Source organism: Girardinichthys multiradiatus, chromosome 1 (genome assembly GCF_021462225.1).
Source record: "Girardinichthys multiradiatus isolate DD_20200921_A chromosome 1, DD_fGirMul_XY1, whole genome shotgun sequence".
Lineage (NCBI taxonomy): Eukaryota > Metazoa > Chordata > Actinopteri > Cyprinodontiformes > Goodeidae > Girardinichthys > Girardinichthys multiradiatus.
Genome location: NC_061794.1, coordinates 44,639,172 through 44,760,252, shown reverse-complemented (window position 1 = coordinate 44,760,252; position 121,081 = coordinate 44,639,172). Strand labels below are relative to the sequence as shown.

The 121,081-nt window shown below is 40.7% G+C and overlaps 2 protein-coding genes and 1 long non-coding RNA gene across 10 annotated transcripts; 1 reads left to right on the top strand and 2 right to left on the bottom strand.

Moving 5' to 3' along the window:
• Positions 1 to 384: 384 nt before the first annotated feature.
• Positions 385 to 77,502, bottom strand: LOC124866147. The gene is made up of 3 exons (XR_007037735.1): positions 77,385 to 77,502; positions 800 to 914; positions 385 to 713 (listed from the first exon to the last, which is right to left on the bottom strand). It is a non-coding gene; the product is annotated as an uncharacterized LOC124866147 (long non-coding RNA).
• Positions 61,802 to 99,902, top strand: rgs19 (regulator of G protein signaling 19). 6 transcript variants are annotated; one of them, XM_047361807.1, is made up of 6 exons: positions 61,810 to 62,127; positions 75,363 to 75,491; positions 87,928 to 88,100; positions 93,202 to 93,294; positions 94,212 to 94,446; positions 96,198 to 99,902. In XM_047361807.1, the coding sequence occupies exons 2-6, from the start codon at positions 75,477 to 75,479 to the stop codon at positions 96,384 to 96,386; spliced, it is 705 nt and encodes a 234-aa protein (XP_047217763.1). In that variant the 5' UTR covers positions 61,810 to 62,127; positions 75,363 to 75,476; the 3' UTR covers positions 96,387 to 99,902. The 6 variants fall into 6 exon arrangements, with proteins under 6 accessions (XP_047217748.1, XP_047217763.1, XP_047217759.1 ...); XM_047361803.1 differs by having other exon boundaries at positions 61,811 to 62,127; positions 75,381 to 75,491; XM_047361812.1 differs by lacking the exon at positions 61,810 to 62,127 and adding an exon at positions 62,128 to 62,265 and having other exon boundaries at positions 75,381 to 75,491.
• Positions 99,903 to 106,870: 6,968 nt separating this feature from the next.
• On the bottom strand, positions 106,871 to 119,030 carry tcea2 (transcription elongation factor A (SII), 2). Of its 3 annotated transcripts, none has more exons than XR_007037725.1 (11): positions 118,774 to 119,030; positions 114,742 to 114,804; positions 113,858 to 113,963; positions 113,650 to 113,743; positions 112,493 to 112,638; positions 112,047 to 112,103; positions 110,736 to 110,890; positions 108,979 to 109,125; positions 108,813 to 108,884; positions 107,610 to 107,701; positions 106,871 to 107,228 (listed from the first exon to the last, which is right to left on the bottom strand). XR_007037725.1 is itself a non-coding variant. In XM_047361778.1 (10 exons), exons 1-10 carry the CDS (start codon positions 118,891 to 118,893, stop codon positions 107,220 to 107,222), a joined length of 969 nt encoding a protein of 322 aa, XP_047217734.1. In that variant the 5' UTR covers positions 118,894 to 118,905; the 3' UTR covers positions 106,871 to 107,219. The 3 variants fall into 3 exon arrangements, 1 of the variants encoding a protein (XP_047217734.1); XR_007037727.1 differs by having other exon boundaries at positions 112,493 to 112,635; positions 118,774 to 118,905; XM_047361778.1 differs by lacking the exon at positions 107,610 to 107,701 and having other exon boundaries at positions 118,774 to 118,905.
• Positions 119,031 to 121,081: the final 2,051 nt, after the last annotated feature.

The following is a 121,081-nucleotide window of genomic DNA, read 5'->3' as shown; positions in this document are numbered from 1 at the left end:
TAAGCAAACAGCTTCAATCATCTCCATGTCCCCCTCTGGTATTGTCTGGTGTTGTCTCTCTTGTAGTCTGTGATTGCTCGTACTCATTCCAACGCTCATCTTTGGTTGATATTGATGTTGAAATGATCTACTTTCTGCCTGTTTGGTTTTTCAGATCGATGCTAAGTTGGCTGTGCAGTCTGCTGTAGCATCACAAGATTTTTAGGCAACCCCAGGACCAGTGTTTATACATTTCATATCATCCAAGGCTTTTGTTTGGATGACATTCAAACTATGATACACTGTCATAGTTTTGACTGCCGACTTGACCCACATGCAGAGAACACTCAGAGACAAAGAATGTTTCAGTTATTTTATTCAAAGACAGGAACGAGGGTCCGGCAACCATGTAAGCCGGGCTGGGCTGTGATGAGGAGGAACAAGGGTAAGTAATAGTAAATAGGGACAGTTGCAGTAGATGCAGGTAATGCTCACTGATGGGGTGTCGGTATCCGCCAGGGAGAGGGCGCGTCAGGACTGAGAGCTGATCCAGAGAATGGTGCCGGCAGGAGCCAGGGAAATAATCCTTTGAGGTGGGGTGGACAGGGTTCGCGGCTGAAGCAGTACACCGATCCGTTTGGGCTGCCAGCCAGGTAAGATGTCCGGTGAAGTTCACAGTCCTTGGGAATTCCAAAGATTCTTCTAAACCAAGGTAGCGAGGCATAGAGCAATACCTGCGTAGAAGAGGTTAGAAGTTACCAAGAGCTTAGCATGAAAAAACACTTCAAATGCAAGATTCGAGGAGAGCCGGTTGTAATACCACTGGGGCAAAACAGTCAGCCGCTGATATGCTGGCAGTCCTCCCATTTACTGCATCGTAGCTGACCAGATAGCCAGCACCTGTCAGCCTCCAGATCTCAGGACTCCTGCGACACCTAGTGAGGAAACTGGTTACTGGCATGATCAGCAGTTCAGATCCTGACATCCACACAGTAATTTATACAGTTCATACCTGTGGTTGTATTTTCCTTTAATGACACTTTAGGATAAGTCAGAGTATTTCCTGCTCTTCAGATATACTCCAATGTGTGTTATTACTAGAGCTGTGGAAGACTGTGCTTTTGACAGATTATTACAAACTTGGTAATGGATAACACTAATCTTCTGCTCATAACAATGATACAGGAAGAGAGAGAGGTGATCAGTCCTAGAATTGAGTCAGATTCTGTTTTGAAATGTCTAAATGTCCCTGCATTAATTCCCCTTTAATTCGTTTAGAAACGAATTAAAGGGGAATTAATGCAGGGCAGTCTTAATGTTGGCATGATTAAAATCTCCTACAGCAATAAACAAAGTTTATATAAACTTGGTTCATATAAACTTTGTTTATAACCTCACTTTTTGGTTTATAGCCTCACTTCCCTGACATGTTGTCAGGGAAGTGAGGCTAGTTTAGCATTAGCACCTCTAATAAAGAGCACAGATATTGAATGCCTTTAAAATGTATTCACCCTCTTTGGAGGTTTTATTATTTTAATGTTTTTCTTAATGAAATCATTGTCAATATGCTGGAGAATATTCTCAGTCATCCAGGACATAGCAAATCCAAAAGAAGTTCAAATAACCAAACAAACCAAGTGGACTTCAGTTCTTCGAGTTTCAGTTACAAGAACTGGAGTCAACTTGGTTTGTTTTTTTAATCATTTTTTGGGTTCACGGTCAATATAATTTTAACATTTTAGCCAAAAAAAATCTTTTTTTTATTTTACACTGGGAACATTTTTAGACCCTAATGTCCATTATCTAAAATATATAAGGTAAAGTAAATAAATTGCATATCTTTTCCCCCCTTATAAAATATCAGAGGTAATTCAACAGCTAACTGATGACAACAGGGTCACAGTTTGTGAAATAGACATAACCTTAGAAAGTTCAGTCAAGTGATTATAGTATAAAATATTTGGGTTGCCCAGTCTCTATTTAAGTATAAATTGGCTACAATCCCAACATGAAGAAACAAGTCAGGAGATGGCCACAAAAGGTTTTCCAACACGCCGTCTAATGCACACTTGTGAGGCAGGCAAAGCAAGACACCTACATCCACTCTGATATAATTAAACATTTCAGGGGCTCACATGGGTGATGCTGCATATACAAAAACTGTTGTCTGGGTTCTTCACCAGTCAAACCTGTATGAGAGAGAGGCAAAAACAAACAAACTAAACGAACTCAAATGAAATCTAGGCTGGAATTCAGCCAATGACTTGAGATACTCCAAGAAGTTTCTTTGGTCTAAGACAGAAATAGAGCTTTGTGGTTATCTGACATTTGCTATGTTTGACAAACACTGAACACACTAAATCACAGGAAACACTCCATCCCCATGAGGAAGCATGGTGATGGCAGCTTTGTGCTCTGGGGGGATGCTTTTGAGCATAAAGTCCTGGAAGGCTTGTTCCAGGCTCAAGCTTTTTTCTTAAACACACGTAAAACACTCTGCAGTAAAGAAGAATGTACAGTTAATATGTGCTAAGTGGGATACTTTTCACTTGATACAATCCTCTGTTATGTGCCATCAAGGAGTAGAGCAGCCTCTTATGCTTGTGTGAAACTCTTCAACCAATGATAATTGTAACCAAAAACTGTCATGTTTTTGGACTGTGGGAAGCCGGAGTACCCGGAAAGAACCCACGCATGCACAGGGAGAACATGCAAACTCCATGCAGAAAGACCGCCACCGTGCAGCCCTAGAGAGAAATCCAAAAGGAGGAAACTACAGAATAACCAAAAACTCAATGCACAGATTCATATTATGAAATAAACAACAAATGAAACATTTCCTTTTTTTGTATGAGAGCCCAATTGAGTCTTTACCACAGTAACATTACTTTATTTAATTAAGAAAATATATTTGTATTAGATTTATTTAAAAATTACATCTTTTATGGGAAGGGGAATTTTTAGAAAGCTACAGTGAATAAAAGCATTGCACAATAATAGATAAATCTGAAATGTACGTTTGTCAGTTGTTCACTCAGTTATCCATTAAAACTCTAGCCTATTTTCAGCCTTGAATAAGACTAGATAAATTGTATAAAACACAGAGATGAATCATGAATGAATAAATGCAACATGATGTAATCTAAGACCTGGAGAGACTGGGTTGGTCAGGGCTTAATGTCTCACTGGGACTGGAATAAAGCGATTTTCCTTAGATGACCTCTAAGCTTCTATCTTTGAAGAGCCTGCAGTCTCCTGTTTTATTAATACCATTTCACACCTTTAATTTCCTGTCTGTCATTTATGCTGCATTCTTTAATTTGACCTCTAAATTAATTTCAAGACCTTATTGATCCTTGGTCTGGCCAGAATGTCATCTTTGCAACAATGTTCTTCTTCATTTAATTAGTTGCATGTTATTCTTCTGTTGTTTTTGTGCATTTCTTTTCCTTTGTTTCTATTTTGAATGCTGCTAAATCTTGGATTTGCATCTTACATCTGTTTGTCTTTTTACACAAAATATTTTTGAACTTGGCAAGTCTTGCTTTTTCAGTTACTTAAACACAACACTATGAAACAAATGTTGCATTCTTTTGAAACCACTGTGGTGGTACCGAGTGGTAAAACTAGTTATTGACATTATTGTTCAGATGTATAACTTTATTCTACTTTAGATTTAGATGAGAGAAGGAATTGACGTTCTTATTTAAGATGTCTTATCAGAGACCAGCCGAATGTCCTGGCAAGTTCTGTGCAGCCCTAGCCCACTTTTCCACCCCCCTTGCACCTCTACCACCAGGTGGTTTTATAAACATGATGTTTGGGTGATTTGGGTTGTTAGTGATGTTAGTGACCTCTCAAATCACAGAAGGTTTGAGTTGGTCCAATACTTGATGTTTCCCAACTACAGCTTTCAAGCATGAAACTTTCCATCAGTTTTTAAACAAAGTGTGATAAAATTATTTACATTGGCAGCAATAATATTAAGTTACACCAAGTAGAGATTGTTATAGTCAGTGTTTAATGTAAAATAACTATGTCAAACCTATGTGAGTTCTGTGGATCTCTGGACAATATCACTAGTGACTAAATATTAAGTACCATGCAGTATACATGTATGAACGGGTTCAAATTAACATGGTAAAGAGTTGCACTCATTTCTTTGAGAACTTTTCTCTATATGATGCTGTTTTTTACATGATAAACTTGAAGTGAGTGAAGCTCATAACAACATCATTAAACAGTCTCTCTTCAGGAGTGAAAGAAAAACGTCTTCCTTAACTCTCTGTTGTAGCTGCAAACTTATCTTGAAACTCCATTAACAACAAAATCGGACTGCCAAAAAGTCTCAGTTTCAACTGTTAGTTTTGATGGTTAGAACAGAAGAAAATGCTTTATAGTCAAGTTAAAAGCAAATGAGAGGCAAGAATTATCAAGAACAGGTCCCCCAAAACACTACCAGTGTGCGTCTAACAGCAGTATTGTGTCTGTGCCTGCATTTACACACACACACACACACACACACACACACATACACACACACACACACACATCTGTCCCCCTTTTTTGAGCTTCAACGTGGCACGAGACAGCGCTGCCCCCTGCCCCCACTTTCTATTTGCTATTGCGATTGAACCATTAACCTTTGCTCTGAGACAATGTACTGACATTGAGGCAATCCCCCTTCATGCCAATGACATGCTTCTGTTTATTTTGAACCCTTCAAACAGACTTTTAGACCTGCATATAAAGTTTGGAGCAATTTCTGGATATAAGATGAATTTTGGGAAGAGCGTGGCGATGCCAATTGGTAGAGCAACAAGGGAACTTTTGTCTGCTTTAGCCCCTTTCAGACTTTGCTATAATAATTCCAATACTCCAGTATTTGGGTTACACAGAATCACAAGGAGTTGCATAAAACAAATTATCCTCCTTACCATGTAAGTTAAGGCAAGATTTTGAAAAATGGGAGTTATTGCCTCTCTAGCTGGTTGGTAGAATAAATATCATCACACTGAGTACAGTTACTACATTTTTAGATATTTTTCAAACCCTTCCAATAATTCTAACCATGTCCTCCTTTTACTATCTGAGAAATGTTCTCCTTTACAAAAGAACACCTAGACAAAGACAGAGTGTGCTACAAAGGCCACGAAGCACAGGAGGTCTGGCACTCCCAAACTTTTTTTAAATTACTGGGCATCTAATGTAGGGCCAATATTATACTGGATGAAAGACCATCTGTTGTCATGCACAACACTGGAAAACTGTCAGTAAAACAATTTTCATAGCTGTCTGTGTTTTGTGTCAGATTGGACATATCTCCAGTTTTACAGCAAATCCTACTGTTATTCATTCTCTCAAATTACGTTACCAGCTCAGAATTAACTGTTGGAAGTGACCCTTACACCATTAGACATTGTACGTTCTCATCACAACTAACAGATGAGGTTTTTAGCTTATAGACATCAATTTATGATATTTTCTGTGACAATGTATTTAATTGATTTGAACAGCTGGTGACTACGTTCAAGATTCCTCGTTCCCATTTCTTCAGGTATCTACAACTCAGAAGCTTTTAGGCCTCTAATATTAATTGCTTACCATCCTGTCCATCTCCATCTTTTTTAGATGATATCTTTGATCTTAAACCTGGATGCCAAACATGTTATAGGTGTTGTTTATGGGTTATTAAGTAACTATAAGTTGATGACATTGCAGTTGCTCAGGGGAAGATGGGAAAGAGATTTGTGTGAACATATTGCAGATGAGACTTAGCATAGGATAATTGACTAATTCACCCATTTGACTGTTTTCATCACCTATCTGTCTTAAACATAGTGATTCCGTTCAAGGTGGTCCATTGTCTCCACTGGTCTAAAACCAGACTGAGTACGATCAATGGTGAGTTTAATTCCACATTTGACCGGAGTAGACATTACTCTGTTTCTCTGTTACATATGTTTTAGGCTTGCCCTTAATTGTGGGTGACGTTTGGAAATGTATATTTGAAACCTTGTCTAAAATATGTGGCATTTCAATTGCACCTGGTCCTTTCATAGCTATTATTAGGGTGATGCTTAGTAGTGCCGGTCTCACTAAATCTCATGCCAATTTGACGGCTTTCTGCACACTTTTGGCCCGGAGAAGGATTTTACTGAAATGGAAAGAGCCATTACCACCTGTCGATGGGCACAGGCTTAAGGATGTCATGTACTATGTACAGCTGGAGAAGATCATAGATACATGCTGAAAGGCTCAACTCAGATCTTTTAACATATTACCTATTTTAAAAACATAGATGTACAGAATATTGTTCAACTCTTTTTTCATTAATACTGTTGTAACTGTTGTCAAGTACAGTATCAGTTCAATAAAAAGACCTTGATCAAAATTTCAAACTTATTTGGTTTTATGATGAGAAAAAAACTACAGTGAGTGACGTTGTTTGGGGAAGTTGGTCATTATAACAGTTTAAATGAGCAGAGAGAATTGAACAGATGTAAAAAAAAAAAAAACTGCCAAAGACCAGGTCACAAATAAGAACCCGATGACATATTATGATAGGGGCGACGGTGGTGACAATGCTAGGGGTTTGTCCTGTAACCCGTGGGTGGCCGGTTCAAACCCCAGCTCTGTCTGTCTAAGACAGAGCTGTGAAGAAAGCTCTGTGAACAAAGGGTTAGCTTCCAGCTAACCTCTGTAGCTGTGGATGAAAGATGGCTCGTTCTGTCCGCCAACCAACTACACATTACCGTAACCACGGTGATGCAGGGCCATTGTCCTTCCTTCAGACTCGGCTTGTAGAGACAGCATCTCTACTGGAGACTTCTCTGGAACACAGTTTGCTTCTGCAGGCCTCAGAGAGAAAAGGTCAACCAAGGCTTGTACCTTAATTGTTACCCCCTTTTGTGAATAAATACCGGATACACAGACAGTAATTCATTCTTTCTGTACTTAACTCAGTGCATATGATCGATGACCTTATGACACCCTTGGATCCAGTTTGAAGAGTTTATGTCTGTTTGCCAGCAAAGAGACATTAGCACACTGCCTCCCCTATCCTGGTCCCACAGAGGAGCAGTGGAAGAGAGATCGGACCATTGGAAAGGTGGGGGTTTTATACGGCCAGTGGCATCATGGGAAGTCCTCTGCTACAGTTTGCTTGGCTGTGAAGTAGGTTAAATGCAGTTTATTTTGAAAGTTCCAGGAAAGTCTGTACTGGCCTTTCATGTTGTAACCATGGCTGGGGTCCGAACACCCCTTTGTTTTCAGAAATTTCATACATACATTTCATATATACGTTTTCATTTTTAACATAAAATATATTGTCTTTAAGGTAAATTCAGTTGCATATAGATTGAACAGGATTTGCAAATCATTGTATTTGGTTTTTATTTATGTTATACACAACTTCATTAAAATTTGGGTTGTATCACCAACAACCATGACAGGTCCAAACTAAAGCCTCTTTCCTCCCCATTCTGATGCTGAGTTTAAAATTCACCACGTCTAGAAACCTGAATGCAGTGAGTTGCTGCCACGTGATTGGTTGAGCTGCTGTTTGTATTAACAAGCAATTGAATTGACATACCTAATAAAGTAGCAGGTAAACATATGCCCCACATATGAGAACACATTTCACTGAAAGCAGTGGTTTTGAATTTTTATCAGGTTGTTTTTAAACATCTTAAAAAAGAGACTCCACAATTGTGTTGTGAATAAAGCATGTTTTATAAGTATATGTTTTAAAAGTGTCTACTTGAGACCTTTTCTTGGATGTGTATTGTTCTGTTTATCATATACAGTATCCCTAACCCAATCAATGAGGACTGTGCTTATTGGTAACAGTATATATTTTGGTTGGAGTACGGGGGAGTCAGGTTTAGCCTAAACCGGCTCAGTTATGGTTGAGGTGCAAACACACCCTCCATTTCTGCTACCTGTATGACCCCTTCTCTTTTCCAATGGTTATAATCAGTCTGACAGAGGGAGGTATCCCAATCCTTGTGGTTTTTAGTAGAACAATGACCATCAGTGGGACCCTTTGTGAGGTTCCTTGAGACGACATTGTTCTAAATAAGCGCCGTTTGACTAAATAATCTGAACTGAAACTATCTGTGTAGTTATGCTGCTATAGGCTTAGGCTGCTGGAGGACATAACGACCACTTTCACCCTCTTCGCTACATTCTCACACTACTCTCCAATTTTGCATTGTTTGCTGTTATTTCAGCTTTTAACCTTGTTCTCTCTTTTCTCTTCCTAGAAGCTACACCTGGCCTGGCTCTGTGTCTACCTGTGACACCTTTCTAGAGAGGGGCATCGTCCAAGCTTTTGCTGGCAACAACTTAATGCTCACCTTCTACAGATGATCCACATAGCCCTGTCTTTTAGTGTTTAACCCTTTCTCTCTCCTAGACATGGAAATTGACTGAGCTTTTACTGTAACTAATTATATGTGCTCTCTTTCAGTCTCTAACCTTGAAAACTGGCTCAGAGTTTATCTGTTCTTTCTTTCTAGGTGAAACGACTAAAGGAGCTACATCCATTAATATTTACTTTTCCTTCCCATAGAAAGTACTTCTGGATCAGTGCTTCTGTGTTTTTTTTGTGTCTCTGCTCTGTTCTCTCAAACCCCCAGTCGGTTGTAGCAGATGGCCGCTCACACTGAGCCTGGTTCTGCTGGAGGTTTCTTCCTGTTAAAAGGGAGTTTTTCCTCTCCACTGTCGCTACATGCATGCTCAGTAGGAGGGATTGCTGCAAAGTCAACGCCAGTGACTGTCCACTGTCTCTACATGCTCATCCAGGAGGGGGGAATGCTGCAAGTCACTGACTGGATGCAATCTGCTGGGTTTCCTTACATAGAAAAACGTTTTATCCAATTTGAATAAATAACTGAATCTGACTGAACTGTTCAATTGTTAGGATTAATTGGAATGTATGAACCTGACTGTTGTGAAGTGCCTTGAGACAACATGTGTTGTGAATTGGCGCTATATAAATAAACTGAATTGAATTGAATTGAATTAATATGTAGCTGTTATAAACTTGACAAGTCAACCCAGGTCCTTCATCTTTGTTCTAATGTAAAAAAGGAGTAGCTGGTATTAGACAACCAATCCGTTATGAAGGCAAAAGACAACTTGGCATGAATGTGTAAATTAAAGAGCTTGTTACTGCAACATTAATCACAGTATCATTATGCTGTGGTTGCAACCTGATAATGGTGCCTGAGGGACAGTTCTAAAAATATCAATTTCTGTTAAAAAAAACTCTTTACATTGAACAATTTACAAGGATACAGTGACTTTATTGTAAATCTACCCATTCATCTACTTTTTGTCTGATAGTAAAATTAGTTTGATGGTGGGAAACATTTTTTGTAAAGAAAAAAGCAAATACTTTTTCACAGCATAGACTGTATAGACTGATTTCTGTGTGACATCATGAGCACAAGCCCCACCTCTTGTTCTACCCTTGATTTCCTCAACAGTGTTGTAATACAGTAGGCCGTGAAACTCATAGAACATCTGAGAAATTAATGTGAAAAGTCCAAATGGTAAAAGGTTGCTGTGCTCATGAATATTCCACGAGGTACATTAAGAATCCATTTTTGTTTTCCTGTAGGAACAAAATTAAATACTAGGTTCAGAAGCATATTTAGCTCCCAAAACTGAGACAGCCTTCAGATCAAAGTCGTGTTTGTCGCCAACGTTTCTCCAAAGGCACATTTTCTTTTGCTTATTTTTATTATTTTGTTTAATTTGAGCAAAGACTTTAAAAGAAAGCCCTGCACTTTAAATTCAACCTCACTACTTGAGTGAGAACGTATTACAATTTTAACAATGTTTTACAAAATATTTTGGGCTGAAACTAATTTAATATTAGACCAACAGAATCACATTACAGCCCAAATATATATTTGATATTATCACCACAACAGAAAGTACAAATATACACATATGTTTATATATTCATTCATTGTATTTTGTTTTCTGCTACCACATTTGTTTCCTTATTATATTTTAGTTTCTCTCTGCAGTTTTCACACTCTGTTTTGCTTCTTCACTGTCATCTATAGGATTTGTTTTTTTCTCCATCTCTCTCATAGTTTTTCTCCTCCTGCCTGCAGACATGCAGCTCATTCATTCCTCTCACTTGACTCTAAGTCTCCTTTATGAACAACAATCCATCAAACATGTCATTCCTCTTAGGGTTTTTCTTTTTCCCCATCCTAGTTATTGCCTTTTTGTTATCATCCTTAGCATTTTCTCTGTAATGTTTAGTATTTTCTTCTGCTAATCTTGTCCTATTCTTCCTAAGAAATTTGCATCTAAATTAAAGATTTGGATGGGAACTAGTAGATGAGATAGCATTTCAGTTATGGTCTTTCTAATTAATGGGTATAGAGAATCATCAAACGTGAGGAGCTTAGAGGAAATTCACACCGTTCTGATTAGCGGTGGTAAAACTGGTTGTATCTCAGGTGATCATTTGTGCCGGTATGGTGAGTAGCAATGTAATTTTGTACAGTAGAGTTGTAATAGAATCTTGTGGCACTGGCATATTTCTCATCATACTAATAGCTGTCTTGCAAAGGATTGGTCAGTTGTTGTAAACATGTGATTTCACCCGTGGAAGTAAGTCTAAGCTAATAGGTTTTCCAATTTGAAGTTTAGCAACATATTGGGTACTCAGTTAAGAAAAATAAGACAGCAACAGAGTGAGAGACAGTAACTTGCTAACCATTATCCGTTAACAAGGGGTAAAATTGGTGACTGCTTTGAGACCATGCACTAAAGGGCTAAATAATCTTGTTTAAATAGGTCCCAACTGCATTTTATCGTTTCTAGTTATAATCTCTTGCTGAAATCAGAAATACTAGTGCTAGAATGAAACCTAACTGTATAATTTTACATCAAACAACGTTGACTCCTGAGCTTGGAAAGTTTGCAGCATGTCTTCCACCCCTTCTCTCACTTTCCTGTCTGAAAACTCTGAATAAAGGCCACTAAATCCTAAAAAAGACAGAGTTTTGATTTGTAAAACCTTTACTTTATTTGTGAAAATAAAAAATTGGGAATAATCATGGTTTTGGATATGGGCTAAATTACCTTCTGCCCAAGGCAGCACAGTCTGGGGGAAACCTGGATAATAAAAAGGCACATATTTGTTTTCTACTGCTTGTCTTCCTGTTCGGTCAATGGAAATGGGAATGGGCACCCGGCCCTGTGTGGTGTGTACAGTGTAAGCACTGTCAAAAACTCTACACCAGGGTGGCAGCATCAGGGGACAGAGGGGGAAGCAGGATTATCTGGGGGAAGCTTGGAGTATAGCCACGGCTCAAACCCATTTAAAGGATGAGGATTCACAGGTTTTCCCGCCAAGTCTAACCAGCAGGAGAACTGGAGGCAGACCCAAATCTCATTCCAGGAACTATATATCCCTGCCTAGCAAGGAACACCATTAGACTTCTTAGGCTGAGCGGGGGAGTGCTGCTAATAGAAAAGATGTCCGGGTCTACCAAATGGACCACAGATGAGCAGCAGAACATGGATGGACAGATGCAGCTGCATGGCAGATAGGAAACCATACCTCACTTTGTTAATCTTCATATATCAGTTAACGACTGTCTGTAGTTTCTTCAGGTTATCTTCAGTCATCCACACTGTAAAACAAAAAGTCTATGAATGTTGTAACTTGTTGATATTCAGATCTAGAAATCCCAGGTGAGCAAAGCCAGACATCAGAGTGGAAACAACAGAAAGGAAAGCAGTTTATTTATACAGCACATGTCGTCTCAAGGCACTTTAGAGTCCATTCAACTGAATCATACAGTACATATTCCAATTGATCCTATTAATCAAACAATGCTGTTAAATTCAGTTTATAATTCATATTAGTTAAATAGTTTCTATCTATGACAAACTGTTGTCAGCAATTACAGAAGAAAATATCTTGGTAAAGTCTTTTTTAAGCCAATCAGATGTTACTAGTGTTGAAATGTCAAATATAAGTCCTCGACATGGAGCTTTTTGTGTGTTGAGTGATTTCATTGGGTTTGTAATGAGGATCATCATCAGCCTCTTGCTGATGTTAATTCAAAGTCAAATAAGTACAGCAATATTGTGGATGAACTACAGGAAGCACGTGTTTCTGTTTGTGGATAATTTAAATATTCTGCTTAATGCTAAAAATGTATGAGCCAATTTAAATGTTTATTGATGTGAGAAATTGGCAAAAAGGCTGTAAATGTCAGGATCTAGGTTGTGTTTTGGTGTATTTTGTGTTTGCAACATGTGTTCAGTGTTTTCAGACTTTTCTGGAGTTTTCAGGTGTGCTGGGTGACAGGTGCAACTTATTCTACAGATTGCTTGAGGAGTACTTAAGCAGGAGGCTGCCAGCACTTCGAAGCCAGAGTGTTGCCTTCCGTGGTAACAATCTCAGCCAATGCTACATCTATGCTTTGTCTTTCACCTTATAGTAACTTAGCAAAAAGGAATTAATTCTCACACCACTAAGCTCATTAAGGAGCATCTAAGAGACCAACTGAACAAACTCAACCTCGACAACTCGGATCCCAAATCCCTCAACCCCTGGCGATCTGACCACACTCACTCAGTAAGCCGTTCACTTATCTATCTGTAATTCTCAACATTTGTTCAGTTACGTGGTTCCCTGTTTTCATTAATACTCTTCCCCTCTGCCCTTACAGTTGGTGTTTTCGTCCGTTTCCGTTCCAGTTTATTTTGTGACAAAATAAATATTATTTTCACTTTTACCGCTTTCTCCGGAGTGTTCCCTGTATGTGGGTCAGAACTCTTTCGAAAACAATGACAGAACACTCTGGCCAACAAGACCCGGCGGAAGCATTCCGGAGAACTCTCTCTGAACAGGCTATTCAGATCCATCTCCATGACACTTCTCTCCGTTCACTTTCAGAACAGCAACGCCAAACAAACCAACAACTAGAGCAGATTACGTCCTTGTTACAACAGTCCTTAGGTTCTCAGTCCACCACTCCTGTAGAGGGCAGCGGAACATCACCGGTATCTCAACAGCTTCCCTACTCTCGTGATGTCACTTCCCCTAATCCAGAAACATTTTCTGGTGAGGTGGGTAATTGTGGGGGATTTTTGATTCAATGTTCCCTGGTTTTCAACCGTTCCCCCCGTTCTTTTCCCCATGATGATGCAAAGATTTCATATGTTATTGGTTTATTGACTGGCAAGGCCTTACAGTGGGCTGAGGCCCGATTTTCTGAATGTAGAGCGTTTGGTTGTACGTTCGAAGACTTTGTCAAAGAGTTTAAATGAACTTTTTCCCCTGTTACAGATAAATCTAGTGCTGGTCGACGTTTGAGAGCCTTAAAGCAGCATAATAGATCTGTTACTGATTTTTCTATTGAGTTTCGAACACTAGCTGCAACTTCCGGTTGGAATAATGAAGCCTTAAAGACTACCTTTTTGCACGCATTAGATGATTCATTAAAGGATGAATTAGCCATGATTGAGGAACCTCCTACATTAGATGAGGTAAATACATTAGCAACTAGAGTTGACAACCGTTTAAGGGAAAGAAGAAGAGTCAGAGCAGAGAGGTCCTTTTACAGAATTCAGCCGAAGACTATTTCTCAACCTCCGGTTAAGAGTCCATCTCAGCAACCCGTATCTGAACCTGAGCCCATGTTGGTGGGACGTACCCATCTCACATTTGAAGAAAGACAGAAATGCAAAATGTCAAAACAATGCTTTTATTGTGGTTCTTCGGCGCATTTCGTAGCTGCTTGTCCTGTTTGCCCTGGGTCACCAATAGACAGTGGGGGTTGGTGGACCATACACAGAGCAGTAAACCCCCAGATTCAGTTTACCTGCAACTATCATTGTTAATCAGCACACCATGACCTTATCTGCTTTGATAGATTACGGCTGCGAACAGAATTTGATTGATTCTTAGTTGGTAAACCAGGCTGGCATTGAGGTGGAACAACTTGATTCAGCACGTTCTGTCTTAGCTTTAAACAGTAAAAGGCTCCAGCAAATAACCATGTGAACCAAGCCCATAGAACTTTTATTGTCAGGTAACCATAGGGAGAAGACTTCCTTTTTTGTGTTTCCAGTGTCTCAAGGTTCCATAGTTCTAGGTTTTTCTTGGTTACAGGAACATAACCCCCATTTAGATTGGTCTAAGTGCCGCATTGAATCTTGGTCTACTAACTATCACTCATCATGTCTTCAGTCAGCCTTCTCCCCGAGTCATCCTCTACAGGCTAGTAAGGAGGATGAGATTATTGATTTGACTCATGTGCCTTGTGAATACCATGATCTTAAGAGTGTCTTCAGTAAGAACAAGCCTCTGTCCGTACCCCCTCATAGGCCCTATGATTGCGCAATAAATCTTCTTCCCGGTGCACCTCTACCTACCAGTAGACTCTATAACATCTCCCATTCTGAATAGGAATCTATGGAAAAATATATTAATGATTGCCTGTCGGCAGGTATTATTCGGCCATCTTTCTCACCTCTTGTAGTGGGGTTTTTCTTCGTAGGGAAAAAGGATGGCTCATTACAGCCATGTATTGATTATAGAGGCCTAAATCAGATCACTGTTAAAAACATGTATCCACTCCTTACCTCTGCTTTTGACCCGGTTCATGGTGCCACTATATTTTCCAAATTAGATCTAAGAAATGCATACCATATGGTCAGGATCCGCCAGGTGGACGAGTGGAAGACGGCCTTCAAGACGCTACTGGGCCATTTTGAGTAGTAGGTCATGCCTTTCGGACTATGTAATGCTCCTGCTGTGTTTCAAGCCTTAGTTAACGAGGTTTTCAGAGATTTTTTGAACATTTTCGTATACCTGGATGACATTCTGATTTATTCTAAGGACATTAAGGAGCATCGCAAACACGTTCGCCAAGTCCTGCAACGCCTTCTGGAAAACCGCCTGTTCGTAAAGGCTGAGAAGTGTGAATTTCACCAGTCTTCCATCACCTTCTTGGGCTACATTCTCGAGGATGGACAGGTACGTTCTGATCCAGAAAAGATCAAGGCGGAGCTGGACTAGCCTGAACCAGACTCTCGTAAATCTTTACAACGTTTCCTAGGCTTTGCTAATTTTTATAGACGATTCATTAAGGACTACAGTCTGACAGCTGCACCATTCACTGCTCTAACATCTTCTAAGGTCTCATTTGCCTGGTCATCCAAAGCTGAAGCAGCTTTTCAGGAATTAAGAGGAAGTTCTCCCAAGCCCCCATATTAGTTTATCCAGACGCTTCTAGACAGTTCATTCTGGAGGTCGGCGCTTCAGACATCGGGGTTGGAGCAGTGTTATCACAAAACTCAGAGGATGGGAGACTTCATCATTGTGCTTTCTTTTCCTGTAGGTTCAGTAACACCAAAAGGAATTATGACGTGGGTGACCATGAACTACTGAGCATCAAACTGGCACTTGAAGAGTGGCGACACTGGCTAGAAGGGGCTGAGCATCCTATTCAAGTTTAGACAGATCATAAGAACTTGGCCTATCTTCAGTCAGCCAAAAGACTTAACCCACGTCAGTCTCGGTGGTCTTTATTTTTATCTCGTTTTGACTTATGTATCTCTTTTAGAGATAAGAACACCAAGCCAGACGCCCTTTCTAGGTGGTTCGCCACAGAGGACTCTGTGGAGGAACCAGCCTCCATCTTACCGCCCTGCTGGACAATAGGAGCGCTCAGTTGGGACATGGAGGACATCATTCAGAGAGCTCAGCAACAGGTACCCGACCCTGGTTTTGGACCACCTAACCACATCTACGTCCCATCTCAAGTACGTTCCCGACTCATTGACTGGCTTCATTCAGCTAAGTTTTCAGCTCATCCTGGTGTTAGTAGGACCATTGCATTAGTACAAAGGAGGTTTTGGTGGCCCACTTTACATAAAGATGTGAAGGAGTTTGTTCAAGCATGTGCTATTTGCACCAGGAATAAGTCCAGTAATCAACCACCGGCAGGTCTTCTTCAACCTCTCGGCATCCCAAATCGACCCTGGTCCCACACTGCACTGGATTTTGTTACTGGACTACCCCTTTCTTCAGGTATGACTACAGTTCTCACGATTGTTGATTGTTTCTCTAAGGCTTGTCATATTGTCCCCCTCAGAAAGCTTCCGTCAGCCCTGCAAACAACAAAACTTCCATGTTTTTCATCTTCATGGAGTCCCACTGGATGTACTTTCTGATCGTGGCCCACAGTTCATCTCTCAGGTTTGGAAGCAGTTTTGTTTGGCTCTAGGAGCCAAAGTCTCATTGACCTCAAGTTTCCGCACTCAGTCCAATGGTCAAACTGAAAGATTAAACCAACAACTAGAATCCACATTACGTTGATTCACTTCCACAAATCCAACTGATTGGTGTTCATACCTGCCCTGGGTTGAATATGCCCTAAATTCTCATGTTTCTTTAGCAACTGGTCGATCACCTTTTGAGGTTTCTCTGGGCTATCAACCCCCTTTGTTTGCTGCTGATGAGAGGGACATTAGGGTTTCATCAGTTCACCAACACATTCGACGCTGCAAGTCCGTCTGGACGTCAACTATCCAGACCCTACATTGCACCACGGACCAAAACAAACGCTTCGCTGACCGAAGACGCCAACCGGCACCGGATTACCAGCCGGGGCAGAAGGTATGGTTGTCAGCATGGAACATACCACTAAAATCTATGTCTAAGAAACTCTCGCCTCGCTTCATTGGCCCCTACGAGATTGAGTCTGTGATTAGTCCATCTGCTGTTTGCCTTCGTCTACCTGCTAGTCTTCGTGTTCATCCCACGTTCCATGTGTCACAACTCAAGCCGGTGGTCTCTAGTGACTCGTGTCGAATCCATAAACCCCTGGCGACCTGACCACACTCACTCAGTAAGCCGTTCACTTATCTATCTGCAATTCTCACCATTCGTTCAGTTACGTGGTTCCCTGTTTTCATTAATACTCTTCCCATCTCCCCTTACAGTTGGTGTTTTCGTCCGTTTCCATTCCTGATTATATTGTGACAAAATAAATATTATTTTCACTTTTACCGCTTTCCCCGGAGTGTTCTCTGCATGTGGGTCAGAACTCTTTCGAAAACAATGACAGTAAAACACACACAGATGCACACATGATTTTATTATACATAGACTAGGGTTATCCATACTTGTTTTTATTGATGGACTGCATTAAAAAGTATCAACTGACTCATCACAGGTCATCCGTATTATTACTTTACTTAAAGAACAGCTAAAACCTTGCAGAATGTAAAGCACAGTGCTGGGAAATGGTATTTGCCACCCCCCTCATGTGCGTCCCATTTTCCAGTTTGCCATAAATATAGAACACAGTTTTCAAATGATTTTATTTATTGAGGGAAAAAATGGTTATCTGAACCAACTTGGCCCTATGTGAAAGTAACTGCACTCTTTTAAATAACAATTTATCTAATCACACTCAGCCCTGATTACTGTCAGAGAAGTAGAATCAAGAAATCCCTTAAATAAAAACCTGTCTAACAACACAAAGTAGGCTAAAAGACCTGAAGAAGCAAGACACCATACCCTGAGCTAAAGAAATTCCACAACACATGACAAGCAAAGTTACAGACATCTATCAGTCTGGAAAAGGTTGCAAAGCCTTTTCTAAGCCCTTGGTACTCCTACAAATCACAGTGAAAACCATTATTCACAAATGGAGATAACATGAAACAGTGGGGAACTTTCCCAGGAGTGGCCAGTCTACCAAAATTACTTCAAGAGATAATCAAGACTCATCCAGGAGGTCACAAAATAACCCTGAATAGCATCTAAAGCACAATGATCTCACTGGCTTCAGTTAAGAACAGTGTTCATTATTCAATAAGAGAGACCGGGCTAAAAAACGCATTAATGGGTTCTTTGGACAAAACCACTGCTGAACAAAAACAACTCATAGGCCTGTCAAACATTTGTAAAAAAATAAAATAAAATCTTAATGATCCCTAAGACTTTTGGTAAAATATTCTGTGGTATAACAAGATAAAAGTTTAACTTTTTGGAAGATCTGCAATATAGTACATCTGGTGTAAAATTAACATGATTGTGGTGGTGAGATGGTCTGAGGCTGCTTTGCTGCTTCATGACCTGGACGACTTGTCATAATTGATGGAGCTATCATTTATGCTCTCTAATAGAAAATCTTGAGTGATAATGTCCAGCCATCAGTTTGTAACCTCAAGCATGCTTGAGTCATCCAGCAGGATAATGATTTGAGCAAAACAGGAAGACCACCTCTGAAGCACACTTAAATCTACAATGAAGGTTTTGTAGTGGCCTAGTTAAAGTTGACATTTAAATTCAACTGAAATGCTGTGGAATGACCTTAAACAGGCCATCTGTGCTTGAAAAAACTATGTGGCTGAATTAAATGATTCTGTGTGCCAAATTTCCTCCACAATGATGAAAAACAGTTTTGTTGTTGTTGTTGTTGTAAACGGCGGGACTTTCGGTGGCGTAACCAGATATTGTCATTAACCGGATGTTGTCATTAACCGGATGTTGTCATTACAAGGAAGCAAATCTTTCTAATTGTATGTTTTTAGATGTTTTTTACATCTAAAAACAAAACATGTAGTTTATCCACTTTAAAAGGTCACTCGGGTTAATGCAGGCACGTCACACAAAATTCTGATAAAAAGAGGGAACCTGACAGAATTGTAAATTTATTTTGTTTTAACGCAGGGGTTATTTAGATGTTATTTAGAAAAGAAGGATGAATTGGCTTCTGTTGTAGAGATGAACTGAAAAAAAAATAAACATGCAGTTTCTCCACTTTAAAGGAACAGTCAATTTAATGCAGGCACATCACACAAAATTCTGATAAAAAGAGAGAACCTGACAGAATGCTCAGTATGCTGTTTCCAAATTAGAAATGGATTCTACAGCTAAAAGACTTTGTTTGGAATCATGAGAGACTCCATTTGGTAAAATGGATGATAATTTTAGTTACCTTAAGCTTTTCTTTTTCCATCTTAGAGCAATAGCTATTGAGGATTTAGAGAAAACAGTTTTCCCCTCATCCCACGTGGGAGCCAGAGGTTGTAACCTGTATGTCTATGTAAAACGTCACAAGAAACTGAAAAAATAAAAAATAAAGGTTATAAAGTCCTCCGACATGTCACTGTTTATTGAATTAAGGCAGACATCCGCAGCTGTTTCTTGTGTATTGTCTCAGACAAAGTCTTCACACCAACTGTAGTCAAAGTAATTAAGAGGACTGTGCTCCTTCCTGGCCCAAAGTGTCGAGCATTGTCTCAGTCAATACACATCCACTGTTTATTGAATAGGTGATAAGACCTCACACATCCGCAGCTGTTTCTTGCGTATTGTCTCAGACAAAGTCTTCACACCGACTGGGTGGTGTAGCCAAGGGAAGTAACTATGCGCGCTGATAGGATTTCGTCATTAGAAACAGAGAAGGTGGCGTAGTCAGTCATCCTGGTTCTATCGAGAGATACAACGCAATCTTTACTGGGAGATCAGCTTCAAATCTGGTAGCTAAAAGTTTATTTTTAACCAATTACACTGAAATATTTTTAGAACACTTGTAAAGAGAAACAAAAAAATGTCGGAACATATTTCAGGAAACGAAGAAGGTGGTGAACATTCTGCTTCTATTGAGAAATACAACGCAATCTTCAGTAGTAAGTATTCATCTTTAAGAATTCCTTAAGTGCTTGTGAATGCTCGTTGGATAATAATAATGTTTAACTTATATTCTTTAGAACCCACGGGTGACGAGCTGGATGGTATCGTTTTTACACTGTCCGACTATGGTAATTATTAACTGCAACAACATCTGGTTTAGTCAACTGGTGAATGCTATTTTGTGATTTAAAATATAAATGAAATAAATTCTACTTACAGATTTAACAAGAGACGTATTCCTGAACGTTGGAGAGGTCAGCGTTTGTAACCGTCTGCCTCCGAAAAAATCAAAGTTGAGACGGAAACTTGTCTTTAAAAAAGACAATCCGATCCCAGCTAAAGATGAAATAGAGGGCGAAGCCATTCATTAGCCACAGTCCCCTGACCGTGCGCCGGAAAAATTAACAGCTCCGGAAGAGGAGAGTAAGTAAAAAAAAATAAATATATATATGTATATATATATATATAATTCTATGCATATGTTTTCACAGGTCTATGCGATATTGCAGACTTGTTTTAACCCCTCATAAAATATTTTACAGATATATCGAATGATTTAATCCAGAACCCAAGCCTGGATAACATTCAGCAGAACTGTACCAGTTCAGTGCAGGAAGAGTTGGAACCGCCCGGAACCGTTCAAATTCCCCGTGTACGGAGTAAGTTATAGTATTTCAAATTCTGTTCTATCCAAATCTTCACAGAAACCAGATTTTTTTTTTTTCAAAAGATCAGTAAGTAGGATAAATCACACGTGTGTAATATAAAATGCCGTATTTGCGGTGAGAATATACCTCCTGATTTAGATGTGACGTGCGATGGTCATCTGTGTTACATTCAAACCACCCAAGCCTGTAATCAGTTAGATGATAAACTGTTTTTTTATGATTTTGAATGCTTCATTGACGAGAACGGTGTGCACATCCCCTATTTGGTCTGTGTTAAAACGCTGAAAGGTGTGGAATGGCATGCTTATGGATTGAATTGCACCCAAACATTTCTTCTCCATTTCAGGAGACCGATGTACAGAGGCTTTACCTTAATAGCTCATAACGCATGTGGGTATGACAGCTACCTGATTCTCACTGCTATGCTGCAGTTAGGCATTAAACCTCATCTCATCATGCAGGGAATGAACTGACCCTGATTACAGGTTACAATTCATTGATAGCCTGTCCTTCATGTGTATGAAGCTTAGTCTGATGCCGAAAGCGTTAGGTTTTAGTGATCAGACCAAAGGTTTTTTCCCCCACCTATTCTCCTCTGAACAACATCTCCAGTATGTGGGGTCTTTTCCTCCTCCATCCTCCTACGCTGTAGAACGCATGAGCCTTCAAGAACAACAGGCGTTTAACAGCTGGTGCAGAGAAGTGAGCAAAGGGGTCTTTGACTTTGAGAAGGAAGCTCTTTGTTATTGTAAAAATGATGTGGACATTCTATTTCAAGGTTGTGTTAAATTCAGGGATGAGTTCTTTAAGGAGATAAGTGTGGATCCGCTTAAATGCGTCACGATAGCCTCAGCTTGCATGAAGGTTATTGTAACCAATTTCCTTCCTCCTAAAACCTTGGCCATCCCCTCACCTCTGGATTACAGGCGTAGTAGTAAGACGTTTTCCAGCGTGTCCATTCAATGGCTTGGCTGGATTTCAGACAGCAGAAAAATTTACATTGAACATGCATTAAACATGGGGGAAAAGAAAATTGGTCCATATTCTGTGGATGGGTATGCAGAGATTAACGGTGTCAAAGTTGCGTTTGAATTTTACGGCTGTTTTTTCCACGGCTGTAAAAAGTGTTACATGCCTCATGACAAGTGTCCGTTGAGAGGGGTCGCATTTGAACAGTTTTACGCAGCCACTGTTGAGAGAAGCAAGGTGCTCCAAACTGTGTACGGCCTTCGTATCGAGGTCATCTGGGAGCATGAGTTGTTATGATTTGGGGTTGTTTGGTTTTTGGTTTTTGGTTTTTCTTATGTTTTTCACAGTTAAGGTTTTGACTCGTTCTTTTGTCATTATTCTTCTTAGATTTTGAATCATGCTTCTGTTATTTTCCTGGTCATGCTTTAGTTTTGTCGTCTTGTTCATGTTTTGTCAAGTTTGGTTTTGTTTGTATATTAGAGTCTCTGTTTTTGCCGCAGCCACGTTTTGTTCTGTCTGTCAATTAAGTTTATTCGGTTCACCTGTCCAAGTTAATCTGTCTCCTTGCTCCACCTGGTTTTCACTCCATATATACACACCTGTTCAGTTAGTCGTCGCAGAAACATCTCTCATGCTCATGTCTAGTTTTCATGCTCAAGTCTTGTTTTTTGATCATGCCATGCCTGTCTTGTTTTGTTCCTGCCTCCTGTAGTGAGTGAGTTTTTTGTTATTAAATCTTTTGCACTTACCGTCACGCTGCCTTCTGGTCTGCATTCTGGGGTCCTATATCTCGCAAGTTGTAACATGAGTGGACTGAAATGAAACAATCAGACCCGGGGGTGATCAGCTATCTTGAGAAAGTTAATGCACCTGAACCGCTATCAACCCGAGATGCTCTGTATGGTGGACGCACCTGCCCTATGAAGTTGAGGTACACAGCGGGGCCCGGTGAAACTGTACACTATGTGGATTACACATCTCTGTAACCTTATGTAAATGCTAACTGCGTCTTTCCCCTCGGGCACCCCACCATCATTTACAATGATTTTGATGACCCCAGCAGCTACTTTGGCCTCATCAAAGCTGTGGTCTACTCCCCACGAGGTCTCTTTTTCCCTGTTTTGCCTTACAGAACATCCCAAGGTAAACTTGTGTTTACTCTTTGCCACACATGTGCTGAAATAAATAACCAGTCAGGTTATGCATATCAAACCAAAAACCAGAAAAAGCTATTGATACGTGCTAAAGGTATCACTCAGACGCATGAATGCAGCGAGAGGGTCAATTTGGACAGCATCAAAGGGCTGGTCGAGGGCTACTTACAGGGGTCAGGTGAGAGTGTCATTGAAATTCCTCAGCACACGATCAGGAGGGATAAAAAGAGATTCCTCTGAAGAAATGCTGCATTTGTTAAAAGGCTTCGGTTGGGGTATGACAAGAGATGCCTTTTTTCTGACGGGACACCTCTGCCTTTTGGTTATTAGAGCATAAGAAGAAGAAGAAAGATAAAATAAAAAAATAAAAATGTTGCATTCTGCCTGTTTACAGGAGGTTGATTTTGATTCTAGATTTAGAGCGCCTTTCTAATGTATAATAGGACCCAGCAGTTGCGGAAAAACCTTTTTATGTAAAAAGTGTTTTGCAGAACTGTAACCATGTCATGGATGTTGTTCCAGAAAATATTGTGTGGATTTACACATCTTTTCAGCCGATGTATGCTGAATTGCAGAAGATGAATAAAAATGTTAAATTTGTGGAAGGATTGCCTCATTCTTTTGAAAATGAAAACCTCCTGATCAGAATCATCTGATCATTCTAGACGATGTTATCGCTCAAGCCTCAGATAATGAAAATGTGATGAAGTTCTTTACCCAGTTTTGTCACCATCGTAATATGAGCGTCATAATGTTGACTCAGAATGTTTTTCATCAGGGAAAGTTCAGTCGCACTATTAGTTTGAACTGTAATTATATGGTGTTTAAAAACCCGAGAGATAAACTGTAGTTGAATATACTAGCGCGCCAAATGTTTCCATCGCAAAAGGGTGTCTTCCTGGAGAGTTTTGAAGATGCAACGAGAGAAGCTCATGGTTATTTAATCATCGATTTCACGCCTACCTGCCCAGAACATTTCAGACTGAGAACAGGCATACTTCCTTACCAGTGGTCTGCTGGGTACGTGCCCAAAACAAAGTAAGTAATCATGTCTGCGCGTATAAAAAGGAATGTCCCATTATGCAGAGCTCTGTACCAAGCCAGTCCACGGAAACGTAAAGATATTCTCGCACACTGCTCTCCCGACTTTCTTCAGGCTCTGTGTGAGATTGCTCTAAATATTTTAAAAGGTAACATTAAACTATCACCCTCTCAACACCGGAAATTAAAGAAGCAAAGAAAAATCATCAGGTTGTTGGCTGATAAAAGAACTGGTATCAAACGTAAACAGCTGGCTCTCAAAAACCAGGGAGGTGGTTTTATTCTCCCCATCTTAACGGCTCTTGCCCCCTTGATCGGTGATCTAGTGGGTGGAATCATCAGGAGATAATGTCTCTCAGAACATTGCAGAAGATGTTTCTCATTTCACCTCATTAGTTCAGGCGTCTGACCCAGTCAGAAACATCCATCAGACGGCGGAGGAGAATTTGGATGCTGAAATGAGAGCGATATTGAATGACCCCGGTTTGACCTTATGAAAAAATAAAAAAAATATGATGCACTTTTGCAGAGGTATCTGACTCTACTCAAGCAGGGTGTGAAAGAAGAACCACGGGTGAGTTTAACACTTCAGTGTGACACATCGAGCGAGACTCCAGACCATGAGCAGCATGAAGAAAAACAGGTCCCAGGGCATGACCAGGTTGCTTCAGATCAGATTGTTATGGATGTACTGAAAAGCCTGCCAAAGCATAACCGTAAAAATGCTGAGTACATTTTGAAATAATTATCCGAAAGAACTGGGGGTTGGACTTCGCGAGGAAAATTTGTATTTAAAGGAAATGTAAAGGGGTCCCATATGATTGACTTGTTGAAAAATCTCATGCTACTGTTTAAAAAATCTGGAGAACCGCTACCCCAAGGATGGTCAGACTTTCTGCATACTTTGTCAGAGGTAAACATCCCCATATCTTCAGTCAATAACCCTTATGCTCGTGATGAATGTAGACGGCTCAAAACAGACGTAGAGCCATCATTTATTGTAAGTGAAGAATTCCCTCGCATTAAGCAGAGAAGAAAAAAGCAGATAACTCTTTCTCCCCATTGGTCGAGATCTGAGCAGGAAGACCCTAAAAATATTACCGTGAAGCCAAAAAAGTCTCTTCGTAAAACAATACTACCTCCCCAATCTCCGGTGTATTTAGACAACACTTGCTGCAGTGATAAACCGCATGCTCTATGACAGGGGTAATAAATACAATGGTGACCGCACACTGTGGACGGAGTGTTTTGAAGCTGGTTATTGTGATACATTATTTTTGATGATCTGTCTTTTAAAAATGTTGCGATGCTTGACGGGTAGAAATCAAAATTCGGAGGGAATCCATAAGAGTCAAAAAAGCTGGCCTCGCCATTCTCTTCCAGTCAGAGCCAACCAGTGTTCTCCAGGCATGTGTGAAGGATGTGTGTTCACGATAAAGTATGCGGGTCCTGTCAATGTGTCAGCGAGCAGCGGCAGCTGGTCGCACGCCCATACACCGTAAAACAAATCTCCCAGCAGATGACGCAGTAGATCCTCAGATTCATGATTATTCATGTCTGATTAGATTAATAATAATCCACCAGCACATGCCTCTTTGAATCAATCTCTAAAATAGAGTCATAACAAGCGTAGATGTTCAGCGTGGTGGTATGAGGCAACGGGTTTCTGAAACGCATTTCCAGTCTTAAATTCCCACTGGAAAGTAGAGATAGAGCATCTGTGTCCTCACCCGGGTTAAGATTAAATGCGAATAGAGAGTATCCTTGATTAAATTCTTGACGTGTTATACTCAGTGGAAGATCTTTTAGATGTCGTCCTGTAGCCGTAAACAAGTTGTAATACTCTCTCACTGAATGACCTTGGTTAAAATTGGGTTGGAAGGCCTTAGCTGGAATTTGTCTACCATCCTTGCATAAGGCTAAATATTCCATATCAAAATGATTAAAGTCAAACGGATTGAGATCGCGTGTTCCTGTAAAAGCGTCATGATCCAGTAATGCAAACACCACATACTTGGGAAAGATACCTAAGAAAAGATTATCTTGGTTGCATACCCTTGAATTTTCAGGGATGGAATATGTTTTTACATTCACATGTGAAAGTGGATAGAGAGCATTTGCTTTCATTAAAGCTGTAGTGTGACCCAGTCATACAGCTGGAAAGACGGTAACTTTTTTGATGAAAAGAGAGGCTCCTAATATCCTGAGTTTGAAAGTGGAGTCTCCATGAGACAAAAAGAATCATTGGCTCTTGTAAGTTTAATTTTGAGGTCAACAGAGTTTAAAAGAAGTCTCTCGCAGAAAAATATGTCTGCATGCAGGGGGCCTGGGAGATGTACCTCCCTGGAATTTGCCGTAAAGCCTGCTCTGCTGTTAAGACCTTGGTTAGGGCCGTTAGTTGTAACAATAGAGTTCAGAGTCCCTGCAGTGTCTTTGAAAAAAAGACCAGAGCTAAACTGGGTTTTTAAAGAATCCTCAGAAAAGTTTAACAATGTCTCAATCATGGCTCTATATGGATGTGTAGCGCTGGATTGTGAAATCATTCGATCTCCGAGAGTGACATCACACTGACTGAAGATGGTGTTTAACGGGTAGTTGATGAGCCCTACAGGTGCATCATCTGGCAGGTTTATTCCATCCTCGTTAGTAATTTTCACTCTGAGATGCAACAGCGTATCGTTGAGATCTAGATACTTTTCTCCATCTCCCGGAATGAAAAACTCGATCGGGCCTCCATCGGTGATTGCTGATAAAGGCTGGATCTCGGTGTAAATTTTATCTTCAATCGAAAGCTGCGTCATCGGGGCAGAAAATAAGTCCAACTCTGCCAGCGTGCACTCTGATGATTTGTTATGTAAAAGAGCCATTATTTAAATATATCAAAACTTGCAGAAGACTTCCTTCCTCTTTGTTTGTCAGCTCCAACTGATCTCCTTTTTCACGTTTGTCGTTGCTTTTTAACCGTCCTTAAACGATTACCAGGGGGTCTTGTTCTGGGTCTTTTGGATAAAACCATAATTCCTGAACCTTCTTGACCGTCGGTGTGTGTAGAACCACTCATTTTACTCACGGCCCTACTGTTGACATCCGAAGCGATATTTGATGCTGCCATTTTAAGATGGGGTTTCGCAATAGCAAATCCTTTTTTAACCAGAGGGGATAGGAAGCAGAATAATTTTGAAAATAATGATCCAATTCCGCGTCAGTACATGACCGGGGCCCCATAAAACCCTGGCAGATTACTGCCTGATTGACTTACATAGTAATTTACAAAGCGATTTGGATCATGTCTCAGACTTAGCTGTGCCATGTTCTCTCTTGCTTGCTTGGTGCAGTGTTGAAGGACGAGGGGAATATGAATGATAACCAATCAGAGGTTATATATATCTCTGTTTATACAAATAAAATTTATCTCAGGCTACGTTGTGATACCACCGGTTTGAAGTGTAGTCTTACGATGGTCTTTCCATAAACGTAATTTACAGGAACATTTTGGTCCGATTTAATTTCTATATGGATATTTTCAATATGTCTTCTGGAAACTGGAAGGTAGTGGGCGGGGTTAAACGTCAGAGTAACCATATCACTGAATTTACCTTGTACTTTGACGGTACTTTGTAAAGGTGCAAAAGCATTGCCTACTATTTGTGAGCTGACCACGTCGCTGTAACAGTATAGGTGATAGAAACCAGCCTTTATATCCGCCGGAAAAGGAGCCAGTGTTGGTTCAGCTACATGAATCCATTCCCATGGTTTCACACCCAGCATATAAGCTAGAGTACTGAAGAAGCGTATTTCATACTGACCGCTTGCTTGAAATGCAAATCTCTTTTGAACTTTGCTGAATTTAATGCGGATACCTGAGTTAATTTTTTTGAAAAACATTTCCATCTCTGTCTTGAGTTGAATAATGCTGTTATAGTAGCCACCTCTGATCCTTTGTGTATGGATCTCCACATCACCAGCCTTCCTCCATTCAAAGTAGGCTACATTATTCGGTAAATAGTAAATTATACCATGTATGGGGATATGAAATCTCTTCTAATGCAACCAACCATTGGCCTTCTAAATCAATATGTTGAGCTAAATTTACACGGAGACTTGAACTGGTATTATTTTTAAACACGTCCTTGCTAGCGTTAGAGGGAAGGGTAACGTAAAAACCGCCATCCTCTGCCTTGCTGTCCATGATGCTGTATGAATCGTAAGGTTTTAGCATGCACCTATTTTATACGTTTCGTAGTTCATCAAACTTGATCCAACTGTTGAATTTCTCAGGCCAATTTTTCCAGCGTACAAAAACCTGTTTGACACCCTTAACAGTGCGTCGATTTAATATTTTCTCCACTAGATACATCTTGTCCTTAAATATTTTTACTTTTTGAAGTTCCTCAGCGTCAAAAGAACCCTCAATAGGTTCTCCATCCAAATCTTTGAGTTTGTATACAGGAGGAGATCGGGGTATCCGCTCATACACTGTAAACACTTCATCTGTAAAACTCTGTAAAACTTTGTATTTTTTGTCAAACACTTGGATATTCTGACAAGATCCCCCTGTTTAAACATTGTCACTGAGGCCTTGCAATATCTGTTGGAGGTAACATCGTACAGATTCTGAAACGCTTGAAAGGCATTTTCTGAGGTCACCTCCACAGGACTCATCTTAATGCTGGTGTGGTAGCTGTGGTTGTACCTTCTAGCTAAATTTTGCAGGACATCAATGTACCGCCGGGTGTTGTTAGCAGTAAAATTTCTCCACATCCTTGTTTTTAACGTACGGTTAAACCTCTCAACCACAGAGGCTTTTGCTTCACTTGCTGTGGCAAAATGTTCAATCCCGTGTTTCACCATTAGAAGCTTAAATTTCTTGTTAAAAAATTATTTCCCTGCATCAGTCTGAAGTTTTTTTGGGACCTGACTTTCTTTAAAAACTGATTCAAAAGCCTTTAGCACCTCTGCAGCAGTTTTCCTCTTCAAAACACGTACATACGCCCTCTTTGAAAAGATGTCAATGACTGTTAATAAATAATTGTAACCGTCATTTTCCTTGGCCAGAGCTTGCATGTCACAGAGATCGGCTTGGAACTGCCTCAATGGTCTGGTCATCAATCATCTGAGATCGGATCGTAGCACTCTGAAACAGAGTTAAGCTGCTTGAGACAGTCATTACCGCTCATCTTATCGTACATATCCGTGATTGCACTATGGAAGCCTTGTACCGATTTCAGTTCATATAAAACCGTCTCTGCAATCGTTTTCACTCTGAAGTAATCTGCTTGTATGCGTCGAAGTGTCAGAAGTTTCTGGATAGCAGGAAGGAGCTTGGGGTTTATGAGTCGTCGCACGATGCATTGAAAGTTAATTTGGCAATACTCCTCCTCCAATATCTCCAGGCACTGATGCTGTTGTTGGCTAGGGTGGTTCGTTATGCACCCATAACAGGTTTCTTTGACATAGTTCAAACAGGTTATGTTGAATAAATGAAGTAACGCTGTTTTCACCGTATTGATGAGAGCAGTTGAGTTCCAGCCGTCAATTTCATCACCCTGATTACTCTCCTCCTCTTCTGGTGAAGGCTGAGGGGCAGGTATCGGGTCTGGAGTTTGTGGGGAAGGTGAGTAGCTGATGGTTGCCTCATCCTCCACGACCACCCTCTTGTCTTCAGGTTGGATATCTGTGTGTACAGACTCAGCCACGCATAGCGGTGAATAGAGGTCGGGAGAAGGCGGATGATATGATCTGAGGTTGTATCCTGTCGGTGTCCCTGGACTGAATAGGGACTCAAAGAGCTGCGACGATGAGGTGGCTGGTGAGTAGAGGTCTGGAGAAGGTGGATGATATGGCCCGGTGTTGAAGCTTTCATCATGTTCAGGAGAGAAGAGGGTCTCTTCTTGCTGGTTGTAGAGGTCCCCTCGAACGGAGGCCTTTGTACCTTGCATAGGTAATATGTTGAAAATTAACATATCATTAAAAGGGTCTCTAAACGAGCTATGAACCTAATCATCTGAATCAACGAGTTAACTCTAAACACCTGCAAAAGATTCCTGAGGCCTTTAAAACTCCCAGCCTGGTTCATCACTCAAAACCCCAATCATGGGTAAGACTGCCGACCTGACTGCTGTCCAGAAGGCCACTATTGACACCCTCAAGCAAGAGGGTAAGACACAGAAAGAAATTTCTGAATGAATAGGCTGTTCCCAGAGTGCTGTATCAAGGCACCTCAGTGGGAAGTCTGTGGGAAGGAAAAAGTGTGGCAGAAAACGCTGCACAACGAGAAGAGGTGACCGGACCCTGAGGAAGATTGTGGAGAAGGGCCGATTCCAGACCTTGGGGGACCTGCGGAAGCAGTGGACTGAGTCTGGAGTAGAAATATCCAGAGCCACCGTGCACAGGCGTGTGCAGGAAATGGGCTACAGGTGCCGCATTCCCCAGGTCAAGCCACTTTTGAACCAGAAACAGCGGCAGAAGCGCCTGACCTGGGCTACAGAGAAGCAGCACTGGACTGTTGCTCAGTGGTCCAAAGTACTTTTTTCGGATGAAAGCAAATTCTGCATGTCATTCGGAAATCAAGGTGCCAGAGTCTGGAGGAAGACTGGGGAGAAGGAAATGCCAAAATGCCAGAAGTCCAGTGTCAAGTACCCACAGTCAGTGATGGTCTGGGGTGCCGTGTCAGCTGCTGGTGTTGGTCCACTGTGTTTTATCAAGGGCAGGGTCAATGCAGCTAGCTATCAGGAGATTTTGGAGCACTTCATGCTTCCATCTGCTGAAAAGCTTTATGGAGATGAAGATTTCATTTTTCAGCACGACCTGGCACCTGCTCACAGTGCCAAAACCACTGGTAAATGGTTTACTGACCATGGTATCACTGTGCTCAATTGGCCTGCCAACTCTCCTGACCTGAACCCCATAGAGAATCTGTGGGATATTGTGAAGAGAACGTTGAGAGACTCAAGACCCAACACTCTGGATGAGCTAAAGGCCGCTATCGAAGCATCCTGGGCCTCCATAAGACCTCAGCAGTGCCACAGGCTGATTGCCTCCATGCCACGCCGCATTGAAGCAGTCATTTCTGCCAAAGGATTCCCGACCAAGTATTGAGTGCATAACTGTACATGATTATTTGAAGGTTGACGTTTTTTGTGTTAAAAACACTTTTCTTTTATTAGTCGGATGAAATATGCTAATTTTGTGAGATAGGAATTTTGGGTTTTCATGAGCTGTATGCCAAAATCATCCGTATTAAGACAATAAAATACCTGAAATATTTCAGTTAGTGTGCAATGAATCTAAAATATATGAATGTTAAATTTTCATCATGACATTATGGAAAATAATTAACTTTATCACAATATGCTAATATTTTGAGAAGGACCTGTAGATGGTTGCTCATCATCTTGGCACACCTTGCTTTTCTCCCCGGTTTGATGAAAAACTCTCTTAACTCTAACCATTGTTCAACGAGTGTTCTTTTCCAGCAAATGCTGCAGGTAAATTATTGCGTTCTCTGCTAGTATTTAAAACAAACATTGAAGAATGCCCCTCTGTTTTTTTTTATTTGTTGATTCTAGATTCGCCCCCTAATGACGAAATCCTAGCACGCATAGTTACGCCCCTTGGACACCCCCCCCCCCCCCCCCCCCGAGACACCTCAACAACATCGCAGATGCGTTAATTCAATAAACAGGGGATGTGAATTGCCAGAGGCAATGCTCGAGACTTTGGGCCAGGAAGGAGCACAGTCCTCTTAATTACTTTGACTACAGTCTGTGTGAAGACTTTGTCTGAGACAATACGCAAGAAACAGCTGCGGATGTCTGAGGTCTGATCACCTATTCAATAAACAGTGGATGTGTATTGACTGAGACAATGCTCGACACTTTGGGCCAGGAAGGAGCACGGTCGTCTTAATTACTTTGACTACAGTCAGTGTGAAGACTTTGTCTGAGACAATACACAAGAAACAGCTGCGGATGTCTGCCTTAATTCAATAAACAGTGATATGTCTGAGGACTTTATAACCTTTATTTTTTATTTTTTCAGTTTCTTGTTACGTTTTACATAGACATACAGGTTACAACCTCTGGCTCCCACGTGGGATGAGGAGAAAACTGTTTTCTCTAAATCCTCAATAACTATTGCTCTGAGATGAAAAAAGAAAAGCTTAAGGTAACTAAAATTATCATCCATTTTGCCAAATGGAGTCTCTCATGATTCCAAACAAAGTCTTTTAGCTGTAGAATCCATTTCTTGGAAACAGCATACTGAGCACTCATGTTTGGCTTACTTTTTAACAATTTTTTTCAGTTCATATGTTTCTCTGTTTTTAGATCATCTCTACAAGTTGCTGGTGCAGATTAGATTACTCAAACATTTGAGCAGAGGAAGAAAGGTTCTGTATCTACTTTTTTTGTCTTTCTTGCTTTTTTTAGATGTAAAAACATCCATCTAAATAACCCCTGCGTTAAAACAAAATAAATTTACAATTCTGTCAGGTTCTCTCTTTTTATCAGAATTTTGTGTGACGTGCCTGCATTAACCTGAGTGACCTTCAAAGTGGAGAAACTACATGTTTTGTTTTTAGATGTAAAAAACATCTAAATATATACAATTAGAAAGATTCGCTTCCTTGTAATGACAACATCCGGTTAATGACAACATCCGGTTAATGACAATATCTGGTTACGCCACCGAAAGTCCCGCCACCGGAAGTCCCGCCACCGGAAGTCCCGCCCACCTGTCAAAATGTTCACACCTCGTTTGATTGAAGGATGTACATTTAGTCTCTCTCATCCATTCTTGCTTATCGTGTGCATTTCTCCAGGACAGGTGGGACGTTGAAAATGTTGCATTACCTTAAAGACGTCGCTGCAGGGACAATGTACTTGTGAGTGTGTGCAGGTACAGGACATAGCAAATAACTCCAGATCATTCTGTTTTTCCTGTCTCTGGAACATGTCTTCAAAATGATAAAGTTGAGAAACTGAATACTTTTGATTCAACTGCATTTCTTTTTGAGTTCTTGTATTTTTGTTGTGTAAGATTAAAAATCTAATAATGTGAATTATTAACATTTATTTTATTCTCTTCAGGAGCAAAAAAGGGACATTTGCTATACAATGTAAGGACTGTGAATTTTGTTACTTTTCTGGCTGATTTTCTTTCTGGTTTATAGTTCCAGCCAGATACATATATAAGATAGATGATATATTAAGTACTGAGCTTTCCTTGTTTTCTGAATGACTAGCTTCAGGACATTGGTATTCCAGGAGGTTGATGGGTTGGAGGTAACACCTACAAATGTTTATTGAATTGTTTCTTTTTTGGTAAACCTCCAGTTTATGTCTGACACAGTAAGTAGCTGGCTTTGCAGGGAGTGGAGTAGTCAACCTTAGTAGTCATATTGTTAGCCTATGTCTTATACGACTTAGGCAATTATGCTAGGAGGCAAATGATATCTTCCCCTTGGTTTTGGCATGGAAAACATTCAGCATAACACATTTTATCTCAACAGGCCAAAACCGTTTTTTGTTTTTTTCTCACACAAGACTAGAACTAGACTAGACTAGACTAGAACAAAACTTTTCTAGTCTATCTCACCTGTTTTTAATTGTTACTGTTCAATTATTAGGTTCTTCATTTGATTTCTGTCTTACTGTCTGTTATGAATAATAGTGAAACCACTTGAGACACTTTATGACTCAGCTTGGAGAGTAGTTGTCCTTTACTTTTTACCCTCTCAGTGCTAGTCTCACTTATTGACATCTGTGGTAAAGGCGTGTAAAAAAAGCCTGAACACTTCTGTTGTGCTTGGATCAAAAATGACCGCAAACAGTTGTGTAACAGCAGATACAATCTGTCAAATGTTGTTTATTCAACTTGAAATGTTATGATTTTCATAAAGTGACTCTAGCCTGAGAAAAAGAGAATTAGTTCCTCATACTTCCAAAAAGATTGTCTTCAGATCACTTTTAATCAGTTAAAAACTAAATAAGGACACAGATACATACAAGCACAGCTCACTGATCACAAACAGAACTACAATTTTCTCATGGAGGGGTACTGTTACCTTTGTCTTCCGCTTTATCCAGGACCGGGTCGCGGGGGCAGCAGACTCAGCAGAGACGCCCAGACGTCCTTCTCCCCAGACACCTCCTCCAGCTCCTCCGGGGGGAGCCCAAGGAGTTCCCAGGCCAGCCGAGAGACATAGTCCCTCCAGCGTGTCCTGGGCCTCCTCCCGGTGGGACATGCCTGGAACACCTTCCGAGGAAGGCGTCCAGGAGGCATCCGGTATAGATGCCCGAGCCACCTCAACTGGCCTCAATAAATTAGCATTATTAGGTTAAAATTTTATATGAAAATTATTTTTATATTATAAAGCTGATGAGCTGAGAATTTATGTCACATTATATGTTTATCTATTATTTATTGATGTAGATACATATTTCATAATGTTCTCGTACTCGTCATCTTCCGCTTATCCGGGACCGGATCGCTGGGGCAGCAGACTCAGCAGAGACGCCCAGACGTCCCTCTCCCCAGACACCTCCTCCAGCTCCACCGGGGGGAGCCCAAGGCGTTCCCAGGCCAGCCGAGAGACATGGTCCCTCCAGCGTGTCCTGGGCTGTCCCCGGAGCCTCCTCCCGGTGGGACGTGCCTGGAACACCTCCCAAGGAAGGTGCCCAGGAGGCATCCGGTATAGATGCCCGAGCCACCTCAACTGGCTCCTCTCGATGTGGAGGAGCAGCGGCTCTACTCCGAGCTCCTCCCGGATGGCCGAGCTCCTCACCCTATCTCTAAGGGAGTGCCCGGCCACCCTACGGAGGAAACCCATTTCAGCTGCTTGTATCCGGGATCTCATTCTTTCGGTCATGACCCAAAGTTCACGGCCATAGGTGAGGTTAGGAGCGTAGACCGACCGATAAATCGAGAGCTTCGCTTTTCGGCTCAGCTCTCTCTTTACCACAACGGACCGGCACAGTGCCCCCATTACTGTGGCAGCCGCACCGATCCGTCTGTCGATCTCTCGCTCCATTTTTCCCTCACTCATGAACAAGACCCCGAGATACTTAAACTCCTCCACTTGAGGCAGGAACTCCCCTCCAACCTGAAGAGGACAAGCCACCCTTTTCCGGTCGAGAACCATGGCCTCGGACTTGGAGGAGCTGATCTTCATCCCAGCCACTTCACACTCGGCTGCGAACCGCCCCAGTGCATGCTGCAGGTCTTGACTAGAGGGGGCCAGCAGGACCACGTCATCTGCAAAAAGAAGAGATGAAATACTCTGGTCCCCAAACCATACCCCTCCGGCCCTTGGCTGCGCCTAGAAATCCTGTCCATAAAAGTTATGAACAGGACCGGAATCCAACATGCACCGGGAACAGGTCCGACTTAGTGCCGGCAATGCGAACCAAACTCCTGCTCCGCTTGTACAGAGATCGGATGGCCCCTAGTAAAGGGCCCCTGATTCCATACTCCTGGAGCATCCTCCACAGGGCATCACGAGGGACACAGTTGAATGCTTTCTCCAGGTCCACAAAACACATGTGGACACATGAAGTCCCACAAGCCAACCACAGCCAATAGGACTCCTTCTTCAGCTTGACAGCGTCCCTTACTGCCGGTGTCCACCACCGGGTTCGGGGATTGCCGCCGCGACAGGCACCGCGGACCTTAAGGCCGCAGCTATGGGCAGCAGCATCGACAATAGATGCGGAGAACATGGTCCACTTGGACTCTATGTCTCCAACATCCCTCGGAATCTGGTCAAAGCTCTCCCGGAGGTGAGAGTTGAATACTTCCCTGGCCAAGGGGTCCGCCAGACGTTCCCAGCAGACCCTCACTATGCGCTTGAGCCTGCCAAGTCTGTCCGGCTTTCTCCTCCCCCAGCAGATCCAACTCACCACCAGGTGGTGATCAGTGGACAGCTCAGCCCCTCTCTTCACCCGAGTGTCCAAAACATGCAGCCGAAGGTCTGATGATACGACAACAAAGTCGATCATTGACCTCCTGCCTAGGGTATCCTGGTGCCAAGTGCACTGATGAAGACCCTTATGTTTCAACATGGTGTTCATTATGGACAATCCGTGACTTGCACAGAAGTCCAATAATAAAACACCGCTCGGATTCAAATCAGGGAGGCCATTCCTCCCGATCACGCCTCTCCAGGTGTCACTGTCGTTTCCCAGGTGGGCGTTGAAGTCCCCCAGCAGAATAATGGAGTCCCCAGGAGGGGCACTACCCAGCACCCCCGACAGGGACGCCAAGAAGGCCGGGTACTCCGCACTACCACTTGTCCCATAGGCTGAAATGATAGTCAGAGACCTCTCCCCAACCCGAAGGCACAGGGATGTGACCCTCTCATCCACTGGGGTAAACCCCAACACGAGACGGCTGAGCTGGGTGGCGACAAGCAAACCCACCTGAGCCCGCCGCCTCTCCCTGTGGGCCACTCCAGAGTAGAAGAGAGTCCAGCCCCTCTTGAGGAGATGTGTTCTAGAGCCCATGCTGTGTGTGGAGGCGAGCCCGACTATTTCTAGTCAATATCTCTCGACCTAAGCCAGCCTAAGCATCCGGGGATAGGGCCGCCGAGCTCCCCACCTTCGTCCGCCACCCAATCCTCTTTGCACCGGTCCCTCACGGTTCCCCCTGCAGGTGGTGGGCCCACTGGGGATGGTCTCGCGTCTCTCGTTCGGGCTTGGCCCGGCCAGGTCCCGCGAGGAGCAACCCAGCCACCAGGCGCTCTCCGACGAGTCCCGACCCCAGGCCTGGCTCCAGGATGGGATCCCGGCTCCGCCGTACCAGGCAACATCACGTGCCTCGATTTTGTAGTCGTCATGAGGGGTTCTTGAACCGCTCTTTGTCTGACCCGTAACCTAGAGCCTGTTTGCCATGGGAGACCCCACCAGGGGCATTTAAGCCCCGGACAACATAGCCTCTAGGATCATTCGAGCACTCAAACCCCTCCACCACGTTAAGGTGGCAGTTCAAGGAAATAAAACACACACAAGATGCACAGTTACGAAAAAAAACCAACAAACTATGAGAAACAGGTACATGTTACAGAAGCAGCCTCTAAAACTTCTAGTTTGGAAGTAAAATCATTCAGTGAGATAAGTTCAGTCAATTTCAGAGTTTTCTGAAGCAAGTTCCAGGAGAAGGGAGCTGAGTGAACAAAAGCCTTCTTGCCCAATTTAGTCCATGCAAAAGGGACAGAAAGAAGCAGCAAATTCTTTAAGCGAAAGGTGTAGAACAGATATAGTCCGGGAGCATTCCAAGTAATGCCTTGTAAATAAACGTTAACTAGTGGGTATTCCTTCAAGCAGCCCAACCAGGCCATCCCACCCGTGAGTATAAATCACAATGATGTGTTGACATTTTGTAATGAACCTCGGAGAACCAAGATAAACAGAGTCAAGCATTGTAAGACATTGTGAAGAAGCAAGCATATATAAAAGATCTCCATAGTCCAACATGGACATAAAGGTTGCACCCACCAGCCGCTTTCAAGCAGCATATGAAAAACACCGCTTGTTTCGAAAATAAAAACCCAGCTTCAATTTTAGCCTTTTTACAAGATTTTCCACATGGGATCTAAATGTGAGGGAGTCATCAGTCAAATTGCCCAGGTATTTATATGTATGAAGCAGCTTAATTTCATTTTTTCTTGAAGAGAACACAGAGAGCATCTTAAGAGGTGCCCTGGATCTGGAAAAATACATCAATTTGGTTTAATCATTATTAAGAACAAGTTTTAGATTTAATAAAGAGCATTGGATTGCAACAGATAGATAGATAGATAGATAGATAGATAGATAGATAGATAGATAGATAGATAGATAGATAGATAGATAGATAGATAGATAGATAGATAGATAGATAGATAGATAGATAGATAGATAGATAGATAGATAGATAGATAGATAGATAGATAGATAGATAGATAGATAGATAGATAGATAGATAGATAGATAGATTATTTACAACAATTATTTATATATATATATATGAACTGTTAGTATGGGAAGAAACTTGTGCCATCAGAAACTGAATTTGAATTTCTCAGACTGAATCTGTATTTGTGTAATATGAAATTAAATGCATTGGTTTGAAATGAATTTCACTTAACTGAAACTGAATTTAATGGTTTGAAACTGAATTTATTGGTTTGAAATCTGAATTTATCGGTTTGAAAACTGAATTTAATGGTTTGAAACTGAATTAATTTGCATTGAAAATGTATTTCGTTGTTTTGAAAATTCAGTTTGCCTACTTTAACTTTCAGTTCGAAAATTCAATTTCAGTTCGAAAATTCAGTTTTTTGTGTCACACATCCGGGTCCTTGAGGATAGCCTTAGATTAATCAAACACAGATTCATCGATTTACGTTTCACATCAGGTTAAACTTCCTTTACGGCATGTTGAGCTGGAGCTCAGCAGCATACTGTCACGGTTCTGTCACGGTTTACTTGATATTGGACCTCAGAATGCAGACGAGCAGGCAGCATGATGGTAAGTGAAAAAGATTTAATAACTAAAACTCACTCACTACAGGAGGCAGGAACAAAACAAATGGGCAGGCAAGACAGGCATGGCATGATCACAAAACAAGACTTGAGCATCAAACTTGACATGAGCATGAGAGTGAAAGATGTTTCCGCGAAGACTAACAGAACAGGTGTGAATATATGGCGTGAAAACCAGGTGGAGTAAGGAGACAGATTAACTTGGACAGGTGAACCGAATAAACTTAATTGACAGAGAACACAACGTGACAGGAGCAAAACATGGCTTGAACAGAACGCAAATCCAAGGAAACAAACTAACAGAAATATAACTAGAAAAACATGAAACAAAAGCATAACCAGATCCGAAAACCAAACTTGACAAAACATGAACAAGACGACAAAACAAAAGCATGACCAGGAAAATAACAGAAGCATGATTCAAAATCTAAGAAGAATAATAACAAAAGAACGAGTCAAAACCGTAACTGTGAAAAACATAAGAAGAAAACTGAAACCAAAAACCAAACAACCCTACATCATGACACATACATGAGCTTAGCAGATGTCCATCACCAAGTCAAATGACCATCTATAAGAAATCATGTAAACAAATGATGGTCAAACAGCAACACTTATGCTACCTGTAGCTATTAGCTAAACATGCCAGATTAGCATGGTGCGGCCGGTGTTACGTCGGTCTGCGTTTCCGCTGCCATTACCTCAACGTAATTTATGTTGCCTAGCAACAGTGATAGCGTGAAGCACAGAGCAGTGAAGCTGAACAAATGGAGCCCTAATGGCTTATTTTCTTGTTTTATAATCTTGTTCATTATTCAGCCATTTAAATTGTTAAAGTTTTGTGTTCATATATAAAACAAATATATAAAAATCTATTTGTAAATCTATTTGTAAAAATTTAACAATTTAAACACGAACATATTAACTTTAGGAACAACGTTTAAATCAGTTTATTTGTAGAGCATAAAAATAAAACCAAACATCAACATTAGATATCATCTGACTGAATTATATGTGTTTAACATCCATCCATTGGGGAAACCCAGCAGGAGCTTGAAAACAACGTGCCGGGAGTCAGCTGTTCTCTCGGGGTTCATCACACCTCAACCCCCCGGTCAGCTGTGCGCTGGCGAGACGAGCCGGCTGTGAGCCCTGTGTCAGGGCAGCAGAAGAGGACGTCTCCGAACATTCGGAGCACGTGTGGAATTAAGCGAAATCTTGATAAACCGAGCAGATATTTCAGGTTTACACAGCTACATTCTAGTCTAAAAACAAGTTGATTTTGTTTCTCAGAAAGCGCAATATATCCAACTTTATTCACAGCTTTTCCCTCTCCTCCAGGCTTTGTTACTTCCTTTAGCACAATCTACTTTGGATCATGGATCATGGTGGATTCGTGGGTGGCCCACAAAGGATACACCGGACCCATCCTTCATATCTGGGGAAAAGAAGGACACATTTGTCGGCCCTATTTGGAGGAGCCCGCGAAGCTGTAGACTTCATTGCCTTATAATGACGTAATTGGCTAACAAATCCCCTCAATCTGGACACAGCAATAGTGAATGACATCCGTGAATCGGTGAATCTGTGTTTGATTAATCTGTGGCTTCAACGACCCGGATGTGTGACACAAAAAACAGAATTTTAGAACTGAAATTGAATTTTAGAACTGAAAGTAAAAGTAGTGAAACTGAATTTTCAATTCAACAAAATACATTTTCAGAGCAAATGAATTCAGTTTGAAACCGTTAAATTCAGTTTCAATTAAGTGAAATTCAATTCAAACCAATGCATTTAATTTCAAATTACACAAATACAGATTCAGTTTGAGAAATTCAAATTCAGTTTCTGATGGCACAAGTTTCTTCCCATATGTTAGCGTTGTCAACAATTTTGCCCAAATCTAGTGAAAGAAATTGAATAATTTTTGACACTGAATAAATCTACTAAAATTATAGATTGGATTTCTCTATTTTTTTCAGTGTGAGATTATGCTACTGGGATAAAAACTGAACTTATGCACTTATGCAGTGGTGCCAACATGTTAATATGTGTCTATAAGAATATATGTGTGAATGGGTGAATTACAATTTGTGAGTAAGGTTAAATGGGGCTATATATATTTAAACATTTTTACAATGAAAGCAATCAAAAGACATATTTACATGTCATAATCAAGCTCAAATAAGATCCTTCTTTATGTTTACAAACTCATCGGTGACCCAGACCTGTGACCCTCTCATAAGTCAAGAATCCCCACTTTTCTCATCCATCTCATTAGCTCTCCTATCATGTTCCTGTTTGTCCTCTTCGTCTTTCCACCTCGCTTTTTTTTCTATGTCCCCTTGCCCTTATCGTCTCCTGTCAGTCATTGCATTCTCTGGAGCCCTACTTGGTATTCCCCTCAGTCACAATTGTCGACTTGCACTCGTTTGAACACGCCGCTATAGCTTGTGTTAATGACGTACCCAATCTCACATAGACTGCAAATTACATGAGCAAATAAATAGAGGCATTCAGCCACGTACTCGCCCCTTCACACAGACACAGCTGATAGCTGCATGTCCTTGGTGGCCCAGTGGAATCCGATGAAGGACACGTGTTCTGGTCTCACCAGGCTCATGTCACGGTCATCTTTTAGAAAGGGAATGTATTTCTTTTCTTTTACACCACTAAAGCATAAAAGGGATTTTTAACTTGTAGAACCAGAAATGTCTAGGAGAGACAGGAGCAGTGGTCCGGTTGAAAACTAATGCATACAAGTATGTTTGACTGACAGAACAGGCAAAGGCTTATATGTGCTCGTCTGCTACTATCAGAGGCTGCATATCAGAGGCTGTCTAATAGACAGAAAATTCGCCATTATTCAGAATTTCCTGTTTGGTCTCCAGACAGATTCCTTCAGCTTCAAGTGTTTTGTTCTTTCTTTTAAAAATCCTGCCCAAAAAACTATAAAAACTGAAATTCAAATCTGAAGTTTTATTATCCAATCATATTTTGATTTTCGACCAGAGAGTGCTTTCTTCATCCTTCAAGGATATTCTAGCTGAGAGGATCCCTAACTATTTAGCCTTTAACCCCATAATTATTAGTGCAAGAAACTCATGATTCTTGCACAGTTTGCTAAAGCATATTGAATGTTGCTGCTGGGCATGCAATCAGACATAGGATAGTTAAAACTGAAAAAAGAACAGCTTACTAACTCTACTGTTATTTGTTATTTGCACGCTGAAAAACTAGTCCATGCATTTGTTACTTCAAGGCTGGACTATTGTAATTCGTTACTATCAGGATGTCCTCAAAATGCAGTTAAAAGCCTTCAGCTGATTCAAAATGCTGCAGCAAGAGTTCTGATGAAAATTAAAAAGATAGATCATATTTCTCCTATTTTAGCTTCCCTTCATTGGCTCCCTGCTGAATTTAGAATAGAATTTAAAATTCTCCTCCTCACATATAAAGCCCTTAATGATCTAGCTCCACCATACATCAGAGATCTGATTGTTCCATATGTTCCTAACAGAGCACTTCGTTCTGAGACTGCAGGTTTACTGGTGGTTCCTAGAGTCTCTAGAAGTAGAATGGGAGGCAGATCATTTAGTTATCAGGCTCCTCTCCTGTGGAACCAGCTCCCAGTTTTAGTCTGTGAGGCAGACACCCTATCTACTTTTAAGGCTAGGCTTAAAACTTTCCTTTTTGATAAAGCTTATAGTTAGAGTGGCTTAGTTTATCAGGGAGGGAGCCTTCCTCACTCCCTGTTGGTTGGAGTAAGGGGGAGTCAGGTTTAGCCTAAACCGCCTCAGTTATGGTTGAGGTGCAAACACACCCTCCATTACTGCTACCTGTATGACCCCTTCTCTTTTCCAATGGTTATAATCAGTCTGACAGAGTGAGGCATCCCAATCCTTGTGGTTTTTAATATAACAATGACAATCAGTGGGACCCTTTGTAGGGTTCCTTGAGACCGCATTGCTGTAAATAAGCGCCGTTTAACTAAATAATCTGAACTGAGGCTATCTGTGTGGTTGTGCTGCTGTGGGCTTGGGGTGCTGGAGGACATGGCGACCACTTTCGCCCTCTTCGCTGCATTCTCGCACTGCTCTCCACTTTTGCATTGTTTGCTGTTATTTCAGCTTTTGGCCTTGTTCTCTCTATTCTCTTCCTAGAAGCTACACCTGGTCTGGCTCTGTGTCTACCTGTGACACCTTTCTGGAAAGGGGAATCGTCCGAGCTTCTGCTGACAACAACTTAATGCTCACCCTCTACCGATGATCCACATAGCCCTGTCTTTTAGTGTTTAACCCTTTCTCTCTCCTAGACATGGCAATTGACTGAGCTTAACTGTAACAAACTCTATGTGCTCTCTTTCAGACTCTAACCTTGAAAACTGGCTCATAGTTTATCTGTTCTTTCTTTCTAGGTGAAACGACTAAAGGAGCTACATCCATTAACATTTACTTTCCCTTCCCATACAAAGGACTCCTGGATCAGTGATTCTTTGTTCTTTTTGTGTCTCTGCTCTGTTCTCTCAAACCCCCAGTCGGTCGTGGCAGATGGCCGCTCACACTGAGCCTGGTTCTGCTGGAGGTTTCTTCCTGTTAAAAGGGAGTTTTTCCTCTCCGCTGTCGCTACATGCATGCTCAGTATGAGGGATTGCTGCAAAGTCAACGCCAGTGACTGTCCACTGTCTCTATATGCTCATCTGGGAGGAGGGAATGCTGCAAGTCACTGACTGGATGCAATCTGCTGGGTTTCCTTAGATAGAAAAACTTTTTATCCAATTTGAATAAAAGGCTAACTCCGACGGCACTGTTCAATGGTTACGATTAATTGGAATGTATGAACCTGACTGTTGTGAAGTGCCTTGAGACAACATGTGTTGTGAATTGGCGCTATATAAATAAACTGAATTGAATTGAATTATTGATTAGTATTAAAATTCACACGTTAATATTCATGTGTAACATGCAGTAATAGGTATACAGTACGTTTGAGCAGCAGACTTACAGGTTTTTTCAGCCCGTTCTGGGCTTAATTTTTGAGATGGCAACTCGGATTTTAACCTCCATGTTTAGTTGGACATTGTACCTGCCCAGAGAGCGATTGGCTGTCCTCCTCCATCTCGGGAAGGGATCTACAATACGCGCTGCCTCTGGAGAGCCCACAGCATCATCAGAGTCCCCTCACACCTTGGTCACCACCTCTTTGAAATCTTACCTTCAGGGAGGGGTTTCAGGGCAATACAGACAAGAACAGACTGAAAAACAGCTTCATCCCAAAAGCTGTTGTTGCCCTGAACGCCACAAATTCATCCAATATGTAAGTATATGTGTACATATGAGTGTATGTGTGTGTGTACAGGTCCTTCTCAAAAAATTAGCATATTGTGATAAAGTTCATTATTTTCCATAATGTCATGATGAAAATTTAACATTCATATATTTTAGATTCATTGCACACTAACTGAAATATTTCAGGTCTTTTATTGTCTTAATACGGATGATTTTGGCATACAGCTCATGAAAACCCAAAATTCCTATCTCACAAAATTAGCATATTTCATCCGACCAATAAAAGAAAAGTGTTTTTAATACAAAAAACGTCAACCTTCAAATAATCATGTACAGTTATGCACTCAATACTTCGTCGGGAATCCTTTTGCAGAAATGACTGCTTCAATGCGGCGTGGCATGGAGGCAATCAGCCTGTGGCACTGCTGAGGTCTTATGGAGGCCCAGGATGCTTCGATAGCGGCCTTTAGCTCATCCAGAGTGTTGGGTCTTGAGTCTCTCAACGTTCTCTTCACAATATCCCACAGATTCTCTATGGGGTTCAGGTCAGGAGAGTTGGCAGGCCAATTGAGCACAGTGATACCATGGTCAGTAAACCATTTACCAGTGGTTTTGGCACTGTGAGCAGGTGCCAGGTCGTGCTGAAAAATGAAATCTTCATCTCCATAAAGCTTTTCAGCAGATGGAAGCATGAAGTGCTCCAAAATCTCCTGATAGCTAGCTGCATTGACCCTGCCCTTGATAAAACACAGTGGACCAACACCAGCAGCTGACACGGCACCCCAGACCATCACTGACTGTGGGTACTTGACACTGGACTTCTGGCATTTTGGCATTTCCTTCTCCCCAGTCTTCCTCCAGACTCTGGCACCTTGATTTCCGAATGACATGCAGAATTTGCTTTCATCCGAAAAAAGTACTTTGGACCACTGAGCAACAGTCCAGTGCTGCTTCTCTGTAGCCCAGGTCAGGTGCTTCTGCTGATGTTTCTGGTTCAAAAGTGGCTTGACCTGGGGAATGCGGCACCTGTAGCCCATTTCCTGCACACGCCTGTGCACGGTGGCTCTGGAATCGGCCCTTCTCCACAATCTTCCTCAGGGTCCGGTCACCTCTTCTCGTTGTGCAGCGTTTTCTGCCACACTTTTTCCTTCCCACAGACTTCCCACTGAGGTGCCTTGATACAGCACTCTGGGAACAGCCTATTCGTTCAGAAATTTCTTTCTGTGTCTTACCCTCTTGCTTGAGGGTGTCAATAGTGGCCTTCTGGACAGCAAGCAGGTCAGCAGTCTTACCCATGATTGGGGTTTTGAGTGATGAACCAGGCTGGGAGTTTTAAAGGCCTCAGGAATCTTTTGCAGGTGTTTAGAGTTAACTCGTTGATTCAGATGATTAGGTTCATAGCTCGTTTAGAGACCCTTTTAATGATATGCTAATTTTGTGAGATAGGAATTTTGGGTTTTCATGAGCTGTATGCCAAAATCACCCGTATTAAGACAATAAAAAACCTGAAATATTTCAGTTAGTGTGCAATGAATCTAAAATATATGAATGTTAAATTTTCATCATGACATTATGGAAAATAATTAACTTTATCACAATATGCTAATATTTTGAGAAGGACCTGTATATAATACTTGATGTAACTGCACCTTTATTTTTCTCTTGCACTGTCACTGAGAACTGCTATTTTTTAAATTTCGTTGTGCTTTTTTGTACAATGACAATAAAGGGATTCTGAATCTATTTTTAATGTAGGTGTTCGCAGAATCACTTTTTGGAGCAGCATTAAACACGACACGCATAATACTCAACTAGGCTCCGTGGTGTTTCTCCCATTGTTTAAGGAGCACCTTTTATTTCACACAGGTGCATTAAATTAGACATGTCACGTGACGTACAATAAACCAAAGGGAAAACAGAACAACAAATGAGAGCACTAAAATACAAAAACATTCATAATATCAACACCCCCACTTGCTCACATTTGAGTGACTCCCTCAGACTCTTAATGTTTCAACTCCAAATACATTTGTGATACCCCAAACATAAACATTTCATACTAACTTAATCTGTGTTGCTGGTTTGGTTAGTACTCTTGCAACCATATGATTAGTTGGACAGTACTCCTGAATAATTTTTTCTTCATTTACAACTGATCTGATAAAGTGATATTTATTATCAATATGCTTACACCTTTGTCTGTATACAGGATTTTTGGCTAAGGATATGGTACCTTGATTATCCTCATAGACCTTAGCTAAATAATCCGGACCATCCATGTTGAATAATAGTTGTCTCAGGTATAGGCACTCCTGTATAGTAGCAGCTAGTGCCATGTACTCTGCCTCACACGTGGACAGTGCTACAGTAGGTTGTCTTTTGGTCTTCCATGAGACTAATGGACCATACGTATTTAGGCTCATGCAGTAACCTGTAGTACTTCGTCAATCTGTTACATCAGCTGCCCAATTGGCATCACTGTATGCATATATCAAAGCAGCCAAGAGAAGCTACAGTGAGAACCTTAAGAACAGCCTTTCTACTGGTGATACTTCAGCTGTATGGACCAGTCTGAGAAACCTGACTGCCTATAGGAGCCCCCGCACCCTTCCTGAACAGAGTCCTCGCCTGGCCAACCATCTGAATGGCTTCTACTGCAGACATGACAAGAAGCCATTCACACTTCAAATCATCCCCTCCACATCCCATTCAGGAACAAATTTGACCCGTAAAACAACCAACCCCCTACCTTCAGATCCTCTGCCTGCACTAAAGATCTCCGAGGAAGAGGTAAACAGGCTCTTTCAGCGCATGAAAACAAAGAAAGCTGGAGGACCTGATAACGTCTCCCCATCATGCCTGAAAGCCTGTGCAAATCAACTCGCTCCAATCTTCACAAGGATCTTCAACAAATCACTGGAGAAATGTGAGGTCCCCTCCTGCCTCAAACGATCCACCATCATCCCGGTTCCCAAGAAACCCACCATCGTAGGATTAAATGACTACAGGCCTGTAGCCCTGACGTCTGTGGTCATGAAATCCTTTGAGCGGCTGGTGTTTAAGCACCTGAAAGACATCACAGGCCCCCTGCTGGACCCCCTTCAATTTGCTTACTGAGCAAACAAGTCGAAAGATGATGCTGTTAACTTAGGTCTACACTTCATCCTGCAACACCTCAACCACCCAGGGACGTACGCAAGGATCCTGTTTGTAGACTTCAGCTCGGCCTTCAACACCATCATACCAAACATCCTCTACCAGAAGCTCACCCAGCTCAACGTCCCAGCCTCCACCTGTCAATGGATCAACAGCTTCCTGACGGACCGACAGCAGCAGGTGAGACTGGGGAGCATCTTCTCCCGATCCAGATCAATAAGTACTGGTGCCCCCCAGGGGTGTGTTCTATCCCCACTCCTCTTCTCCCTGTACACAAATGACTGCACCTCATCGGACTTGCCCGTGAAACTCCTTAAGTTCGCAGATGACACCACTGTCATTGGACTGATCCAGGACGGTGATGAGTCTGCATACAGACAGCAGGTGGATCGGCTGGTACACTGCTGCAGTCAGAACTACCTTGAACTCAACCCACTCAAGACTATGGAAATGGTTGTGGACTTTCAGAGAACACCACCCCCATACACCCCCCTCACCATCCTCAACAACACTGTATCGGCCGTGGACCACTTCAGGTTCTTAGGAACCATCATCTCTGAGGACTTGAGATGGTCTTCACACATAGACACTGTTCGAAAGAACGCCCAGCAGAGACTGTACTTCCTGAGGCAACTCAAGAAGTTCAACCTTCCACAGGAGCTGCTGGTCATCTTCTACACTGCCATCATTCAATCTGTCCTGTCTTCATCCATGTCAGTGTGGTTTGGCTCATCAACAAAACAGGACAGGTCCAGACTGCAACGAATAATCAGGACTGCAGAGAGAATAATCAGGGCTGACTTTCCCTCCATCCAGGACTTATACAGGTCTAGGGTCAGGAAAAGAGCTGCTAAAATCTCTGCAGACCCCACACACCCTGCAAATAAATTGTTCAGAGCTTTACTTTCAGGCCGCCGCTACAGAGCACTGTTTACTAAAACCAGCCGCACAGAGACAGTTTCTTCCCCCAGGCTGTTTCTCTGTTGAACATTCAATAGAGTACAAAACAACAGCATACAGATGTTGCAAATGCACCTTTTTATTATATATGTGTATATTGTACATTGTAAATTTGTATATTCTGCAATGCAAAAACAAAACCAAAGAGCAAAGTGTACCGGAGTCAAATTCCTTGTTTGTATGTACAAACTTGGCAATAAAGCTGATTCTGATTCTGATATATAAGGTTTTCACTGGATCCCTTTTTGAAACATAGTCCTTTATTTTGCGTGCCTTTTAGACATCTAAAAACATGTTTGACAGTATTCCACTGCTCTATGGTAGGGTTTGCAAAATACTGCGCCAGTTTACTTACTACATAGCTTAAATCAGGTCTTGTACATGTTGACAAATAGATTAAGCTCCCTACTGCCTCCTTGTACTTTCTGACATCACTCATTACTTCAGCATTATTAGCATAGTTAAGTTCCTGCTCACAGGTTGTCATCCTTGGCTTACAGTTTTGCATGTCAAACGTCTTCAGTATACACCCCACATATCTGGACTGTGACATTTTAATACTGTCAGCACTGTGCTCAAAGTCAATACCGAGAAAATGTGTCAACTCTCCTAAATCCTTCATTTTAAATTTGAACTCAAGCTTCTCTTTCACATCTCTAAGGGTATTCATAACACTGGCAGCAATGATCAAATCATCTACCCATATGATTATAAACACTTTTTCAGTACCAGTAATCTTTGTGTAAACACAATGATCAGCAGGGTTTTGAACAAACTTGATTTCACATAGGTAGTCATGCAACATTTTGTTCCAGTTTCTGCTGGACTGTTTAAGTCCATAGAGGGATTTTTGCAGTTTATACTCAAGTCTTTAATTTTTCTGAGATTCCTTCCTATAGCCATCTGGTTGATCAATATAAAGTTCATACTCTATTGGGGTATGTAAATATGCTGTCTTCATGTCCATCTGGTGAACAAACATGTTCTCTTGTGCCACCTTTTGCATTAATATTCTGATGCTTTTCATGCTAGCAGTTGGTGAGGTTTCATCAGAGTTCACACCTTTCAAGAACATGAATATGTGAAATACAGGGTGTAAATTCCACATGAGGTGTCACCTATAAGACTTTTGCTTGCAGCCCTTTCTTTTTAAAAAGCATTGTGCCTCCCAAGACAGTCCTTTTTTATAACTGTATATGGAAAAACACAAGCAGCTGGGGATTGTTTTTCAGCTCTGGCTGCAGGGTACAGGGAAAATTCCCTTTTCAATTCCATGAAGTCTTTAATTTTATTCAAAAGGTACCAAAAGCGCTAAAACACGCCTCCTGCTGAGCAACTGGATTTCTGTGTGCAGTGACAGGGCACTAGAATAATCGTCTGTAAAGGATAATGCATATCTGTGACCATCTTTGGACACTGGGTCTATAGGACCTGCTAAATCTGTGTGTACCATAGCCAGACAGTCCCAAGACAGTCCTTTTTTATAACTGTGACAGGGCACCATATTCAACCTGTACATACTCACATCACCATGACAGCAGTAATCACATGATCAAAGGTGAAGTTGCTGTCTTCAGGAGCAGTGGTGTCAAAAGTTTTCCTTTTGTAGAGAAATCATGGAGCAGTCTCCAACTATTCATCCATTGTCTTCCAAGATTGAGTTAAGGGGCAATAGGTCCAAAAGGGAAACCCAGACAACCCTGTCCTCATCAACACTCTCCTGCTCAAAGAGTTAGTAAGGGGCTCCTACGACCAAAGAAAGTTATAGTCCCATCATTGAGTTCATGGATCAGCCCAAATAATCATCCCAATTCCTGGAAAACCTCTAAGGAGCCAAGGAAGCATATCAGTCAACACAACAAGAATGGCAGATGTCAGAGTTGTGGGTGTGTTTCGGAAGCTATTCAATTTATTTTGGACAGTATACCAACATCTTTTGCTTCGCTATGTCGACTGTGAGCGTGAACTGCAGTTGGAAAATAAAGTTCGATATGGGTGCTTAGCTCCACACAAATAGTTATTTTCTTACCGCTGCGTTCGTTGTCGCCATGCTCTTCTTCTTCCTACAGACCTTTCACTCTCATGTACAATTCTTTAATGCGGAAGTGTTAGCGCGCCACTCTAAGGCTTGACATAAGTACTACAATACCTAATGCAGCTCCTCTGGCTTCGTGTAATTTTATCTTTACGGTCAAACTTTTCTGTGCAGATACTGTCTTGGGATTTGTTTGAACATGGCCTCAGTTCCCCTATTTGCTCTCCTACACAGCTTTTCAGCTTACTTCCTTAATTATGCTCACTGATCTGTCGGGAAACAAGCATCGCAGCACTGTATGTATCTATTGTCATTGTTGCATTTTTATACCTACTTCAGCAAAATGGTTCTGCCCTTGTATTGTTTTCTTTGTCTCACGTTTGTCGATTAAAAACACAACTGATTTAACAGCTCCGGGTACACTATAAAGTGTTTTGACATTATTTCCTTCCTCTTTCAGAAACACATGCTCCGAAATACAAAGAATCTGTCATGGTGTATCATTATCCTGTCACACAACAGGGTGTGAATACAACCTAGGCTCCTGCTGGGTGCGAGATGGAGACAGACTGACAGGATAACAGACTGTGTGATGAACATGTTCTGACTTGGTTTGCCGCCAACCAGGGACTCAGATTTCCTCTTTCGAATAACTCCTCTACAGAACACATTCAGCGCACAACCATTGCAGTATGTAGTATGTTCTCCTTCTGCAAGACGTTCCAAATGTAAATGATCTCCACTCGATAGAAAATCCGTGCTGCCCTTAAAACACATTTTGCATTCTTTTTATCTCCCTTTTTTCCCAGATAGAAACATTTTGGTATGAAGAACAGGCATAGGTTATCTAACCTGCCACCATCACTGTTACTTTAGGTCAGCACCAATATTTTTCGCAGAGTTTCATCTATGATTACAAAATTTGTTAAAAATGCATGATATCATATCACGTACAACTGGAGTCTGGAGTTAGTTGGGGTCAGAATTCTGGCCCCATTTAGACAGAGACAACTATGGCAGATGGCAAATGGTAAGATATCTCATATAAAACAGTCACTTTAATTGCACAGCTTTGACAAGTTATTTTTGTCATCCACACCATTGGTTCCTTTTTCACTAAACAATTTCTCAATCCGCTGTAAGAATCATCTGTTAATGGAGGAAAGCTTTGACTTCACCTGGTGTATCTTGTTTCAGCTGATGAACACTTGGTTCAGGGTTTAGAGGCCTGCAGACATTCCCAACAATCACAGATTAACTAGAGGCCAGGTACAGCCTGGATAGGCCACCAGTACATTATAGCAGTACATTATAGCAATTTAAAGTTGTCTGTTAATCTAACATACATGTTTGGGAAAGTATGTCAGATTAACTGAAGACAAACCACCCTTTCACAAGGAAAATGTACAAACTAAACAAAAAACTCCCTGAGTGAGATCTAACCAAGGATCTTACCATTGTACCTGTCATTGTTCTGAGGATTGTTGCTGTGTATATGTGGTGTTTTTCTACTCAGCTCCAATTTTCATAGCTTACTTCATTTTCTCTGTGTTCTTCCAAAGTCAATCTATCAGATTCTTCCCATGATCATTTGTGCCAAACAAGAGCTCCTACTGCACTATGCTGAACTGGATAAGTTGTCTCAATGGCCACAGACTTGCAGCTCCTTCCCTCTGGTAAACCCAAGTTTACCTACCTGTCCATGTTTCTTTGATCAGTGGAAATCAGCTTATACCTTTCCTGGAAACTAACTCACCTCAGCTCACCTCCGACCATGAACCTCTGACAGCCTTGAACTTCCATCAGTTCCGCTAGAGCAGGGGTGTCCAACTCCAATCCTTGAGGGTCGGTGTCTTGAATGTTTTAGATTTGTCCCTGCTCCATCACATCTGATTCAAATGACCTATTTACCTCCTCAGTATGTCATCAAGGTATGCAGAGGCCTACACGGTAATAAATCTGATTTCTCTTAGCTTAGAAACAAATTTCGGAAGCTGCCTTAAAACTATGAGTGAAATCAACTTTCAGATTTTCATGGTCTCAACTCTAATGAGCTTAAGAACAGTCAGGACAATTTACAACTATAAGTTAAACTTTGGAAATCACATAAAATTATGTTCTGTGTAAAAGCCCCATAAGTGTATTTTAAAAGTTAAAATAAGTATATTTAACCTAAGGGTTCTGTCAGTTTTTACAGTGTACTAATGAAGCACTCATTAAGTTCAATTGTGCAGACAACCAGCCCTTGAGGACTGACTTTGGTGGCCACTGCTCTAGAGCCAAGATCATTCTTTGAAAGAAAATCCGCCGTAAAGCATTCAAACCTGTAATAAAAATGCACAAACATTTAATGCAACATCTTCTATCAGTGTATACAAATTTCAATTCAGTTGATTTGTATCTGGGTAATTTAAAACAAAAGTTATCCCTATGCACTATACAGAAAGAAACTCGTCCAGTTCATATTTAAGCCAGTCAATTAATCCCAAATCAAATTTACTCTATTTCTGCTCAATTTATTACAGGCAAATTCACCATCAAAATCAGCTACAAACAGTCAATTTCAATTATTGTATTATTAATTTTTCATTTTGCCTTTTATGAAGCTAATTGCTATTCAAAATGTATTTAAGGGTGCAACTGGAAAGACAATCATTGGAAAGTGAGGAATATTGCTTGGTGAATCCTTAAACATCCTAACTGCTTCGGAGTGTAACTGTAAAGATAGTTCAGGAAAGCTCAACATTCCCTTTAATATATACATCAAAAGGTTATGTTGTATTTCTAGTCTTAGACAGGGTGTCTGTCTGCCTTATAGAGAAAAAAATGAAACCTGGCTCCAAAGGAGAGGAACCTGATTACAGAGAAGTCATATTTTGTAAGTCAAGTCTCAAGTCATTAGGGCACAAGTCTAAGTCAAATCGGAACTCTTAACACATGTTGTACAAAGACTCTGTCTAGACCTCCAATAAGTGGCTCCACTTTGTGCAGCATGCTGCTCCGTCAATCTAGGTTTAGTCTATCTTTGTAATTAACTTTCTCTGCCAGCCTTTGTAACTTCACACGCATGCACACACATACCCACACACACACACACACACTTCTTCCTCTGCTGAGACAGAGGCTGGAGAAGATAATGGTGGATAGAGGATCACAAATTAAAGCTGAAACCCAATGCACACAAACTTGCACACATACTCATTGATTTGGTCTGAGTCACACTGATAGCATTTAGTTTAGTGTAACCCTCCAAGCTCCAAGCTGTTCTGACTAACATGCTCAGGTGTGACAGGCAGGACGTGGAGGAAAGTAGGAACCCTGAGGTCCATTAGGTTTATTTCCTGCATTCGGACACTGACTAGTTAGGAAAGTTATCAGAAATTAAATGTGAGTTAGTTTCTGCAAAAAAATACAGTTCAGTTATAATTAAGCTGCCCTAAAACTGTTTTTTTTTTTTTTTTTTCAAATCAGAGGATTAGGTCCCATAATCTGCTGTGTTTGAATTATAATTTCCTTTCAACCAATATCCATTCAAAGCAAATTAACACTCATGTTAAGGCTGTTTTCAGGTGGAATTTTGACTTAATTAATAAGGTGTTCTTTCCTATTGTTCCTCATTGTCTTCTCATTAATGGGATGTTTTAATGTAATGCTCTTTACTTATATGGACAACGTTCTACTAGTTTACCTGAATCTGACTGTTTGAAACTGCATTGAAATTGGATCAAAAAGAAATTCTTAGGTTTTGGATTCAATGTGAATGTGATTGTGAGTAAATACATTTTCTGTAATTTGATTTAACCCTGTCTTATTTGAACCTGTTGATTTAACTCCATGTGGGATTCCTCAAGGCTCCATTCTCAGGACACTTTTATTCCATATCTAAATGCTCCCCCTAGCTCTGATTATAGAACAGTATCTCTTACTATGCTGATGACACGCAACTTATAATTTTGTGTTACCACATCTCTGCAGTCCCTTACGGTGAGTGGACATTAGTGAGCAGAATTTCCTCTTACTGATGTTCCTAGAATTCCCTGTAGCCTAATGCAGAAAAGACAAAAGTGTTTTTTTCCCTCAAACTGTTAAAAATCAGCAATCAACTGGAGTCCTCTAAAGTCTTTAAATCAGCCTAAAAGCATTACTAGTATTAAGGGATGCCGGTCAAAACAGTCCCTAGATAAACAGGTGCATACTTTTATTTCTGGTAGGACAATTGCCAGAGTCTGCCAGTTTCTCTCCCAGTCCAAAGCAGATTCTTTAGTTTGCACTTTTATAACTTACTGAATGTTGCAATGCTCTGCTGTTTGGTCTTTAAATAACTGTAACTCGTTTCCATCTACTTTAGAATTCAGCTTCAAAAAACATATGCGAGGACCAGAAAGCAAGCTCACATCATACAAGTTTTAAAGTCTCTGCATTGGCTATCTGTCCATTTTACATTTAGGGTACTTTTACTGGTATTTAGAACTCTTAATGGTCTTGACTAGTGCATTGCAGATAAACTGGCTTGAATTAAAAGCTACATTTCTTCCCATTTAAACAATAATGACCCTTGTTTTTGTTAGTCCTCTCATGTTGGAGAGTTTTAAATAAATTAGGTTTTGTTTGTGTCTGCTTTTTGCACATCATCAATAATTATATTAGATGTAAGTAGGCAGTTTGATTTGTTTAATTGTTGAATGTTTGCTTTGTATTGTCCTCTGAGCTTTTTTGTTTGCTGATAATAGTAAAATCAACCTCAGCATTATCTTTACTCCTTGTTTTAAAATAAATCAATGTTTCTCTTATTAAAAGTAATTATTAGATTTCTGTTGACAGTTGGATGTTGCTGTTCTCTAGGAACAGTGGATGAAGCTACGATACATGCATGGCTTTATCTGAACCACTAAGCTCTACATGGATCCTTCTGCAGAGGCTGCCTCCACGTCAGACATCTGATCTATCATTTTGTGACAAATTATAGGCTCCTTTCAGACTGGATTAGTCTCCATAGGGGAGGCTGGATCATTTCATTTCTACGGAGGGAGATGTTGATCCTGTCTGGTTTGGCTCAGTCAGTGTTTTCCACCAACAACCAAAAGGATATTTCAGCCTCAAACACACGCTGTGAGAAAGCAAACTGAAAGTGGGAAAAAACAAACTCTGACTGTACTTGCTTGACTGGGTAACTGATGATAGCAAGTCTGACACAGATGAGTCAGCAAGTGATGTAGGCTTTTTTTTTCCTTAGAGAAACAATACAATTTGTTTTGCTTTTCTTGTACATTAAAATATGAGCATGCTGAGCTTTAAATGGCTGTTACATAGACTACATGCATGGTTAGATTTTTCACTCTCCGTGCAAAATCTTGCACTAACGTTCATTTATTATTCATCTTTCACAGACGCCCATCACTTTAAAACATATCTGAAAACAATAATTATGACAGAACCCCTGCAACAGCTGAACAGATCGTTTCCAGCCACAGCTCCACTTGATGGAGCCATGAGCAGCTGCAGCTGTTCTTCTAGCCAGCAGCTAGATAATGACACAGATTTGGCCTTTTAGAAAGAATAATGTGCACTAAATGCAGCAACTAAAGTGTCACATTATTTCTCCTCTCTGACATGTACAGAGAAAAAACATTGTGCAAGTCCACAATCTCTTAACTGAGAGTGTACTTTAATGTGTATGACAGGGTAAACAAACCAGCTGTTCTTGCCTCAGTAGGAAAGTAGAAGGAACATGTTGTGATGAAAAGCAAAGTGGCTGGATAAGAAAATTCTTTATGACCTTTTAAGGGTGATTTCCTAGAAAAGTAAAATACTCTCCTCTATACTCCACTATGTTCTCCCTGTCATCAAAGTTCCCTTCAATGTGGAGAGCATTTTTCTATGTAAGAAAATGCAGAATTTAGCCATTTAACATCTGGCTAATATTAGAACAGGTGACATTCAATTTACAATAATACCTCACGTTTTTTTCTTCCTTTATATGAAAAACCCGAACAATTGGTATTTTATTTTCTGTTTCTGCTAGATTAAAAACAGGAGACTTTAAACTACTTCAGAGGATTTTGATCTTCACAAAAAGCCTGTGCATAAAGTACATTCTGGCTCTATTGTAGGTCATGTTGATGATGTATAATAGGTATAGACTGTAAAGAGATTCTGTTAGCATGACAACGGCTCATGAATATACCACATTTTTAGCAAATTGTGAAATATTTTGCATGATTTATTGTTTTTGTTTTTAGTTAGACACTAACTGCACATAGGTACCCCTCATAAACAAACTAAAATAAATTCACTATTCTGCTTTATACAAAACATTTCTCTATTTTTTAAATTCAGTCAAAATTAATGTTATTATATAGCATCAAATCAAAACAAAATGACAGCTAAGGGCAATTTACATAAAAACAAAATGGTCACAAAATGATTTCATTCACATGAGTGATAATTACATTCAATCCAATAACAGATTGTATCCAATTTAATCCAATTAAAATACAACTGCAAACCATCAGATTCTGGCCAATTTGCAAACGCTGTCTAGCTAAGGAAACCATCAAAGTGCATCAAATCTTCTCTTCGATGCCATCCTCCATCAAATGGAGGTTTGACAAGACAAGAAAGAGTCTAATTGAAAGAATTCTGCAAATGAATATATTTAAAGCTGTCCTGTAACTGCTCCAAAAAACAGGAAAAAATTAAATATCTTTAAAAAGGAGAAGAAATTATTCTTTTTATGTGCATTGATTATATGAGCTGAAATTAGAAAGAGATGATGGTTAAACTGGTTAAAATACCTTCCCAGATATTACATCATGTGTGTTTGTGTGTGTTTTATGTATATAAAACATGAAGAGCAGTTTGTGATTGTGCATATACTACTCTGGCTGTGAGGTGTTCATCAGAGAAACAGGCGGAGGGAAGAATTTGTCTCTTTGGCAGCTGGTTTTTGCCATTTTTGCCATCTGTAGCACCTAAATGAAGGTAAAAGTCTGAACAGTTTGTGTCCAGGATGTGCGGGGTCTGCAGAGATGCTAGCTGCCCTTTATCTGACCTTAGACCTATACAAGTCTGGGATGGGGGTAAGTTGAGCCCTAATAATCCTCTCTGTGGACCTGATTGCTTGTTGCAGTCTGGACTTGTCCTGCTTTCTAGAGAAGCCAAACAACACAGAGATGGATGAGCACAAAACTGAATGATGGCAGTGTAGAAGATTTGCATCAGTTTTAATTGTTTTGCCTCTTTTCAAAGCACAGGTAGCTACTGCCATTGATGTTTGGACCCCACTCCTTCATTCCAACACACACAGACCATAGCGCCTTGTGCGAGGTTTCATTCTCTTGATATCTTTCATGTTTCACACATTTCTGCAACTAACTAATGCATTTCTTTAGTAATGAGTTTTACCATCACAATGAAGTGCATAATTGGGAAGTGGAAGATAAGTGATACATGGTTTTAAATATCTGAAATCAGTATTTCAAGCTCATTTAAATTAGATGCACAGTATCTCTGCAGATTAATCTCTGAGTCTTTTACACAAATTCTCATATGCATTTAGGATTTGACTTTGACTTGGCGATTTTAGCACATGAATATGCTTTGATCTAAACTGCTGTGTCGTTGTTCTGGCTGTATGTTCAGGGTTTTTGATCCTGCTGGAAGGTACACCTCTGCCACGGTCTGAAGTCTTTTGTCACATCTAACAGGTCTTCTTCCAGTTTTGTCCTGTGTTTAACTCCATCCATTTTCCCCTCAACTCTGACCAACTTCCATGTCCTGGCTGAGGGAAAGCCCCCACCACGCCTCAGCTTGGGGCATGGTGTGTTAAGGGTACAATGTTAGTATCCCACAATGCATAATCTTTTGCATTGACCAAAACGTTTTGGTCTCTGACCAGAGCAGCTTCCTCAACCACGTGACTTATGGCAGATTGCAAATGATACTTTTCATAGCTTTATTTAAACTATGACTTTATTCTTGTCTATCTTCTTTTTTAGGGGCTCCACAGAACAGATGCTCCCATCTGAGATATGGTTCTTCTGTCTCCAAAGTTACCATGCCATTTTCTGTCCATTTTAGGATGATAAATTGAACAGAGCTCTGTGAGATGTCTAAACCTTTAGGTTTTGTTGAACAACCAAACCCTGTTTTCAACTTCATAGCTTTCTCCCTGGAGTGTCTGTTGTGTTCCTTGGTGTTCAAGATGCTGTTTACTCACCAATATTCTCAAACAAACCTCTGAGGGCTTCACAGAACGGTTGCATTTATACTAAGATTAAAGCACCAACAGGTGGACTCTGTAGGTGACTAGATTTCATGCAGGTTTCACACAGGTAAAGGGGGCTTAATACAAATGCAAGCCACACTTTTCTGATTTTTTAAATAATTGTGGTAGTTATTTTGCGCTACGTTGTATTGGTTTGTCATAAAATCCCAATAAAATACTCTTAAGCCTGTGGTTGTAACATGACAAAATGTGAAGCCAAAGCTCCAGCCATTATAGGGTGTCACAAATAAAATATTTCTGAGATGGATCCGCCTGCTCCCACTGGATGCACAAGATATTAAAAAGCAACAAGACTGAGAGTGCAGTCAGCACTGAAATTTAGATATTTACAGGCCAGTTCATCTGCAACAACGGTGTGTCCAAGACTGCTTCATGTTACAGTACAGTGCCTTAAAACCAGTAGCCCTAGAACATTTTCACATTTTATTACATTACAATCATCAACTTGATACATATATTTGAGACTTTTTTTCTGAATATAAATATGAAAAGTTAATATTTGATTAAAAGTCAAATGGACTATGAGGTTATGCCCTAAAAACAAATACACTGCAAATACGAACAACAGAGAGACCCAGTTGGTAATATACAAGGTTGTGCTTTTTGGTGTTGATTGCAATCAGTGCGTGTGATGGTATAATTCTTAGTCATGCGTGGGTGCATGTTTGTGCTTCCTCTTTTGCAAATATGGGCAGAGGTTTCACTTCCTCCTCGACCTGACAACATCCTCACGCCTGCGGGTGAAAGAGAAGAGAGGAGAGGAGACACCCTAACCAAACTTCTATTTGAACTTCTTAAATCTAATGTCTGGTTTATTTTGTTTCTGTAAACAAGTCAAAATGACCTCAACAAGATGAGTAAAACTGAAGTAGGCAGTATGAAAGTTAAAAACCAGCAGCACATGACAGAACATTTATTTCAGCAAATCTTCTGAAAGATCTGATGATACAGAGAGACGCTTTCATTTGTGTTTCTTTTGATCAAAACTCCTTTCTTACTTGCTTTTTTCAAATTTTACACAAATCTACAAATGTTATCCACATAAACTGCTTTCTTGCTGTTCTTTATAAATCAGTTAATTTGTGCGTAAGAGAAAAATTAAGCATAGCCGTGAAGATCGACCCGTCTTATCCAATTTTAAGTGCTGATTCCCCACCAGAACTAATGTCCTTGTCCAGGCTGCAGTCAGGTGGCAATTTCAACAATGAGAAACTGACTCACAATGATCTTTCGACAAACCAGCACACGTCTGCCGAGACTCTTTTTATACAACAGAGGGAGCAAATTAGAAAAACAAGACAAACTGCCCTTAGATGTGTTGTCTTTTGGCAATAAATCAGAACTTGGGTTCAGAGGATACAAATGAATCCTGATTGCATCTGTTGGTCAATATTTGCTGCAAAACAGACAATTTGCACATCCTTAGTGCTGTGTGTTGACATGCAGCTTTACTGCCCCCCAGTGGCGACTTAAAGGACCACAGAGGGCATTCGACTAGTGGTAAGTTCAGTTCAGCAAGGTGTTATTACAGGAAAAGAAAAGATTAATGCATATAATGTATTATGTCTTCACAGTTTTAATACAGTTGCCAAATATCACATTGCTGATTATTATTTTCTACAAACTTAGACTTTTGTGTTGTTGCACTCCTGGAGTATTTTATAACTCTCCAGATGGTGTGTAATGTTTCTAAGCCATCTACATTAATGGTAAAAGCCATTTTTAGGAATAGAAATACACTTGATAGCTCATGGCACACCTGTGTCAGAGGAGATTTGTGCCGCTAGATGTGACTCTGGCTTATATCACAGATCAAAGGTCAACCTCTGATAAGAGTCTGTGGCTGAAATGAAAAAGGTCGGTTCGATCAGTCTCAGTGAGGCTGTATTAGAAAAACAGTTGCAAGTTATGGCAGCCAAATGCTTCGTATGTAACAAAATTTCTGGTTGTTGATCCGAACCTCTGCAGGAAGGTGGAGGATCAGCGGTTCCTCTGATTACATTTCTTCTCAAAAATGTGATTGAACATCTGATGCATGTGCAAAATTTAATAAACAAAGTTATCTACAGTTGTGACACTTTCACATGTGAAGACACTGTCTTGAATTTAAATGTTGTCAAACATGACAGCCTGTCTATATGAGGAAAAGATATAAGGAAATGTGATATCTGGTATCAGGTCTAAAATAAATCTAAAAACTTCTTGTAATGATAAAATTGGTTCTTATTTCTTTTAAAATCTGCTTTAATTTGGGCATGACTGTGCTTGCTTTTGTCTTTATTTCTCTCCATGGTATGTGGTGCCCCCTACTGTTTTTAGTTTTCCTTCGACATCGTATTTCATAATGTCTAATAAAATTAAAAAGAAGAAAAAAGATATGCAATTATTAATCTCTGACAGAAATTTTATTTTATTTAACATTCAATCATGAAACTAATCAATGTGTGGTAAGAAATAAACTGTTTCTTTAGAGATTCAGCTGCAGCTGCAGCATTACCAACAGATAACCTGAAACACCAAACAGGTGACATTTACCTTTTCTGCTACAAATTCAGATTGTCAGAAATATGCAACACTTCATGCTTACATTATTCCTTTAACACCATTGCATTTTACAATGATATGTTACCTTATCTTTTTACAGCCAATGGCCTTTTAGGAAATAATAGCTGTTGTACTTGTTGTGCCTGTAAAGATCATTGTAATGTTGCAAATCCAGGAGTGATCAGACGGGCCTCAAATGAAGTCTCTAAATAACCTCACTGAGAGAGCAGATGACTGGAGACAAGGAGAACATTCTAATGAAGCTGTGGGACCATTAGACATATCAAATGCAATCATTTGTGGCTGATATCTCAGGAATGTCTTCCAATGCAAGAATGTGTGAAGAAATTACATTACTGGATTATATGGTCTCTTTATCTCATTATTTTATCGTGTTGGTACTATTAAATGTAGGAAAGAAAAAAAGTACAAATACATTGTGGTGTTTAAATTATTTAAAGTATTTATACTGCTGTGCAAGGACTTTCCAGTCCCGCTGTTTTCTCATACCATTTCTGTGTTTCTTCTTTGTATTTTTTAGAGTTCAGAGTTGGTTTATTACAGTATCACAGCCTGAGTTTTATTGTGGCATAACAGGGTTTCTAAAGTCAAAGTTGTTTTACTCAATTTGCAAAAGCACAAGTCTTAAATTATACTTTAGGGACTTTACATGCTGCCACTTGCAAATGTTCTATTTCTTACACCTATGAAAAACAAGAGAGATGACAATTTGATAGGCTTTATCATATTTTATTGTGTTCTACACTAATGTGCTACTAAAACAGATATTTGCCAAAACCAGGGCATGCCATATTTCACGCATAGTGTGCTGTACATCTGCAAAAATGTCTGTGAAACTAGATATATATAAGAAGTGTTACATTTAAAATGCAATAAACTTTAGACAAAAGCAATCCAAAAGTTATTCCATGAAGAAAGTGCCTTAAAAATCCACCCAAGCCCTGTTAAAGGACCCTGTTAAACCCCTGCTGGTTTATAAACACTGCTAATAAGCCAAATAAATTAGGGCATAACAACACAATCAAATTTAGCAACATTATATTATTTACATGTAGTAATTGCTATGCTATTAGTAAATCTGCTCATTCTCAAGACTGACCAGTGCATTGTGAAGCCAAAAGAAGACTGTGGGATTTGGACAGTCCATCTGCAAAGAATGTTACTCATATATAGCTACTATTGTTAAGGCTGAGTGTGATTTGAAATGACACTAAAAATGAACTGAAAGCATACCAGCTGAAACAAATGAGTAGTGAGTCAAGAATTTGCACTTAACTAAGTAAGCTAAGAGTGAGTCTTAATAAAACTGCTACACATTTCCTTTTTGTTTTGCAAGCAAGTAGACTTTAATGAAACAAGATGTTCGTCCTACACTCTGTGTGAGAGAAAGTGTGATCTAAAAGGGAAAACTATTCAACTTAAAACTGAGGTTTACTAAAGAAAACCCCGGGACCCCTGCCTCGAAGGACGTGTGGGTCAGCGCATGCGCTCTGCCGCTCGTGTCCACCAGGGCGGTGATCTCGCTCCCTCTCTCACACGCACACTCTCCGTGGGAGTCTCTCTATCACTCTCTCTTTCTGGGAAAAACCCGAGCAGGAGAGTGGCAGAAGGGGGAGGAGGAGGAGGTCTCCTTCTTCTTCCGATTCAGCGACTGAGGCAGTCTATTTGAAAAAAAAAAAAATTTAAATAACCGCACCAAACCAAGTGGTGCGGGGCGGCTGAGGAAGAAAAAAAAACCGCACGGATGTGTCTCCGAAAGCGCAGCGGATACCGCCCTCCGGACCTAATTAATGCCAAGATTGTGAGTATCTGCTCGAGTCGTGGAACAGGCTGGAACACGGGGAGTGGGGTGGAGGAGTGGAAGGGGGCGCTGGTTTCAGTTTAACCTGCCGTTCTGAGGGCTTCTTCTCTCTCGTCGCTACGCGGTGGAAAGGGAAAGGTCGGTCTCCTTGATTCCTTCCCTCTCCTCTCCCCTCCCTCACTTCTCCTACCCTCGTTCCCCCACCCGCTCCGTCCTTTCCTCTTTCACACCTCCTCGGTTTCTGCAGCCAGCAGCAGTTAGTCTTTGGGGGTAAAGATGAAGTGAAAAAGGCGAGTGAACTCTCTCTTTTCGGCCTTTTCCGCCTCATTTAAACGCTTTTCTTAATGACACTTGACTCCGGCGGGGGCGGTTCAGTCTCGCACCTCGGCTTTTATTTCTGTATCGTATAACATGAGAGCGCATTAGAAAAAAGCGGCGATGGCACCTTGGTTCCCGCTTGGTTTTATGACATCCTGTCACTTGTCATGTCTTGTCGGTTAGTTTTTGAGAAACAGCAGAAAAGTGTGTCAACTTCTCTGCTGTTCAAATCCGTTTGGCCTTTAAAGTTACCGCTCACAGATCATGCACAGGTCGAGGTGTCATGCACTCCGGAAATTTTTCTTTACCGGTTTTAATTCATTTTAATTCACTTCGAAAGGTTATCTGTCTGTTTTGCATTAGTCTTTTTTATCTCAACCTTGAACCGAAAGAGCAGCTAATTAAACTTAAAAAAGAAAGATGTTGTTCCATCTAGCTAAGTATTTGAAAAGGAGAAATGCAAACCCAGATGACTTGTCATGAAATATGATTGATTAACTGTAGCACCATAAAGTGAGTTTTTTGCCTTGTCTTCAGGAGACACTAGTATGTATTATAGGAGACCGGCTCATAAAAGGACAGTGTGTACACATGTGACTGCAATCTAGGTGCATTTGTTGCTTTTTGGCCCAATAAAATCTCCCTTATGTCTTTTTTGATTATGAACAAACCGCCCTCCCATGTATCTTGCACTTTTTTTTGTTTTACTTTCTTCACACTGTTTCAGATCACCAAACAAAACATGTCATTCGATAAATATAATCTGAGTTAATTAGAAAACACAGTTTTTGAATGATGGTGGCATTTATTAAAGAATAAAAATTAAACCAATCTGTCATGTGGAAAAAAACTGTAACTAATGAATTAACCCAGTTTTATATCGGGCTGAGTTCAATTTCACTGGCCACACACAGGTTTGATTACTTCCAGACCTGTAGACTCAAGAAATCACTAATTTAGTACTTGTCTGACAACATGAAGTAGACATAAAAATCTTCATAAAACAATCATCATGATCCAAAGCAATTCAAGAACAGGTGAGAAACAAAGTTGTTTATTCATTGGTCTGGAAACAATTACAAAGCCATTTGTAAGGCTTTGGAGCTCCAGCAAACCACAGTGAGAGCCATTATCCACAAATAGAGAAAACATGGAAGTCCTTCCCAGGGATGGCCGGCCTAACAAAATTACTCCAGGAGCACATCGACTCATTCAGGAGGTTACAAAAGACCCCACCCGGAGCGACATCTAAAGCATGGAGACCTCACTTCTTTCTTTCTTTTCACAAAGATCCAGGTTGACTTGGTTAGCTTTTTGCCCTTATTAAACAAATCATCATTTGAATTCTGCAGTTCAGGCACTCAGGTTATCCTTGTCCTATGTTAAAGTTTGCTCTGATCTGAAATATGTTAGTTTGACAAAATCTGCAAAGGGACAATTTTGTACAGTACTGCGGGTGCTGTAGCCAGTTTAGAGCTGATCTGACTTTAAAACCAGCTTTAAGGTAGTTTGTTTCAGATCAGGCATTGAGTGAATATCTCCCTATGCCTTATTATGTGTCTGTAGACATTGCCATATTATTCCTGAAGGAGCACGAATTGAGTGATTGCTTCACCAAAACATTTTTTTATTAAACTTTTTTCAATATGTGCCGAAGAGGACATGAAAAAGTCTTAACAGTCTCTGCGGCCTTGCATAAAACACTGTGGTGCCTATGTCGTGGTATGGAGTTATACCTCACCTCGTGGGTTTGGGAATGTAGTAAACATCTAAGGTCTTATGAAAGAAGAACTATGTGCTGTTGGATGTGGACCGACCATATGGGCGTCCACATTTACGGGGCCATTGTCCTGCCCGTTTTAGATATTTTCCTGCTCCACAGTTGCATTAATGGCTAAATGACCTCTTCAGCATGACATCAAGTTCTGCTGAGGGCTGGTGATGAGCCCTTTATTTGATTCAGGTTTGCTGACCCAGGGAAACATCTAAAACAGGCTGGACACCGACTCCTGAGGACTGGAGTTTGCCACCTTTATTCTAGAAATGGCCACTTCTTCTTTTTAGGGCCGACTGTGACCTAGAATTAAACTGAAAATGTTGTAAAAGCCCATCTAACCATTTTATACCCATATACCTAAACCTTCAGTTTGTTTGTCTTTGTAGTAGTTTCATTAATTATGGTGATGAATATAAATGAAAATGTTGAGATTTCACATATAACATAACTCAGTTTATAAACCTTTCAGTTAATAAACCTATTGCCCCAGGGTTTTCATTACTTTGATTCTGATCTCCATTTGAGCCTGTAGACTTGTGAAGAATTTGGAGTCCTGACATTAAAATAAGCGGCCACTCCCGGTAGATATTTGCTACCACATATCCTGACACAGTGAGTAAAATTAATACAATTACTTCAAACCATCAGCTCTGATAAGGGTATGAACTGTCCCCCTAGCCTGCACAAATTGACGCATGGTTGGTATTAGATCTGAAACAGTTAATCGGATTAATCAGATTAATCACGCTTAATCGATTTCTGAAATAATCGTCAGCTAATGTAGTAATCGAATAATCCCTACCTGGAGTATACAAACTCTAAAACTTGCCATTTGCTGAAAGAACAAGCCACTCAGAGCAGTAATTAGGTCAAAATGTTACAAAAAATGTATACATTTTGACTTTAAGATGAAAAACCTTCTTTGTCTGTAAATATGCTCTACCCAGAACTCCTCAAGTAGCATAGCTTTAGCTTCACCAGATTCAGTAAAATTTCCCCTATTAAGCACCTTTTGCTGTCCAATTATTAATAGATTAATCGTCAAAATAGTTGACAGATTAATCTATTAGCAAAATAATAGCTTCCCCTCCGAGGTGTTCCATTTTTTAGGAGAACCATTCCTTGTGGTACTGCAGCACCACAAGAAAGGGCTTTAATTGAGGTCCAAACACCGCATCCGAAGCTACAAATCACATGCAAACTTTGGCATCATGTCCTTAAGCCGAAAAACCTACTGGGATTGTTCCCTGAAATAAAGGTTTAACAAATTATCTTTAGTGTTTTACAGTAAGGAATCAGTAAGTGTAAAATGCTTAAATTCAGATTTGATCAGTGTAAGTTAAAGTATATAATTAAGCCTCATCAGCAGGCAGTGGTGCTCTGGCACTATTTCTTTGTTCTACCAGTTAAACTAATGATTTACAGGTGGGGGTGTGGGGTTTCTTCAATGCTTATTTTTACCAAAATAAGTCATGCTTATTGCAACGTTAATGCTTTGTGAGATAAAGTTCCTCTAAACAGTAAATATCGTCATGTTTTAACATCCTATTGTGGCAGAAATCATGTGATGAAGTTATAAATGAGAGAACTCACAACAACATAAACCTAACACTGATGGCGCTTATTTATAGTTATTTGAAAATTAAATACTAAATAGACTCTGGCTGAGTAGACACTGAGAAGAATAAATGTCCTCAAAGGTTTCCAGGTTAATTCTTCAGAAGCCCAAAAATGCCTTGAACAGGGAGTCCCGGATCTGGCATCACACCTACCCTGAATGTGACCCGGTTGTAAGTTAGGAAATCAGAAGGATTTGCTAGTTTTTGAGTCCATTGACCAGGCTAAGTGATAGATGGTGTACAGCACTATGTGTGTGGTGTATTTAAGTGCGTACACACAGTTTTTACTGCAACTATCACTACACTTCATTCCTGTGGCAGCCATATTGATTTTTTATGTGAATGTTGGTGAGAGACTCAATAAAATAATGCAATGCATAGCATTGCATGAACAGGGTTTCTGATAATTTCGATAAAGGTTGAATTTTACTAATGTGATGTTAATTATGTGTTTATTTGCATTCTCTGAAACCAGCATTCATAACAGCTGCATTTCCAATATTTATACACAGATATTCCACTTTTATAATTAGCTTTCTGCATTGACCAACCAACTTATGAATATACGCAAGATTTCCTAAACAAGTTATTTTACAAGTATGTTTGTTTTCTGTTGGGAGAAGTTTTAGGACCACAACGATCCCTAGTTCCAGCAGATTATGGAGCAGAAAGTTGACGAAGTTCTGGCCTGGTAACATGAGATCAGAACCTAAAACTTTGGTGGGAGTCCACATGTTCTCAGAGAGAACTAAAGTAACAAATTCAGTCACAGTGTTTCTTTTTTAGACTTTTGATATGTTTGTGGCTAATTGTGGTGACATCAGTATCGTTTTAAATGTTAATCTCCAAACAGACACTTGCATCTCTAGGAATTTGTGAGATTCTTGTATTAAGTCTATTCCATATAAGGAGTCGCCTTTGTTTGGTCCCTTTTAACAGGAAGAGACACAGAAAGCAGAAACGAATGTGCTGTTGTGTTAAAACATGTTTAATCTGAGCAAATAAATCAGATTTTACAGCCGACCTCCTCAGCGTCCGATAATAAAGTAATACAAGGCACGTTTGGGTGAGGGCGTTTCACAGGCAGATGATTTTTCGATTAAAGAAATTTGGGTGGAAAACCGGAAGACCTGTCAGAGTTAGTTGGGAATTCAGCTCTTTCAGATTTGTGTGTCGGAGCGGGAGGAGCTCCTGCCTATCAAATGTCAGCCGCCATGTCCATTTATTCTCAGAAATCTGTGTCTTTCAGGGTCCTTCCTGGGGCTGCTTCAAATTAGTTATGCAGGAAATAAAAGTGGAGAAATTATTTATTTGTAAAATTAAATTTGTTTTCAAATTTTAAAGTCTGGATTGTTGATCACTTTGAGTTTTACAGGGTAAAAAAAATGTTAATTCACCTAAAGTAGTGCCACTGTGTTGTCACCATTGAATTTAGGATAATATAACTTTTATTGTTGTTAAATAATAATTTGGTGCTACATATCTTCAGTGACGTAGGAAGACTATACAGGCCTTTTTCTTCTTGCTGCCAGTTGGTTTACACTTCCTCTTCCTGGCTCTTTCTTCATTTCGTCTGTTACCTACTTCCTCTTTCTCAAGTTGGTCATCTCCTTCCCTCTTCATCTCTTTCTTACTTTATTTTCCTGATTTTGAAGTTCTTATTGTTCCTAATATTTTCAGTAGCAGTAGTACAAACTGATCAAAACCCCCAACCAGCACTGAGCTCTTTATAGTTGGCTTCCAAGGAGTCAGATTTTTTTCTAATCATTTGAAGTGATTTTGATCAGAAGATCTCCAGGCTTCTTTGAGCTCATTCAAAGTTAGTCTTTAGACCTTTGCTGCTTTTTTACTCATATTTTGTTCAACCCGTACTCGTACTCGTCGTCTTCCGCTTATCCGGGACCGGGTCGCGGGGGCAGCAGACTCAGCAGAGACGCCCAGACGTCCCTCTCTCCAGACACCTCCTCCAGTTCCTCCAGGGGGAGCCCAAGGTGTTCCCAGGCCAGCCGAGAGACATAGTCCCTCCAGCGTGTCCTGGGCCGTCCCCTGGGCCTCCTCCCGGTGGGACGTGCCTGGAACACCTCCCGAGGAAGGTGCCCAGGAGGCATCCGGTATAGATGCCCGAGCCACCTCAACTGGCTCCTCTCAATGTGGAGGAGCAGCGGCTCTACTCCGAGCCCCTCCCGGATGGCCGAGCTCCTCACCCTATCTCTAAGGGAGTGCCCGGCCACCCTACGGAGGAAGCTCATTTCAGCCGCTTGTATCCGGGATCTCATTCTTTCGGTCATGACCCAAAGTTCATGGCCATAGGTGAGGGTAGGAATGTAGACCAACCGGTAAATTGAGAACTTTGCTTTTCGGCTCATCTCTCTCTTCACCACAACGGACCAGCACAGCGCCCCCATTAATGTGGCAGCCGCACCGATCCGTCTGTCGATCTCCCGCTCCATTCTTCCCTCACTCGTGAACAAGACCCCGAGATACTTAAACTCCTCCACTTGAGGCAGGAACTCCCCTCCAACCTGAAGCGGACAAGCCAACCTTTTCCGGTTGAGTACCATGGCCTCGGACTTGGAGGAGCTGATCTTCATCCCAGCCGCTTCACACTCGGCTGCGAACCGCCACAGCGCATGCTGTAGGTCTTGGCTAGAGGGGGCCAGCAGGACCACGCCATCTGCAAAAAGAAGAGACGAAATCCACTGGTCCCCAAACCAGACCCCCTCCGGCCCTTGGCTGCGTCTAGAAATCCTGTCCATAAAAGTTATGAACAGGACCGGTGACAAAGGGCAGCCCTGCCGGAATCCAACATGCACCGGGAACAGGTCCGACTTAGTGCCGGCAATGCGGACCAAACTCCTGCTCCGCTCATACAGGGACCGGATGGCCCCTAATAAAGGGCCCCCGATTCCATACTCCTGGAGCACCCCCCACAGGGCATCACGAGGGACACAGTCGAATGCCTTCTCCAGGTCCACAAAACACATGTGAACCGGTTGGGCAAACTCCCATGAACCCTCGAGCACCCTGTAGAGGGTATAGAGCTGGTCCAGTGTTCCACGGCCGGGACGAAAACCACACTGCTCCTCCTGAAGCCGAGGTTCGACTATCGGTCGGACTCTCCTCTCCAATACCCTGGCGTAGGCCTTACCAGGGAGGCTGAGGAATGTGATCCCCCTGTAGTTGGAACACACCCTCCGGTTCCCCTTCTTATGAAGGGGGACCACCACCCCAGTCTGCCAGTCCAGAAGCACTGTCCCCGACTGCCACGCAATGTTGAAGAGGCGTGTCAACCATGACAGCCCCACAACATCCAGAGACTTGAGGTACTCAGGGCGGATCTCATCCACCCCCGAAGCCTTGCCACCGCAGAGCTTTTTAACCACCTCGGTGACTTCAGCCTGGGTGATGAAAGAGTCCAACCCCGAGTCCCCACCCTCTGTTTCCACCACGCAATGTGTGATGGCAGGATTGAGGAGATCCTCGAAGTACTCCTTCCACCGCCCGATAATGTCCTCAGTCGAGGTCAGCAGTCTCCCACACCCACTATAAACAGTGTTGGCGAAGCAGTGCTTCCCCCTCCTGAGGCGCCGGACGGTTTGCCAGAATTGCTTCGAGGCCAAGCGGTAGTCCTTCTCCATGGCCTCACCGAACTCCTCCCAGGCCCGAGTTTTTGCCTCAGCCACAGCCCGGGCCGCAGCACGCTTGGCCTCACGGTACCCGTCAGCCGCCTCAGGAGTCCCACAAGCCAACCACAACCGATAGGACTCCTTCTTCAGCTTGACAGCATCCCTTACTGCCGGTGTCCACCACCGGGTTATGGGATTGCCGCCGCGACAGGCACCGCAGACCTTACGGCCGCAGCTACGGGCAGCAGCATCGACAATAGATGTGGAGAACATGGTTCACTCGGACTCTATGTCTCCAACATCCCCCGGGATCTGGTCGAAGCTCTCCCGGAGGTGGGAGTTGAATACATCCCTGGCCAAGGGCTCCACCAGGCGTTCCCAGTAGACCCTCACTATGCGCTTGGGCCTGCCAAGTCTGTCCGGCTTTCTCCTCCTCCAGCAGATCCAACTCACCACCAGGTGGTGATCAGTGGGCAGCTCAGCCCCTCTCTTCACTCGAGTGTCCAAAACATGCGGCCGAAGGTCTGATGATACGACAACAAAGTCGATCATCGACCTCCTGCCTAGGTTGTCCTGGTGCCAAGTGCACTGATGGACACCCTTATGTTTGAACATGGTGTTCGTTATGGGCAATCCGTGACTAGCACAGAAGTCCAATAACAAAACACTACTCGGATTCAGATTGGGGAGGCCATTCCTCCCGATCACGCCTCTCCAGGTGTCACTGTCGTTCCTCACGTGGGCATTGAAGTCCCCCAGCAGAATAATGGAGTCCCCGGGAGGGGCACTATCCAGCACCCCCGACAGGGACGCCAAGAAGGCCGGGTACTCTGCATTACCACTCGGCCCGTAGGCTGAAATGATAGTCAGAGACCTCTCCCCAACCCGAAGGCGTAGGGATACGACCCTCTCATCTCATCCACTGGGGTAAACCCCAACACGAGACGGCTGAGCTGGGGGGCAACAAGCAAACCCACACCAGCCCGCCGCCTCTCTCCGTGGGCCACTCCAGAGTAGAAGAGAGTCCAACCTCTCTCAAGGAGATGGGTTCCAGAGCCCATGCTGTGCGTGGAGGCGAGCCCGACTATTTCTAGTTGATATCTCTCGACCTCCCGCACAAGCTCAGGCTCCTTCCCCCCCAGCGAGGTGACATTCCACGTCCCTAGAGCCAGCCTAAGCATCTGGGGATCGGGCCGCTGAGGTCTCCACCTTCGTCCGCCACCCAATCCTCTTTGCACCGGTCCCTCACGGTTACCCCTGCAGGTGGTGGGCCCACTGGGGGATGGCCTCGCAACTCTCGTTCGGGCTTGGCCCGGCCGGGTCCCGCGAGGAGATTTTGTTCAACCCTGTATGGAAATCCTACAGCAGTTTCTAAGATGGATGTCTTCACAGAGATTCATCATCCTTTCAGCTAATATCATTTTGGGAATTACCTTGTTGATGCTAAAATACTGTTAAACTGTTATTATTGGCATTTTTCATTAATTAGATTAAATAATATAAATTGAGTCTTTATTACCAGACCACTATTAACAGAAAGCCTAAATATACATTTTTCTAATAAATGTTTGTCTTTTTTTGAGTATATAACAATGATTCATGTCTATAGTCATCTTTTAATGGCAAAGTACACAACTCAAAATGAGTGAATAGCAGTTTATGTCCAAAGACCATCAGAAGAACCATACAGAGAGCCTTCAGAAAGAGCCACTTGAAATAAAATATCAAGACAGTCTGATGTGAAAATAAGAAGAAATGAGGGGTTAACTCAAGACTTAGTACTATTTTTGCCTTTGCTGTAAACATTTACCACAGGTTGGTTACGTTTGTGTTGCTGGATTTCCTGGATAATGTCACAGAAGGTTTGTGTCTGTGTCTTAAAGCTTTGGTCAACTTTCTAAGGACTCTTAACATGTACAAGACACACACATACACAATTTAGACACCAAAAAGTGATGGTTTTGGACTGTGAAGCCAGAATACCCAGAGAGAACCCCTGCAGGCATTGGGAGAACATGCAAACTCTGTGTAGAAAGACCCCCAGCTGGGATTTCAACCCAGGACTTTATTGGTGCAAGGTGCAACTGTGCAGACCCCTTTGGTGTTCACTTGGATTTAATTCAACAGATGAATTACATCTATAACTTTTATGGTTATAAACTATAACCATACAAGAAGAATCCGTCTTTATACACCACAGCTTAAATCACCGAGGTACATCTGATTATACTGATCTCAGTAAAAAGAGCACTGAAAAACATCCTGTTTGCTGAAGCATTTGAACTGAAAAAAGAAAAGAGTATTCTAGAGAAACTTTGAGCAGCAGAAAAGCCTTTTTTTGTAATAAACAGTAAATTAGGTATTTATATGTAGTAAGATGTCAGATGGACCTAACAAGATTTTCAGGACTTTATGAAAACGTTGATAAATGTTAGGCAAATTTATTTATGTAACACATTTCAGCAACAAGAGAATTCAAAGTTTATGACAAAAAACATAAAAAGTACATTGCCGTGGCATGATAAAGTAAAGTAAAAAAAAGTAAAGAAAACTTGGACTACAGACTAAAATGAATGAATTTTACTAATTTAGTGCTGAACGAGCCCCCTGTCGGACATTCTAATGTTTTAACCCATCCATTGATACACCCAGGACTTTTTGGTCGTAATATTTCATAAAAATAAAAACATATGGGGGAATATTCCTTTTAAAAATGATGTACGTCTGGACCAAGGTGCTCTGTAGCGTCCTACTAACTTCTAGGAGGGTCCAGCTCTGCCACAGTCTGTCGGGAAGGGGTCTTTTACAGTGATCTGCTTCTCACTGTGGACAGCGAGGTCCTTTATGCATTTGTTCCAAGGTAGAACATCGTAAGAACATCCTAATTAACCTTCAGCCCCAGTAAAAACTTTTACCAATGTGTTTTAATTATTAGTTTAAATAGAAGAATCAGTACCCTCTACAGGGTACTCGAGGGTTCATGGGAGTTTGCCCAACCGGTCCACATGTGTTTTGTGGACCTGGAGAAAGCATTCGACTGTGTCCCTCGTGATGCCCTGTGGGGTTGCTCCAGGAGTATGGAATTGGTGGCTCTTTACTAGGGGCCATCCAGTCTCTGAACAAGCGGAGCAGGAGTTTGGTTCGCATTGCCGGCACTAAGTCGGACCTGTTCCCGGTGCATGTTGGACTCCGGTCCTGTTCATAACTTTTATGGACAGGATTTCTAGGTGCAGCCAAGGGCCGGAGGGGGTCTGGTTTGGGGACCAGTGGATTTCGTCTCTTCTTTTTGCAGATGACGTGGTCCTGCTGGCCCCCTCTAGCCAAGACCTACAGCATGCACTGGGGCGGTTCACAGCCGAGTGTGAAGCGGCTGGGATGAAGATCAGCTTCTCCAAGTCCGAGGCCATGGTACTCAATCGGAAAAGGGTGGCTTGTCCTCTTCAGGTTGGAGGGGAGTTCCTGCCTCAAGTGGAGGAGTTTAAGTATCTCGGGGTCTTGTTCACAAGTGAGGGAAGAATGGAGCGGGAGATCGACAGACGGATCGGTGCGGCTGCCACAGTAATGGGGGCGCTGTGCCGGTCCGTTGTGGTGAAGAGAGAGCTGAGCCGAAAAGCGAAGCTCTCGATTTACCGGTCGGTCTACGTTCCTACCCTCACCTATGGCCATGAACTTTGGGTCATGACCGAAAGAACGAGATCCCGGATACATGCCAAAGTCATTTTAATAAACGTGTATAATTTCAAACATTAGAATCATGATAATTAACCTTTGAAAGTTGCAAAAAAAAAGGCAACTTCTCCTTTGTGTCATCAAGAAGCTTTCTATTAGGCAACAGCTATACAATGAAAAAGCTTGTGGATTGTTCTTTATTTATTATTATTATTTTCTAATATGCAGTTTTGTTTGTATTTTTATATTTTATTCAAACTCATCAAGTATTCTGTTAAAGTCCTGATATTGGATTTGATTCTTTTATTTGGGTTTGTGCATCTGGTAGTGTAAATTTTAACCATTTGAAATGTATTTGTCAAGTCCGCAGCAGAAGACTCGCCATAACTTTATTTATTCGTATATATCAGTATTTGTGTGTTATTGTTAATGAAACTCTGTATTTTCATGTTTTTCTATCACATTATGTGATTGATACATTTCCTGAAAAGGAAAGAAAGATCATGATGACAACCGTAGTATCTGTCATCTTAGGGTAGGACTTTAGTTCAATCAGTGATCACTCAGATGAAAAGGTTTTAAAAAGTCCTAAATTAACCAGAACAATTAAAATTTTGTAGCAGTAAATCTTTGGTTTGACAGCCTTTCTTTTCCCTCAAAATGACTTCTTAGCCTTATTAGTTTTCCTTATTCAAGCTAATTGGCTTGAGGAGCACCAGCCTTGCTACTAATCTCTGTCTCATGGTTTCAATGTGGAATTCAAGTTAGTCATTTGATGGGGATGTCAATCGTGAACTATCTTCAAGGAGATATCTAAAAGGCAGCTGCTTTAAAAGGTTCGGTTTTTTAAACGGTTTTCCAGAAAAAAAAGCTATGCAGAACATTTTCCAGTACACGATGACCTAAGTTGTTTCTGTTCATGCAGTATTTGATTGAATGTCCACTTTTATGTTCACCCTAAAATGTTGTCTACGTTTATATGTTGGCTGGAAAACGAAGTATCACACATTGTATTTGATCACAGGATTGATTAATGGGCCTACAGTATGGACTATTCTCTGATTGCCTAGACGGTGATGGGATGTGCTCTTTGGCACATTCCAGATATTCTCATTGGGCTTTTGGTGCATTTCATTTGTAGACCAAATCGTGATTTCTGAGCTCCAAATTGGAAAAATAAACTTTAACATCCCCTGAAGTTGAAAGTCTGACCTGAAGTTGAAGGTTCTCCACCGAAAGCAAACACATAATCCAATATGGCTGCCTGATGGGTTGCAGTAATAAAGCTTATTTGGAAAAACATAATTTTTCTTCCACTTCATACTTGTGTTTTAGTTAGTGATGGTCTATCACATGAAATCCCAATAAGATTTGGTACAATTTGTGGTTAAGATGCAACAAAAAGTTTAAAGGGTGTGAATACTTTTGCAAGACACTAAATGAAATTGATGTTCATGCACTCTCGTCCTTAGAAACATTTTTAATGCTTTCTAAGCATTATCTGTAAATTTAGAGTCTGAAGGATCCTTGGACTGGTCTCTGGGAGGAAAGAAATGTATTCAGAACAACTAAAACTAGGGGTTAGGTTTGGGATATAACTCTGGTTTTATATATGATTATTTCAACTTTGTTTATTAAGCCTGATGCTGGTGCTCTTATTGAATGTATTGTCTGAAGTTTAGGGATTTATTTAACTAGTACTGGAAACACAGCCTTGTTTAGGAGTGTGTATTTAAGATGAATTGGTTTCATTGAAGTAAAAGTAAAGTGCTGAACCAGCTTCTATTTTTTTCAAGGTTTGTTTGAATTTTAATGTTTTATATTAAAGGTAAATTATTATGTTTTATTGAACATTGAAGAGTTCAAGGTCAGATTTGGGACACACATTCACTGAAGCATTCTTCTCTTCTCTTGTTTCTCTCTCTCTGTGTGTGTGTGTGTGTGTGTGTGTGTGTGTGTGTGTCTGTGCTGTGCTGGTGTTCATGCTCTTATCATCTCCATTGGGATTTTGGTCCATGTGGCTGCTATATATGCTGCTGTGTGTGTGTGCTCGCTCTTACGTGTGGAGTGCTTTTTTTAAATCATTTTTAAAAATTATTTGTACAATAAATTTGCATTGTGTGCGCTTGTGTTGGAAATTTTGCGTGAATGCATGTCTGCGGACCCATTTGTGCGTTCTTCTGCCCGTGTGTTCACGCTTGTGTGTGTGTGTGTGTGTGTGTGTGGGTGTGTGTGTGTGTTAAGGAGAGGTGCAAGGAAGAAGGGGGGATGGCATGCATGTGTCCAGCCTGCTAACATCCCTGACGACTCACACGCTAACAGACTGCCCACCCTCACGGCATGGCGGATGTACTGGTAAATCTACTGCACCTCTTTCTCTTTTCTTGTTCCTGTTTTCATCAAATGAGTTCTTTGTGAAACTTCAATGGCTTTCAACACCCATGAAAACAAAGTTTGCATAGCTACTTTCTGTACTTTTCTCTCAGTTTTTTTCTTTTATTGTTACAAAAGACAATCACATTAAAAAGCCATGACTATATGGGCCCATCACTGACACCTAATATTTAGCTAGGTCTGTTTTTTGCTGCTGGAGCAGCTCTGATCACACAAAGAATTGACTCCATCTATAATAGATATTCTACCAACTTTAGACAATAAATGTCACAAAATGTGATCAGTTTCAGATTCCTTAAGTATAAGGAGCCGCAACGAATGTCCTCCATGGATCATTCATCCTGGTTTCACCCCTGGTTTCACATCTTTCCAGTGTGAAACCAGTGCTGTTACTTGAGTTGGTAATCCAGTAATCGCTGGTCATAATGACAACCAGAGGTTAAAAATACAGCTGCTTGTTTTTAATTAGCTTTGCTCAGAGCTGTTTCACTTTTCTAGGGATATGAGCTCAGTTGAATTGGGTTTATATGGCAAGCCTTAAGTGCATATAATGGTGTTACACTGTGCGTATTTATTCTGTTTCCTTGACATCAGATTTCCTTTTTGCCTGCTTGTTTGCAGGAGCGAAGAGCTGCATTATTTTAGGAAGACAAGTAATTGTGATTTCATTGTTTTATAACATCACAATACTTATTGTCAGCCTAGATATTTTGTTTAAATCTATATCAAATATGTGCATCAAGGGAAGTGAAAGTTTATTCAACTAACCCGATAGTTTATTGGCTTTCAGAGAATTAATGCACGTCCTTTGACGTATAATAACCAACTAAACATTGCATGCAAGCAGTCCTTTGCGACACACATTGATACTGTGATTGTGAATTGATACATTTTGCAGCTCTTACCAAATATAACAAATTTCATTAAATGCATTATCCTGCATCACCAAACACTTAATAAATGCTGCTAGTTTCTTATAAAGCACCATATAATGTATACATTGTGACACCAATTGAATAACATGATTTTAAGCTGTTCAGAGCTTGGTAATGTACATTTTAATACATTTTAATACATGTTCATTTAATTGTTCATTTGGTAGGAAGTCCCAGTGAAGCTGTGGGTTCCACAGTTTGTGTTGAATATCAGCTTATGATAAAAATCTTTGCACTTTTTAGCAGATTTGTAAAAATACTTGCATAACTTCATTTATTTCTAGTGTTGTCATTTGGATTTTCTGTCAGTACTTTTTTCAGCTTGTTCAGCACAGGGGATGTGGCTTTTATTTACATATTTCTTCAGTAAAGCATCTTTCAGTGGGGGATTTAGAGGGATATAAAATTTTAAATAAAAACTTTTTTCATCAGCTTCAAATACTCCCCCACCAGCAGCTTAAGATTTTCAGTGGTTAAAAGATGTAGACTATAGGGTATCCACTTACACTTCCTATTATTTTGAGCCAGTTTTAGGGGTAATTCACATGAAACTTACCAACTGGTCATATTTGTTGAAAACCTTTCCTACGTGTTGCATGGATTTCAGAGCTTTTCCTTAGCATGAAGATATGAGAGATTATTCATTTTTCCGTGAATGTGAAAGACACTAACGTTAACAAGTCTAGACTGGACTCAGCTCCAACGATGTCCAAGTTCAGAGCAACCTGGAATGTTGATGCAGATTTGAGTTTTTTTTTTTTTTGGCTGATTTGCTTTTATTAATGCAAACAAAACTTAACTGAGCCCACATCATGTTGGCTGATGGGGTTGGATATGTGTGGGTGTGTGTTTCTGTGGACACCCAGTCTGATTCATCAAGTTTCATGAAAAAACCAAGAAGCACTGTGTGTCACAATACCTCTGTTTCCTGCCTCGGTGTCTCCATCCCTCCCCATCTTTTCCTGTTGCTTTGGGCCGCCTCCCGTCTCTTCCTTCTCTGCTGAAGGAAAGGCATGTCGCCTGACAGAATCAGCGCTGGTTAAAGAGCAGACAACATAAAAAGAGAGACCTGTTTGTTCTGTCATTCAGTAAACCCTCGTTGGCCCAGGCTTGAATCATCTCGTCTCTGGTGAGCTTTGCCTCTGAATAGTTTTCATGTTCAGCGACTACTGTCCCAAATAAGACCGTTTTTGACCTTATAGCTCAACAGATAATGAGTTGGTACGCTCCTGTAGTAGAAAATTGTGCTGTCTGTTAGTAGCTTCGTTAGTTTACTTTAGCTCAGAACTCTTCTGTAATTAATTGTAGAAATTCTCATCTGGCTTTTTTTTTTTTTTTTTACCAAAGTCTAGTTTTTGAGAAACAGTTTTTTGCAGGACATGCAGTCTAGCGTTTAATGGCTGATACAATCAGAATTACACCACACATGCAACATATCAGGCATGTTCGATCAGCTACTGTCTGATTCTTTTTGCTTATCCTTCGTGGGCCACTTGGGTCACAGCTTTTAAAACGTTCCAAAGATGCAGTTTGGTTTTCTTCAAAAATCTAAAATATGATGGGTTGTCCATGACAACACAGAGTGTTTACTTTCTGGGTTATTAATGTTAAAGCTGATGGTTCCTTCCAGGAAATGGCCACCAGATTGTGTAACCTCAACTTCCACATCACCAAATGGCATGCGTTAGCTCTATTTGGTTGAAATGCATCTTTTTTTAGCTTGACAGTTTTTTTTTGTTTTTGCTATATCACCTCTTGTATTTGAAATGGAATCAAAGAGCTTGTGTTGGCCTGAGTGCTCTGGCTTTGTAGCTGTAGTCTAGAGGGGACTGTGTGCATGTTGCCCCATGTTAAAGTCTGATAAGTTTGAATGCAGGTGTGAGAAGTTGCCGCTTAATTGCATGCATTTAGTCAAAGAGAGCATGTGTTTAAACACACTTCTCCTTAAAAGGACTGGAGATGAATTTGGACGCTGATATGGTTTGTTGGCGCAGCCCTTTGGTGAAAAACATCAAGTCTGTCACCTCGGTGCACCGTTAAGCTGGATTTATAGAACCACTTACTGCTTCAGCGTGTGACTGCTGTAAAGTGGGAGTGTGAAAGCGAGGGGTCTGTGGGACATTTTCAGAGAACAGTGTAGAAGACAGATCAAGCAGAAAAGCAGTGCAGTGTGAGTGTGTTAATGGGACATCAGCAGAACTCTGTCAGAGCCCAACATGTCAGGGCGAGAGGTTGGAGAAGCCTCATTCCTTCTACAACCATTTATTCCTCTGAGCTTCACCACATTTGGCTCTGACTAACATACCTGTAGTCTTTGAAAAAAAATATGAGACAAGAAACGTGAAATTCTAAGGGAAGCAGAATACAATAATCCTGTGTAGCAGTAACTGGCTACTTTAAATGGCTTTTATGTTCAGAAGAGAACAGTGCAACATCTGCTTATAAAAACCATAAAATCATTCATTGTTTTGGGACAACAGCTTTTGTTTTGAGAATGATGCTGCATTTTGGAGAAACGAATAATTTAACTTGTGAAGGTTATAAACTTCAGTTGGACAACTAAAGTGAGCAGGGAGGGGAAAAGTGTTTTGAGTCAAAAGATCAAAAGGAAAGCTTAGTTCTTGGTACAACAGTTTGATTGTAAAAACTCTTTAAGATGTTCACTTGCCAACATCCAGTCAGCTTGGTAAAACAAGAGCAAGAAAAATAACTACAATGTTTAAGACATTTTCTATATTACCAACAATGGCTGCACATTATGTATGAATAGCAATTGCAGGAAAATTAGTGTGTGAAATTAGAGCATTGCAAAAGCAAGTTTGGATGTAGATTTGGTAGTTTTTGGTAGGCTGTTATATTTTCCACACATTCCTGCTCTGTACACCTGCACTCCATTTGGCCATTTGGATGGACTTCCACCGCCCCACCTGCCCACACCAAAGTCACTGCCATATTTAACATAAATAAACTCAATCACATTTTCTCCTAATGTTGTAAGACACTATTTGCAAACTTTATTTCTGATTTCAAAAAGTGTCAAAGCATTATTTGTTAACAGCTGATTCTCTAAAATGTGAAGGTAACAGAAAATGTACTTGTCATAGCTAGGTCCGAGGAAACTACAGGGAAAGGTTTGTCTTATTGTCTTATTGATGGAGAAGCACCGATCAGACAGTCATTGGATTTTCTTGCTCAGGACTATAACACCTACAGCCTAATTCATGTCAATTTTAAGAAAATAACAAATGTAACAAACATTTACAATAAAACCTAAATGTATCTGATTTTTACTAAATACAAAGATATGAAAGAAAATCATGTTAGTTGATGCATTGACACACCAAAAAAGTTGGAGATTTCAGTTTTTAAACATTTAACAGGAGGAGAAAAAGTCTGATCCTGACCGGAGTTGTTGATCAAGGACCAGCTTCAGTTACTAAATGATTAATGGTTGTGTTAAGATGTTTGCATGAATGTGTGAATATTTTAAACCACTGTAACACAAATCTACCTAGAGGTATCAATAAAGTAACCTTAAACTCTGGAGCGGTTTGTTTATGGTGTGAACGTGATCCGACCTCGATCCAACACCGCTAGCAGGTGTTCTACACCTTCTTGTAGCCAGGTTTGTGTTGCATTAAAGCAATTTAAATTATGTTTAACCTGAAACATGTTTTAAGTTCAGTGTCCACTGATATTTGGGTACTTCCATTTTCTATAGATCATTAGTAAAAGCCTATGCACTGTTAGCTTTTTTGTGAACAGCACACAAGTATGTTTGTTGTGGATGAAAAACCATAATCCTTCTTGAGCTATTTGAATGTATGAAAGAATACAAATATTTTTCTCTTAACTCCTACAGTTGTTTTCATCTGTGATTGTGAGCCTACATACACACGGACAGTCTGTGGACTGTTGGTGATGAGGTGGAGAGATTATCGACCTGTAATCTCTCAGATTAAACTGAAAATAAGCGCTTCATTACTTGAAGCCTGCTGTTAGCTGCAGCTGTGTGTGGAATGTGTGTGAGCTGGTGGATGGATGGACACGCTGTACAAAAAAAGGCTCCGACTGTCAGTCTCTCTCTTCATTTAAATTTCATATTGCTTTATTGGCGTGGTATGACTCCATCTGTGCTGCCAAAGCACGGAGGAACAGGGGGCATACCAGTTCAACAGCACTAAGGTGATTGCTGTTTAGCCATCCATCCACTTATCCATCCATTTATCTATTCATCCATCTATCTATCTATCCATTCATTCATTCATCCATCCATTTATCCATCCATCCATTCATTCATCCATCCATTTATCCATCCATCCATCCATGTATCCATCCATTTATCCATCCATCCTTCCGTCTGTCTGTCCATCCATCTGTTTATCTATCATCTATCCATCCACTTATCCATCCATTTATTTATTCATCCATCTATCCATTCATTCATCCATTCATCCATCCATTCATTCATCCATCCATCCATCCATGTATCCATCTTTGTATCCATCCATCCCTGTATCCATCCATCCTTCTGTCTGTCGTCTATCCATCCATCCATTTATCTATTCATCCATTCATTCATTCATCCATCTATCCATCTTTCCATCCATCCATTTATCTATTCATCCATCCATCCATCCATCCATCCGTTACTTCTGTTGTTTTTGCATGCTCCATATCTAAAGACTGAGGACAGTAGAAAAGTTTGCATTTATACTTTTGAAACTGGCTAAAAAACGAGTAATATGGAGGACACTTTCAGATCCTGTTCTGGAACAAAGGGTTCTCTGTTCTCTCTCGTAGGTTTATTGTTTGCCTTACAGTCAGAATATTTCCCATAGGGATTTAACTGTGTATCATTTGCAAACAAATAGGGACTGCAAACAAACAAAAATGACAGACAAAATGAGGGTGCCCTCAGATTCTCCCATCAAGTCTATTTGTAGACACTGTAAATGCTGGTGTGTGTCTCTTCCTTACATGACATGTTTTCATTTGATGCAAACAACGCAGATGAATTTGGTTTGATCTGATGCTGCCTGATCCATTTCTGTTAAATGTCTTTTTATTTTTTGTTTTATGGCGCTGTTGTCTGTAAATAATTGTCGACACTGCTGAACCATAAATCCGGCATTAGATGCTCAAATTATGCCTGAACCTGCAGGTCTTATGGTTTAAAATGTCTTGTAAATCAGTTGCTGCTGATGTACTTGATGCATTAGTTTTTAGCTTTCTAATGAAAACACCACCTAACATGCTGCAAGTTCACAAGTTGGGCCCAACCCCTAGTTTACTGACAGATCCCAGCATTCCATAGACATTGCATGAATACAAGATGCTAAAATGAACTTAAGCTAAAGTAGCATTTTTATTTGTCCAGACAACACAAGCCTTTCTCCTTTCATGTGGATCAATGACCCCGGACATTCACAGTCCAGCAGTTTCTTGGTTTTAGATGATGAATGAGAAATAATCAAAGTTTGGCATTATTAGTGGCTAACGGTTAGCCAGTTGTGTTAAGCTCAAAGTCTCTGCCTCCGTGTCTTTGTTTCTTTGTCTACCAGAAGGAGGTGGAGGATTTTAAACCCTCTGATGCTTCTTCCTGTGTTGTCGGGTTGCTTCTTAAACAGCCTTTATTGATTTACTCTGCCAACGCAACAGGGCAACTCAAGAACTATTTTCTTTCTTAATTCAATATAAATTCATGTCAAGCTTATACAGGCCCCTTCATATTTGGGTCTCATAGTTCTAACATACTTATTTTACAAGTCATGCTAAGAGAATCTGCATAAAGCTTGATGAAACAGATTTCACTTATGGGACAAATACTTTGTTTTATTAGTATGACATGTCAAAGTGCTTCCTTTTATTTCCCGCCCTCTACCAGGTGCATTTATAGGCTGATCTTCCAGAGTTGTCAGAAGGGCTGCTTAATTATGAAAAATATATTAATGTAATTTAAAATGATGGACTGTGGGAAAATAAGGCATTTTATTTCATTTGCAGAACAGCAAATCATGCAGAAATAAACAAAACTTTAACAATCGTCAATGAAAAATTGCAACTGGAATTTATTGGAATTAATAAAGAAATGTAATTTTATTTAATTTGTTGGTTACAACTAATAATTAATAACACAATATGATTTTAAAATAGCTGCTAAAAAGATCCTATTGATATTTTTACATTATGGCACGATATATTTCATAAATCCCAGTCACTTTCTATGTCTTGTTTGCACAATGATGTCTCTGCTTGGAATCACAACCAAAATGTTCAGTTGTTTTCATTTGGACTTCTTCCATGTATAAAATGGTGTCGTCTACGACTAGATGCTTCATACCGACCACACATCACTTCATACCCGCGGGAGAACGATTCAGCGCTTCTTCTCACCACTTTCTGCCATCTTCTCCTTTCAAAAGAAGACCGCACTCATGAGGTTTAGCTTTGAAAATGAATTAGTAGCAATTAGTTGCATAGCCCTACTTATCAGTGGCTGTATTATTGTGGCTGGCCTGTGCATGTGTTCACCTGCATCCTGTAGAGATTTCAGGGGACAGAAAAGTCAGAATGACATCATTAGAAGATCAGCTGGGTTTCTACTCACAAGACGCAGCTGTCTTTCTTTTTCCTTACAGGTAGGCTATGTTTTTAATTAAGTCATTATCTTTCCTTTTAGTTACCTTTTGGTGCTCACATTATCTCAAAGTCATTTAAATGTCATCCAATGTAATCAGATTAATACAGCAACCCAGATCCCATTAAATACACGCGCACTAAAAAGCCACATGGAGTAAAAGAGGAAGTGATCCATCTACTTACATTAGATTTTATTTCTTTCATTTTTCTTTTCTGGTTTGCCATTCTTTATCTAGTTTTTGTTTCTCTTTATTGTTTTCATCCCAATGTGTTTTTCATGTTGTTGTCTTTTTATTTAGTTCTCTTTCTGTTATTTAAAACCTTGTAATCAATGTTTCCATGATCAGTCACTCTTACAGAGATAAGTTCATCCTCTTTTTGTCCAGTCTTGCCCTCATTCGGACACTCACTGACAAACACACACACACTCTCACACACACACTTCCACACATACACAAGGGCAGCAATATATTTCTGAGTTATATAAGATGGGGTGGGTGATAACTGAAGGTAAGGGAGTGTCCTATCTTTTCTCTGACATATCAGGTAAACTGTGTGTGTGTGTGTGTGTGTGTGTGTGTACCTAAACATGACTGATTATGTTTGACTTTATGCCGGTCTGTGTGTGTTTCTGCAGTAAGTAAACTGACACAGACGCTACATCTGTCAGCAGCTCTACCGTTGGTGGTCTTGTTTTAAATGGAAACTAAAAAGAAAACTCTCACCTGTTTCTCTTGTGCAGTGTTATGATACCGACCTTGATTCCCTGTTTTTATTTGTTTTCACAATGGCTGCACAGTACAGGCGTTTCCCTATCTACTTGTAGTAGGTGTTCGTTTGAATTCAAACACCCAGATACACACTGACTGCTGGACATCAAGTAGACGTTTTTCCTTCATGCTTCGAAGAGCAAAGTTATAAAACATTGAAGCTACTTGTGACAAGAGGATGTCCCCGCTTGTAGACTTTACGCTCCAGAGTTACTCAGTTTTTCTGGTTATGTTTTATTGATTTGGGCTCTTTAACCCATATTACATAGGGTATTCGCTTACATGCTGCAGTTAAAACCAACTTTCATCATACACTGGTGCTTAAACGGTCATGGTGAAAAGTAAGTACACCCCGTTTAACTTCCAGTGTTTTAAAGTAAAGGACATAGTAAGAAATGTTATATCGTCGTCACAACGTTTAAAAAATTTTTAAATCTTACCGCAAATATCCAGAAATACAAAGAGGTTGAGGTTTAGCCTTTCATGTCTTTTGCAATCTCTTGATCAATAATGACAAGGAGCCTGGGTCCTGTAGCTGCAGAACGAGCCCAAATCATCAACCCTTCCATGAGCTGACCCCACTCCCACACTGAGCCATTAAACGGGACTGATCCCAAACGCAGGAGCAAATCTATGTGTGCAAATCTCAACAAACCACAGCAGTGTTGAGGGAATGAAGAGTGGGCTAAAATCCATCCATGGTGTTGTGGAATAGTTATGTAGTTTCTCCTTACAAGCTTACTAATAAAGATGGTTCTTTAAGCTGTATATGATGGATTTAAAGTTGAAAGCAGATACTGGTTCCTGTGCCAGTGGATTTTATAACCTGAAGTAGCAACATCCCAACCAGACTGACGGTTTCTGGTTTTTTGACTTTTTCATGTGGAGTTTGTTCTGAACCTTTAGGTCGTATTGCGCTTATTTTCAAATATTGTTGTTTCACTTCTATAAAATAAAACTTGGATGTTTTTTTATTTAGCTTGGGATACCTGACACCTTTCTGGAAGTCTTCTGTACTTCTGCACAATGGCTCCCACTGACTGCAGCTGTGTGTGGTTCTGTCTTAACCATTTGGCAAAGAGATCAATGTTTGCTGATAGAAACCATGGAGTAAAACTCTGGTATGTTACAGAGAAGTTTACCTTGTCCTTGTGTAATGCAGTTTATATGCATTTGGCAAAGGATGCACAATTATATCACCAACATCATGCTGTCCAACCTGAGATCAATTCTATCCTGTTTTTTAACAAATATTTTTAATGATACTGAACAAAACCAACTGAGTCCATATTCCAAAATCCATCTGTATGCATTAGGATCTGTGTGTGTGTTTGCATGTGTGATCACAGCTCAATCACATGATGCATCACATTGCCTAGTCTGTTTCCATACCCACTCTCTTTCACTTCCTCTGTGTTACATCACGTCTCTGTTTCTCTCATTTGTTTCTCCAGTCCTGTTTGTAAAATCTCCTGTTTCCTTGTTCCTCTTTTAGACTCGTCTTCTTGCTAACACCTTCTCTCTTATCTCTGTGTGTTACCCTCACTCTTTACTGACCCTCTTCTTTTTAATCGCAGTATCTCTTCCCTCCCAATCCAAAAACTAGTGACTGTTTACAAAATGAGAGAAGCAAAACTTAAACTTAATTGTGGTTTAATCTTAAATGGTGTTATTTCAATGCGTTTTTAGGTTATTTTGGTTTGAAACTAAAGTCATTATAGATGAGCAGCTTTACATGCTTCAAACCTTTTAAAGCTGGTTAAATTGCTAAGAACTGCCTTTAAGTCATGTAGTTGTGATTTTGATTCTTTACCACAGACAGATCTCCATTTCTCTTGCAGACAGCTTTTCTTTCCCCTGCATTCTATGTTCCCATGTTCATTATTTTATTTAGCAGTGCTTTTTTTCTGAATCATTTTGTGGGCATGGGTCTTACACATCTTTTAAACTTCTAGCTCCTTTGTTTTGTCTCCAAAGATTGTTGGATGTCCCAGTCTAGAGGAGCGATGTCAAACTCCGGATCTCAGGGGTCGTTGTCCTGCTACTATTAGATGTCGGTCTGCTTCAACACACCTAAATAAATCATTTGATCATTAGTAGGACGATGTAGAACTTGACTGAATGCAAGAAGCTAATTCAGCCATTTGAGTCAGGTGTTAAGCTAGTTTAGGTGCTAGTATTAAAGTGTTGCCTCATATCGTTTTTAGCTGAACGTTATGTTGTTTTTAACTCGCTGGTGTTGTTGACACAAGATCATTTTAGCCAAAAAAAGGCTCCATTAAATTTATTTGCGTTTATTATCGCCAGAATACTCTAAAAAAGTTGCAAATGATTTAAAATGACAGTTTGAATTCAGGATATTTCAGGGTCTGTCTCATTTATCTGTTTTAGATCATTAAACACATTTTGTTGTCAGATAAAAATAACAAGAGTAAGGGGTTATGTAAAAAAGTAATTGTCGCAGCCAGGCCTGATCACTCCCAGACCTGTACAATATAGAAATCAGTTAAATAGAACCTGTCTGACAGCATGAGGTAGGCTAATAGATGTCACAAAGCAACATATCATTCCCCAATCTAAAGCAATTCAAGAACACATACAAAAACAAAGTCATTTTTAGTTGTGGCACTTGATGGTAGTAGTTGCCACCAAGAGAGGCACAGCCAGTAATTTGGTTTAGGAGGGGATTTCTTTTTTCACACAGAGCCAGGTTAGTTTGGACAAGATTGTTTGAAAACTACATTTTGTACTTTGTACTTATCTTTGTCTGATTACAAATGTGCTTTTGTTGTTTAATGATCTGTAACATTTAAGTGTGAGACAAAATTCAAAAACAGCACAGTAGCATGTCCAGGAAGAAAACCAAGACATGCCTTTCTCCAACAACATTCACCAGGTTGTCATGGGGCTCTCAAGGTTTTCTCAGGTCAGAGAAGGAAAATCTACCCTCCAGAGTTGTGGGTCTGTCCCAGGGTCTACTCCCAGTGGGATATTCTTGGAAATACTCCACAGGGAGGCATCCATGGGGCAGTCTTATCACAGGAAAGACATACTTCGGCTGACATGGGCTCCACTCTGAGGATTCCATCTTTGTCAGGTTGACAACCGTGGCCTCAAACTTGGAAGTGCTGACTCTCACCCTGACTTATTTACGCTTTACTTAGAACTGCTGTAGTGCCTACTGAAGCTCATGATTTGAAAATACCAACAGATTCACATCATCTGCAAAATAACCAAAACAAAACCAGAGGTTCCCAAACCTTGCAGATCTTGTTCACACCTCCCCCAAGAGATCCTGTACATGGAAACCACAAGTCTAGTTCCGATGTTGCAAAAGGCCTTGCTTGTGCAGCTCAACAAACCTGCCATGTTTAAAGACACAAAGCCTTTTTGCCTTTGCCCTCGGAGGGTCATGACAGGGTGACTGACTGACAGAAAATAACAGGAAGGACATATTTCTCTGACAGAGTTTGACTTTTAAGACTTTTAATGAATCTAGCCGCCTGTTTTTTCACAGTCTTTGCACAGGAAGGAGGCAGAGAGAGAATAGTTTAAGAGATTCAGCAAAGGTCCTGATGTCGCAGTTGCAGCTCAAATGGCTACAGTGAAGACCAATAGCCTCCTTATATGTGGCACATGCTCTACCAGATTTGGATTTTTAAGGCGTAGTCTTAAACGTTTGATCAGCCAATTTGAGCTTGAATTAATTTTTTAATAATTTGTTTACTCTGTTGGATTTATCTGTTGCTTTTTCTTTATGCACACTGAACCTCTACTTACAACCACCTGCACAAAATGTGAATATTAGTTTTTTTCTTTCTTAGTCTGCTTCGATCAGACGTATGTTTAAATAGACTCTTGTATAGTGTACCATTCAGTGGTCTTTGAAGTAAAAATAAAAGAGGAAACTTGTGGAAATGTGTTTAAAACAACTTTTTGTTTGAGTTCATATTTTAATTTTAGTCAGCTGAATGCTGGGTATAAAATTGTTTTCCTAAAATGTTGCCGTAGTAGAGGTGAAAATCACAGTGGATCTCTGTCTCTGTACAGTACACGGGTCCGATCCCAGCCGAGCGAGGAGGTGAGCTGGCCATGGGGGGAGGTTGTAGCGAGACCTCAGCTCTGAGCGGGGCAGGAGAGGCCCGGGGCTTGACCACTACCCAGAATTCCCAGCGGCCTAATGCCTGCTGCTTTTGCTGGTGCTGCTGTTGCAGCTGTTCATGGTAAGAAACAAGCACACACAACTACACACAAGCCAACATGTACTTGTGTCATAAAACACTGAGGTAGGAGAGAGATACTGTGAAGAAAAACTGCCAAATCATTGGTGAAATATGCTCATCAGCAGTGTGGCGGTAACTTTAGCGGTATCTGTCAGCAGGATCAAGAATCTGCACTTTCAGGCAATATTTCAGTTAAAGAAGTTGTTCTTTCAGAAACCTAGTTGTCAGATTTGGAAAAAACGGATTCAGTTTTATTCCCTGTTGATTAGATTATCATAACGCCATTTTTGCAGCAAGTGCAAAACAAAATCTTCATGAAGTTTATTTTAAGAGGTACTCTGGCTGCAGTTCTCTAGTCCAGTTCCCATTTTGGGTTTTTCAAGAACTAGACTTACTAGCATGCAGATTTATAGTGGCATGTTAGTGGTAACAATAAAAAAATAAAATCTGTATCAACAATGTTACCTAAGACTGGAGACAGCTGTCTCCAGTCTTCACAGACATTTTTAACACCTCACTGGAGACATGTCATGTGCCAGCCTGCTTCAAGTCCTCCACCATCGTCCCTGTTCCCAAGAAGCCAAGGACCACAGGGCTTAATGACTTCAGACCCGTCGCCCTGACCTCTGTGGTGATGAAGTCCTTTGAGCGCCTTGTGCTCTCACACCTAAAAGACATCACCGACCCCCTCCTGGACCCCCTGCAGTTTGCCTACAGAGCCAACAGGTCTGTAGATGATGCAGTCAACCTAGCCCTTCACTTCATCCTCCGGCACCTGGACTCCACAGGAACCTATGCCAGGATCCTGTTTGTGGATTTCAGCTCTGCCTTCAACACCATCGTCCCAGTTCTGCTACAGGAGAAGCTCTCCCAGCTGAGTGTGCCCGACTCCATCTGCAGGTGGATCACTGACTTCCTGTCTGACAGGAAGCAGCGCGTGAGGCTGGGGAAGCACGTCTCTGACTCCCTGACCATCAGCACCGGTTCCCCCCATGGCTGTGTTCTCTCTCCTCTGCTCTTCTCCTTGTACACCAACAGCTGCACCTCCAGTCACCAGTCTGTCAAGCTTCTGAAGTTTGCAGACGACACCACCCTGATCGGACTCATCTCTGATGGTGACGAGTCTGCGTACAGATGGGAGGTGGACCATCTGTTGGACTGGTGCAGCCAGAACAACCTTGAGCTCAACGCTCTAAAGACAGTGGAAATGGTTGTGGACTTCAGGCAGAACCCAGCCCCACCTGCCCCATCACCCTCTGTGACTCCACAATTGACACTGTGGAATCTTTCCGTTTCCTGGGAACCATCATCTCCCAGGATCTCAAGTGGGAGCCAAACATCAGCTCCCTCATCAAGAAAGCCCAGCAGAGGATGTTCTTCCTGCGGCAGCTGAAGAAATTCAACCTGCCAAAGACTATGATGGTGCACTTCTACACAGCCATCATTGAGTCCATCCTCACCTCCTCCATCACCATCTGGTACGCCGCTGCTACAGCCAATGATAAGGGCAGGCTGCAGCGTGTCATTCGGTCTGCTGAGAAGGTGATTGGCTGCAGTCTACTGTCGCTCCAGGAACTGTACACCTCCAGGACCCTGCTGAGCTTCGACCCTCCTCCACCATAGGCCTTCCATACCAAGGCCTACGCCACCACCAGGATCGGATCCCGGGGGGAAGACGTACCTAATCCTAAGATCTTTATTCAAACCTACTTCATCCTCACCATTTACATCTTCCTCAGGGGTCCAAGCACCAAAGAAATAATCTTTCATTAATAAATTATTTTACCGTCTTCTTGTTGTTTCTCCGTTATGTGAGTCTTTCCAGGTTGAATTAATGTTTCAGAAGCCATTTTTAAGTCTAACTGGACAGTCACATGACAAATTGTAAAAAGCCAGTGCTGGTTTTCAGATGAGCTATTGGTGCATCCCTTTGCTGAAACAATTAGTCACCTGCAAGTTCTCCTCACTGCCTTCAACAAAGAATTTATTGTAATTTATTATATTTTTATCCTAAAGCGTTGAATGATCTGGTGCCATCGAGATCTTTAAGTTCATCAAGTAATTATTCCCTTTCCATGTACAGCAAAATCAAACTCAGCTTGCAGTGCCTTCTGCCTTTTCCATCCACCCATCCTCTTTCGCTTATCCGAGACCAGGTCACAGAGGTACCAGGTCCAGGAGGAAAACCCAGACATTTTATTTTTGTTTTATGGTAGTGACGTACTGTTGTTTCCAGTCTATTTATACGCTTACTGACTTCATGCGAGTCAAATAATAAAGATAAACTTAACTTGTCTACATTAAACACTGACCAGTTCAGCACAACGTTTGTTGGATGTTATGATAGATAAAGCTCCCTAACTGGCCTCCAAAGTAAAACAAACAACCTTGCAAGTTTTGCACAGTGTATGTGTATATTTATTTTTCTTCAACATCAATTCCCTACAGAGTCTTTATTATATTTTCACTGTGTAGAGAGGTTACCACTCTTAGGACCTGATCTTCAACGATTCCAAATAAGGAGCGCTAAATTGCTTGCAAATCAAAAATGCACGTGCAATATGTGGGCATGTTGGGGGCAATCTGCAAAGATTGCATGCGCAGTGGTAAACAGGTGCAGAGAAGGTGCAGACAGCCTCATCTCAATGAAGAAATTGTGTGTGCTACTGGCTGTCACCATGGAGTGTGTTGGAGAGCAGAGCAGTCATAAAAAAAGAAAACATACAACATGAATGTGCTTCATACAGAGCCATAACAGAACATCGAGGGAGAAAAAATGATAATAATCTGTCTTCCACACAGGACAGTTTTTGTTTTTTATTTGATTTTCCTTCTATGTCCCTTTGGTTCCGTAACGGTTTTCTGGTCTCTGGTACCTGTTAATGTTCTGGCTTGTTTGTTAAGTAACACAGAACAACATTTTTGCGTGCCAGTTTGCACCTGACTTTCAAACGTGGTAACTATAGACGCAGAAGCAACGCTGCAATCAATCCCATATTTGAGAAATTGTGTTGTGGGTGGGAACAGGTTACATTTGCATATCCTCCTCCCAGAAATTTGCACATTGTGGTGATCAACGTATGTTTTGCATATTAATGAAGGGAAACACGCGGAAAAAAAAAAAACTGCGCCCGCTGTTCGGCTCATGTTGCACATGGAATTCAATTTGCACCTGGTTTGTAGATCAGCTTTGCCCACCCAAACCAGTTTGCACTTGGTTTTGTACACGAAAAGCTCTTGAAGCTTAAGTTGTTTGTACGAGATGTGGCTTTGCTGGATTGCAACATGTCTAACGGTTGTCAAGAAAAAGAGACCGCTTCCTGAACCCTTCTTGAGTGGATTTTATCTGACCTTCATCTTGGCATCAGAAACTTACTGAAAGGAAGTCAAGTTGACTAAAATGGTTGAGCGGTGTGGTTTGTAGAAGCTGCACATTAGCTGTAATAGCGCCGTTGTCTTGATGAGGCTCTAGTTGCTGGTTTGCTCTTTGATTTTTGTTCTCTCTGCCTTTGCCATCACTGTCCACATGTAGCTAGATCCTAATCGGGCAAAAACAACTAATTTGAGTCCAGGAAGTAAGTTAATTTGCATCCATAAAAGAGACATTTCACAATTTTTTCACAATATCCTTTCGTAGCACCTAGTAAAATTAATGCATTGAGTACAAGAAGTAGTTTTAGATGATAGAGTGAAACATTCAACTCCACCCTACTCCCTTCTGGGAGGTGGGTCTTCTATAACAAAATTCATATAGCTTTTGATTTACCATGCTAACCCAATTTGGACACAAAATACACTCAATGACCTTTGAACTTTGAGTATGAAATGATAATTAATGGGATGCTGAGCCATTGGCTCATACAGCAAACTGAGCTCACTGTTAACACACCCAGAAACGATGAGCTCACACTAGCACACAGCACACTGAGCTGATGTAAAAACACACGATGAACTTAGCTCACATTTCCCTACTACTCTGTCTTGTTGTCTCTGAGCCATGCATGGAACCAGCAGAGGTTGGGAAACCACACTCTTGATTGGATAGCGAAGGTTTTGAAGCGTACATCAGCCCATTGATAGGCTTAACTTTTGATCCACTCCATTGTATTTTGTTTACTTTGTTAGAGGTTTCTAAAGCCCCTTTCACAAAACCCTTCAAGGTGGGATTAAAGTGCTTCCTTGCCGTGTTTTGTGAAATCACTGTTTCAGCGAGTGGGTTAGAAGTCACCTGCCTCGGTTACACCCGACTTGCAAAGCAAGGGAGTCACAGGCCCACATCGGCTCACTTGTTTCAGGGCGAGTCGGCTTCGCGGATAAAGGGACCGATGTAGTGATGACGTATGGTTTGTGCAACCTCACGTAAGATATTTTATTTAAATTTCAGGTATTGTTTTGAAAAGAATACTATAAGGAGACATCTGATGCAGATTTTATGCGTAGTGCTCACCTCAAAGCCGGACGACACCTCCAGTTGTCCCACAGCCAGTCCACGGAGGGACATGATAGACATGTTTTATGAAAGAGGCTTAAGTTTGTTCGCTTTGGTTCTGGGTTTCGGTACCATATAAATCCTGGTAAGAATAAGCTCCTAATAGCAAAGCAAATAGCAACTTCAACGGTTTGGGTTTCCTTGTCTAGGGCAAATCTCACCGATGTGATCATTGAAATCCAACATGCATCAAAGTCAGTTTCTGGAGGTTTCTTTGCTATAATAGGTTCTTTCACATGATCTTCTCTAGTAGAATAACTATACGTTTTAAAATCACACTTAATTATGAAGACAAATACTCAATAAAAATCAGATCAACAGCAGTGGCCATGCAGTTATTATGTTTCAGTAGTCCCCAAAGGTGCAGCAGTTATTTATAGCTCACTCTGTTACACACAGACACTTGGAACTACTGCTTCCCACTGCTGTTAACATAACTGTGGCTGGTGTTGTCATTAGGTGGGATAATAGCCTCATTGTATGTGACTGTGCATTTTTTATAGCTCTAACAGCAATTACTTCGTCGTAAGCTGTGGTTGAGTGTTGTGTAAGTGTGTGTGTGTGTGTGTGTGTGTGTGTGTTTCCTGCCTGAAAGCCGTTTTATCATGTCAGTCTCACCGTCAGGAATGAAGAGGAGAGACGGAAGAGGAGAAGGAGGAAGAGAATATCCCAGGACACCAAGATGGAAACCAAACTTGAAACTTGGTGAGAGTGCATTACTTAAAACTACTCATTTGGTTCAATTTTTTTCTTTTTTGCGTGACATAGTGGAAATGTTTCAGCAGGAATTTTCACTCTTCTGAAGCAAGAAAATAAAGAACTTCTGAATTTTAGAAGAAGTTGAAAAATCCCTGAGTTTCTGCAACTGTTGCAAACACATGAGTTCTTTTATTACTGCTTTCAGTAAGCCTTTGAGACGTTGATGCTGACTAATATACCTTTAAATGTTAGTGAAGACTTGCGCTGAGCTGCAATAAACGGTTCAAATCAGTGGTTCTCAAATCTTTTAGCTTCTGACCCCAAAACATAGAACAGTTGAAACCTAAGTTATTGCTTTAAATTCAACGATATAAACCCTGCAAAGAATATTAAAAGACAAGCAAGACAACAAACAAACAACTGTTGTACAGCTTCTATATAGTTAGATAATGAAATAATCATAATAAAATAAGTCTAATAGTGAAAAATATTAGAGGTCATCTCGAAACAGAATAACTGTCCTGAATCTGCTTCATCAATAGGTAACATTTTATTAAGGGCATTTCTTCTTAGCTATCAGATTAGATTTTCTATCTAACAATTCGACATTTTGACCTTGAGAAGTTATCTGATTTTATTGTTTGGTCTCCATCAGATTGCAGAGCAAAGCTAGATCCAAAATCTCAATAATCTTACTGTAAATGTGTGTAAATCAAACTGGCTTGAGAATATAATTATACTGGGAGAAGGTATTGTTGAGTATGTCAAAAGTGTATCGGCTTGTGAGATGAGTTTTTTTTTCTTTTAACTCTCTTTAACTCTATGATCTCATTACATTTTACAAAGATTCCCTGTGGCACCAAAACCTTTACTTTTCATTAAAAAATCAATTTAAACCAAAATTTCCACTCTTCATCCCACAGCCCTAAACCCTTGGTGGAGGAGATCCAGATGTGGTCTCAGTCGTTTGACAAGCTGATGAGGAACCCCGCAGGTCGAAATGTTTTCCGGGAGTTCCTGCGAACCGAGTACAGCGAGGAGAACATGTTGTTCTGGCTGGCCTGTGAAGATCTCAAACAAGAAATCAACAAGAGTGCCATTGAAGAAAAAGCTCGGTCCATCTATGAAGACTATATTTCTATATTATCACCAAAAGAGGTAAATTTGCGTCGAAAATCCTGAAAAACTCCCAGATGGTGCGAATAGTTTCAGGTGTGTTACTGTTGTCTATTTCTTTCACTGTGTATGTGTGTGTGTGTGTCTGTGTCTGTGTCTGTGTGTGTGTGTGCGTTTAACAGTGGTTGGGAGCTCAAGGCTTCTCTTGTCAGGTTCCATCACTAGCTTGTCAGAATCTGTTGACATGTTGGTGTGTACATGTATGCCACCGCATGTGTTTGTACAGTGTGTTTACAGGAAGCTATAAATTGCTCTCATCACCTTCTGGCACTAAAGCCTTTTTATAGACACACTCATACCAACACACACTAAAACAGAGAGATATCCAACCATGCGAGTTTGACACAGAGGATGCATGCCAGGCTGTCTGTCTGCACATCTGAACTTGGTACGGTGCCTATCTCTCTTCTATTTGTGGCTTTGTGTGTGTGTGTGTGTGTGTGTGTGTGTGTGTGTGTGTGTGTGTGTCTTCCCTAAATAAAGGCGGAGGGAAAGCATAAGAGAAAGCTTGTCTTTCTATAAATATCTGCTGTTGCCTGTAGGGCTTCTATGTGTGTGTGTGTGTGTGTATTCTAGGGCTTCTCACTGTACTTTTGCCTCTGAGAGCTGATTAATGTTGAAACATCTGAGTGAGTACAAAATGTCAGACCTAAACCTATAGGACCAGCTGTTATTGGATAAAATCAGATTCATGCGCAGTGATGTGAAAATGGATTTACTCACTTACAGATTTCCTCTATTTTTACTGTGTTGCCAAATTTAATGTTTCAGAAAAACAAACTTTAACATTTGACAAAGGTTGTGTGAGTAAATGCAAGTAGCAGATTTCAAACAATGATTTCATTTATTAAGCGAAAAAGCTTCTAAATCACCCTGTCTCTATGTTATTAAATAACCGCCTCCTAATCCTAACGACTGGTTGCGCCACCTTTGGCGCCATTAACTGCCATAGGCCATTTGGGATGACAGTCTTCTACATCACTGTGGAGGAATTCTGGTCTAGATTGGAGGGTTTTCAAGCATGAATAGGCTGCTTAAGGTCATACTGCAACAACTTCATGGGATTTAAGTCCAGACTTTAACTAGGCCAGTCTAAACCCTTCATTTAGTTTTTTTTTTTCATGGGCCATTAAGAGAACTTGCGGGTGTGCTTTTAGATCATTGTCTTGCTCTATACCCCAAGTGTGGTTGGGCTTGAGGTCACAAACCTATGGCCAGACATTCTCTCTTAAAATTTTCCTCCAGATGGCCATAAACCCATTTCTGCATTTCAGATTTTAGCACATTCCAAAAGATGTTACTTTCTCATAATTTCTAAAGAAGGTTGTGGCTTTGTGGAAAACAAGAGAAGCAGCCTCTGTTCCTTAAATCCAAAAGACAGAGGTTCTGGCTGTTCTGTGTTGAAACAAAGCAACTTCACCACGGGCTCTGAGCTTCCAGCATCACAAAGCTGGTTTGTTTCTTTCCTGTGAGCTGAAAACCAGACAGTAGATACATGCAGGTAACCGTATCACCTGTGGACCAATCAGAAAATGAAAAGTGGAGGTAAACCATCCTGCTTGCCTTTTACTGAGAAAATTCTGAAACAGAAATCTTCAGAGATTTTTCCTGAATACTGTAAATAATTGTTTAGAAACAAATGTTTCTTTTATACGATGTTTCCATGATAAAATTACACAATTATTGGGTTTTTTTTCTTCTATCTGGGCTAAATTAAACTGATTTCCTTCCAGGTTAGTCTGGATGCCCGGGTTCGAGAGGTGATAAACAAGAAGATGCAGGACCCCACGCCTCACACCTTTGAAGACGCCCAGCTGCAGATCTACACGCTGATGCACAGGGACTCCTACCCACGATTCCTCTCCTCCAATATCTATAGGACCCTCGTTCAGGGCGGGTCCCGCACCTCCTCGGAATCCTAGTCCCCGTCTGCCTCCACGCTGCCTCGTATTCTTCGGACAGGAGCATTTCACCTCCTCTGTCGCACACTCCTGCCTCAGTTCATTTCTCCTTTTCCTTGAATCATTTATTCTTCTAATTCATGCGGAGATTTTCTTCTCTTCTACACAGTCAGCTTGAAGTCATTTTATACTTTGTGTTCTGTTTTTCTTTGTTCAGTTTTTCTTCATGCCAGAAATAATTAGAATAAAAGAAGTGTTCTGCACATCAAATTGAAGAAAAATATAGAACCATTAACATGTATGGCCATAAATACTCTGAAATGATCAAGACTTGATTTTTGCTAAATGCAGTTAAATTACTCTTCCTCGTGTTTACAGGTCAAGCTCATCCCTAAAGACAGATTTTGTTCTCCTTCTTCCTCTTTCTGTCTTTTCCTCTTCTTCACCTTTCTCACCTAACCAGTAAACAACCGGAGAAGGAAACGTTCCTGGATATTTAAGTATTTATGAGTAAGGATCTACTGTTATGTGGAGATGTACTTGACTACTTTGTGGGAGCCTGATGCATTTCAAGAGGAGAAACATTAATCTGTGCCATGAACTTTTAGTGGATTTTCACCGACGTCGCCCTGCCTATTTGTTACACTCCAGTCACCTTAAGGAGCCAATCAGAGGGGGACCTCCCAGACTTTCAACCTTATTTTTCCATCTATCAGTGGCCTCTTTCTGAGGAAGAATGCAAAGGTCAAAGGAAAAAGACGGATGCTGTATCATTCCCCTTCTTTCTGCCGTTTTTCCTCCGTTCAACTGGAAAAACACAGGGTGCTCCCTCCATCTCCTGCTAAAAAAACATTTAATTGTTTTCTGGATCGATTGTTTCCCTCCTGTCATAAACGAACAGATGAAGGAAGGCTGACATTCCTTCCAACTACTGATTTACAAAAAGACTACAAGTCTATTTTTTAAGAGAAAACTATATGAAACAATTTTATTATATTATATTTTATTTAGTTTTTTTTTTTTTTATTTCTCCTACTGAGTCCCTTACCTGGATATTATTATTTTGTTCAAGTAGAGGAGAGTTCCTCTGAGACTGTACTGATCTCCACCCAACATACAGACAGACATCACCGCAATAAAAACACTGGAGTCCAAACAGGCACACACTGACGATATTTGAGTCACTCTACTTACAGGGATTGTTAAGTAATCAGTCATAAGGTGTGTAATTATCAGTAAGACTTGATGAAACGAACCAAAGAGTTAACGGCGAGAATATTGTAACATTTCTACCTTATCCTGCTTTTCTTCCTGATTCCTGTTTTCCTCACAGCTACAGTCAGTCTCTCAACTCAGGTTTTCCTACTTTAGCTGTGAGTGTGTTCAAGTTCAAATGGAAGTAAAGGCACCAGATGACCGCTGACTCATATTTCTCACAAGACCAAAACGTCTAGTTTTCAAGTGGGAGTTATTGAAGTAACTTTTTTTGGTTTCTAAAATAGAGGTAACGTTCCCAGATCCCAAACAGTTTTTTATTGATTGTGGGCCAATCTGGAAGTCACCAGTATTTTAGATTCTGAGCTACAGATGCACAAATGAAGCCCTGTTTCCTTAAAAACAGTGAAATAGCCCTTTACCTTCGCATGGGCTCGGAATTGCCAGATCGGATTCGAACTTCAGCATCGTCTTGTCTACTGATTATCTACACTTTGGCAAGTTTTGCTTTTCAGTTCTTATTCACCTGACAAAGTGACAAAGTTGTGACAAGACAAAAAGTCACATTTAAATATCGCAAGACCTCGTTCCACGCCTAATAAAAAAGTCAAATGTTCAAATATCTAAAAAGGTTTTCAGCTTTTCGGTCCATCATGTTAATGTGAACAAATTAGACGGAAGCTAAATCTGTCAGCAGTCCCTGCCAGGTTAATGGTATAAAACAAAATTGATGCTTTATTTATTTATTTTTTTAGCATTATAGCAACAAAATTCTTTACATTGTGTTCCCTTTGTTCTCATAAGCTAGAATTTCCTAGTTTCAGAAATCCTAAGAAAACTACATGGAAAGTCTGTTTTTTCCCATGACCTCACAATTCAATATTGTGGCCACTGGTAATAACTTCTTACTGCCTGAATTTTTTAGCACAGTGCTTCCAGTACGATCCTTAGTATGTTTGGAATAAGCATCAACAGACATTAGTGGGATACATACACCACTATAGCTCTATTAGGACTGGAGGTAGTTTGAGGCAAATTTGGGACAGTCTAAAAATGATTACACCTAGTAATACCTGCAGAAATTCACCTGTCCACCTCTGGTGGTTTGTTTCTTATTAAAAGAAACAAACCACCAGAAGAGAGAGAGCTTTGCTACAGTGTTTGGATGCCTAAACATGCAGAAAATGCAATATGAGCTTAAATGGCTAATATTAATTATTCTGACAGAGCCTAACAACATAAATTCCACTGGATTCTGACCTGCTGAAAGAATCCCCAGATCTAAATTTGGACCTCTGAAGCAAATGAAATGAAGCATAATAATCATTAGTTAAATAATCTTAGATATCTTTTATTATTAGTTACAATCTATTACCTGCATTACACTGTGTACATTTTTTTCACACCATAAATAATTTAAACCATAATTCCAAATCTTTAAATCATAGAATGTACAGTGTCATAGCTTTGCTTTTCCCACTGCAGTGGGATCACTTATTCACTGATGTTCAGCCGATAGGCCCAGCAGGGATAACCTTTAGGTCCCTGTCTGCAGCCACCTTCACTTTGCTGTTTTTATACATTTATTTCCAGGGAAGCAGGATTCTGCATTTCTACCAACATCCTCTCATATTTCTAACTCATTTAGACTAAAAGCTGATAAAGTCACAGATACGGTCATGAAGCCTCCGTGGACTTAATTGGCCAATAAATAACAAGAATGTTTAAATGTTTTGCACTTTTATCTAAAAATCCCCCCAAAATAAAAATGTACAGTTCAAAACAGTCCCAGTAAGTATAGAAATTCAAATATTTACACACACGTCCACACACACACTCACACCAGGGTGGCCTACCTGGGCACTGCTGCTGCTGACCTCTGTAACCTCTCACCTTTGACCACGCCACTGTCTGATGCCCACTTGGACGCCTGCTCCTGATTGGCTGCAGGAGGCCACAGGGCTTATCTGTCGTTGGTCAGTTCAGGAAGAGGGGTGGGAGAAAAATCCCAGGTGCAAAAAAAAACCTTAATGAAAAAGCTGATGAAAAATATACAGAGAGAAGAAAACAATGTAACTATTGTTTGAGATGGTATGCATAACCCCAGTGCTTCATGGGAAATGTAGTGTGAGGAGAACAAATGTTTGTAGGTGCGTGTAGCGTCATGGAGAGAGGAATTAAAATATAAAAAGAGAGTTGTCTGAGTCTTTTAACAGGTTGGTCACTTAGAATGCATTTATCTTAGTATTGTTAATGTTATTTATTTTATATTTTGTTAAAACTGTGATTTTAATTGTACATATATAAACAGAAACCCTTAAAGATGTAGTCGTAGTCATTTGTTCAGTGTTGGATCCAAGGGCTGGTTAATGTTTTTCTGTTGGTTCCTAATTTAATATACTAGAAACACTTAAATCTGATTATTTAGAACAAACATAAAAATAGACTGACCTCTGATGAACTAACTAGAATAAACAAGTGGTTACAGTTTGTTGAGTTAATTACAACTTAAGTCCAACTAACTCTTCAAAGAAAAAAAAGTTTAAATTGTGATGTAAATGAATGTGATCCGTTCAAACAGTAAGCTGCTAGTGAAACATTAAACGACACAGATAGTGATGTTTCGGTTTTTACTGGTGATGCCTGGGGAAGTTAAATTCTTTCCTATTTTTTTACTAAGGCTTGTCAAGGAAAGGATATTATAAGGGACACAAGGGCTTTAGCTCAACAATGAGTCAGTTATTGCACTTCCTTTGCAGCACCAGTGGCCTTTATTTTTTGTTATTTTTCCACAGTAGGCAGACAGGAAGTGGGGCAGAAATTGGGGGAAGATACGCAGCATAGGTCTCCGAGTTGGGGCTCGAACCCAGGACGGCTGCGTTGAGGACGGAGGCCTCTGGATATGGGATGTCTGCTGTACTGCTTCGCCACGCCCCAGTTATTGCACATGGTCACTGAACAAACCAACTCAGTGAAAGCAATGAGTACAAGCAGGTTGCAGCTGTGATCAGACGTTTAGCAAGGCAAGTTTATTTGTATAGCACATTTCAGCAACAGGACAATTCAAAGTGCTTTACAAAATAAAAACAGACCACAGCTCAAACCACAGACTGAAATGAATGATGTTTAAGTTAATAGTTTAAATAGAACAGTCAAAGGCAACTTGACCGGTTTTAACATTTATTTGATAAACTCAGGGTTTCAGCATTTTACATCCACTCATGGTGTCATGAAAATCTAAAGGTTTAATTTATTTAAACTGTTCTTTTTCCCAAAGGGGAATAAATATACAACAAACGGCTTCAGTTAATTTTAAGAACAAGAATGGAATGTGCAAATTTAAACTTATTGTATTTTTTCTTCCTGGTCTGATCCCAGGGTTCAGACCAGGAAGCAGGGTCGTAGTTTAACACTCCTCTCTGCAGCTTCTGTACTGCTACCCACCCATTACCGTATTAAGATAGTCTCGCCCACGGCCAAAACTGAATAGAATAAAAAATAATCTAAAAGGAGGAAATCAGGAAGGCTGAAATATGCTGTAGGGATCAGGGGAACAGCGCTAGGCTGGTTTAAATCTTATCTGTCTGACAGATTCCAGTTTGTTCATGTAAAAGATTAATCATCTTTAAACTCCAGGGTTAATTGTGGAGTACCACAGGGTTCAGTACTTCGGCCAATTCTCTTTACTATATATATGCTTTCAATAGGTAAAATTATTAGGCAGCATGGTATAAATTTTCACTGTTCTGCTGATGATACTCAGCTTTACTTATCCATAAATCCTGATGAGCCCAACCAGTTAGATAGACTACAAGCATGTCTTGAAGATATAAAAACTTGGATGACGTTACATTTTTTGCTTCTAAATTCAGACAAGACAGAAGTTGTCGTCTTTGGACCGGAGTCTTTAAAAAAGAAACTGCTTAGTCAATCACTTAACCTGGATGGCATTAAATTTACCTCTGATAATAAAGTAAAAAACCTTGGTGTTATTGTTGACCAGGACATGTCATTTAAATCCCATATTAAACAGGTTTCTAGGATTTCCTTCTTTCATCTCTGGAACATTGCCAAAATTAGAAATATCCTGTCGAGGAGTGACGCTGAAAAACTAGTCCATGCATTTGTTACTTCAAGGCTGGACTATTGTAATTCGTTACTATCAGGATGTCCACAAAATGCAGTTAAAAGCCTTCAGCTGATTCAAAATGCTGCAGCAAGAGTTCTGATGAAAATCAAAAATAGAGATCATATTTCCCCCAATTTAGCTTCCCTTCATTGGCTCCCTGTTAAATCCAGAATAGAATTTAAAATTCTCCTCCTCACATATAAAGCCCCTAATGATCTACCTCCATCATACATCAGAGATCTGATTGGTCCATATGTTCCTAACAGAGCACTTCGTTCTCAGACTGCAGGTTTACTGGTGGTTCCTAGAGTCTGTAGAAGTAGAATGGGAGGCAGATCCTTTAGTTATCAGGCTCCTCTCCTGTGGAACCAGCTCCCAGTTTTAGTCCGTGAGGCAGACACCCTGTCTACTTTTAAGGCTAGGCTTAAAACTTTCCTTTTTGATAAAGCTTATAGTTAGAGTGGCTTAGTTTATCAGGGAGGGAGCCTTCCTCCCTCCTTGTTGGTTGGAGTAAGGGGGAGTCAGGTTTAGCCTAAACCGCCTTAGTTATGGTTGAGGTGCAAACACACCCTCCATTACTGCTACCTGTATGACCCCTTCTCTTTTCCAATGGTTATAATCAGTCTGACAGAGAGAGGTATCCCAATCCTTGTGGTTTTTAGTATAACAATGACCATCAGTGGGACCCTTTGTGGGGTTCCTTGAGATGACATTGTTGTAAATAAGCGCCGTTTAACTAAATAATCTGAACTGAAACTATCTGTGTAGTTATGCTGCTATAGGCTTAGGCTGCTGGAGGACATAACGACCACTTTCACCCTCTTCGCTACATTCTCACACTACTCTCCCATTTTGCATTATTTGCTGTTATTTCAGCTTTTAACCTTATTCTCTCTTTTCTCTTCCTAGAAGCTACACCTGGCCTGGCTCTGTGTCTACCTGTGACACCTTTCTGGAGAGGGGCATCGTCCAAGCTTCTGCTGGCAACAACTTAATGCTCACCCTCTACCGATGATCCACATAGCCCTGTCTTTTAGTGTTTAACCCTTTCTCTCTCCAAGACATGGTGATTGACTGAGCTTTTCATGTAACTAATTATATGTGCTCTCTTTCAGACTCTAACCTTGAAAACTGGCTCAGAGTTTATCTGTTCTTTCTTTCTAGATGAAACGACTAAAGGAGCTACATCCATTAACATTTACTTTTCCTTCCCATAGAAAGTACTTCTGGATCAGTGCTTCTTTGTTCTTTTTGTGTCTCTGCTCTGTTCTCTCAAACCCCCAGTCAGTCGTGGCAGATGGCCGCTCACACTGAGCCTGGTTCTGCTGAAGGTTTCTTCCTGTTAAAAGGGAGTTTTTCCTCTCCACTGTTGCTACATGCATGCTCAGTATGAGGGATTGCTGCAAAGTCAACGCCAGTGACTGTCCACTGTCTCTACATGCTCATCCGGGAGGAAGGAATGCTGCATGTCACTGACTGGATGCAATCTGCTGGGTTTCCTTAGATAGAAAAACTTTTTATCCAATTTGAATAAAAAGCTAACTCCGACTGCACTGTTCAATTGTTAGGATTAATTGGAATGTATAAACCTGACTGTTGTGAAGTGCCTTGAGACAACATGTGTTGTGAATTGGCGCTATATAAATAAAACTGAATTGAATTGAATTTGTTTAGTGTGGTACAGGTTGACAAGTTGATACGGTTGGGCGTTCCAACAGGATAGTGATCCCAAACGTATCTAAACTAGTTCGGGAAAGGTTAAGGAACACTAAAATTATGCTTCTGGAATGGTCATCCTGACACCCCAAACTCAACACTATTAAAAAATGTGTAGACTTTGCATAAAAGCTAGGTCCTTTCCAGAAAACCAACTAACTTAAATTAACGTTACCAATTCAGATTCAGATTCTGTTATGTTCTGCCAGAATTAAGCCAAAGGCAAATAATTTATTTAAATCAATCATCTAAACCTGGTCAAAAGTGGCTCTAAGAGCCCATGATAAATCCAGCTGAGGTTTCCAGCAGTGAAAAAACGTCACTGAGGTGACACGTTATAGTGTGAGTCCAGTTTGAAGTGAAAGTGAACATGAACTGAGCAGTGCAGAGCTGTTATAGTTAAAACTATGTTTATACAGCTAACATTGTATGAAACTGTCAATTTGCAGGTTGTGTGTCTGTTTTCTTTCCCACAGTTCACTGTAACCTGAACTGCTTCTGTTTGGGATTACTCAAGAATGTGTCACACATACACAAATGTACAACCATCATACATGTATGGAGTACCAGTAAAATGTCTGGGTAAGACATTAGACGAAGTACTAGAGAATGATTTATTTTTCCTTCAAATTTAGTTAAAACCCTGCAGTTAATAGCTTAACAAAATCTAAAGCTTTCTATGTGTTCCCTTTTCTGTCGGGCAGACCAAACATAAGTAACAGATCATTTGAACCCATTAGTAGAGGTCCTTAGCAACTTGCAAGGAAGCTGTAAGGAGTGGAGGTACTGAAGGTGGATGCGTGTAAATACCTGAGGTCAACAATTCAAAGCAACTGGTAGTGCAAAGGAACGTGAAGAGGAGAGTGCAGGCAGGGTGTAGAGGACAAAGAAAAGTGCCACTGGTGATCTGTGAAAGGATGGTTGCAAGAGTGATAGAAAAGAGGATTCTGATTGGACAGGATAAGAAATGATTGTATCAGGCAAAGGATGCTGAATATGGAGCTGCCAGTGAGAAGAAAAAAGGAGGATATGCAGAAAGTTGATGTAAAAAACAGTAACTGACACAGGGAATGGCATTGTTTGTAGGGTTTGCACATGTTTAGTGCAGCATTGGCCCTCTAGTGGTTTTATAATGAAAGTGACCATTTTATTCACTCATTTCATTGGCATTTCAGTGGCTGTAAGGCCACAGGTTTTCAAAGCTGGTCTGTGACTGGCTGGCAGCAGAAAACATTCTCTTTTGTTGTCTAATTCACTGTGTTGGCCCCAAAGTTTGAAACATCTCACAGTTATCTTTCCTGAGATATTCAGCTACCACTTTACAGCAAGATTAAACTTATCAAAAATGCTCTTTTACTTGAGCTCTAAAGAATTTATAAATAGTCAAGCAGTTAATAAAGCAGTATTAAGACCATTTTAATGATGAATCATTAATGTGTTATAACTGCTTAATGATGGCTTTGAATGATGGTTTCTTTACAGTTTACTTGATTGTTGGGTCAATAAATATTTATCCATTATTTAAACAGCAAGTTCTATAATAAACTGGTACCAAAGTCATTCCTTTATTTATTTTCCATACCTGCTTAACCCTGTGGAGGGTCACTAGAGGTGGATGAAGCAACAAAATATTACCAGAAACAAGGATTAGCACCATTCAGTTGAGAGGCAACTTATTACATAGTTGTAAAGGTCATCCTTATTTGTGAGGTTCTTCATTTTTGAAGCTTTCTTTGCAGCTTAAGTAACATTCAACAGGGTTAACCTAACTCTGTTGAATTAGTTTGTCTGTGCACCTTTTTCCTTCTTTCAAAGCCATGGAGCCTGTGGCCAGTCTACTCTGCATGCCTTCAGTCCAGTTTTCCATCCAGGAAGAAGACATCTAACAGAATGTGGTATATCACAGAGCCCTGAGTCTTGTAAGTGTCTCATCACCTTCCTCCAACTACTTCTCCCATGCTCATGTATGGAAAGAGCTCAGCACTGTTTCCAAAACAAACACTGCAGGATTTTTCTGTGCTCTGCTTTCTCACCACTTTTCATCTCCTCTGTCAACATGCTCACCACCAACACTATCCTTTAGAAAACAGCCAGCGTCACTTGGCTTTCTCCTGTAAGCCTGATTTATTTAAACTGTCATTAGTATATATATATATATATATTTTTTTTTTTTTAGAAAAGGTGTGTCAGGGTCAATGAGATATCCTCTCAAAAACTGATAATGTTCAAACACCTGTATGGAGCAGCGGTTGCATTGGTGTACCTTTTTAAATAACTTAAAGAGTTTACATTATTAGAATTTTGATCCTTACAAAGTCTTTAAATGAGGTAAATATAACCTCTAATTAAGATATGATGATACAATACAGCATTAATCCACCCTGATTAAAATGTCTGTAAGGAAGTAGGGATGCACTGATATGAAACATGTGGGCCAATGTCGATATCCGATATTCCCTTCCCCTTCCGACAAAGTGAAAAAAACCTACCACACAACCAACATTACTCCTCCACCCCAAATGGCATCTAGATGGAAATAAACATCAGAGAAGAAAATATCCTCGTCAATGAACCATGAAATGCTGAAATCACAGCAGAAAAAAAAAAAAATACGAGTTTTGTTTTAACACTAAATTTTTAAGCAAGTTTTTTCAGCAGATTTTTTTTTTTTTTAGGAATTAAATGAATCGGTACAGGTGAAAAAAATCCTACAATCCCACGATTTTAAAAAGAAAAATTAATTTAACGTTTTTTTAAATGTATTTATTTTAACATCTTTAAGTTGATCAGAGGGTCCAAAAACTATTTACTTAGCTATCCATGACATCCTGTTTCCCTGAGGTATTCAGTAAATATGACATTACCCAAAATGGGAAAGATAAGAGAACGTGCCATTTGGGTGTTAACCTCCATAAACCAGGAAACAGGAGAAAAAACAAAAGAAAAAAGAACAACTGACCTTTTCAGTCTAAAAACACAAACATAATGATGTGGCATCTGCTAAACTAATGAAACCTCAGCCATGGCTGTTTTGCTTTGATCAGATGAGACAAACACCCCAGGTGAGTCTAGCTTCAAATAAAATGTGAACATGTGGAGTAAAGTGGAGGGTCTGTGATGCTCTGGGACCGTTTCCCTTCTAAAGGCTCTTGGTACTGTGTTAGAGTGCATTGTATCATTAACTCTGAAATATCAGAACATTTTTAATCAAAATCTGGTGGCCTCTGCCAGACAACTGAAAATGGGTCACAAGTTAGACCTCAGCATCATAATGATACAAAATATTTGGCCAAGCCAACACATAGGTGGTTCATCAGATACAAAATCAACTTCCTCTTGTGGCCATCTCAGTCCTCAGACCTAAATCCTATAGAAACCTGTGAAGAGAAGAACCATAAGGGCCTACAAATCAGCAAATAAATAAATAAAGAAAACAAGTCACTTATTTGATGTCAACCCAAGAGCAGCTTTAATATAAGTGTAAGAAGAAACATGGCAAAGAAAAGCTCATCCATCACTTTCACAAGGCCCAAATGTAACAGAAATGTTACTTAAATCAACATCCCAGTGCTCCATACAAAACCAATTAAATCAAATAACAAGAACTTTTCAATATTTTCATCTTGGTATATTACAACTGTTAGTCGAATATTTATAAAAATAACATAAAATAAAAAATACAGTTTTTCAAATTCAATGATTTACTCACTCCGTTTCTTTAATTAATGAGATAGATATATATATATATATATATATGTGTGTGTGTTTGTATACACACAAATACACACGTGTCTTCAACAGAACTGTGAAAAGAAAGAGAAAACAGAGTCATTAAATCTCAGTTCAGGATTTTCTTCCTTATGTGATAAAAACAAAGTAAGCAGTTAACGGTCTGCTAACTGCTGCTAACGGTCTCTTTCACTGATATCTGTTTTTTTGCTGCATTTAACGAGGCTATCCCAACCAGCAGATCATCCCAGCTCTGGTTTCCATCACTTTGATGCATTAATTTAGGAAAATACAATGAATTTCTAAGACGTAGCAAATGACCCCAAATAAGGCTGCATGATATACAGCGAATATACCATCATCGCAATATCAGTGTGCGCAATATTCATATCGCAAAGGACCTTATTGGAGTGCAATAATTATTGACCAATATATTCCAAGTGTTATGAACTTACATTTTTCATGCTAATGTAATATTTTGGCCAGTTGGGCAGAGTCTCACGGCAGCAGATGATCACACCGGACACTAATGACTTCGCCCAAAATGCTAATGGTCATAGAGGGATGGAAGCACACGAGAGAGAGAGGAAAGACAAAATAGGCAGATTTCGCACCTGATTTAGTCATCGTAATATTTACCTTCGCATTTAATGCCATCGCAAGATTTTCTAATTTCGGTGGTTCTACAAAGTACCAACTGGTTGAACATAAAAGCACATCACAAATTTACAGAAAACATTTCTTTCCACTTCACATTATGTGTTTCTTTGTGTTGGTCGATCAAAAATCCCAGTAAAATACACTGTTTTTGGTTGCAACATAAGAAAATGTGAAAAAATAGAATACTTTTACCAGGCCATCTTTCTAATATGGATTAATACATAACATTCCTCATTTCATACAAGCTTTAAGAGGGATTATTGTGTTTTATTACCACAATGTTTCTGAATATGTTTTATGTATTGGGAAAATGTTAGGCACTGTTGACTTTCAGAACATTCAAAAGTAACTAAAATAACCTGCGAATTAGGAGAGATAGAATTTACACTGATTGAAGCAGTTTTAAGCATGTATTTAAATATATACCACAATTGTTAAAGGTCTGCTTTTTGATACACGCTACAAAATAGAGCATCAGGGAGTGAAATTAGTCGCCACACTTTGACGCAGAGTGAGCAGCTAAATAAGGGAGGGATGAAGGACTGGAAAATACTATGGGGGAAGTAAGGAGGGACTAATATAGAGGGGAAAGGTGGAGAGACTGAAGGGGGACAGTGAAAAGGAAAGTGAAGAGGTCTGAGATGTAAGGGTGAGGGGAGAAGAAGGACATGAGTTGATGAAACTGAAGAAGATGGAGGAAGGAGGGGCGAGGGGGGGACACAATGGAAAAAGTCTGGGGAAAAAACCAACAGAGGGCATGAAGAGAAAGATGAAAGAGAGAATCGTGAGGGTGAATGAAGAGGAAGTGCATACAGGAGGAAATGTGAGCCTAGTCTCTGCTGCCACCTTCTGGTAGAACTTTAAACAAGTCGCTTTCAGAACGTTTTAACAGAACAACCCACGAGCTGTTCAACGTTTTTACCATAATTAAAAAACATAAAAAACCAACTAACTCTGATTACACACATACTCTTACATTACTGATAGGATTTCCTCACCTTCCATCGGTTGCCGCAGCCGTTACACAGAACAAAGGTCGTCATGGGTTCATCGGCGCTGCGGGTCTGCACCTGGGAGACACACAAAATGGACCAAGCTTAACAGAACAAATCTCAAAGCCCAAGAAAACAGCTTCGAATTCCTATGAGGTGATCTTTTCTGTACCTGTGTGTACGTGCAGTTCTTGCCGTGACACTTGTTGCAGATGAACATATCTGTCTCGGTTCCTCCGACCTTTGACAGCTGATGTTCTCTGATGGACTCTTTAGTCAAAGCCTCTCTGATCTGCTTCAGCTCTGCACTCGCCATTTCCTAGAACAGCAAAGAAACAAACCAACACTTCAAATCCTCCACGATCAGCTGGACAGAATCCTCAACTCAAAGGATTACCAGCTTAAACTTGGCCAAGGGATTTTCTAGATTTTACACAAGTTTACAGTAGACAACAGACCTTCCAGTTATCCAGTAGTTTCACAATTGTGTAGTTTAATGAATAATCTCTTCCTGCTTGTTGCTCTCAATGCAGAAACTAACTGTACCTTTCATTTTAATCAAAATCACATCAGCTTGCAGTTAATGTCAGTTAATGTCGAGCTACTGTTGTGAGCTAAATCCATTTCGCTGTAAAAAGATACCTACTTTCTCTCTGGTTTGATAAGATGTCAAACTATTTTGATGGTTTTGGCATTTTTCTGTAACTTTATCCTTTTCATCTTCAGTCTCATTGACGTATAAAAGAACCACTCGTACTCGTACTCGTCGTCTTCCGCTTTATCCGGGACCGGGTCGCGGGGGCAGCAGACTCAGCAGAGACGCCCAGACGTCCCTCTCCCAAGACACCTCCTCCAGTTCCTCCAGGGGGAGCCCAAGGCGTTCCCAGGCCAGCCGAGAGACATAATCCCTCCATCGTGTCCTGGGCCTCCTCCCGGTGGGACGTGCCTGGAACACCTCCAAAGGAAGGCATCCAGGAGGCATCTGGTTTAGATGCCCGAGCCACATCAACTGGCTCCTCTCGATGTGGAGGAGCAGCGGCTCTACTCCGAGCTCCTCCCAGATGGCCGAGCTCCTCACCCTATCTCTAAGGGAGAGCCCGGCCACCCTACAGAGGAAGCTCATTTCAGCCGCTTGTATCCGTGATCTCGTTCTTTCGGTCATGACCCAAAGTTCATGGCCATAGGTGAGGGTAGGAACGTAGACCGACCAGTAAATCGAGAGCTTTGCTTTTCGGCTCAGCTCTCTCTTCACCACAACGGACCGGCACAGCGCCCCCATTACTGTGGCAGCCGCACCGATCCGTCTGTCGATCTCCCGCTCCATTCTTCCCTCACTCGTGAACAAGACCCCGAGATACTTAAACTCCTCCACTTGAGGCAGGAACTCCCCTCCAACCTGAAGAGGACAAGCCACCCTTTTCCGGTCCAGAACCATGGCCTTGGACTTGGAGGAGCCGATCTTCATCCCAGCCGCTTCACACTTGGCTGCGAACCGCCCCAGTGCATGCTGTAGGTCTTGGCTAGAGGGGGCCAGCAGGACCACGTCATCTGCAAAAAGAAGAGACGAAATCCTCTGGTCCCCAAACCAGACCCCCTCCGGCCCTTGGCTGCACCTAGAAATCCTGTCCATAAAAGTTATGAACAGGACCACTGAGAGGTAAAACAAATCCATGTGAAAATGCTCCTTTTCTTTAAATTAGAAAGTTTTTAAGTCTATGAAAAGCATTATGAATGTGATATATTTGTTTTGAGATCTTGGGATTTTTTGATCTCAATCCAATTCCACTGCTTCCCATCTCACTCTGAGCAGTCAAAGCTAACGGCAGAAAGAAAAGCTTCGCCTGCCGATGTGCAAAACTCAAACTCTGACACAAACCTTAACACCAACATGACTCAGAGAACATGAGACTGAATGTGTGGCGGACTGACCTCAGCAGTCATGGACGCAATGCGTTCAGGTGAGATGTTCCCACACAGGACGTTGCGTCTCAGCTCCGGGTTCTTTTGGTCTTTCAGGTTGGAAATACGGCTTCGCAGACGGGTTTTATACTTCATATCTGTCGACTTGAATTCCTGAAATATTCGTGAGCACGATGAACTGTCAAGGGTCAAACATATCTACAACGAGAATATTTCATTTGTAAAATGAGGATGGGAGGAAAGTTGCTTTCTGAATGCAATCTGGGCCATTATAAAATATGCTTTATTCGCCACTTTGTTTGCAGTGAAGACATTTTATCTTAATATATAGGAAGGGAAAATAAAAAAGGTTTTTTATAAATATGTATATAAATTGTTTTTATACTACAAAGATGGACATGGTTGTATTAGTGCAAATATGCATGGTATCGATCTTAATCATAGAGACTGGGGGAAGAAACTATCTCTGTAGCGCCACCTGAAGGTAAAAGTCTAAACAGTTTGTGTCCAGGATGTGTGGGATCTGTAAAGATGTCAGCAGCCATGTTTCTGACCCTTGACCTGTACAAGTCCTGATTGGAGGGAAGGTCACACCTGATGATCCTCTCTGCAGACTTGATTGCTGGTTTTTATATGAATCCAGTACTGGAGAATCACTGCGAAAAGCAGCAATTAGAGAAAGGGGTTTCCAGAGCAAGAATCAATCCACTCATGAACCCACCACCACACATGCGCCCAGGTGGATGTTCTAGCCATATCAGCTCCATGCAACCTGAACAGTTCACCCACCACTGGACTTTACATTCTGGGTTTAAATGGAATCATTACTTAATCAGCTTTTACACCAGTCCTGTTGTCTAGTTCTGGTTTAAGAATGGATTGCTTTTAAAAGGAAACATTAAAGAGACTAAAAATCTAAAGATTCATGGTATTACATGGCCTAGTCCAGATTTCAAACTAAATTGCATGGTGTGGTACTTTTTAATCATATCTTCGGTCATAGTTATAAGGTTCAGCTCAGTCAGAATTAATAATACTTTGAGTCTGCACTGTACGAGGTCACTTGGTGCTATGGGATAGATTTATATAAATGCTGTTTAATTAGAAAATAACTTGTTATACAAGGGAAACCTCAAACTTTTGGTTCTATAAGATGTGATTTTCCCACTGGAGATGAGAGTGTGTCTGAAACTGTGTGATAAAAACTGATTAATGTAAAGATTTTTCACCCAAGATAAACAGGCTGATAACCACAGCCCTCACAGAGTTGCTAGACTCCAGTTTATTCATCTGAACAGTGACGTTCTCCAAAAAGGATATGTTCCTCAATTTGTGCTGCCACGTGTTCACAGTCAACCCCAATAGCTTTGAAGTCATCTGAAACACAACATATTTTATCATTTCCCGGCAAATTCAGAGAAATGATGCAGTTAAATAATAAATAAATCATCATCGAGTTGATCTATCTACCTTTACAGCTGAAATCTAAAATGGTATCAGCAGCAAATGCCAGAAAGTACATAAGGAAATAACTATGTGAGTAACTTAGTAAGCAAAATAACGCAATAAGTAGGCGAGCAACTTTATAAGCAAATAAGTAAGTTAGATAGACAAATAAGTGAGTAAGCAAGTACCTAAACAATTAAGTAACTAAAGTTAACAAAAAACAACAAATAGAGCAAGTTAGCATTTAACCAATTAACAATTTAAGTAAGCAAGCATGTAAAGCCAACAAGTAACTAAGGATTAAAGTTAGGGGTTCTCACCGCCAGTCTGCAAAGCAGCCACCAGCAGCTCTCGACTCTTGGTCCGCACGTTGTCCGTAGTGACGGGAGTGGGGGGGAAAGAGGTGAACCGATGGGGGACAGTGGGAGTAGTTGGAGTGGTTGGGGTCTCCACAGACTTCATACTGCTATGGAGGTAAGATGATGAAGAGAGAAACATGGCTGCATTAAAAAGGAAAAACCCTTTAGAGCCACTGCTATTAGAATGGACAGCCAACAATAAAATATCATTTTTAGGTTCATTTCATCACCACAGATGAGTGACACTGAAAACCAGTAAGAGTAACCCGGGATTAGTAAAGATTCTGTCCCAGAAATGAAACATGCTTCACATTTCAGAGACATGCGGTGATTACAGTAATCAGTGGACCAGGTGACAACAGGTGTGGGGCCATGGTAGGCGTCCCCGCACTGACATAATCACATGCGCTCCCGACCAAGGAGAAACAAATTCTGCAGGGAATTCCTACCTTGGCACAACACCTGTACACCAGAACTGAGTTGGGTGTGAGCAGAGATGAGACAGGAGCATTACACAGAACTCTGATTTTATGGACTTGTTTCATACAGTTCTTTCAATGATTTTTTTCCCCCCTATGTTTTATCAAGTATTGTTTAGCTGTATTATATATTTGGTAAGAGATGTCATCCTGTGATATTTTTGTCATTGGTCATAATTTTTTGGAGATCCTCTCAGCTTTCTGAGCCTGGGTGGATACTCCATAGCACATTGAGCCATGATATGTTAAGTGTGACGCCCTTGAAACACGTTTAATTTACAATTTCTTTTTCTGTTTCCTTATTTATCTAGAGATGTTTAAAGTTTAAATTTCAGCTCAGTGAAGCACTTTAAGCACCAGCACTTTTTCAATAAGTTCTTGTAAAATTGTGCTTCAAATGAAGACTTTTATGTTGACCTGATTGTTAGTTGATCATTTATAAATCAATATATCTATATGAACAGCCACTTAAAAAAAAAAAAAAAAAAAAAAGTGAACCTGTGAAACTGAGGTGTAAAATGTGATTTAAGTGCATCTACCTTTAGTGCTGGTGCGCCTAAGAAAGACGCACCAGTGCAACCAGAACAGAAAATTAGTCTAGAGAAGTAAAGAAGGTAGAGTCATCGCTGGGTCAGAGACCTTTTCTCAGTGGCGCCAGAGTCCTTGGAGGTAGAAGATGACCTCACAGGAGAGCCTTCCTTCTTCTTCCCATCAGACTTCCCTTCTGCACCATCTGGGTGAAGAAATGATTTATTCAACAGGAACTGGGAGGGAAGACTAACCAGGGATCACCTTTCATGTGTGTATTTGTTACTGCCAACTACTCCACAGAGAGACGGACACTCACCCAGGAGTTTCTTCCAGGACTTTATGAGAGTTTTGGCCAGAGTCTGAACTTCCTCATCCGAACTCTGTTTCCTCACTGCGTTCACTGACATCCCAACTCTGGTTGACTACAATTCGCATGTTCAAGAGGGCCCAAAGAAAAGGGAAGAAAAACAAGGAAGCAGTTCACTTCTTTTATGATAAAAGACATCAGAAAATATGAGCTTTTTTTCTTACATTTCCCACCCAGACCTGGAAATACTTAAGTTTCTTGGAAATAAAAGGTTCCAACCTTCTGAAAAAGGTATAAAAAGTTGACATTTATTTTATTTGTATTAAGCTGTGCCATGATCAATATCAGCTATTGTTCATGAGATGTATGCTTGCAGAGCGCCACCTGCAGTATCAGAAGGGTCATATTAGAACACAGAAGGAACCAATCTTGACTAGATTTAGGGTACTGCCATTTTACTCTTAACTACCAACAAATCAGATCAATACTAAGAAATTCAAGTCATAAAAATAACTAAATGACACAGGTGTGTCAGATCAGGTAGACATGATGAGAACATTGACTGTCAGTCAGTGGCCTTAACTGTTGAATTGAGACTGAACCCCACAGTGAGACTAAATGAGCTGTCTGAAGCCTTCAGAAAGACGACTGTAGCAGCTCATTAGTTTTGGTGAAGGATTCCATGAGTTCTCAAGTAAAGCAGCAGTCCTATTTCAATGGAGCATCTGATATTAGTTGCTCCACTGCACGAAAAATTGTATACAAGTGGATAATGAATGCAAACCGGGCCAGGTATGGCTGTACAAGCAAGTACAGAACAGATTTTACTTTCATGGGAGGTGTGCCAAGAGGAAACCTTCGCTCTCAAAAAACAACATGAAGACCAAACTGACCTGCAGAGTCTCCAGAGACATCTTCATGTTCCTCAGTTCCCTCAGCAAATCGAGAGCGCCGTCCTTTAAGGAGAGCAAACTTTAGGTCAATATCTTACCCTCTAAATGTAAGAGCGAGCAACCCACATACATACAGGTCCTTCTCAAAATATTAGCATATTGTGATAAAGTTCATTATTTTCCATAATGTAATGATGAAAATTTAATATTCATATATTTTAGATTCATTGCACGCTAACTGAAATATTTCAGGTCTTTTATTGTCTTAATACGGATGATTTTGGCATACAGCTCATGAAAACCCAAAATTCCTATCTCACAAAATTAGCATATCATTAAAAGGGTCTCTAAACGAGCTATGAACCTAATCATCTGAATCAACGAGTTAACTCTAAACACCTGCAAAAGATTCCTGAGGCCTTTAAAACTCCCAGCCTGGTTCATCACTCAAAACCCCAATCATGGGTAAGACTGCCGACCTGACTGCTGTCCAGAAGGCCACTATTGACACCCTCAAGCAAGAGGGTAAGACACAGAAAGACATTTCTGAACGAATAGGCTGTTCCCAGAGTGCTGTATCAAGGCACCTCAGTGGGAAGTCTGTGGGAAGGAAAAAGTGTGGCAGAAAACGCTGCACAATGAGAAGAGGTGACCGGACCCTGAGGAAGATTGTGGAGAAGGGCCGATTCCAGACCTTGGGGGACCTGCGGAAGCAGTGGACTGAGTCTGGAGTAGAAACATCCAGAGCCACCGTGCACAGGCGTGTGCAGGAAATGGGCTACAGGTGCCGCATTCCCCAGACCTGGGCTACAGAGAAGCAGCACTGGACTGTTGCTCAGTGGTCCAAAGTACTTCTTTCGGATGAAAGCAAATTCTGCATGTCATTCAGAAATCAAGGTGCCAGAGTCTGGAGGAAGACTGGGGAGAAGGAAATGCCAAAATGCCAGAAGTCCAGTGTCAAGTACCCACAGTCAGTGATGGTCTGAGGTGCCGTGTCAGCTGCTGGTGTTGGTCCACTGTGTTTTATCAAGGGCAGGGTCAATGCAGCTAGCTATCAGGAGATTTTGGAGCACTTCATGCTTCCATCTGCTGAAAAGCTTTATGGAGATGAAGATTTCATTTTTCAGCACGACCTGGCACCTGCTCACAGTGCCAAAACCACTGGTAAATGGTTTACTGACCATGGTATCACTGTGCTCAATTGGCCTGCCAACTCTCCTGACCTGAACCCCATAGAGAATCTGTGGGATATTGTGAAGAGAACGTTGAGAGACTCAAGACCCAACACTCTGGATGAGCTAAAGGCCGCTATCGAAGCATCCTGGGCCTCCATAAGACCTCAGCAGTGCCACAGGCTGATTGCCTCCATGCCACGCCGCATTGAAGCAGTCATTTCTGCAAAAGGATTCCCAACCAAGTATTGAGTGCATAACTGTACATGATTATTTGAAGGTTGACGTTTTTTGTATTAAAAACACTTTTCTTTTATTGGTCGGATGAAATATGCTAATTTTGTGAGATAGGAATTTTGGGTTTTCATGAGCTGTATGCCAAAATCATCCGTATTAAGACAATAAAAGACCTGAAATATTTCAGTTAGTGTGCAATGAATCTAAAATATATGAATGTTAAATTTTCATCATTACATTATAGAAAATAATGAACTTTATCACAATATGCTAATTTTTTGAGAAGGACCTGTACATACATACAGACAGACATTTTTAATTTGTTTTATTTAGCAGTACTAAGGTTTTACAAGGTTTGATGTATCCACAAGTAGACATTTTTTCCCATGATTTCTTCCTGTTGTTGGGTAAGATAATTAAATAATCTGATCCCAGTTCAGTTTTTAAAGGGTTCAGAGGGAGCCCATAAGCATCCATGTGTTACAGCAGCAGCTGTGTGCCAGCTGTGTAAACCGCTCGTTAAAAATGGAAAAATAGCATCTTACTTTAGAGCCAGAAAAACGTAACCATCTTGAAAGTATACAACTTTTTGTCTTTTAAAGCACCAAATAATTTTTTATCAACTTTTTGGACACAAAATAAAATTGTTAGGCCACGCCCCCTCAAGCTGAAAAAGACAATAACATGATGCATTGCTGATGACTTCGTGTAGGCAACATCTAAAAAGGATGGAGTGAGCACTCTCATTTTCCCCAAAAGATTATCCAAGCAGGAATGCTGGGTGATTTGTGAAAGACAACAGGTTTTAGATTAGGGTTAGGAAACCCGGGTAGCGAGGCTGAGAGGCGAGGTTACAATGATGTTAGGAGATAATGTGGGTAACGATAAATTTAATCTATGATTAGATCTCACTAATTTATTTAATAAACTAAACTTAATTCAGAAAAATTTTGAATTTCTTTGCTTTTTAAAGTGAGCGACAAAATTGGTCAGAAGTGACTATTAGATCAATAAAAGCCTGATTGAAACTGATAGTTAACAGAGTTCAATGTAATTTATCAACAGCTAAATATTCAGCAGATCAAGACATTTTTTCTGATTTTCGCTTTCAACCTCTCACTGGCCTCAAGTCATATTTAACTCAGTATATCACTTTTTAAAATGTAGCTATTTTAAATCGTTTTAAATCTACATGATTTTGTTATCTTTTGAAATTCCATTTATTGTTCTTTCAGATAAAATCGTTTGATTTAACATACTATAACTCTTTTAAAAGGTTTGCTAATATATAAGACTTAAGAACAAATAATTGTATATATCTTTTCTAGCAGTAAGCCAAATAAAGATCTGTTCTTTTCAGTGAAAAAAAAATTGTTTTTATCAATATTGTTTCTATAATGTTTGGCTTATTTTTTAATTTGATTTTTAACCATTTCTGCATGTTGATTTTGTCACTGGGTTGATTTTGTCACAGTGCTACATGCACTGGACCTACAAACTGAAAATAATCCACTAAAAACAATTCAGACATTTCTTTCTTGTTAAATTTAAAATATAATAAATAATTGTGGAACTGATAAAGCAAAGATCTTCAGTGACGTTAAAACTGGATTTGTTTTGAAAGGTTTCTTGGTGTCTCTTTGTATTTTTGGGGGGGATAAGTGTTTGTAGGTAGTTAGGTTTGTGGATGTGGCGGTTTTTGCAGTACAGATGAAAGGTTAAAGTGTCATCGGATGTCCTACCCTCGGATCGGGAGCAGGGAGTAAACAGCCAGACCACTGAGGTAACTGCAGCATGTGCAGCTAGATTAGCATGTAAGAAAACACTTTCTTTTACAGCTATTTTGATGTTTTGTGCGCCATGTCTCTACTAAACGTCTCCGGATGTTAACAGACTGTACAAAATCAAAACCATGTTTACGACTCTTTTTTTTTTTTTCTCTGTGTCTGAGCCAAATGAGGGGGACACTGAATGCAGCTGCAGCTCAATGGTAGATTAATACTTTAACATTCACCACATGTGTAGCATTAGCTTTAAGCAGCTGCAGGGCCAAACAGGATGTTGAGAGAAAAATTAAAGGGGGACTCATATTACCTCATGTGACCCTAAACCTGACACATGAAATCAAAAAGAAAGTTGTCATTCCTTATTTCACATGTTCAAATAAAACATTCATTTGATCATTTATTTAATTAGGAACAGCTTGTAGTTTTAGTTTAATTATAGTGCTGTTTATTTTTTTTTAAAGCGTTGTTATCAATGCTAGAATACAAGAAGCACACACAAGTTGATTTATTAATTTAGGGTGAAGAAAATTAAAGTATAAACCAAGTGAACTGAAGACGTAACTAATTCCAGGTGCGTCTGTTTATTTAAATGATAACTTTCTGACCAATGGCTGTTGAGATTCCGAGCTAACAAACCAGTTTAAAACAAGCTGAAACTTAGCGTGTTTTCCCAGCAACACAAACACTGAAATCATCTCTTACAGACCAGGAACAAACCGTGTTTAAACCCGCTGTCCCTGTTTCCAGAATCTTCCCTCCCTCTCCAGTTAAAGGTAGAGTCATCACCTGATGGTTGCTCTCATTCCGCGGATGCAGCAACTGCTTTGTGATCTCACCGTGTTTTTCTTGTGCACCATTTTATCCAGCTTTTTAGCGATGCGCTCCACCTCCTGGGTTTTGGCCATTTCTGCGGACTCTTCCTCGTCAGTCGAGCTGCTCTGCTGCGGTGGAAACATCCATTTAAGAAGGGGGAAAATCCCTCTCTCACTCCGTTTTTCTGTCCTTTCCACGGAGTCTGCGGATTTCTCTCCCAGCTGCTGTCCCTCTCTCGTTTGTTGTGGTGTGACACCGGGGGACGATGGGAGATGGAGTTTGTTTAGGTAGACCAAAACTCAACTGCTCCAGCTCAAAGTCTTGCCTTTCTTCTAAGTGTGAGCTCAGATATTTACTTAAAGGAACTAAAAACGTCTAAAAAGAATGACAAATATGATCTGATTGGAAAGTTTCTTCCTAGTAAAGAAGCAAACGTATTTAAAAAATGTGTTATTTTTTTAATTAAAATATGTGGAAGCAAAACTCATCTGAATTAAACAATTTGTTTCAAATACCTTTATTCGACTCAGAAACAGGGGCTGTAGGTAGCACTGTATCCTTGCAGCAAGAAGGTTCTGGATTGGACTCCCGGCAGCAGGGCCGAGCTCAATTTGTGGCAGTGGCAGGCAGAATTGGCAGTTCCGGTGGCAGCCTGCCGCAGGGTGGCAGGGGATTCCGCGATGATGCCAGAAGGTGCCACACCGGCCGTAAAAGCTTGCCACGACGGTTGCCGCTGTTTTTGTGGAAGCTATTGCTGATAATCGGTAAATGGGTTGTCATTACAGTTAATAGTGTCTGTGGAGCTGCCACCGGAAGTGATGCCAATGCTGATTATCGGCAAACGGGATGTCATTGTTGTTATAGCCTGTTACCTTTAAATAATGATGTCATTATTGATTATTATTTAACAAACAGCTTTAAACCCATAACATAAGGTGATTGTATTTACTTGAGATGGAAAATAAATAGCACTATGTGTATGTGTGACGTGTTGAAAGGATGATGAAGATTTATTGCACAAACAGCAGGTTTATTATAGAGCACGAGCGGTTATTCTGAATTGTCACTCACAGAAAATTATAAATAAATGCTTAAAAACACGCTGGATGTCCCAGGCCATAAAGCTGCCACGAGGGTGCCAGAGGATGCCACGGCGTGCCAGGGGATGCCAGAGTGTGCCAGAGGGCACCAGGGGAAAAAAAGAGGACAAATTGTTGGTGCACGTCTTGCTGGCGCATCTGAGACCAAGACAGCAAGTCTTTGTGATGTATCAAGAGCCACGGTATCCAGGGTAATGTCAGCATACCACCAAGAAGGACAAACCACATCCAACAGGATTAACTGTGGACGCAAAAGGAAGCTGTCTGAAAGGGATGTTCGGGTGCTAACCCGGATTGTATCCAAAAAACATAAAACCACGGCTGCCCAAATCACGGCAGAATTAAATGTGCATCTCAACTCTCCTGTTTCCACCAGAACTGTCTGTCAGGAGCTCCACAGGGTCAATATACACGGCCGGGCTGCTATAGCCAAACCTTTGGTCACTCATGCCAATGCCAAGCGTCGGTTTCAATGGTGCAAGGAGCGCAAATCTTGGGCTGTGGACAATGTGAAACATGTGTTGTTCTCTGATAAGTCCACCTTTACTGTTTTCCCCACATCCAGGAGAGTTACGGTGTGGAGAAGCCCCAAAGAAGCGTACCACCCAGAAACTGTTCCATGCCCAGAGTGAAGCATGGGGGTGGATCAGTGATGGTTTGGGCTGCCATATCATGGCATTCCCTTGGCCCAATACTTGTGCTAGATGGGCGCGTCACTGCCAAGGACTACCGAACCATTCTTGAAGACCATGTGCATCCAATGGTTCAAACATTGTATCCTGAAGGCGGTGCCGTGTATCAGGATGACAATGCACCAATACACACAGCAAGACTGGTGAAAGATTGGTTTGATGAACATGAAAGTGAAGTTGAACATCTCCCATGGCCTGCACAGTCACCAGATCTAAATATTATTGAGCCACTTTGGGGTGTTTTGGAGGAGCCAGTCAGGAAACGTTTTCCTCCACCAGTATCACGTAGTGACCTGGCCACTATCCTGCACAAAGAATGGCATAAAATCCCTCTGACCACTGTGCAGGACTTGTATATGTCATTCCCAAGACGAATTGACGCTGTATTGGCCGCAAAAGGAGGCCCTACACCATACTAATAAATTATTGTGGTCTAAAACCAGGTGTTTCAGTTTCATTGTTTAACCCCTGTACTTCCAATATGTAAAATTATCAGGCAGCATAGAATACATTTTCACTGTTCTGCTGATGATACTCAG

What these genes read in the sequence shown, in the direction of transcription:
- rgs19 (XM_047361792.1), top strand. Translation starts at nt 62,071, where the DNA reads ATGTGTCTCCGAAAGCGCAGCGGATACCGCCCTCCGGACCTAATTAAT. An exon ending in ACCTAATTAATGCCAAGATT is followed by an intron (nt 62,128 to 87,927) that starts GTGAGTATCTGC and finishes GTCTCTGTACAG; the next exon opens with TACACGGGTCCGATCCCAGC. An exon ending in GAAACCAAACTTGAAACTTG is followed by an intron (nt 93,295 to 94,211) that starts GTGAGAGTGCAT and finishes TTCATCCCACAG; the next exon opens with CCCTAAACCCTTGGTGGAGG.
- tcea2 (XM_047361778.1), bottom strand. Translation starts at nt 118,893, where the DNA reads ATGTTTCCACCGCAGCAGAGCAGCTCGACTGACGAGGAAGAGTCCGCA. An exon ending in GTCCTGGAAGAAACTCCTGG is followed by an intron (nt 113,744 to 113,857) that starts GTGAGTGTCCGT and finishes TTCTTCACCCAG; the next exon opens with ATGGTGCAGAAGGGAAGTCT. An exon ending in TCTGGCGCCACTGAGAAAAG is followed by an intron (nt 112,639 to 113,649) that starts GTCTCTGACCCA and finishes TTACCTCCATAG; the next exon opens with CAGTATGAAGTCTGTGGAGA.